Source organism: Tauraco erythrolophus, chromosome 5, assembly GCF_009769465.1.
Source record: "Tauraco erythrolophus isolate bTauEry1 chromosome 5, bTauEry1.pri, whole genome shotgun sequence".
NCBI classification, from domain to species: Eukaryota; Metazoa; Chordata; class Aves; order Musophagiformes; family Musophagidae; genus Tauraco; species Tauraco erythrolophus.
The window spans coordinates 64,385,632-64,512,284 of record NC_141469.1 but is presented as its reverse complement, the minus strand read 5'-3'; the positions used below and the strand labels follow the sequence as shown (position 1 = coordinate 64,512,284).

General features: G+C 38.4%; 2 protein-coding genes across 2 annotated transcripts; both read right to left on the bottom strand.

Moving 5' to 3' along the window:
• Window positions 1–3,871: 3,871 nt before the first annotated feature.
• On the bottom strand, window positions 3,872–10,755 carry CBR4 (carbonyl reductase 4). Its single transcript, XM_086611903.1, has 6 exons — window positions 10,715–10,755; window positions 7,736–7,897; window positions 7,068–7,188; window positions 6,441–6,577; window positions 5,704–5,838; window positions 3,872–4,442 (listed from the first exon to the last, which is right to left on the bottom strand). Exons 2-6 carry the CDS (start codon window positions 7,875–7,877, stop codon window positions 4,264–4,266), a joined length of 714 nt encoding a protein of 237 aa, XP_086468029.1. The 5' UTR covers window positions 7,878–7,897; window positions 10,715–10,755; the 3' UTR covers window positions 3,872–4,263.
• A 21,114-nt stretch (window positions 10,756–31,869) lies between these two features.
• On the bottom strand, window positions 31,870–121,157 carry SH3RF1 (SH3 domain containing ring finger 1). Its single transcript, XM_009989131.2, has 11 exons — window positions 120,771–121,157; window positions 66,056–66,331; window positions 64,567–64,662; window positions 56,944–57,246; window positions 55,913–56,023; window positions 47,546–47,700; window positions 45,161–45,331; window positions 44,744–45,003; window positions 40,869–41,227; window positions 38,455–38,789; window positions 31,870–32,038 (listed from the first exon to the last, which is right to left on the bottom strand). Exons 1-11 carry the CDS (start codon window positions 121,155–121,157, stop codon window positions 31,870–31,872), a joined length of 2,622 nt encoding a protein of 873 aa, XP_009987433.2.
• Window positions 121,158–126,653: the final 5,496 nt, after the last annotated feature.

The following is a 126,653-nucleotide window of genomic DNA, read 5'->3' as shown; positions in this document are numbered from 1 at the left end:
TCATGCAGCCAGTCAGAGCCACCCAACTCTGGCTGCAGTCCCTGGGAGTATACAAGACCTGAGTCAAAACGCAATTTTCAAAGACTGGCTTTGCAATGGTTACTTTCATTTCTGTGAGAATATTGATCAAGTTTATCGATAAAGACAACAGTCTGCTACTGCAGACTTCCATAAAAAAGGAATAACATAAAATAAGGAAATATGCTAAAATGAAACAAAAAAGACAAGTCAAAAAATTAAGATGCGATGCTTGATGACAACACTAAGATTGCATGCACTGAATGTCAGTATGACGACTTTAAATACACATGACAAACTTTTCTTGTGGGGAAGGGGAAGCTGACATGGATGAAAAGCTACTAGAATTTAAGTCAACCTTTGTAAAACCAGCAGTCTAGCTGTAGCAATCAAACAGAATCTGTCACTGACTGTAAAATTTACAGAGGGATGAGAGTGTAGAGGAACAATTTACAAAAGTGCATACAAACTTAACATCACCTTAGGAACAGGCATCATGCCTGAATAAGAGAAGTAGATGATCAAAACAAAAAGCCAAGTGCTCAGGGGAGGCAAGGCCACAGAGAAAAGAAATCCTCAAACTCTGAACAAAATCCTAAATCAGCTTTCGGTACCATGCAGGAACTTGAGTGGAACCTCTACAGGCCACTTACTGAAGGTTCTACCCCTCAGAGCAAAACATCAGAAGAGGTTACAGAGGAAAGAGTGGCAAATGCCCAGGGCTGGGGGCTCACTCCCGAACTCCAAAGGAAATGAAGTAACTGCAGTGTGAAAGGTTAAAACTACCTCATTATTAAGTAACTGGAAGCTGGCAAAGTGACAGCAAGCTTTTTGGGGTTTTGTGAGTGGAAAGATCACTTGTTTTTTAAGAAGAGATACCAGAGGGATCCAGGGAACTACAGACTAATTATATTTTTCTGCACATAGCAAACTACCAGAAATTGTTATAAAGCCATGAAAACAACCGGATAAACATAATGAGGGAAGTCAGTGTTGCTTTTTCAAAGGAAAGCTATGTTTGAAAAACATTTTGGAGTTCTTCTGAAGACTAAAAAGAGATGAAAGTAAGGAGATCTAATATAGCATGCTTGAAATTCTAAAAGGCATTTGACACATTCCCTTGCCAAAAACCATTAAAGATGCTGTGCTGCCAAGAGAAGTTGTCATATCAGTAAACTGTTTAAAGATAGAAGAGAAAGGGTATGAATCAACAGTCATTCTTTCCTAAGGACATGGATCACCAACAGGTCACCACAGGCACCTGTGCTGTGGCCAGCAAAGCACAACCTATTCGTACGGGTTCCGAGGCAGCAATTTCTGAAGCCCACAGCATATTCCAGTAACACTAAGTTACTCAAAGTAATAAAGGGATAAAGGAACTAAACAAAAAATTGCAGAACCATTTCACTGAGGAAACAGATGTTAAAACCAGCAGACAAAATTCACTGTAGATAAATGAGAACAATTCACACTGAGGAAAATACAAAAAATCAGTCCTAAATACATATATAGGGAACTGGGCTCCAAGTTGACCATTAACTATTCAGGACTGAGTTACTGCTCTTATATAGCTTCTGAAAACGTAAGTATAAAGGTTAGGAAAAGGCAAAACAATTAGGCATTATTTTTGGAAGCAATATAAAACAAAACACAGAACATCCTTTTTTTTTTTTTTAGATGAATCCACAGTGAATACTGTGAGCGGTTCCACCTGCTCCTCCCTCCTTGAGAGGGAAAACTGGAGAAGTAAAGGACAACAAAGATGACTTAAGGTACAAGAGAGCTTTCCAGTAACGAGCAATTAAAAGAAATATGATTCTTCAGTTTGAAACAGAAACAACTGAGGCAGGCAGCACACCACAAACGTCTACAAATTCAAGAGCAACACAGGGAGAGCACAAGAGGCTTGTTCCAATGTCTCATCAAACGTAAGAACCCACAGGCCTCAACCAGAGCTATCAAATGGCAGATTCAAACGTATCAATCACAGATTGTTGGAGGTACAAGAGTCTTCTAAGAAGACATCATCACACTTGATCCGTTACCTACCCTATACATTCACTACTTCCACTGTCTGAGACATCACACCAGGCCATAGAACCCGAGTCTGACAGATATTACTCCTTAGAGTAGATGTACACGTTAAATGCTGAAATGGATTACTGTTTTAAAGTAGCTTTCAGTTCTAATTTACCACTTTGAAGAAAAGGGAAAAAAAGGTCTTTTAGAAATACGATTCTAAGGCTACCAACACTTGAGTCTGGTCCTATAGCAACAGCAGTAACAAAAATATAGTACGCATTGCAACATTTTTTAAAAATTAGTTAGGCACATGCTGAGATTCTTCTGAGGGTGTTATTCCATGTTTTAAACACAAGTATAAACTAAAAATGCCATTGCTAATAACTTATTTAACTGTTTTCTTACCTAACAATCAAGGGATAATACTAATTAGGATCTGAACTCACTAAGAGGAAATTATTTTTAGTCTCTTTAAGTTTGGCTTCTTGTCAAGATATGTCACCCAGGCTTTGCCTGTAAAATACTACGGGCAGGTATGGGCAGCAGCCAAGTCACTGACATATTACTACTTGACCAGTAGAAATGGGAGTACCAGCTGTCCTCCCTCAACTTCGGTGCCCTTGGAAAAAACTCATCTTTGCTGGCCAATTCCTCCTATCAAAGAGAAATATAATTAGCAATTATATTTTTGGTACAAAAAGACACGTATTACACACAACTTTTCACAGCATAACACCACCTCCCTACACAGAAGCAACTGTAAGATCAGGACTCCTGAGAGGACTACCTTTAGTGGTATTTTACATTCCAAAACAAGTGACACAATCAGCTGTAAAATCCCCTGAATATACAACCATTCCTTGTATTATTTCTCAACACATACCTGTGAGAAGCTTGAACATGAATTGTTTTCTGGCACAAAGACAAAATTTCTCAGCTGCAGAAATGAAGAAAATCTCAGACTTTAAAGACTCAAAGTTATCATCAGTGAGATCTCTTCCTCCTGTACTTCAGTTTGTGCTGAGACGTGAAGCAATTTCAAAAGCTGAATCAACATCTGGATCATGATGCAATGCATGAAGGAGCTAAGAAGTGAAGGTCCTAAACAACATTCGTAGTTTTCTTCAGAGATGATAAAACCATCAATTACTGAAAATTACTTGATCTCAATAGAAAAGCCTGAGGTCAATTTTTTGGTAATATTGCAGCAGGAGAGGAACACTCGAGATCATTTACAGCTGAATAATTACTCTACTTCAAAAGCTGCTTTGAATAAAATAAACAGCTGTTTTATTGACTATACAGACATATTAAAGAGCATCAAAATAACAGTTGAACTGAGTGTTCAAGAAGATCTAGAGGAATACACCTTGACTTCACACTCTGGAAGTGATACGTGTTTTCTGAACATCCACTGAGTCAGTGAAAAGTCTTTTATGCAGCAAGGTCTGCAACTGCACTGCTCACCTGTGATGTGGCAGCTCAAACTCAGGAGACTACAGGATTAGCAACTCCAGTGACCGATCGACGGTCCTTCAGTGCGTACAGTCAAGTGCTACTGGATTACATGAGTGCTGTACATACATTCAAGAGTGGAACTGAGAAGGTTCTGTCTTTATGAAAACACATTGCATATAATTAAATCTCCTAAAGGCAATTCAGTTATGCTGAAGATCTAGAAGCTCCTAGCTTTGTAGTGTTAGCTACAAACAAACAAAAACCAAAGGCAACTCCTTCCCACTTTGTAGAGACTAACTGATAAGAATAAAAAACTACGCAGTTCACAATCTTTGCCCTACATGAAAAACTTGATGCGATCACACCTGCCAACCAATAAACATGTCTCTGCACTTTATTAACCTTTGTGTAACATAATTCGAATAAAATCTCCACTCTATGTCAAATTAGAAAACATGACTTTATAAAAATATAGTGCTTTAAAAATTTATCAGCATGTTATTTAAAACTATCACCATGCCAAAAGGAGATCTTTTTCAAATTGTTACATATACACATATACAGGCTTCATAATACCAAATGGACTCTTGCAGGTAGCTAAACATACACGCTGGACTTCACTGCTGAATTTCTCCTCTGACTAAATAATATCAAGTCAATTATATACATCACTCTTCAACTGATTTTCTCCCCCCCCCCTTTAATTAGTATATATTTATATAGTAGTATCATGACATTGAAGTAGGTACTTATTCAAGGTAGTATTTAAGTCAGAAGCTGCAAGCCTCCATCTACAACTAGAGTACTCCCTGTAACATAAGGGGACTCCAGAAGAAAGACAACAGCTTGTGCAACTTCATGAGGCTCTCCAAATCTTCCAAGGAGAATTGCTTTCTTCAACTGATCTTCTTCCAAATGAGCAGTCATCTCTGTGTGAATAAAGCCTGAGAGAGGAGAGAAATGTGAAGAGTTTCCTAACCTTCAACTAAATTTCTCTAGCAGATTTTCCCTGGAATCCTCCAAAGAGAAATCTACTACCAGGATTCAGCACCAGCTACTGTTCTTCAAAATCTCACAAGTCAGTCCACATCATTTTATAGCGGAGATCAATTTTTCACCCAACCAATAAAATGTCTTCTCATTTTGGAAGCACTGATGTAATAATTAAAATGCAGAGATCTATAAAAGTCCGTAAAAAAAAAAAAAGGTAACTAAAATTGGGTCCCAAAACTATATTTAGTATCACTTTTATGAAAGACAAAATACAGCCATTTCATCAAAACATTCTCAATTTAAAAAAGACTATGAAACCTCTGGCAAGAAAACCCTACAGCTTGTAAGTGTTTCCATTATATTTTAGAACTTATGACAGCACTTGCATAATTTCTATTACAGCACTCATTTGAAGAATATTTCTTGATGTTTTTGAAGGTCATTTCTTTGCAATTCTCAGTTTTCTGAGACTCAGTTTTCCCACTGCTGCACTCCACATAAGCTGCAGCTTCATAAAGAGCTGATCTTATCCGCTCTCTTGCTGCCACCAAGAAGGGAAAGTCCTGCCAAGTTCACAAGCTGACCTGGTTCACGCAGAGGTCTGAAAGGCATTAGAGGCAGCACAAGGTGAGCAGCAAAGTACACAGCTACGTGTGGAAAAAGTCCGAAAAGACAGAAGGATTTTCCCTAAGGGTTGTTGTTTGCTTGAACTAGATTTTCTTGTGAAGTCACAGCCTTGTGCTCACAGAACTTTCTTTCCAGACTCTCTCCTTTTACTGCAGGGACAGACAGGGATGCTTTCATGCCACCTTCTCATGGTCTTTCACGTTTCTCTAATAACAAATAAGCATTCTCTAGCAGGAGATGAGGGTAGCTGTCTGTATACGATTGGTTCTAATCCCTCCATCTGCAAGGACAGCAGGTTTTGAAGGAGGAACAAAGAAAAAAATACATTTATTATGTGATAATAGATAGAGGAACAGGTAGACAGAATCTTCCCAATTTCTCAGTGTTCCCTTAAAAAGACTGAAGGTTTTGTAAAAGAAAGTATTACCCTTTAAACTGAAAAAAAAAAAAAAAGATTAAAAACATTTATTTACAAAAGTTGAAGAAAATAATAGCAATTTGTTTTAAGTTACTTTCAGAGCACAGTAAATATCCAGCAGATCTGATGATCAGCATTACAACAGTAGGAACTTCCCAAAAACTAACCTGGAGCAACCACATTGACTCGAATTTGCTTTTTTGCTACTTCTTTAGCAAGGGAGCGTGAAAATCCAACTAATCCTGCTTTGGTAGCACTGTATACACTTTGACCAGAGTTGCCTTTAAGTCCTACAACACTTCCTAAAATAAAGAAGCAGAAAAGAGAAGAAAAGATTAAATGACTTATTTGAAACCTTGCACTAGCTTTATCAGTTTAGCTTTAAATTTGAAATGGAAAACGGAAATGGAAATGACAAGAAAAGGATTTAGAAGTATATCACTAAATGTATTTTATAGCCTACTGCTGGGATAAGCAAATTCCTCAATTATCTGTGAGTTTTGTGGAATCCATCTATGCCAACCAACGGGCACCGGGAGAGTAAAATAAAGAGCTTTCTAAAAAACATTCTTGCACAGAAAAAAACTGACAACTGTACCTATTGGATTCTTAGTTAATAACTAGCAGCTGGTAGATTTAGCTACCGAAAGAGCTGATAAAGAATGGTAAAACTCTTTTTCCAAAGAAATAAAAACTCTGATGTGTTTATTACTGAAACAAGATGGGTTTACATTTAGAAGTTGCTGAAATTACACAAAAGAACAAGCATTCATAAAGAAATGCTAAATATAGAATGTCTAAGTACAAAGAAAATAGTCAATTGCAACAAGTAACATTTTACGCTTGCTAAACCTTTCCAGAAAACTACTACATTGAGTTCCACTGGATTAGATGAGAAACTTACCTATATTGACAATAGCACCTCCCTGTTGTTGAATCATGCTTTTTACAGCAGCTTTGCATGTCAACATTGTTCCCAAAAGGTTAGTGTGAATCTGGGCTATCATATCTTCAGTTTTGGTTCTCAGTAACAAACTATCCCTGACAAATAGACCAAAAAAAACAAAAGAACTGACTCAACAACTCCAATAATCACATTTACTCATAATGAAACATTAGCAAGACTGATTAATGGAATATTAATGGGCATTTACATGGCCTTATACATTCTAGCATTCAAAATAATGACATCACAAGGATGACGCATAGCAGGAAAAAAGTTAGCTATGCTTCTGGCAAGAAAGCCTCCTTTGCAGAGAGGTATCAAACGCTGTTTTGGACCATTTCAGGAGAAAGAAGTCAAAGAAAGAGGAGTAGAAGGGGAACGCAAACTCAGAATGTAGAAACTAATGTGAATATTATATCGTCTGTTAGAATTTTAACCAGGAACGAAATATTGGTGAGTGCTGAATGAATGCTGTTTGCAGACGCACTCATTAACAACACTATTCCTAAACGCAAAGGCCTTCAGCACCTTACAATAAGATGCTGTCATCTAGAAATACGTACAATCTTGTAACAAATAACTAACCTGTTGATCCCAGCTGCATTAACCAAGTAGTTAATAGGACCTAAATTCCTCTGCATCTCCTCAAAAGTTTTTTGGACTTCTTGTTCGCTGGATACATCACAGCTAAGGGCCAGATGTCCTGCTATATTGAAATGAAGTCACATCATTAATAATAGCAAGATGGTATAACATTCATAAACCTTCTTCAGAATTTATTAACTCAATTGCAAAAACAGATGAACTAGTTATAACTTGAGGAACCTATTTAACCTCCACAGAATCAAATAAGGACAATTTTCAAGTATTGTATTGATTAGTTATGTGACAATTTCCTGTTTTATATTTTTGGCCTTTTGAAATCAGAAGTTCAGCATGAGCAGACTCGTCTCAGTTCTGGCTTCATCAGGAGCCAAGGATGACTCAATTCATACCACCTCCCTGTTGTGACCTTGAACGATTTCTTTCATCTTACAATCCATATCTTGTGGATAGAATAGGTAACACACTTAACTTTCCCAAAGAATACTGTAAAAACAAAACTGTACTGATAGAGCTTTTCTTTCAGATTTCTTGGCCTCTACTTTCATTTTCATATAGTTAAGCAATGAGGTTGATTTAATGACTTACCACTTTTACAAGTTACCTAAGCATTGGACGGTGAAGAAATAATTGCAAAGCAGCCTACGTACCACCAAGATTACGTGCAGTGGTTTGGGCTACTTCCAGATTTCTCGCAATGATCGCCAGGCGGCAGCCTTTCTGTGCCAGTAATTCTGCAACAGCTTTTCCTATTCCTCGGGATCCTCCAAAAATGGCGCAAACCTTGCCCATCTTCGAAAAAAGTTCACAAACTGCACAAAACCCATGAATTTCAGGTCCAATATAGCAAGTAAATAACCACCGTTCTTGTCAATATCACAGCCCTTACTAGTCTGTAGCATTTTGTAATATCGGATCATAGAATTAGTGACTTGCTGATTTTTTATTCACCAAAAACTAAATACTTCAACTAAATTAGACACTACTTTTACATCTGCAAATTATTTCTTAATGATTTCTGAACTAGTAAAGAAATTATGCATATAACCTATCATTTCAACATTAGTGTTATGATAACTCCTATTCAGTTGATAAAATACGTGATTTATATATCTAAAGGCCATAATGTATCATTCAGCTGTTTATTGAAAGCCAACATAGTAATTGCAGTTATATTGTTCTTGCAAGCACTGTTCTTGTACTAAAGTCACTCAGCCTCAAGATCTCACTCCATCCAAAGTATCTGTGTTGGACCTCCACATTGCAAACATTACTGGGCATGATTTGATACTAGTGTAGTTGAGAGTGTCCCTGTCCATGGCAGGGGGGTTGGAACTAGATGATCTTTGAGGTCCCTTCCAACCCAAACAATTATATGATTCTACGATCTATTTTATTTACACTAGTTCAATGCTAAGTTACACTACATAAGACTACGTTCTACCACTAGCCTTAGGTTTTTTTTGTTTCTACGTTTGAAGAAAAAAAAAGGCTTTTTGAAATCTGAAATGATTCTGATCTAGCTTAGTTTAGATGTCTAGGAGGGAGTGTAAGAAGAAAGTACTCCTGTAGAATGATCTTTTATTCTGCAACCTCTAGAAACCAGTCAGCTGTTTTGGGATTTCCTGAGGAGCCAGAGGCAGAATCCAAGCAATAGTAATGAACATCTTTTCCATATATTTGAACAAATTCTTTTTGAGTCCAATTATACTTTGTTTCCATAACATCCTGAGGCAAGGAGTTTCACTATTTGTGGAAAAGTGCTTCCTTTTGTTCTTAACTTGCCTTCTGATTAGATAATACTATGCATTTCTCCTCCTATCTTCCTCTTACTGTTCATAACATCAGCGCCTACTCTTCTGTATTTTACCCTCCCCCTAGATCCTCTTTCAGGTCTATTTAGTTACTCTTATACGTATGGAAGCCATTCTACATCTCACTAAAGACCGTCCAAGCTCTTAATCCTGTCACCCTACCCTTTGCCTCACTTAGGTCTATTATACCCTTTTTGATGTGTGATAACCAGAAGAGCACACAGTGTTAAGCGCACAAGGACACCATCAATTCGTACAATGGCATAATGATTTTGGTGTTCTGTGACAGAGCCTGAAAGATCAGACGGTTCTTTTCTGTAATAAAGTGAGCACATGTGCTTGAAATCAACCCACGTGTCTGCTTCCACTGGCAAGTTGCAATCGGCTTCCTAGGAGCACGAAGAGGATTAAATACATCGCAGGCGGCGGCCTTCTCAACAGAACACATACAAAAATATGTCCTGCATGAAGACAATTCCTGAGTGATAAAAATAGGCACCACCACCAGAAAGACTAGTTTTTTGGGTAGCCTTCATTAGGTAGCTACACTGCAAGAGATGAATCAAGAGGTCTTGCACCCCAGTTAACCACCGACTAAAGGCATAACCAACCAACTCATGTTTTATTGACAATTTTTTTTGGTTAGAAACAAAGTCTCATTCTGCCTTCTCCATCATGATCTCTTCTTTTACAGAATTACCACAATGACTCTTGGAAGTTCTTGCCTACTTGTTGCAGCACTGTTGTACTAGGATTTCCTCCTTCATGTTTTGTTCTTATAAGCACTGAGCATTTCTTGTATTTTTATTTGAAACGTGGAATAATATAGAGTAGAAGGGATCTCTGGAAGTCGTCTTGTCTAACTCCTCTATGCCTAAGCAACATCCAGTGAACCATCTTACACTGTTTATAAATGCTGCCAGACCTGTATGTGTTTTCCAAGTAATTCTGAACATGCCTAGCTACCCAGGATCCAAAAAGCTGCCTGTGGGGAGAGAACTTCTTCAAAACGTATCATTCTACCCTTCCTGGTCTCTTTCAGAAGGGAAGAAATCTTAGTGATTGAACTGTTCTCAGAAAGAATAGTGGAAGTCCCTTGTGCCTTAACCAGGTATTACAGGGGGAGCATAAGGCCCACTTCCAACGCAGCAACATACAATTTGTGTTTTGGCACAAAAAAGCCATACAGATTCTTTGGAGTTGTGACCTGGGAGAAAAAAAACCAACCTGCAGTAAGAACAAAACTCCTGTATTCTCTGGTGAAATAAAGGTAGGGAAAAACAAACAACTTTTGAGCAACAGGCTCTTCCAGGCCGCCGCACAGCGCACACTCGCGCGCCTGCACCACCTTTGTCCTCCACGGCCCTTCTCTGCTGTCAGAACGAACCACTTAACCCGCGACCACCCGGGCCCAGCCGCCCTGCTGCTCACCGCCTCACAGAGCACAGCCCTAAATCCGCGGGGGGACACCTTTCCACACACGAACCGGGACACCGCAGCCAGGCGGGCCGCGCCGCCCCCACCCCGGGCTCCCTCCGCCACCCGCGCAGCCGCCTCAGGACACCGCCCCCCGCCCCGCCCCTCTCGCACAACCCGTCCTCCCCTCTCGGCAAACCTTTTTTTTTTTTTCCCCTCGCCTTCTTTTTGGGGGCAGGGAGGGGAGATCCGGGCTCCCACCAACCGCCTCCGACCCGGGGCCGCGCTCCCGTCCCTCCCGACCGCAGCCCCCCGTGGTGCGGGCAGCCCCGCACCCCTCCGCCCCCAACCCTCGCGGGCGCAGGGCCACGCAGGCGCAGAGCGGGGCCCCGCGCTCACCCTGCGGCTCCTCCTCGGGGACGGAGGGAGGGACGGGGAGCGGCAGGCCCGGCGGCGCTGCGCCTCGGCACGGCTCCCGCCGCCGGCTCAAGGTGGAGCCCGCGGCACGCACGGCGGGGCGCGGCGCCGGCTGGGAGCCCGCCCGGCCGCCGCGGGGCTCGCCGGGGCGCGTAGTCTCCGCGGCGCCACCGTGGCAGGGCCGTCGCTGGCCGGCGGCCGGGTGGTTGTTCCCGCCCCAGCCCTCTCACGCCCTGGGACGAGCGCTTCCCGCCGTCCCCAAACTGAGGAAGGTGGTGTGGCACAGGAGACGGATGGAAAAACGGCTTCTGCGTGTATTTCAATTTACCTTCTGGTTTCTGAGCAGCTTTCGGTTGCTTTTCTTACAGAGGGTTTTTTCCTCCCCCAGCACCATGTCGGTTCAAGCTCTGAGCTGAGCACGGGCATCACGAGGTGATGGAACGGTGTAAAGCACCTGTTCCCAGAGGCCGTTATTGCTGGTAACAGCTGGGAAGGGCGGCGCGAGCTGCAGGTCTGGTCCCCGTGGCGCTCCAGCGAGAGGAAGACTCACCCCACCGAGGCACGGACTCCGCCACGGCCCCTTGTGCAGAAGGGGGCTCGGCCCCGTGCACACCTCTTCGCAAACGCGGACAAGGCACAAAAAGGCAAAAGCCTTCTGCTTTCGTTTTACACTTTCCGGTTTTAAACTACGTTTTACATCGAGGTATCCAGACAACTTCCCGTCTTAGCCGCTTGTACTACTCGTCACGCCTAGCCCCAGCATTTATATGGGGCACAAAGTAGCTGCCTCCCTCTGAACTGGAGCTCTCTGTCCCGTCCTTGTTTCCCTCTGCACGCACAAAAAGGTGTTTCATATGTAGACACGTACAAGCAGATGAATAAGGATTTTCTCTCTTTCATTTTCACGTTTCCTTGCCCCAAAATCCCTAGGATCTTGTGTGAGGCGTCACTAGACCAGTAGAATTACATCAGAAACGCTTCAAGGCAGACAAACCCAAAACACAGAAACACCTGTGAGAGTTCCTGTTTAGTAACCAAAGTAAGCTTCATGATACGCAATTAAACTAGTATAAAGAACTGCTACATTTTAACAGTACTGCTGTTAACATTTACGTGGACTCTGAAGTCACACATACGAAATAAATTTTTTCACCTGAGAAATAAGAATAAAACTGATCACAATTGTGTACAAGAGTACGCTTTGAAATTTTGTTTGGGATAAATTATTATTAAAAGGTTCCACAAAGCAACAAGTATGAGCTCAGTGAAAGTGTAATTGTGTACAGTTCTTGCTTTTGACTTGAAGGCTGTTATTCAGGTTTTCTGATTATAAGTGTTACCAGGGGAGATGTAGAGAGTTTAATAACATTACCTGTATTCACGTAGGATTCTTTTTCCATGGATCATTCTTTACATACAGAAGGAAAAGCAGATTTAGGCATTGCTAACCAGATGAACATCTGTAAGAAATAAAAGCTATTATGCAAAATTAGTTTCTTTATGCAAGTATATTTACATTGCAAGCTGGTCCTCTTTTCAAAAGAGTAAATGAGATTTTGTCATCCAATGACATTTCAGAATATGCCGTATGCTGAAAAGTCGGAGGTCCCAGTGATGAATAAGAAAAAGCATAGAGAGCTCAGACTGCGACTGAGAATAGTCTCTGACATAGACTTTTGGTCTCTAGCAGAACTAAGGATCAGGATTCACGGGGTAAAATTACGGCTTTTTCTTCAAGTGATAAATATAAGCAAAGTAACACGGAGTGATATGGCATGTTTTCTGAAAATGTGTCTACTACAGAGACACTAACTATGAGCCCCTTATTGTACGAGGACAGCAGCAGGCAGCTTTTCTGTTAAAATTATATTAGTAATTACAGCTTTAACCTATTTGTGTCCTAGGCTCTCACCCAGAGAGCTGACCCATCCTCTTAAGAAAGTTCAAGCTGGTCTTTGCTGTACTGTTAAGACTTTGCTGACGCAGAGTAAGCACGAGTTTCACTGTATTTTTTTAAAAAATGTGTTGTAGTTGACAAGGTAAAATATCCTTTTCGAAAGTTCCGACAAGATTGTGTTCAATTTTTGTTCATTGACTGAGTGTTTAAAACAAGATGTGTGTTCATTCATTGGCCAAAGTGACATTAGCCACTTTCTTCCAGATGCCTGCTAAATCATGAGATCAGATAGTCTAACCAGAGTTCATCTGAGCCAGTTTATTCACATGGATTTCCCATTAAAGCAAGATGAGCTAGTGGAATCCAAGAGAGAAATCAGTGTCATAACAAGAACCTCCCCTTTCTGGGGGACAGTAGCTGGTACATGAACTTGATCTGACAGACCTGCTCCATCCATTATGTCCAGATCTGTAACAGCTAGTTCAATACTGGCAATTACTATGCCTGGCTGACTATTACTGTAGAATTATAAGCTAATAATTCTTGTATGGCTCTCTATGTGACCATGTATACACACATTTGGAACCTGTTCACAATACACAAAATGATGCAGCTGTCTTTCCTGAAGGCTAATACATCCAGGCATTAAAAACACTCTTCCTAAGAGAGTTTTTTCTTTTCTTAAAATGTTTCAACCATTCTTCCACACAACTGAGATACTGCTTTCAAATAGGCATTTCTCTATTAACAGGGGAAAACCACAATAGCAGGAAAAGATATTTAACACACCTAAAAGCATAAAACGCAAATCAAAGCATAACATCACAAAACAGGGGCCACTAGCTGTTTCCGTAACTGAGGTCCCTGCCATCAGCTGTTTCAGATTCCTCTGCAGTTTGGATTCAAGGCTAGACTTACAAAGAAACTTGAGTGCTAATCATTAACCACACTGGTGCTCAAATTTGGCAGAAATTTAAGAGACCACAGGAGTCACACATGAAAGAGTCACGCTGCTCAAAGGTCCAGCAGCATTTCATACTGTTCCCTACAGGGCTTGTGAAAGTACACCCACCACGTTATATGGGTTTTGTCTAAGGTCAGAGATAACTAGAGAACTGGCTGCACGTACGGGTCAGTTCTCTCTTAAACAAAAGCCTGCAGGTTGGAGCACTCGGCTAAAAGAAAACCTGTTTTCAAATCTTCTGTCTTACTGGGAACATGGTCACTAACTACAGTTTTTCACAATCGAACAAGACTGTTAGAACCGTCAATCTGAAGAGGTTTCCGTTTATAGGAACAACAATAAAAAAATAAAGTGAGCCATGGAGATTCGACACCACAGCCAGATGATACTGTCCAGAGATGTAAGAGCTTAGGCATTAAGCATCCACTGAAATTCAACAGTTCATTCAAGAAATTATTTTGCCTTTCAGCTGGCATATTAAAAATGACCTCTTTAGGTTAAGCAAAACTGATGATGAGGGCATGTGTGTGGAATATAGTCATGGACTTAGAATTAAGCCAGAGAAGAGTTTAAAAAAAGAGGTTTCCTTCTTTCCAGACCAAATGATAACTGGGTGGCAAGTGACACAGTCAATACACCACCACACACTTCCTCCTGTGAAAAAAAGGGCGTAACTGGACTAGGTGCCTCATTCTAGGTGAGCTTTCTGGACCATAGAGGAACATCGCCATTAGGGCTCCTCATCATTTTCTACTTTGCCTGGGCAGCTCAGCACTGAGGTTGCCAACTCCTTCTATTCCTGTCAAGCCTAAATCGCCCCTTTCATCAGATGTGCCCTTGTGATTTGCAGTGGGGAAAATCAGGTCTCCTTACTAATTATATATATATATATACACACAAGTATTACATACACACACACATATATAATATATAAATTATATCATTAACAAGTTATATGTTGCAATTCCCAAATCTCTTTGATATGGCCTCAGCATTCTAGGCAAGTGATATAAAGCCTGAGATGAACTGCTGAGGAAAAAAACAACCCCCTAGTTGTATGACAGAAAAACACTCCCCTCTCTTCTCAGTATTTTGCAACTTGGCAAACTTTTCCCATCCACACCAGTTCAGATATTCCACTTAAATAGTGGAAATAAAAAGACCACTTAATAGTCTTTTTATTTCCACTTAAAAATAATTACCATACTTTTGTTCTTAAGTGATTTTTTTTTTAAGACGCTGCAATCTGTTTTGTTTTTCTAGACTATCCAAAATCTCTGCAGTATTTGTTTTTGTGTTATAAGACTGAATTTTTATCATGCCAACATGAAGTGGTTTTGTACAATTTAGATGTACTTTTTCAACAAATATATGGGCAAATTTCTTTCCTCTTAAAAAACTTATTCCCAGTACCTTTGTGAAAAGTCTTTCCTTTTTAAAAAAAAAACACACCAAAACAACACAAAACCAGAACAAAACAAAGCCATCACAGGTTTTGGCACTTTACCTAATGTTTTCATATCCTCCTGGATAAACAGGTTCCCCCGCTATGACTAGTATTATTTCACACTTCAGCGTGAGGCCCATATTTAAGTCAGCACAGTCACTGCGCTGCTGCTGCTTCTAGCGAGAAGCCAGGCGGAAGCAGCGAGAGAAGCTTGTATTATATTATTGCTGTACCTCACACCTTAAAGGAAAACAAACCCCACCATTACCCAACCCCCATAAAAATACCTTCAAGAAACAGAAGCTGTCTTTGTCACACACTCAGCCTCTGTCCATAACTCTGGTCCGATCACAGACACTGCCCACTCCTACTGCGTATCAGCGGACTTCGAACAAAAGAGACGGAAACCAGGATCTCGGTGTCTCTCAAATTCTCTGGCTTCCCTCTATACACCTGACTCCTCATTTAAGGAGTGCACCGCCACGGAGTGTATCAGTGCTTAGTTCATGAGTCCCAAGCCAGTGAGGACTGGGAACAAGGAGGAAGCCATCCAGGGAGTAAATTCACTGCTTTCTGTACAGCACCTTTTAGACAGACAGCTTTTCAAAACTGCAAAGAGCATCACATGGAGCAGTGAGCATCTCCCAGCAAGGTAATCTGGAAAACTAGCAAAACTGACACCACCACAGAAGGACGTGTCTCGCTCTCAGCAGTCACCGCTGACCATTTTGTACAGAAAGGATTTCTTTTGTGTATTGCATATTTTGTAAGCGCTGCGAGTTTCCACTAGAAGTCCGGTACAATGATATCCAAGAGTTTTGCAGAAGTGTTTGAATAGCCACAACTGAGTAACTCTCCTCCTGTTCTCTTAGAGGCAATTTACTTTCAATTATATCTAATATACTCAAAAGAGAAAATAATCAGTCTCAGGAATAGCACTTAAAAAGAGGTAAAAGTCCACTCAAGACCTTGCATAATTTATCTGTTGTTTTTTTCCACATATCAATGCAAACTTAACCTCCCCCATTCTGCCTTTCATAGTCTCATCCCTTCTCCCATTTAGTACATATTTATATAAGCTGCAAAATAAGATCCATGGCAAATCATGTCAAGAATTAATTTATCCTGTAACAATCTGTTTGGAAACTATTACGATTGCTGGTGGAAAAAGAGAGTATTTTTGAGAAGTATTTATCAGCAAACATAACTCGATTTTAGCTCATAAACATACCGAAAACTGCTCTCATCATTAAAGTCTAACAGCAAAAAACTCTTTAACAGCCAAAATTTCCTTCACGTTATGATGGAGCAAGTGTCAAGGTTTTCTACTCTAAAACACCAGTAATCACAGTCTCAGGTTTTGAACATCCACGAATGGTAGGGACAACTCCAAATTGTCACTCACTTTGGTCCTGTTATGTAGCCATTTGAAAATTCACTGCACCTACTCATATTTACATTTAGCACTCTGTATTCACTGTCTTAACGTTTGTTTTGTTGGGGAAAGGGAGGAAAGCAGGACATTGGGAGAAGATGACAAGAAGGGGGCAAAGTCAGGAAGAAGGGTGGGAGGGAATAAAGATGGAAAGATTCTACCTAATGATTTGGACTGAACTCATTAGGGTAAGAAAATACAGCTGAAGGCCTATACTGCAGGAGTAGTAAAACAGTTAATAAGCAACATGACTTGGTCCTTCACCTCCCTTCTCATGAGAAGCTCTAAGAACTTATACAAGCAAAGTCTTTGTTTTATAAACACAGTAATTAGCCGCCAAGAAATAGCAGACCTGAGACATGGAAGTGAAATACCTCTATGATTCCTCCTAACATCTACTTTGAAATCTGTAACATTTATGAAGAGACCAAAAGCTGTTTGAAGCAGGAAACTGAAGGCATATCCACAAGCATTAAAGCATTTTTATAGCCTCACCTATTTTAGCATATGTTCCTTATGAATATGTTTTCAAGGTTGGGCTTAACGGGGCACAAATTTCCTGAGTACAGGCATACCAACTTAATGTAGCACATCTTCTTACTGACAGCAGCAAGTCAAGGGACCGTGTAGCCATCCCACTGTAACTGCAAATAGCTGTGGTCCCAAACAGAAGGACTTAACACCGGCCAAACTTCAGTTGATGATTTGCCAGCAATGAGTGCTGAACGCTGTCCGTAATAAATGGCAACTGTGATAGTGACAGTGACAATCACTCATATCTCATAGACTGCTCACCTCCTTTATCTTCACTAGTATTACAGGAAATGTCAAAACCAATATTCTTTACAGCTGTTACTCATTTTGCAGCCTGAAACACATACAGTAATACTTGGAGAGCTTTCAAGGAACTCAATTCCCAACATTCAGTTTTCTCTATCACATTGTCCTAAATAAATCTACTTTCATATCACATCTCCTCGCCAAAATACTCTGCTGTCATTTCGTCCTGCTCATGTACTTAACTGAGCAGCTGAAGACTTCATCTTCTTGTGACATACAGAAGCCCTTACTGTTTTACGTCCTTCCAATCGTTGAGCATTAAAGTAGTAAATCATAATAATACCCAATCAGCTGGCTTAATGAGGTAGGAAGTAGGTTATTAAAGATGAGAAGAGGTATTTTTAGATGATTGCTTACACCATTTTTTAATTTATCTGTCACAGTGAATATTTTCCTTCAAAAATTATGAGAAGTGATTAGCATCCTTGGAAAGAATTAACTATTGATCGTGCCCAACTGTGTCAGATCAAGTAATGTTTGATTATATAAAATGTATACCTTATTTCAACAGTTTTATTTTTCAAACATTCCTCATAAGTTTTCATTTTCAAGAGCACAGTTTCTGATGAGATTCTACCAGAAGTCAAACATTTTTCTAGCTCCCTGTAAGAAGCCTGGTAACCACTCCTGCCTGACCACACACAGTTAATAGTGCGGCTTACAGAAACCCAGAATGGCACAAGCTACTGGCTCTAAACTCCAGAAGGGAATGTTGTTATGAATCGTACCTATTTGCTTTATAGAAAAGACAATTAAATATTTACCACAAAGGAGAACAAAAAGAGCAACTTCCTAGATCAGTCTAGAAGGTGTGTATTTTACCACACTATGACTATATTGGCTATGAAAATGCAAAAGTGATGAACAACTCTCCTGATTCAAAGCCACATGATGCAGGTTGATACAGCTGTACAGTGCTGCAGGAGCCCATTTTGAGTTTCTCTTTTCCAGAACAGGAAAAAGTCACAGATATGCTTTAAGTACACTTTTCCGCTTTTATCCTTACTTGCCTAAAGCTTCCCTACAAGATTATGTATCGTTTCTATATCGAACATATAGAACATTCTGTATGCTGCACATTGCAGTGGCAGATTATCCCCAGCCTGCTCTGGACAAGCTCCCCTTCCTGTCAGAGTTCAGCCTCTCTTTATCCAGTTTCTACACATCGTGTACTTTTTACTTGACAAAAGAAACACTCCCTCCCTTTCCCCATGCAACTTCTTTCAACAGACACAAAACTCATCTACCATTGCTTGAGCAGGGTCCTTTTTTTTTTCCCAAGGAACTATATGTTTGCCAAAAATATCAGTTCTGAAGAGCACTAAAATTACACAGAAAAAAAAGAATAAAATTTAGGAATGAAGTACATTTGTCCATGTTTGAAATTTTTTTGAAGAAAAGATAGAGGTTAACTTTTCAGAGAGTTATTTAACTGTAACACTGAATATTCTGAGAAGACGCAAGCTAGTATTTCCCTCCTCATTTTCACAGTTTAGCTACTAAACCAGATAAAATGTGTAAGTGCAGACCAAGCATTTATCAAAGACCCTGCCATATTCCCAAAACCAGATAGCTGGCTTCACATCCCTGCTGACTCTCTGCAGCAAAAGGTTCATTTTTAAGCTGTACCTGCAGCTCCAACCAATCTTAACTAGAAAAGTCCATTGCTTTTATGTCTTTTCCTTCTTCTACACTGCTATTCCCTTCATGTTTTTCTCTCTTTCTTTTATTCAAAAGGAGAAAGAATGCCTCTCTCTTTCCAACAGGAAAAAGAAAGTAATTTTTATTGTCTCCAGCCATAACCTTTTCCATAATATTGCCCACAGACTGAAGATTTTCAGCAAAATTGCCTGAATTTAGACTTCAGTGACTCTCATTGCATAATACCACACTGCATCATGCATTTCAGATCCTAATTATTTTAGGCAACCTATACAAGTGTGTAACATTTCTGCAGAGCGTGCAGTGTTCACATAGCAGAATTCATTTCTGTTTACTTCATCAAATCATTGTTGAATTTGAGGATGCCTTTCATAAACAATTATTCTGCTCTAATAGTAACAAGTAACACATTTGCTTTACAGACACCTTAGCAAAGCACTGCTGTCAACATGAGTTGTCTGTCGTGTGCTTTAAAATGTTCTGAAAAAAAATATGGTATGCCATCTGGCTCCCAAACGCTCATTAAATCCATTGGAATATGAGTGTTTAAGGAAGCTAACATCACATGATGCCCGCCACTTAAAAAAAAAAAGAAAGGGAGAAAGAAGCAAGAGAGGAGAGAGAATTTATAGATGCTACACACGGAAAAAAAAAAAAAAAAAAAAGGAAGTGGTTAAATTTTGTTTATAATTTAATTTTCTACAGCTAAGAACATGCCAGCCTTTTCAGAGAATAAAGGCAGATGACAGCTCCAGTTCCCAGGAGTTTTTCGTCCAAGTTTATTTTCTGAGTGACATGAAGGCAAAAAAACTCTAGCAGGGGAATGGGATGCTACAGCCACAGACAATTTAGGTTTCTCAGGGGAAGGACGTCCCTATGAAGTGAGATTCAGAGGGCATGCTCCAAGTTTCTTTTAAGATTTGCCAAGTCACTCAGTTTTTCCCGTCCAAACGTCAGTTCTCCCATCTTTAATTGAGGCTAATGGTTGTCAACTTTCGCTGTTGACACAGCCCTAGGGAAAGATCTCCTACTCTGTAGTTACTGTCTTTTTCTGCAGAAGCACTTTTAGGCTTTAATATAGAAAGAGGACTGCACCTGATGCAGGCCATAAACCCCATTTGGAAAGGCATCATCTTTTATTAAGGGAGTCACTCAATTCATTTTTCATGAAAACTTAAGAATAAATAGATTAGGGAAGGTTGGGGAATATGGGAATATAAAAAAAAATCCGAGTGTTTAATTAAAAAAAAAAAAAAAAAGGTTTGACATTAACTCTATTTCCTGTAAGTTTTCAAATAAGATTTATCCTATGTACTAAAAACTGCTAGACTTTCATTTGCTGGAATAAACAAGTGCTTTACAAAATCAGTTTTTTTTTGTGGTAATGTGCATTTAGATTCAAAAGCTGTTAAACGTATGCAAATAAACCATCTGATAAATACATATTAAGCAATTCTACTTATGACACATTGGTCCATTGAGTGATGACAATGATGCAAGAGAAAAGAACAAGCTGCAATTCTACAGAAAATAGCCTAGGGAACAAAGGGAAAAACAACAGCAAATAACCAAATAACAAATAAGCAGATAAGGAAAAAAAACAGTAAGGTCTCATCCAGTAGACAGCAGAACACCAATTCTCGAATAACATGTGGACTAATGGTGGGTATATTTTCTTCATTGTAAGAACCTGGTAATGTTGTGCCAACTGACCTTATCCAGGCTCTCTATGTTTTCTCAACTCAATGCATAGCTATTTTTAGCAGCAGAACTCCACAAAATGTTTTATAACCGAATTTGGCTGCACCCAGTTGCAACGTCCTTCATAGCCGTAGCTAATCAAGGCTTGCTGTTTTGTTAAGCAGTTGAGGAAAAAGGACACACTAGGAAATAAATACGACACTCAACTCCAGCGTTTGGCTGTAAAAACTTCTGTACCTGCCACACTCAGAAATTATGATGGCAAAGACAAGTCTGTCAACGAAGGGTGCAGGCTGTAAACAAATACATTTGCTGCCACGCTCTTGTGTTTTGCCATCTGGAACTTCACTACACAGCAGGAGGTTTCAAAACAAGATTCTTGTAAGTTAATAAATCTGTTATGCTGACAAGAGGGTCATTCTGGTTTTGGTAAGACAGACTGCTCCCTGAGGGATGAGAAAACTCATGTATGTGGAATTAGTGTGCACTGTCTGTGCTGGCAAATTTATGTGAACGTGAGACAAGCCATTGCTGGGTAGCAGTTCCTAATGAGCCTCCCTTGGCATGTGCAGGGCAGTCATGCAGAGATTCATTTGATGATCAAATGGGTATGCTATAAAGAGCAGGGTGCAGTAGGTATTCCACTCATGGTAACTCAAAAAGCAGCACACGTTTGAAGATCTTTATACCAGCTGAGAAATCACAGCTGTCACTAAGACTAACTAGCTCTATGTATTTTATCAGCCTAGCAAATAAATTAGTAGTTCATGTCTTCTGTCAAAAGAAAGAAACATACAGGACAGGATGCTACAGGATGGTACCAGCATTACAAGTGTTACACTCGGGTAAACGAAAAATGCAAAACAAAGCCCAGCTCTACCATGCAACTAAAGCTATCTCAAAGTAACGTTACTGTTTGCATCTCTCATGCCTCTAAATATAATTGTTTCATAAGTAAGATTTTTCTGCGTTTATTAGTAACATATATATGCATTATGCGAAACACACAAGTCGACAGAAGAATTTTTAGGTAAAACAAAGACATCATCAGCCTGGATCACAGCTCCCACTAGAGCTCTGTTTGCTATAATAAAATCAGCTCCGTTTTCTATTATAAAATCCATTTATTCTGCTACAGCATGTTTCTGTCCTTTCAGAAGAACATCCACATTAACACATAAGTGACAACTGCAGCCATACAAATACTAATAGCATAGTATTTATCCATGTATCTTCCTCGGGAGGACAAAGCATTGTAATGCTACAGGTCCTAAATTCTTTTCACAGCATCATTTGAAAGGCTGTCTTTTTCGCAGACATTAACAAACACAAGTTACACATTTGGCTTAATTTTCATACCTTTACCGCATCGTCACCATGAGTCTTTTAGTTAATAGCGTGCAGCCATTCCAGTCCTAGGCACAGTAATTTTGTCAAATTATTGCAGTCCTTGCTGTGGCTGATATCTAGTACCAGCACCATTCCCAGAATTAGCGCTCTCTCACTGACGCACTTCCAGTTCTAGTCTTCCCGTAAGGTGAGCAGTTAGCTCCCTCTTTCCTTTCCCCAAAGCGAACTCTTTGCTTTTTAAGAAGAGCAAAGAAAGGAAGAAATAAAAGCACGTGCACTAGTGTCACACTCTCCAACGCTTTGAACATATTACCCAGAGCTTTCCACATCTGTATTAGAAAAAGATGTCCCTCTCCCACCTCCCACTTTTGAACGTTCATTGTTCAAATTGTTGGCACAGATAACATTCAACTTTTCCTTCACAGCTTGGGTACGCAGCTCTCCCAGGTACCACAGATGTTGCCTTCCTGCCACCAAAGCCAATTCTCCGCACTTAATTCAGATGCCTGAACCAATGTCTAGCTTACACCTAGCATTTTATTTCCTTTCCTGAAAGAGAAAGCATTTGCTCTCTTAATTTCTAACTCCCCATCTATAAATTTCTCATCCTAGACTCCAGCAGTTTTCCAGCAATAGTGAGAGGAGATTCCACATGACTAATGTTGGATATACATAAACAGCTTGAATTTTTAGCCAGCATTGCCAGGATTTCTTGGAACAAGTCTCCATCCACGTGCTGAGCTGCCCGATTACAGCAACTGAAGGCGTTTGCTCTGTGTTTGCTTTCAGCGGAGACATGTGCTGCTCTCCGTGTGCGTGTCAGCAGACTTGTTTAAAACACCCAGTTGGTGAAGTCTCTGGGATTATTTGCTTCAGCATGGTCCAAGGTGTAAAGTAAGTCCCTGATTCAGCAAAACTCACAAGCACCTCAATCTCCCACTGAGGTCTGTATAGCTGTAGTGCATGCACCGAAGGACTAGACCAAATCACAGCCATGGTGACTAATGCACAATGTAGGAGGAAGAATATTCTAGGCCAATTCAGTGAACCACGACCATTAAACCTCCAACTAGAAAACCAAAAAACGTTAGGTGAGCTCTCCAAAGTGCTGTACTTTCCCCCCATACCTGACTGTTATAGTACCCAAGAAAACAATTTCAGGTTTGAAATGTCAATTTAATTTATTTTTGCTGGATTAGAAAAGTATAAATAACTTATATTTGTAAGTAATGTTGCTTTTTTTGCCCCCCCTCCCCTCCCCCCCGAACCATGCCACTTTATTTCCAGGATGGTTCAGAGGGAAAAAAAACTACAATTCAGCAAAACACCTCATCACACGTTTAACTTTTAAGATCCTGTTTAAATCCATTCCTGTTCTGTAAAGTGCTTAACAACATTTTTTTGTTTGCTTTTTTGTTTAGTAAGCATACAATGCACTTAATCCTTTATGAAATGAAGGCCTAGGAGGTTAAGTGGTGCATGTGAGAAAGACAGAGGAGGTGGCTGGGCATATCATCAGGTTACGTAGTAATTAGCCAGACGACACACTAGTTCTAGCTATAAAAAAGTAATCTAAAGTTATAAGCAAAATGTTACATTCATGCCTTAGGGACCTCTTTTGTATTTGGAATCCTATTTCAGCATCTAATACCTCTTCCGAAATCATTCTATATTGTGTTACTAACACGGCAGGAAGATAACATAAGCCAGCTACAAGCTATTGTATGTTTGTCAATAGTGCTTTCAGTTAAAAGAACATGGGCATTCTATTTGTTTTTCCAATGCCAGACACACTGACAGCTTTAGGAAAAAACCTCAACGAGAAGTTGATCAGAATCTAGTATTTGCCCTTGAAAAAAACACTGGTTTGTTTAAAAATGTTGCTTTCAACAAGATTATAAAAGAGAAATCATGCAGACAGATCTTCAGACACACGCCAACAACTAGAAAGAGTTCCAGCCTCTGCTCACATTATCTGCTGATAAAGCCCGAAAAGCTGAGAAGCACAAGTTTGCTGATTTTTCTCCAAACTAGCTCTTGTACCTGACAGAAGATACATCTTGTACTGGTGGGTTTAGCCATTACTCAGTAAAAACAGGGCTGTAGGCTAATTAAATCACAGCTGTGCACGTATGCTCTATCACTGTCAGCTATGAGAGTGTGAGACTTCACAGTCAAAACCAAACCTGTTACACAGAGCGGCAAAAGTACTAGGAGAGCAGATGGAAAAATTCCCGCATCATCTCGTTTGTCAGCAACACACTTACGCAGAGTCCACACAACAAAGGTTTGCCAACATAAATACATGACAGTGCAAAGACAAACACATCCTACAGATTGATCTTTTTCCACCAGCAAGACCTCTGAAGCGATGCAACTGCTCTGGGAGCAGACAGCTTTTGCAACTCGGTTTAGCTGTCTGAGGCTGCTCTGCAGCTCCGACAGCAGTTCCTGCCACCAGCCTAGACTGTGCCTGCACTTGGGGGCTCTGGCAAGGTAGCTATCACCACAGAGGCCCCACAGACATGGCACTAGCTACGTTCTGTGGTGATCCTCATCTCCCAGACATCCAAACACTTGGTCTCATCCAGTAACAAACCTTACCAACTTTCTGTGGGAGAGGAGCATTAGCATCATTTACTAAGAGATAGCTTAGTGTTAAAAAAAGAAGTAGCTGTGGTTGGAGCACACAGTGCTTCGCTGATCTCTAATTACAGGGCTGTTTCTCCTCCCATCCGTTCCCCACTGGCACATTCACTGCTGACATGTCAATCTTTACTAAGAGAACTGCAGCAACTTTCCCAGACTCAGAAACTGATGTTCGAGCCTGGCTGATCTTGTACTGCGGAGAACAGTTGAGAAATGTTACCCACAGCATTTTATATTTTAGTATTTAATTTTTCTTGGATCATCTAAGTGTTCACTATCACTACCAAATCAGAGAAAACAAATTACAAGAGCACAGCTGTGTTTTGCAGTTATGGTCAAATTCTATCTATATTTGGCACCAGGTTAATGTGGATTTCCTTATCAAGGAGTATTCTAGGTAAGAAAAAGAACAAATGAGAAATACTGTCTGCCATTTTCTTGAGTGCAGCTGTAGCAGGCCTCCAAATAGCAATATGGTTGGGGCATACAGAACTGGACCACTGAAAGTTGGTCCTGAACCAGTCTCTGGTTCTTCAGACACAATTCAAAGGTCATCTCATTCTTGCTCTCCTCCTCCTACTTGCTGGAGACAATTCTCAACACAAACACTCCAGCTTTCTGAGAATTATGTCTAGCAGTCTGTGGCAGAAATCACCAATTCAGTATTAAGCAAAATACATTAGGTGCAAGCAATTAAGAATACTGAATGCCTAGGCAGGATGAATACCCGTTTTGTTAAGATTTTTAAAACATTTATCTCTTTGCATGTGTTCTTATCCTGCATGAAAAGGCTGATCTTAACAAAGCCCAGTATTGTTTTATTTTAAAAAGCTATTAAATTTCATCCTTGTAAAAAAGTTAAATTATGTATCAAGATCTTAAATTATTGAATGTAAAGGATTTCAGGGATATGCAGGGGAAAACAGCTGCTTGTGTACAATAAACTTAGAAGTTGGACAGAGGCATACAGTAAACCTTTGATAAGGAGCAAAAAATAAGCAGATTTTCTTAATCTGTGTGTATTCAAAAGACACACCGAGATTGCCTACCAGAAGAGTGGAGAAAAATTCTTTGAACTGTGAACTTTTTAGAGCTAGCATTCTTCGGCTTATTGAGAAGTTCAACCAGCTGAAATAAGAAATTTGACCTAGGGCACGTCCCTTGTGGTGGAGAACAAAGTCAATGACCGCTTTAAAGTCATTCTGCTGCTGACTCATCTTCTCTCCCAAGCATCCACAGATATACCATGAGAAAATATGACAGCAACTAACCACAAAAGATTTTAGGGCTACCAGCTGTTAGCAAACCAAAGCCTACTCTGCAATTGTGGATTTGAAAATTTATAGGTTTGACTGAAAAATGAACAAGGCTTCCATGCTTTGCAGTGCTGCTAAACGGCTTCATCTTTGATCTAGTGCCTTAGCCGTACCAGTGGGACAAACATTTTTTGAGAAAAAGATAACACAGCCTGGATAGCTCTGTATGTTCCAAGTATGAAAATCATCCAAGCTCAGTTTTTCTGACATATTCATTCCTCTAGGGCAGATGAGATTTTCTTTCACTATTTAACAGTAGGGGGCATATTCAGTGTATGCCAGCAAAGTTTAATGAAATCAATGAAGTAGCACTGATTTGCAGTAATTGAGAGTCCAACCATGTGTTCTAATGCCAAAGAATCTGAATATTTTAAAGGCTTATATTGCCTTCCTTTCGGGAGGGGGGTGTTGGGGGGAAGGAATCAAAGTCCATTTGCTTTGTGGAATGGGGTTCCATCTAAGATAGCAGGGACAAGAAAACACCTGTACAGATTTAAAAACCCTGACATTTTTCTTTCTGCCTTTGTAATTAAAGTGTATTTTTTCTTGCTGTGCTAGCTACATTTCCACTTTCTACACTCCTGTAGAAGCTGTTCCTACCACTCTGAAATCAGAATACTGCTAGCGCCGGGACACATCTGGTAAACTGGTTTTGATCTAAATGACTACTAGATGAGAACATCAGAAGACCTTTGGGTTCTGCATGCCACATAAACAGAATCATAATATATGCACTAGAGTTAGCTGCAGAGTGCAGCTGTGTGCTATTCATTTACACGTGCAAAGAGGAATTTTTACACACTAGTTATAACAGCAAATAATTGAAATCTGTGGCTAATAGTACTGTGTTTGAATTGTCTTTACTCCACTGAGTAGGAATGGCAGAGAAGTTAACTGATTTTGCCACTTCTCTTTTCAGCAAAATACCACCACTGACAGGGAAGAGTACACTAGAGGGAACGGATAAATAGTACTTTCTGACATCAACTAATATTATACTCAGTGTAACCATTATGATTATGATTTGATAGGCATGCATGAAATGCTCATTATGTTAGATTTTGAATGGCTTTTGCACGTTGCTGATTGGATATAGAGAATTCATTTTTATTTTGTTCCTTGTATCAGGCTGATTTGAATCAAAGTGCTCTTCAGCTGTTAAAATGGATCATTTAAGTCTCTCACCCATAGAAAATAGTCTCTAGGAGACTTCTCTAGGGGAAGGGTTTAGATGTTCCATCTGTTGATTATATACAGAGGCAGGTCTAATCCATCAGAATCTATTTGCAAATTCACGAAAACTAGTCAGCCTTTATTTCAAAACAAGTTTTATATCACATACCTTGCAAGGACAGGAATTGTCAGCTTGGCAAATGAGGAAGCTGAGGCTCAAAAAGGTGAAACCTCAGCTTTTCGAAAGCAGCTGCTAACTTTAAGACTCTCAACAAGTTTGTCTCCTAGAAAATAAGAGCAATTTGGATGACACTGTGAAAGAATGTATCATTTCATTTCCAAAGACAGCCCTCTAGTATTAGTGTTACCACATAGACTATATAGAAAGTGGACACTACCCCTGTTTATTAATGCCAACCTGCAACTCCTATTGTGTTTTTTATTTAACTCAGTACTCAGTGTGATGTATATATTCTCAAAGCACACCCATCATATCAAGGCTTTGAGGTAATTCAGGAATAGAGATACCTAGTTCTGCATTTCGGATGTGTTTTAACAGGAGAACAATGATGCAGCTGGGACCTACTGCAACATGTCCTCACCATCCACCATCACTATTCTCAGCTCTTTTGCTTTTATATACAAATATTTCAAGTACGCCAGCTTATGAATGATTAAGTCATTCAAAAGAATCATGACACTGTTTTTGCTCAAGTCACTCTTCAAATCTGCTCAAGAGTTACCATTAACCATTTATCAAAGTGCGGGGAAAGAGCACCTGAGAGTGATTTGAGAAGTATATATATTGCAGATTCGCGGTAAGAATCCAAAGAAGACGGGTGCATTGGCATGTCCTACAGAAACCAGTGACCGCTTTTTACTGTGCACACGTGTGAAAAACTATACCGTATTAGTATTTCAGTAATGCCAGACACAAATCCCTTTAACTAGACAAGTGGATTCTTGTGTTTCATTAAAGTCAATGCACACCTTTAAGCACATTTGCTTAAAGCTACTGCAAAGAACAAGCCAGTTTAAAAAAAAAAAAACAAAAAAACAAAAAACAAAACAGAATGCTCAGAAGCCATATTTTTATGCCTATGCAAAACTATCACAATTGTCATTATTGCTGTAAGGCAGAAGTAATGAAGTGAGGGTGAACAGTACTTCAGGCACCTTTGGCAAGCCAAATGTTAAACACACATTAGAATTACTCAGTAATTACCATACGAAAAAAACCCAACTCAAAGAAAGAGCCTTACTTCTACTGTACAGCCACGATGTTTGCGTGTACTTTTCTCCTATGGATGCACCGATGTCAGATCACAATTCTGAAAAACAAATAAGGCTGGTTTTCTATATTGTCTATTCTGCATTTCTACAAATCCTGTTGCCTCCCCCCTCCTTCATTAAGGAAAGTTAGCCTAGATGCTCCTTCTTGACAGAGAGGACTTAATGCTGCAGCACTCACCGCTAGTGGAATCTAGGTCCCGGTCAGAGCTAACAAACAAGGAGCCCGTCGTAGTAGCCAAAACATTTACAGATTCTAAATATTTTTGCAAAAACTTTTAGGATTAACTTTCTGCCATTTTCCCAGCAGCCACATGCATATAGAAGACACGTTAACTGCATTCAAATCAAGAAGATCTCCTAGTTAGGCAGGAGTTACTGTCTGACTGCTGTGCACAGCCAACTTCTTCAGGCAAACAAGTCTGTTACTCCCCAACAGTTTTGCCCTTAGTGAAAGTCACGGTAGATGCTTCACCCTCAGAGCTGGGGACTGTCTCTCAGTACACACATAATAGATGCACTACACTAGACACTTATTCCTCTAGGGAAAGCACTTCATAACTATTATCTGATGACAAGACCTAGACCAAGCTAGTAAGTAATGCTCAGACTGAAAGGGAAGTCACCCACTTCTTCTGAAGTTACTTGCAGAAATAAGGAGACAAAAAAGATCAGCCAGATCCTCAGTCCTCTCTACGATTTTTGCATCACATTCATCATTCCAAACTTCTAATATTATGGAATCTGAAGACTTTTTCTCTATGAGCAGAAACATCCTCCTATGAATTCTGAAATTAAGTTCTGGTAATTTTATTGTCAAATTGTTTACAAGTAATTTATGTTTAATGCTTGCATACACATTTTGATTTAGCTGTTTGCTAAGAAAATATTTATTAGGATTGCAAGTTTAACATAGTAAATCAAACACTTAACATTCACTGGACTTCAAACATAGATATAAAATACCTTACAAAATTTTTTATGGAATTACACAAAGCAAATGCACAGGGTTTGTCTGTTTCTACACTGAATTAATCCCAAGCCAAAACCAAAAAATAACCCCTAAAAGATCACAAAAAAAGGCATGATAAACTGCATTTTTGACATTGTTGCACTGCTATGTAATAAGCCCTTTTTACAAACATTTACTTAATGGTAAAAAAAAAAATCAATTAAAAAATGTATTCCATCTAACAGAACTATTGGATTAACAGCTGATTTTTAACTGACTTTACACCATGAAATTCTATTAATAGAGGTACCTTAGTCACTTAGTTTAAAACATGGAGAGTAGAGATAGAAAAAAATTAACCTTTAGTAGTCTTTAATATAAAATGCACAAAATTTTCCAAAATAAGAATATCATGACACGCTAGTGCCAATTTATGCTGACAAAAGCTGGTATCAGCTTCTAACTAAAATTCATTTCACAAAACCTTTATATATTACATGAATATTCAAGTAAACTATTTAAAAATATTTAAAAACACAAAAACTGAATTATACAGTGTTTCAGAGAGATGGTTAATTTGGGAATGCTGTCATGTCCAACTATATATATTTATAGATATATTTTTTCTTATTTTTAAGACCATCATGATACTACCTGATATTGCAAGAAATCCTTGTCATTAACATTTGATATTTTTCAATGTATAACTTCAAAAAAAATAATTATAAGGATTTAACACATCGCTGTGTACTTTTTCATCGTTTCTGTGTATTGCGTGACACTGAATCACACTACTGGCTTCCCTTTGTAAAGTGCTGAGTAACAGCCAAATTACATCAGAGTTAACTGGAGATGATGATGCTCAGTGTCTTGCAAAATATCACCATTAAACTGTTATAATCAAACAATAAAATAAAATAAAAATAAAAAAAAAAACAAAACAAACACAAAAAAAAAACCAGAACAAGTTCAGCTGAGTAGCATGTGTGTTCACCAGTGTCAAATCTCTAACAAAACCCTGAAAGACTAACAACACTTTTCTTGCAGGCTGCATTCTTTATATCCATCACCTGCAAGGACATTAGAATATTTTATTAATGATCCAAACACTGGACACCTTCTCTGGTTGAAGGTGAATTGCTCACTAGTTTTGGTCAAGTGGCTTTTGGGAAACTTTCAGAGCAAAATAACCCGGCAACAGGAAATTGGAATGAAAAGTGCCAACCATGCACAGTTATATTACTGCAAGAACTGAATAACACATGCAAGACAAAGAAAAGGTCAGAACATACCAAGTAGCAATGGTTAAGAAGTTAGTAAAGTTTTCACAGTGTTTCATACAGCCTTTTACTTTAACACAAGTGCATCACTTACCACCACTATTGCTCAGACATTTTAAAACATCTCTTGGCCATGCAGATCAGTTTGAGAAGAAAACAGCAAATTACACTTCTTCGGCATTTTTAGACATTAAGTACAACTTACAACTTTATTTTTATATTCAGTATCATCAGACAGATGTTTTCAAGATATAATCATTCTAAGTGTCGGGCTTTAACATTCCTTCCAATTTTGTTGGATCCTGAGCGCTAAATGCCCAAAGAACTGGCCAAATATACAAAGCTAAGCTTTGCTCAAATAGCCAAGTTATTACACAAACAGAAGGTATAGAGAATTTCTTAATTCCTAAATTTCTTCCTTCCTAACCTTGAGATGATCCTAACCTTGAGATGGTTGAATTTTATTCAGTTGTTCACATACATCTTTGCCTCCTGGAAACATTACTGTACTTGGGTGATTTATGAAGAAGTAGAACTAGACTCAAGAACACCACTGACTTTTTTTTTTTTTTCCTCTGTCCAAAGAACAAAATGTACATTTTTTTTCCCCACTTGGCAAATTCTATTTGACGCCACATCACCACCACTCAACATTAACTCATAAAACAGAGACTTACTCCACTGTCAGACACAGCAGGGGAAAAATGTCTGGAGGATAAATGGGAGGCTCTTTATCAGATATAATTGCTTGCTCATAAGGAGAGAATCCAGCTTCCCCTTAGTTTTTCTTTCATAAATTAATAATTTGTTAAAATCAGACTCACAAGAATTTTAGCTATTACACAAAATTCAAGTTCAAAAAAACAAGAATAAATTAGTTACAGCCTTGTAAACAATTGTTCATTTATGTAACATACTTGGGGGGAAAAAATGTTCCTCTATATAATAAATCAGACAGTACAAGGCACACATCACACTTAAGAATTCAAAGTGATAAAACCAGCAGACGCCTTCATCTTCTTTGTTCGCTGGTGTAATTGTGCTATAGACACTGTAAAAATATGTAGATTTTTGTTTACATTACAGTCATTTGAAAATATTTCATGACTGTGCTTTTTCTGGTAAAATATTTGTGCTATTTTACAGTACAGTATGATTTGAAGCTCCTGGAATGAATCTTCTCAAATGTTCTCTACAAAGCTGCCGGGGAAAAGGCCAGTTTTTCCATTTCGTTGCAGAGTGCCTTTGAACCAGCCATCCTCACGTTTTTTGTGTACAAAAACAACGTCACCTTCCTTAAGTTCAAGTTCTGCTTCACTCTGAGGAGGATATGATACCACAACCCTGTACCTGTGTAATCAGAAAAAAACACCTTAGTTAAGGTTTGTTTTGGTTTTAAACTAACGCTTTAAAAAAATATTCCTGTGCATGTTAAAACTTACCAAAACAGGAAACTGCCTAGACCTATTTACTGAGTATATAACAACTTAAAAATTAAGTACATCTTGAACAGAAAATAACAATAGCATCATAATGAATTTAAGTCAAATGTATGCATTTTTTTTTCACCAAGACCCCTGTAAGAATACATAAAATGGTTAAATAATAGAAGACAATTGTAAACATTTTTTTGGATCTAAATTTACAGACTCTTCCAGCCAGAGCTGGACTCCTCTTTAAGGAAAGGCAGAGAACAAAAAGAAGTAGCTAACAAAACCTATTAATTCTCATTGTTGTTTTAAATTATTTTCATTTATCTCAGAAGCTTTTCAGGACAGAAAGCACACCATCTTATTTGAACACAGTTGCACAATTTGTGTACTACTGTATTAAAAATAAACATTTTAAGAAGTGTTAAAACCAACAATTTTCTTAAGCACCTGATACAAAAAAAAATTAAAACATATTTTCAGTTTTTCACAGTAAATTCACTTTTCAAATATGAGCACATTGAAAAGAGGATACACTCTTCTGCCTCTCTTTTTAAACACGCATAAAACCACTCAATTTCTTCTACCATAGTTTGAGTCACATAACCTAAAATTTAAATGCTGCAGCTCTGTAGATAATTGCATCAACTTTTTGATCAAGTTTTCTGGTAGGTATTATAACTCAGTTTCTAGTTACAAAACCAATAATGTCGGCATGTTGAAATCAAATAGAATCCATGGCTGACTGTAGAATTCAGAAGCTTCTAAGATTAAGAGCCTTAAACGCAGTGCTAGATCTGTTGGACAAAATCTAATTTCCAGTTAACCAGAATACTTTACACTCATGAAGATTACATATTACTTAATAGATTAATAAAATTATATTAATAATCTTAAAATAATGTATTAACTTAATAGATTAAGATAATAAATTAATAATCCGATGAAAACACAAAATAACAGAATACTTATAGTAAAGGATGGAATACCAACTATAGCTCAATATACACATAATAACACAAGTTAATTCTGTAATATTGAAACAGAGAAAGATACTATATTGTAGTAGCACATTTTGCTTAAGAACATATAAACCAAAAATGAAATCTGTCTGTATAGTTAAAACCATGCAGAAAAGAGTTGCAGCACTCTGTAAATAATTGAAGTCTCCTGGGAAATCTATGTGTAGCAAATCATATTAGGACTTAATCAGTTGTCAAACGTTAATTATTAGTGACTTACAAACTATGACTTTGTTTCAGTTATGAGAATCCTCAGATTTCAGAGCACTGGAATGACTAGATTCATGCTTCATAGACATTACCAAGCCAATTACAAGATTTATTAGGGTACAGCTCCAGAATGCTCCTCTTCCCAACTAGGCAGCACGGCAGATGCCTGCACTAACTTCTGCTGTTTGCCACTTTGTTTTTAATGCTGACTTAGGACGTAAGAAGCAAATATTTTTAATAGACTGCAAGTTTAATTAAGACTGTGAACTACCTGATATCAAACTATAGCCTCTACTCAGGCAGGACAGGATAGCAAAGGATAAAGAACCGCAATAAAGCTATGAAGAACTTCTGCTATTGTTACAAACAGGTTGCTTTCAGGTTGAAAATTAACAAGCACACTACATAAAACACACAGAGCAATAGTTTTATCCAAAAGAAGGTCTGTTAGAAAAGAGGTTTCAAGAAAGAATACCTGCCTTACCTTGCATCCTGTCAAATGCTGCCCTGTAAGCACTTGACTTGGAATTCGCTCAGTTTCTAATGCTGTCAGCAGCCTCTGCATTCTCCCGAATTGATAAACCCGTCTGTTCTTTCCTGAGCTTCTGCTGCTGCCTCCTGAGTGTCAAAACCAACTTTGCAAAACCTCATCTCCTCTTTGCCCTCCGTAGAGGATCACCAACTTGCACAGACATACCATTCTCCTGAGCTTTCCATACAGATTTGAACTCCCTCAACCCTGGGGTAATTTAGTACTTCTCATTAACTTTTAGCTTCCTGATTACTTTGATATTCATCTTGTAATCTAATGCCTAAACCAAAGCACAACACTCCTGGTGTGAAAATGCTATTTTATTACCTTTTTCGATGTTTATGAGAAGAAACTCGTCAGGCTTTGCACCTTTAAATCACATCTCCTCCTTCTTTTGTTACGACAAGCGATAAAATTTTATGCCACATTTTACAAATCCTATTTTCCCAAAAGAGGTGATCAGATCCAGACTCATCACACAATCTCATAGCTGTCTATTCAGATCAACTTCAATCAACTATGGAACAAAAACTATTTTGCCATTACCTATTTCATCATCTACAACATACCGCCAAAACTACTGATTTCATGCACAGTAAAAAGCTTACGCTTCAGCTCAATGGTTCATTGCCAGGTCCCTGGAGAAAAATAATCACCATTTACTAATCGTGACTTATGTTTTGGAAAAACATGATCATTCCCACATGTTTGCATCTTCCAAAACACCTCCTTGTCTATCTCCCTATTCAGTATTTGCAAATGTTTTCAAAGTCTAAAGGTCAAATTTGCAGATCTTTCATGGTCACCTAATCTATAATATTTTACATGCACCTAAGCTGCAGTATCCGTTTTCTTCTATTTTCTTTGACCATCTTACAGTATTTTGTGTTAATTTTCAAAATATTAACCTAATTCTTTTTAATCAGCTAGCGATAAAATATCAATGGTATAAAAATACATTATTAATATAATAAAAAGCAAAGTATTTTAGCTTCCCTTCCCAGAAGCAGCCACTATATTCGCCATCAGTTCTTTCCTGATATTCCCCAGTGTGTCCAGCTGTATCCCACAGTGTTCTTGCTCTTTGTGAATATTATTGTGGCGGGGGTGGGAGGGGGTGTGTGTGTGTGCGTGTGTGGAGGGTTGGTGGCGGTGGTCTGTCTTCACATTTCTCCTTTCTATTTTTCATTTTTAATATTGGCATTTCTCTCACTTTTCAGTAATATGAAAAAGATTCTATCTTTCATGTGTTTCTCCCTTTCTTCTTTGCTTCTGTTTCACCACACACAAAATACTGATTTTCTTCCCAGCTATTTGTAGTTATTTGTAGACAATTATCTGTGGTTTTCCTGATCATCAAGTGGATAAAAATATTTTCTCTCATGCAAGAAATTTTAGCTGAGGAAAACACAGAAAGTTGGAATTATTGTTACACAACTTAAATTCATACTTATTCTTCAAATTCTTGCTTTAGTTTCTTTTTCTTACATTCTGAATTTTTAGTTTTCAGTTTGCCTGTGCCCTGCTGTTGTGCAGCTCCTGTCTGCTGAGTAGGTGCCTTGACTCCCACAGACAATCAACACCCATCTAGGGCAGACTGATTCTCAGCATTTAATTACCAGCATTAAATGCTGCCAGATGCGATAAAACGTGCTGCCCTCTAAAGCCACTGGCCTGCTCACTGCAAGCAGATGTTACACCAGCCATTCTGTGGGGGATAAAATGACTTAGAGTCACTTTAATCACAGAACAAAATTACTACTGTCCTTCACTGTAACGGGACAAAAAATTCATTTAATAGACTAGGATATGCAGTGATGCATATTTAGGCTCAACTTCAGGTGTTTAACACCACTGTGGTGTGCTGGGAAGTTTATTATTACAGCGCTGTATATTTAGTGTAAAACTTAAGGCTATTTAAGCCATGTTTCCCTCTAAAAGAGAAAGCTCATGAAAAGAGCTTGAAATGTTCTTTTACCTCATCATGGAAAAAACCAAAATCCCTCAGATAACCAAATTACTGTGTATTCATAGCATAACATGGCTCCCTCTGGGAACTGCAGGGAGCTGGGTCTATCTTTTTACTGAAAAGACAGTGATCCTTGGCCCTGTTACTGCTGAATCAATACAAGAAACCACAACACTCCACGACAACTTTTATCTTGGCTGGAGACCTGCAACAGTAAGATGGAGTGGAATGCCAGCATCGTTCCTTCCTTTAGAGAAACGGCCACCAGTATTAAGTATCCATCCGCAAATCCACGCCACAAAGAGCTTGTTTGCTATCAAACAAATCAAATGCCCATTCATTTATTCTGTGTTACTAGAAACAAATTCACAATTTTTACTTCCAATTTTCTGCAAAGCATAGAGGAAAGAGGTACTCTAAAGACAACTTGCAATTCTAGTGAATGGAGAAACAGTGGGATTAGAATAAGAATTTGCTATGGTGTCCTAAAGGAAGCAAGGACTTTGGGGAAAACTCTGTATCCAAAACAAGTACATTTTCAAGTGCTTTCCTGAGTTGAGCCAGCTGATTCCTCCTGATTTATGCAGAATAATCATCAGAACCTGACTCTTGAATTCTCTAGTCACCTTTGAAAATAAAACTTTAACACTAATAATTACACTGCAAAGCCAGAGTCAGAACAGAAGAAGTATTGTTTCTTTTTCCAAACAGATCATAGCCTGTGACTGGAAATGTGATATGTAGGAGCAAAATAATTTTAGCAGACTTGTCTGCTCTTCAGCTTTTTGTTGAGCTTACCATGAGTATTTTCCTCCTCAATCTCAAATTTTCACTGAAGATACTACTGCATCATCAGTATGTTTCCCACTCACCCCTTACAGACTAATGAAGATTAACTGATGCTTATAAATTACTTTGCAGATATTGAGTACAATGTAAGAGGTAAGTATTATTAAGCAACACATTTTAAGCAATTCAGCCTAAAAAAATGGAAGTATGACAAGAGCACATCATCAGGAAAAGCATTAACTCTGCCCTGAAAGGACAAAGTAAACTCAGATGAAATTCTATTTAAATACACTGACTGAAATACAACAATTCTGCATGACCACCAGGGAGAATGACCTTGTGGTAGCACTTCTTTGATAGCAATTATTTAAATAACAGTAAGGATACAGAGATCTATTAAAAAAATGCTTGAGTGTATGTTATTACTAGATCAATAAAAATATACAGCATCATTTTCTGCAAGTTGTTCAGAGAAAAAAAAATCTCCATCACAGAAGTGAAAAAACTGTTTTTTGTGAAGATGCAAAAAGCTTTACACAAATATCTACCGGTCATGCCAGAATGAATTTGATATTATTTTCACATTCAAAGCATAAAAACATATTACTGTGCCAAACAGGATTATGATAATGTGAACTTAACTATATGATATTATATTACTATTATATGATAATGAATAACATAACTTATTGTTATGTTATTCTTCAAGAAAAGTTCTTCGGATTTTATTTTCCACCTCTAAGTGTAAATCTATTTCAGAAATTCAGTGTGAAATAGAAATTTCTTGCAAGGATATTACATAGAAACAGTAATAACCTTTTAAAAAATACTAAAAGTATGACAGAAGTACAATAAAAGACAAACTAGAAACTTACACACTGTCTGGTTCTTAATACATAGATGTAGCTTAAGATCAATGGACCTCTGGAAATACACCAGTATGCCCACATACCATGAGTTAATAGCACCAGAACAAAGCCTACAATAGTCAGCATGAATCCGTTCAGTCCTAAAGCTGTTACATTGCAACTCCACTGTTTTTTTTCCTGTGTGCCACACAATGCTACAGCTACTGCAAAAGAAATCCTACGACACACTTCATATTGCTTGTCTACTACCAGGAATAATAAAAAGAGAGAGTAGTTAGAAAACTACTTCCTTCACAGTCTGTGCAATCTACTGAGGACTTGGAAATTTGAAAATAACGGGTGGACACAAAAGAAGAGTGACAGCACTTTAAAACAACTGCCTGGCAGTTTCAGAGTCCAGACAACTATCTGTTTTTCAGGCTCACTTGCCAGGACACAGAGGCTGCCCTGGAGCTTGCTACGTGGAGTGCAAAGCAACAGGGCATTCAGGTAGTAAAAGTATCTTTGCAACAGCTCAAGAAATCACATACTAAGCCTACTCATAGATAAGGATCTCATTCACCGTATATTTAGGTTGGCAGTTATGCGCTGCTAATAATCTTAAAGAACTAACTTGATATTCATAAATGCAATATTATATTGTGTTCATGTTTTGCAAAATAGGAGGCTTGTTTTATCTACCTCAGTTCTCATACCAGATCTATGATCATGGTATTTGAGTGTCTACTCATTCCAAAACCTTGAAGTAACACAAAAAGTAAACAAACACAAACATGAGTGTTGGTTGATAAACATATAAAGCACTGTTAAAAAGTAAGTTTCATTTTGCTGTAAAATCTCAGCATTTTGAAGCAATTCTAATATACACCGCAAGGGTCAGGGAGTGGATTTTTTTCAGAGTTTCCCTGAGTCTAGGATAAGTTATCCCTGCGTAGGATAAGTTACCTTTCACAGACAAGAGGCCTGGATTCATTCAGGACTGGACCCAGGGACGAGCAAGGCTGCCGAGGCGGTGGTGCTACTGGAATAGAGGCATCCAGGGAACTTGTTTTCCGATGCAGCGTCTCCTGCGTCAGCCCAGAGACCTCGCTGTCAGTGGGACCGGATCCAGCTTTGCTGTGACCGCCTGCCGACGGAGGCTCTGGCCCGACTGCACCTTGCAGGGCTAAGTCTGCAGCTGCTTGCTCAGCCTCCAGCGTTGGTGATGCTGGAGGTGACAACCGGGGCTTGCGTTTAGTGGATGCTCCAGAAAGCAGTTTCAGCAAACCTTTTTTTTCTTTCTGTAAACCAAAAGCAGTGCCTCATTTTAGAACAAAAGTCTCCCACGAAGAGTTGAATGCTTCCTTCTGATAGATGCCATCATGATCAGAGAGAACTCAGTAAATTATGAGGAGATATTTGAGATTGCACGAATTACAAAAATTATGAAAACTATAAAAGAGAAAGATAATTATTAAAATTCTAAAGAGAAAACCAGTAAGTCGTTTAGACCATACACGGGCTAAGACCTTTCACTTAGTGAAGTTAAGGCTTACCTTAAAAGCCAATGGCACTGTCCCAAAAGGTGTCTAGAAAAAGGAGTGAGGAGTTAGATTCCCACAATGGGAATCTAAGTAGTAAAACATTTTGTTAACATGGAAGTTTCTAGGAAGGCATAAAGAGTCATTTCAAACCAAGCAGGGAGAAAAGTCTGCCCTGAGGGCTGCTGTTTAGATAAGTGTCTTTTATTTATCCTCCCTCAGTCAGGGAAGACCTTCATGATTTAACAGAAATTTGCCACAAGGGGAATGTATTGTGTTTTGCTGCTCTGCTAGAGGGGAGAATTGTAAACATTCTTTTTGCTTGTCCAGACAGGAATCCCTGAAGACTATTACTTATCCTGAAGAGAATTATTTAAGTAGCTTTTGTGTTTCTTGTCTTTTTTTAAGGGGTGTGGCAGTGATCTTCTTACCAACTCTTTGACTGAGCGAATTTAGTGCTTATGAGAGGTGCCAGGTTGTAAGCCCTGGAGACAAAAATAAGCACACAGAGGAGAAAAGCATGAGCAATGTGAGATTTTCATTATTGCTTGGGATCCAGTGGAATTGGTGAACTGTGAATGAAAAATCCTCTGTCCTTCTTCCACATCTCCAATAACTTAAAGTTATTTCAGCAAAGAATTGATGTCTAGCAAATGGGCAAGGAAAAGAGAAACTCAAATTAACATTATCCAAATATGTTAGCATCTTTAACCTTAAACTATAAATAAGTTTTCTAAAAGCCCTGCCTAAGGGCATCTCAGTCTGATTTCAGTGGCTATGGCTAAAACAATTTTAAAACAAAGGTCTAGGTACCTCCATTCAACAATAATCAAAAACAATTAAAAAATGAGTGAGATTAGTGTACAGCCTATGATTAAAACCTTCATAAACTTCATTAAGGAGTGCATGTGAGTGAAAAGTAGTAAGGTAAAGTCAAAAACATTTGAGATGTAAAGAAAGTGGTCAAAAGGAGAAAAAGAAAAAAATTTCTAACTACACCACAATTGTAAAACAAAACCACTTAAAGTTGGAGGAATGTTTCTGCCTACAGTACAATATAATGACATGGCTTGTTGGACTGTGAGAATGAATTTAGACACAGAGAAAAATACTTCAAATGGAAGGAAGGAAATCAGAATCACTACAGGCTCTACTGATCTACACCTAGAAAAGACAGAGTTATGTACTTTTTTTTCTTTGTCCAATAAACATTGCTGGTAATGCATTTTTCATAATCTCCAAGTGTGTCTGCTTAATAAGGAAGGTAACCTAAAAGAATACTGATTTTCACTAAACATTAGGTTTATTTTATTAGACTGAACTTTTTATGTTCCTGCAAGTTCATGGGTTGTTTTTTTTTGTTTGGCTGGTTGGTTTTTGGTTTTAGTTTGTTTGTTTGTTTTCCCATTACAGGCTTATTAGTTTACAGATACTTGCTGATAACATTTGCTAACCATGCAATTTTCTAAAGTATTCAGGAAACTGACTGCAGGTAAAGAAAAACAAAATACTTAAAATTCCAGCAGTCAATCTAATAGTTGTTCTGAACTTTGTATCCACTCACCTTTTGTTTTTCCTGCTTAAGCCATGATCTTGCTGCCCTATTTTAACCCTTCTCCAAGGTCTGCTCTGTATTTTATCCATCCTAAATTGTTCTTGTATGACCAAGAATAAACTTGCCCAAAGCTGTAGTCACAAAACGGCTGTCAGTCTCATGCTCAGTCTTAAAAACCTTACAATGCTGCTCTTCAGCAAATGTAAGAAAAAAATATGGATCTCTTAAAAGTTTGCATGATGAAAATGGAAGAATTCAAGGGAGTGATTTTATTCACTACTCACCTTGCCATCCTTGTCTGCTTTACTGACAGCAGCATTTCCACCAGCTGCTAAAGCACTCTCTGGAGATGCAGGAGCTCCAGGGTGAGTGTTTACAGTTCTCCCACTAATATCTCCCTCCAACGATGAAGCAGCAATGGTGGGAGAATTCAAAGAAGCTGCTGCACATGCCAGTGGGATGGCGGAGCGGTTCACATTCACAGCCGTGACGTAAGCAGCAGTATTTGGAAGCTGGGGCTGGAGCTGTTGGGAGGCAACAGAGTGGTGGGGAATGATCACAGCTGCAGGAATAAGGCATGTTGGACTCTGTGCTTGTATGGGTGTGACTGCTGCTGTAGGTCTTTCTTGACTGTGTGCAGCAACTAGAACAAAAGAATAAAATGTAAGAGAGTTCATCTTTTCACAAGACACACAAATGAGGTACAATCACTATGTTATAGCTAATCAGTCGTAGGAAGCTTCCTTCCTACCTTCCAAAGTTCAATTTATATTACTAAAATGACGTCTTACACAGCATCAAATTTATCTCACCAGAATAAAGAAGCAGCATATGCTACGCTACTTGCACCAGTATGCAAAAGAGTAACAACAGCACTGGGACTACTGTGGAGAAATCCAAGCTGCTAAGTAAAATGCTTCACATGCAGACAGAGACGCAAAGTGAAGATTACATTTTAGTTCATAAGAGCTAGCTAAATCCTGCCTGGAACTTGTTTGTTCCTTTTAATACACTGTGTAGTTGTCAGGGCACATAAAACAAAGTAGGAAGGAGCACTCCTTATAGAAGCTGCTAAAAATATAATTGGATTGTTTTCCCTAAACTATTCAAAAAATCCACAACAGATTTAGTGGGTCTTTCAAACAATAAGTACAGTGGCAATTACTGCTATGAGTAGTTTCTCTGAAAACGTAAGCTATTGTCTCTTGGGATGTTTAAACATAGAAGTGGATTTACTCATACCCCTGTGAAATAAAAGGAACATCTACACTGGAAGTTGGAGAACAGCACAAGGCTGAATATATTAACCTGGGCTGCAGTCTAGCTGTAAAGCGCAGAGCTCTGCATGAACTAATTTATCCTTTCCAAGGAGCAACGTTGTTATTATAGTTACATGGTCAATCATATATGCTTTTGGATCATTTCAACAGCTTGGGTATCTTTGCACCACTGGTTGTATGAAGTGCGGACATCTTAATCGAATAATGAGGCAAAACACAGCATCCCAGTGCTGCACAGCCTCTTTCCTCCAAATACTCTGAAAGTTAGTATCTAAGGAGGGATCATCCCTGCAGCTTGGTGCATATACATCTCAAATGTATCAATTCACTCTGATTTTTCAGGTATTAGTTAGCTTTGGGCTTCTTATAAGTTATATCCTGGAATCAAGCCTCCAGCACTTGCTCTTTTTATTCTGCTCTCTACAAATTCCCCTGGTAATTCGGTCAACATTAATTGACCGAATCGGTAATTGCATCAACATTATACTACAAAAGACTGACAAGGTTCACAAATTTGATATAGCAATCCCACAGTATTATACCCAATTACAATCTCTACAATAAGAAACACGAATTCTTTCTTAAAAAGAAAGCACCACTAAACGCTATGTCTATCTTTTGATATGTAACCTCTTCCCCTATAGCAAACCCTTCCTAACTCTCAGTACCATGAACATTTCAAAAAGGAAGATGAGTGCAGCAAGATTTTTTGTAAAAAGCAATTGTTAACGCTGCAGTTTGTTCGTGAGACAGTCCCTTTTCTTACAAGTAGCTGCTATTCTTCAAGATATGCCTATACTTACATGCCGTCAGTGGAGTACAAGCATGGAAGAGCTTTCTGGTTTTGCTTTCTTATCCCTGATGGAATCCATAGGAAAAATGCTTCAAGTCACTTTATTTTCATAAAGTTCATCCTTTAATGAAGTAGGCAGAATACACAATTTCTTTCCAGTTCCTTTCAATCAAAGAACGTGTACTCCCTCAGCAAGGGTGATGTCAAGCAATGTCTCACTAAGATCATTTGAAGAAGAGTCCCTGAAGTCCTGAGCTAAACTGAAACTGAAGAAGAGCCCTGCAAAACGCAGCATTGATCTGTGAAGCCTCATCAAGAAAGTAACATTCAGCAAAGGTGTCAGGGAAAGCTCAAGATGATCATGTTTCAGATACTGACTACAAAGTTCTCTGTAACATCTGAACATAAAGCAGCCCTTATTGCTTCAGTTCTCAGGCCCTTATAAGGGACAGATCTGGATTTGTGACTGAATATACACCTTTACACCACAATCCAACATTAAGTTCTTCGTGAAGACAGTGCAGCCCCTTTGATTTTTCCATTTTGGATCTGAAAAGTTGGTGGGAAGTATGTTGTCACGTTTTCCAGCTGAATGGAACTGTAAGAGCTTATTAATCTTGACAGCAGTGCAGAGATGCCGGGACAGAAAGGCCTCTGGAGCCCACAGGAGCCTTCTCCTTTGTGCTGTCGCTTGCAAGCTTCTAGGCAGCTGAAAAGAAGGATTTAGAGTAGAAAATTCCTATGCCTGAGAGGCAGGAAAGTACAGATGCTTTGATTAGTTTCTCTTACCAGCTGCCAATAGCAGCTGGTTATTTTTATTTAAAGGTAAAGAATAGAGTTGTTACAGAGGACTATCACATCTGTTCCAGGATAAGATCAGACTGGAGGAAGATGGGGCCAATTAAGGAACTAAAGTATCTGAAGGCATGTGTACATATACTACCTCCAAAAGCAAACCTAGTGCTGACAGCTGAACGTGCACAGGGTGTTTTAGGAGACACATGACTCTGAAGAGGGAGTAGGCTAATTCATGGATCTTGAGACCATAAGAAACAGCTATCCTTAAGGGGATAACAGATAATATCATTTGCATCTTCTGCTTTCTCTTCTGCTCTGCCAATAAAAATCTCATGATTAAAAAAACCTTTGTCACCACTCTCTCAGCCAAGAGAGCTTAGGCCCGAAATTCAAGGCTGCAAGAGGGAACACTGGGATAGTATGAAAAGGAGTGGTTTTTTTTTCTTTTCTTTTGAGGCCCTAGGAGCAAACAGAACAGATTAGACTCCAGATGTGTGGTATCTTCCTAGCCTGGCAAACCCACAGAAGAGTACATGTATTTGGTAAACAAAAATTCTTGAAAACACCACCATCAATCTTTTTAGATCTGGGTTTAAATAACAAGAAGGCATGTTTCACTATGATGTGGCCTGCCCCAGACAGTAAAGGCAGAGTTATACCTGTCAGAAATACAGATTTTTAAGACATAGATGTTATGGATCTTGAAGTCAGTATAGCCTTAGTGTTCCAGAGTCAAAGCTGAAAGAAGTTGCAGTCAACTTTAGAGAACAAAATGGAATGCCTAAGGACCAACCCTGAGCCAGAGCCCTGAAAATGAAGAAGGAACGAATGCTAAAGGTCTTCAAAGATGATAGGAGAGAATTTAAAAGCGAAGGCTAAATTAGAGCAATCTGTAGCTGTTACGCAGTTAACACTAAAAAATAAGCTATGATTCAGATGTTCTTATCACTTTTATTACTTTATGAATTGCATATGAGTAGGGAAGCTCAAAGAATGCCCCCATCCCAGACACTACTGGAATAGAAAAACCTCCACCTAAAGTACATAAATTCCCAACAGTAGGAGTACGTATGTACACACCGTTGCCTAGAGAAGAAAAATAAAAGATTTAACAGTTCAGAGAGATATGTTGTCATTTCAGAAAGCATTCAATTCTAAAAATGACATTAAAAACACCTGAAAAAAACCCAACACACTTAAACATACCCTGACTCCAGTCACTTGTTCATGCAGACTCTACAGTTTGTCTATCACACACAAAAAGCTTTATTTTTTTTAATTTTTTTACCTGTTCTAACTGCATTGCGAGCCTGGTTGACTGTCATTTGTCCTGTCACGTGCATAAGGACCTTGGTTTGCGGACTAGTTTGGATATGCGCAGCAGAAACCACAGCTGTGGGTACTGTGCTGGAGTTCACCGCCACACTGTTCCCCTGGAGCTTCTGAGATGTTCCACTAGCAGTGGAAGGGCTGACCATAGTTACCACTCGTCCCGTTTGGCCAGTGGTAGACGTGGGAACTTTTGTTTGTGATGCACTCGTCACTGTCCTGTCAAAATTAAAAGCAAAACACTGAAACATAACTGAAAAATGAGCTAGTTACTAAAACCCGCAGCTCTTCTATTATCCAATTTTAGCATTAAATACAAGAACAGAATCGTTCTGACTTGAAACTAAACTATTTAGACACTTGTGTAAAAACGTACCTCGTAACTGGAGCCACGTAATTTCCAGGAAAAACACCGATCTTGCTTGTATGCATGGAAGTTCCCTTGAACCAGCCATCTTGACAGCGTTCAAACACCAAGAACATTTCTCCCTTCCGCAGTTCCAGTTCATCATCTTTACGAGGTGTATAGGGGTATATAGCAATATACCTAAAAGACAGGAAAGTAGATACAATTGATAAACCTAAAACAATTTAAAACATCACTTGTGTTTTCTGGCAGAGAGAGTTCAGACAGAGATGAGAAGGCATGGCAGAAAGTGTTATGCGTTAGTCAATCCATCATACTGTTACAATATTAAAACAGAAGTTATGGCAGTATTAAGGGAAACTGACTATTAGGAATATTCTCCTAACTGCACTTTAATGTAATGTACAATACTCCTAATAAGACTGTCCATTTTTTAAATTAAGTTGGTGAACTTAATTAAATAGGTGTTTATCAGCTACAGATCCCAGCATATCCAACTTCTCTCTCCATACACCTGCATCTAGTATCTCTCACACTTTATGAAACGCTAACTTCTTTTTCTTTTTTTTTTTTTTTTTTTGGAGGGGTGAGGAGCACGGAGAAGTTCTGTTAGTTGGGAGTGAAAGATCAGTATCAGAACTACTTTTCAAGTTGCAAAACTGGAATTCCCTATGCAACTGCAGTGCCAAAAAAAAAATGTTACTAGAACTTGAAGTCTATGGGTAAGGTAGCTAGCAGTTATTCACTTGTAAAGGCTATTTCCTTTTTTTCTCTCTAAGCAACATTAATGCATACTACAGTGCATTTGAAATCATAGTGAGAGTTCAGAAACATTTTGCATTTTTTCTTTTTAAAAATACATTCTTAGGAAAAAAAAAAAGACGTAAAAATAAAACTGAAGCTCCTGCAGTTGCATGCTGCAATTTTCTCACAAAAAATATACTTTTCACAAGAGGTATCCAATTAGGGTAGATGGGTAGAATATCCTCTTTTTTGAAAAAGAATTCACAAATACGTATAATGCCAGTCTTGCCCACTCCCCTTGTCACCCCAAGGATAAGAAAAGCACCTTTACAAAACATTCTGTCACCAAAATTGTCTCTTGTGCACAGTAACAATAACATTAACTGTATGCTTCTACTTTTTGCATTATATTTTTGTTCCTTGTTGTCCACCCAGGCAACTTTGCATTTTCTGCAAAAATGCTTTAAGGACAATACAGGTACCTGGTAAAGCAAGTCCAGAATATGCTTCAGGGGCAACACATGACACACTGGCAACAAAAGGCTTCACTAGGACATCATTTAGGAGTGATCTACAAAGCCACATACTGAAGCTCTATGGGAAAGCAACTGATGTGCTTTAATTGGTGTTCATTAACTTCCCTTTTAGTTAAATCATTTCAAATTTCATTAGTATCCTCATACAGAGCAACCCTTTGAAGATGGAGGATGGGAATAAATGAGATGGGAACTTGATTAACTTCACTAAGCACAGTAATCCATATGAAGCAGCGTTAAATTGACACCAAAAAACCAGCCCAAATCCAGATGCACCTGCTATACAAGAAGGGCGCTCATTGCAGTGTCAGGAAACCTGGTGGGAAGATAAAAATAAAGACACAGAACAAAAGCGGTCCTTGCATTATTAAAACGTATCCTCTTAGTTCAGCCACTCCTGAATTTTTTCTTTTATCGTTCTTATTCTCCAGGCTGCACGCAAAGAAGTTTCCAAGAAGAAAGATGTTGTCAGCAGCACATGTTAACATACAAAATATTTTCACCCAGAAGGATGATGCACATTTGCTTGTATTACAAAGTGTGAAGACATAATGCTAACTAGCAGCTTTCTGCCTTCATTTCAAATTGCCACCCACTAATTAACTGAACTGTAGAATCTTCAGTCAAATTTCAATCGCAACGTACACAAGCAGTCTGACAATGACATGCCAATATAACAGTCTAAATGAAATACAGCACTTTCTGTGTTTTGGCATAAGTTATTCCTATGAGAATAGCCTTTTCATTCCACACGTAACAGAAAACATTGAATAAATTCTCTCCAGGGTTTGCTACTTGCAAGCTATACAGTCTTCATCGCTAACTCAAAGATTCACTCATCTTCTGCATGATAAATACTTTGCATTTTTGAAGTGAGTCCTTTCTATACACAGCAACAGTTGATTGTGTTTTCCTAAGGCATACATAGCCCTCAGTATGAAGGCTGTTTAGGGATATCATCTTTATGTATGTTTTGTTGGTTTTGTCCTGAGTTGTATGCTTGGCTTTCCGGGAATTCTAGCAGCACATAGCCAGCTGGCATGATATAAGTACAAGTGAAGTTATTGATGTCGTTCCATGTTTCTGACTGGCAACAAGTTTCAATTTTACTTACACGCTTGGACGAGCTTGTGGTCGTAAATGTGCCATTTGGTCAGTTGATCCTGATGTAGGCCTTTGTATTACACCTGCAGACTGAGGTCCAGAAGAGGCCGCTGAAACGATTGCAGCAGGCAAGAGAGGTGGTGGCGGAAGCGGGGGATTCATATTCTGATTTTATGAGAACAAAAAAAAATAGTAACAGATGATCAGTATTGTTTGATGAGCTGAATCAGCTGAAAAAAAAAAGTATTATGTTCTAAGGAAATGAGAAAAAAACAGCCAAGTACAGTATTCCTTTACCTACTGGTACAATATAACTGGAGAGTTAGGTTTATCTGTGTTTCTCTTTTTCCAGTTTAAAAGCTTGAAGTCTTGGCATCTAATTAAGCAAATGACAACCAATTTCTCAGCACTGGAAAAATGGAAAGCATTGTTTCTAATTATAACATCTTTAGGATAGGACTCAACAAAAATTCAGAAGCTTTCCAGGAGGTAGATTTTGCATCCTACTGCTGACTGTACTTCAAAACATGATTGTTTTTTCTACCCTGAAGCTGAAACATAAGATACAATTCAGCAGCAGTGCACCCAAACCCACCCCTTCTGGGGGATATTTTCTTTTGATGTATGGGTTACAAAAGCCAGCACAATATGAGACTATAGTCACTGAGCTATTGTTACCACTTTCTCCTATTCTCCTAGTTAAAAGAGTTAGCTTTTGAAATTCAGTATTATCAAGATTGGTAATCTTTAACAAACACCCCAGTAAAAAGGCACAGTTTCTTTACAGGCAGATCGTAATGGGGGTCCTGCCTACAGGCCTCTATGCCTTTTGAGACTCAATGGAGCAATTGTTACCTTCTGCTCTGTAAAGCCTCAGACAATTCTTTAGGATCTTGCCTACTGACACTCCTGGGAAAAGTCTCTCACAAAAGAACAACTTTTCCTTCCCCCGCTTCCAAAAATAATTATTTGTGTTACAACGCACACAAGAAGAGTAATAAAAAACCTCCAACATTCGAAGATGTAAAACTGAATTCATTTCAAGCATGATCTTTGACTTAAAGCAATCCTGAAACAAAACTCTAAACCATGCCACTTCAGGTTTAAAAACCACATAACAACAATATAAATTAACAAAATGTCCTGAAGTACTGCCTGGCTCTTCCAGTACCTCAGCATATAAATGCACACAGCATTACAGTTTGGAAAATATGTAATTGAAAGTCATTTTAATTCCCCTCACACAGCCTACTTACAGGTTTTTGTTTAGAAAAATAAACAAAAAAAGCCTTCAGAAGGAAAAATAAGTTTTAGTTCTACACAGTGATTACTACCTCACTCCATCTGGTGAAAGTGTTAACAAAAAGACAGCTCTCTGAACTAGTCTTATGCTGTCAAGACACAGTAATGAACTGCACGATTAAAAGCTTTCAAATCTAGAGAAAACTCATTAAATCTTATAGTTTTTCAGTCAAAATTCTTATGTTTAGTTATATAAATTGCATGGTATATTGTGAAATATTCCTATTTTATTTAAAGCTTTTTTTTCTAATTGTACATTAACAACTTTGCAAGACCAAACAGGCCTCCTGTATCCAACACCAAGCAGACAGGACCTGCTGGAGAAACGTCATTGTAAGCTTTGATATCGATAGTCGTTTACAAGGACAGCAATTGCATTTGCTTCATGTTCTAGATCTCCATCCATCCAACAATCTTTTTGAAATATCTTAGAATCACAGAATCATAGAATGGTATAATCTTGATAATTCATACTGAAATACCAACATTTCTGTGTCAGCTGCCTTACAGCAGAAGTTATTTCCCTCTTTCATTCAGCTTCAACAAATGTCTTAGCTGAATCCAAGCTAAACATGAGCATCTAACTTCTGGGCAACCTGTCTATAGAACATAAATGCAAATCTTTTTTTAGGCATCTAGGTTCCTTTCTACATGGTAGAACCTGTAAATCCACATTAGGAGATGATTAGCTGGAAATCTTTAAAATTAAACCTATTCATGCACAATACCAAGGTTGTCACAATTCCACGCTTTCTGCATCTCTAAAGACATAAATGCTGGGCGTTGTATTTTATTCATTTGAACACACAATATACATTGAAATTTTAGCTGCAATAAAGGCACCTTCCCAGCTCTATTTTATTCTGCTTTATTCAGGTTCTGCTCCCCTCTTGTATCTATTACTATGGTAATGAAATCTGCAGTGAGCCACAGCCCAATTAAATTCTTAAAAGACTTGGCAAGTACTTAGAAATCTAAATAAACTACCTGATAGGCTTTAGAGGACTAACACTCCTCAGCTTGCGCTGCTACAACTTGATAAAATAGATCCAAATGTTCCAGCCAAGTTTTCTGGCATGTAACCATTTGTCTAGCTATTGAGAAACATACCTACCTCCAGAGCGCAAGCTAGTTTTGATCGTTTCCATATTAAACATTCTCTGAAAGAATATATGCAAGCCCCATGTGATTTAATAAAATATGCTTACCAAAATAATTAAGACTATTTTTATTTTAGGTAGTTGAGGGGGAAAAATTGAAAGTTTCTGCAACTACTTTTCAGACAAGTGTACTTTGAAGCATATAAAACAGCAAGTAAGTGATAATTTTTTTAATTGGAAGATGAAACATTATATAATTTGATACTTAATTTATATAAAAACTTCAAATAGTACCTATACTCATGCTCTAGAAACTCATACATATTACTAAGTTTAAATATAATTAGGATGCATTCCCCTATCAGCCAAGGGAAGATCAATAATCAACTTGCCCAAAGAATAACCAAAGGCATGGCAGTGGAAAAAAAACATTCATTAATTGTCTTTGCTCCCACAAGGTCTAGGAAAAAGAAATTAAACTTGCAAAACCCCCTGAAGGCTAACAAATTAAGGCTCATGTTTAAAAAAATTCCTAAACTATAAATACATGTTATCAAGAACAGGCCTCTCGTTTCTTTCAGCTGCTTCCTCTTCTCAAATCAACTTCTGTTGGATTTTTGCTGGTTAAAACTCAGACAGTTCTTATTTAAACCTCCTCCTGACTGACTTATACTATTGAATCAGCCAGAACTACACGAAAGAGAGCTAAGTGTTAGCAGTACACTATAACTCTCATGGCTTGTACCTCATTAATAATAATTCAGACTGCCTTATATACTTTAGCATAGAGGGACAATTCTTTCGTGTGTGTGGGCAGGAGAACAGGACCAGAAAAAACAGGTATTTTTTACATTTTTGAAACCTTCGGCACATAAGTGAATGTAAGCCATCCAAACATAGACCACCTACTCCTGTTAGCTCAGTGCACATACCAAGACATCATTTCAAAGTCAACATATTCAATCTGCCGAAGTAGCAATATAGATATCTAGGTGGAATGCAGTCCAAAATGCTTTTAACTTCTCAAGAGACTGTAAAGGTAGAATGAAAGGAAGGCAAGTTATTTGTTGTTGCTACATTCTGTTATTCTTCTGCTGCTTTTGAATGTAACTCTAACTTTGCTGTGGTATGTCTTGTCTCTGTTTTTCCCATATCATGGTTCAAATCACATACTTCCTTGAAGAGTTTTTTTCAGCAAAACCTATGGCAACTAGATCTCCTCCATTAGATAACTACCTTATAAATTACATTCAAGAATTTCCTCCCAAGTAAATGAGCCTTACATAATTGTACATGCAGATTTTCTAACAACTATTAAACTTGACATTTGCTATTTATATTTTATAAAGAACTTCGAATGTACTAAGCACCCACAAGGTTCAAAAATGCCAGTAGCCAAGAAAAGCAGACCAAATAATGCCCCCATTAAGGGCAAAGCTGTGGTCTGAAGTCCCAGAGAACAGTGTAAATGACAATATCATAGTTAAAAGCCTCAGCTGTGAGAAGTTCGTCTCAGTTCATAGCTTCTTCAATTTCAAAGAATCAAACTTCAAAACAGAAAACAGGAATTAATGCTACTGGCTAAAGAACTAGGCTAAAGAACTGCTGCTGTAAAATAAAACTTCTAAATAATCACTAGTTTTCTGAATAAAAATTAAAATTTGCTTAAGTGATACAAGCAACAGATAATGTACATGGTCACTTGACAATAGCCCTCTCATTCCTGAGCCTTCTTCGTGTCAATTTTGGCTGCAAATTACTTACTTCATACAACATTTGGTACCAAATAGCATCTACAAAAGATTATTATGGACAAAATAAAATTAACATAATTGGCATTTTTTTGAACCATCGTAGTATTTCCCAAAATAACAATGTAACTGACTAAAATGTTATCCTACACATGTACACAGATAAAAGACTCACAGACTCCTTTGGGCTAGGAATTTTCTCAACTGTCTTAGAGAAACTTGCTGTCCAACAAGACAGCTCAAAGTATCTCCTCTTAACAATAAAAAAGTCATCCTTCTTACAGAAAACAAGAGAAGATACTAGCTTTTCTTTGCTTCTAGATTCAGGACAGATAAACAGCAAAGATGCATAAATTCAGGATTACTGTAAAAGGAATATATCCTTCTCTTCTTCACTGTTCATCCTCTCCAATTTCTTCTTTCTCCCTTAATCTGAGTTTGGCATGAAGAAAAAGAAGTTGTATAAACAGCTTACTCTCAAAAAACAATCAATTACTTTAAATAGTATTATAAACACCAAAACGATTGACAGGAAGAAGATCCAATTAAACCATCTTCACACTAAAGAGAAACTCTTCCTGTTTCAATCCAACTACCTTGTTACTTGCTTAGTATTCAGAAATGAAAAAAAAAAAAGCAAAGGGAGAAGCTTAGAGAAATGCAGGAGTTTACACTTAAAAAAGCAAAAAATACAAAAGCAAAAGGACTCAAGCCAACCACTTCTGAAGTATTAAATCATACAATCACAATTGTTCCGCCACTTAAAACTAGTGCTCAGAATGTCAGGGAGGGCATTTCCAGAAGCGAAACATCTAGAGAGACAAGAACATCGCTTTCTCTCTTGACCTGTCAGAACCGTTTTGCACATTTCTAGAATTAAAACAAGAGTTTATGAAGCAAGAAGAAAAGTGGACGTAAAAGACACACTTCACAGTCTGTGACTATAAACTGCATCATCATCTAATATCATCCATAGTAAAAGAACACAGGAACGGCCTGACTGTAGCCTGAGCTGCCAGCTTGTATTTCAGTCATGCTGAAAACAAGTCAAGAAGAAACAGAACATTATGTACAGAAGGTTATTGACTTTTAAAGAGGGTGGCAGAGAATAATTCAGATTCTCAATGGGAATTACATGCCTAATTGGAAGCATAAGCAGGAAAATGGTTATCGCAAAGAGAAAGTAGCACTCCAGGATACAGGACGATCATGTGGCAGGAGTTTCACTCCATGCTGTGTTTAGCACTGCAATTTAATTCCTGTGGGTACCAATGGTGAGATCGCTTTTGAACAAGCTTATGCAACTTAAGCACCCACGGTGGTTTAATGACTTTGCACCAGCACCAAAATAAAGTATTTTTCCATGTTGACATCAAATAAAGAACTACTGATTCCTAATAACAAACAAAACTGTTTTTTACTGAGAGGAAAAAAAAAAACCCACACAAACCAAACTTCTGACAGAACTTACAGAACTTTTGAAACTATGCCTTGAATCCTGCCTATCCCATCCTCTTCAAAACGTACCTCATCCAAAAATCAAATCAACTACTCAATGTTTGCAGCATATATGTTAGCTAGACTTGTATTCTGCCTAACAGCACAAATGACACCAAAACTGATTTTGTTTGCTCAGTTCTCACAGGTATTTGCTGAAGGTCAGGATGAAAGAAGTATAAAAGACTACATGGATTAGAATACAAGCAGCTAATTGTTTCTCATATTAGATGTATGCCTCATAGGCAAAAAAAGGACCTGAGGGCCCTTCCTGGTGGCCACCAAGTTGAACATGAGCCAACAATGTGCCCTTGGGGCAATGAAGGGTATCCTGGGCTTCATTAGGAGGAATCTTGCCAGCAGGTCAAGGAAGGTGACCCTTCCCCTTTCCTTGGCACTGATAAGGCCACACCTGGAGTCCTGTGTCCAGTTCTGGGCTCCCCGGTACAAGAGACACACGGACATACAGGAGAGTCCAGCAAAGGGCCACGAAGGTAAGTAAGGGACTGCAGCACCTCTCCTATGAGGAAAGGCTGAGAGAGCTGGGACTGTTCAGCCTGGAGAAGACTGAGAGTCATCTCATCAATGTAGATAAGTTCCTCAAGGGAAGGTACAAAGATGACAGAGTCATGCTCTTTCCCTTGGTGCCCAGTGAAACATGAACTGAGACACGGGAGGCCTGAATATCAGGAAACAATTTGTCACTGTGAGGGTGACTAAGCACTGGAACAGGTGGCCCAAGAGGTTGTGGAGTATCTATCCTTGGAGATATTCAAAAGCGATCTGGACACTGTCCTGTGCAACCGGCTCTAGGTGGCCCTCCTTGAGCCGAGGGGATAGACTAGATGACCCCCAGAGGTCCCTTCCAACCTCAACTACACTCTTGTGACATTAAGATATGAATGTAAATATAAGATTATCAATTGGTTCAAGATCAACATACATTTAACAGAAGGACTGCGCAGATGAACCATAGATTGAAGGAGTTGTTAACATTAAAAGGACAAAGCACTGCTGCAGTATAATCTGCATCACTCAGTAAGGCACGCCAAAAGCACACTGTCTGTATAACTGTCAACAATAAGGCTGTCTGTCTGAAGAACAAAGAATGTGAAATACCTTTACTTGGATGAGAGTAATTATTACATCAGTACTGATGATGAAAATCTGCGAGATCATGGTGGATATTTAGCTGAACGTAAACCTTGCTCTACACTCAGGCCAAATGAATGGATGCAAATTCTCAAGATACAAACATCAGACTAACAGGATAAAAGTAAAAGGGTCAATAGGATAAAAGTAAAAGGGTCATGCCATCAGTATTTTCATCACTGAAAATGACCCTGCAGTACTGTACTCGGTTCTGGAATGCAATTACCATATGCTTACCATGCCAGAAGGAAGTATTGGAGATAATTCAGAAAATAACATCATAATTTTAAGTACTGAAAAACGTAAGTTAGAGTCCCAAAGAAAGCTGTCAAAATGCCACCTCTCAGCTGCGATCAAGCCACACTTAAGTGTTTACTTAAACAACAAAAAGTTGACAATAGAAGACAGACAACTCTGCCTTCAATTTTGCAGACAAACATGTTAAAAGCTCCAAGTGTCAAAAGTTGAAAACAAAACCAGTCAAATTTAGCAGCAAGGCTATTCGTCACGTTTTACTTCCTTTAAAAGACTGTAAGGATAATTAGACACCTAAACAAGATCAAGCCTTGAAGTTTTTTGTTTGGGTTGTTTGTTTTGTTGTGGTGGTTTGGTTTGTCGGTGGTTTTTTTGTTTGTTCTTTTGTTGTTTTTTGTTTGTTTGTTTGTTTTTGTTTTGTTTTGTTTTTTAACTAAATGGAGATTTATTATTCAACTTTGTCTATCCACCCCCCCAAAGGTTTGGGGCACAATTTTTGGATGTGAAACAAGAATTAAATTTTGAGAATTCCTATGATCTAAATAAAGGCTTATTAAGTCCCCTTGATGATCTCTGAAAACTGGTATCCACTACCTCTACTGCAATTAAAGCTCTGACAAGTGCAGTATGGTATCGGACATTCCCGAGCTTCTCCATCACAAGCATAGCAAAATAAAGAATTTCATTTGGGTTTGGAATTAAATCCTGCACTTTTTGAAGACAATGTCATTTTCTTTGCCCAAAGAAAACAGCTTTGCAATGTATTCCTTCCTTTAAAAGATGGCCATTGGCAACAGTTTTTCATATTGATCTCCAAGAACCTAACTCAGACATGCTAGATATGTTCTTCATCTGCCACAGGTGTACACAGAACTAAAATAATCTTTAGTTAGGAGAAAGCAGTTTTGAAACTTATTTCAGAGAATCTTGACAATATTAAGTCAGACAGGAATATCTGGCAGCTGTGGCCTCAAGATGATGTTTTTTGTAAGATCTTGCTTATTTCCCCTAACCTCACCCCCAGTATATTCTCTTTCCTACCTATGCTAAAAAGAAACACTGTTCTGGAAGAAAGTGTGCTTGTGTTTACTACAGAGAAACGACTGAGGAAAGCTGGAGAAACGGATATGCATGACAGGATGCAAACATCATCGTATCAATAATGCTTTTGGTATAGCGCCATTTATACCATTGTCTACCACACAGATGATCCTCATAAAATCATCATTTCAAATCAGTGTATCAGAACTCGAGAAAGAAACCCAAAGTGTACAGACCAAAGATAAATGGAAAGGCTGAGTTTTCTTAAATGGTACTTACACCAATAGCAGCTTGGTAGGTAACTTCTGATGGGAAGGTAAATGAAGGCCCTGTTGTGACTGGGCTGCTAGGAGGTGGAGTCACAATTAGCCCCGTAGTACCGATATGAACCTGTTAAAGAAAAAAAACTAGCAGGGTCAGTTCTGAACTGTTTAATAAGAGCTGGTTTTAACACAGCTGTAAGCTTCACGGTCAAAACCACCAGTACTCTACCATCTGTAACTTTAGGCTAGAACGAATTTTTTGTTAAATATTCATACAAACAGTACTGGATCACACTGCTTTTTTATCCTCCCTGATATTTCAGAACCTTTGGAGATACACTGATCTAGCACAGTGAAACACACTTCTACCAATGCCATTTTTCCTTTTTTCCATAAAAGGTTGTCAGATCTCAAAGACATGCAAATAAAACACATTTACTAGCTCATGTAAAATGACACCAACACTTCCTAGTCTCCATTACTATCTCTTCTCCCAAAATGTAATCTCTACATGAAACAGACAATTGTTCATGAACTACTGTAGCTTATAACTAAAAGCTTTGAAGAAACAAGAGATTAACAAACAAATAAAGCCAGATAAATATTTCTACTTATCACAATCAGATTAATATGGCAAATTTCTGGAATTCATGTAATTTTCAAGCTGAATTTACCTTTCACGTGCATGTGCTTTATTAATATCTAATATTATATTCCATTTAGGAAAAAAAAAACCAAGAAATTAAATCACTCCAGTTTCTAGTTTCCACAGTTTAATAAAAACCTTTGTGGCACTTAAGAAATTCACAACTGTGAAAAATATAAGCTTACAAGATCAAAAATATTTTCTATCATTGTATAAGAAGTGTTGTAAAGTGTTTTCCTTAAATGCTCTCATGTTGGAAGATAAACCTTGTGAAAGCATCCTTCAGTATTAATTACATATAATTAATAATTTTAAGTAAGTAATCTTCCAAGATCAGTAGCCTTTATAGTCCTTTCTTTAAAATTACACACACGATTTATATTTGATTTCATGTAAATTACCTGAGACGGGGCACTACAGGAAAGTCCCGTCAGCTCACTTATGCGGGCTGCTGCAGTTGGGTTGCTGGAGCTGATGAGGACAGGAGGACTAATTTCCATTGAGTGGCGATTCTGAGAAGACTGTGAAGACTTGTTGGACATAGTGAGGGAGGTAAAAGAGTGCCGTTTTTTGGTGTTTTTCTTAGTATCAGTGTGCTTTTGGGTTGAATTGTTGTGAGCTGCCCCAGAGGTACCTTCTCCAGAGTCAACAGCAGAACCTGAGGGCTTATCCAATTCTATCAGCTGTTTGGCTGCTGTGTTAAACTACAAAAGACAGTCACACATTAGTATTCCTTTATTTATAAAAATCAACTGAATATAACAAAAAAATCTATTTTCCTTTTACTGATAACATAATGGAATTTAAATTATACCTTAAAACTGTGACATACTGACCTACTCTACAAATTAGTCAGTACAGAGTGACAAATCTTTCACTACAAACAACACACTTACTGTTGGGCTGGTGTGGACTACCCATCAGACGTAAAATGTCAGTCACGAAAGGACATTATGCTCTAGTCCACACATGGATTAATTCAGCAATATTTGCCGCCTGTGTTACCTAGAAGCCAGACTAAATCACAGTGGTCCCCTTTGACCTTATAATACCAAGATCTGTATTACAAAACTTCTTGAATCTTCATTTCATTTTAAGCCTTTTTTATTTGTTGGTATGACATAAGCCCACACCTTTGTATGCAGACTCTTGAAGACTTTCCTCCTAGTACCCCTTGGTATTTATGCACATATCTTTACCACTACCAGTAATCAAAAAAAAAAGGCTTCCTAAGTGCCAAGAACACAGCAGGACAGACTAAAGATCCAGCTACACCAGTACACTGCCTGACAACAAGTAGCTATACAAGCACAGGAGAGAATAAGGAAAAAAGAAACGTATATTGGCAATTCTGTGGAGATATCTTCTCAACTTCTGAGTTTTCTAATGCAGAGGTAGCATCTCTGCCTAAGAGCCCTCAAATGGATTCTTCATTCTTTAAGCTTCTCTAACGAATTTTTGTTCACAATGAAATTTTCTGTTTGTTAGTTTGTTACAATAATATTATATTAAATGCAAACAAATCCTTCCTTTCCAATGAAGAAATATGGAATCCCACACATTTTCTTCTTACAATGAAATGTAAGCTATGTAAGGGGGTGGGGGGGAAGCAAGCTACATTTTTCAGAAACCCTTTATTTCCAGAACATCTTATTTGTATTTTAGAGCTATTGGAAATAATACCGTCAGAACTCTCATTTATTCATGAGCTGAAGTAACACCAGCACCAGTTTTCTGAACAAGTTAAATAACGTTAGTATGTAGCACTAGATATGAATACTGTTACTTGGATAAGTGTAGCAAATTATGAAGAAGGAAAAAATTTGAAGGATGAAGGAATGAAATTAGTTACTATGGAAATATTCTATTCTTCAACATATTTCTTCTATTCATTTTGCCCACTTTTCCACAAGATACCTACTACACACTTATGAAGAGTTTTAAAGCAGTAATTTATCTCATCAAAACTTTACTAGACAAATAACACATCATTAATCACGATAGCATCAACACTGATTTAAATGCCACTCCCAAAAATGACAACAGCTTATACCCTGAACACTTTACTGTCTCTAAGGAGAAATAGATAGATAGATAGATAGATAGATAGATAGATAGACAGACAGACAGACAGATATCAAGTGGTACAAAAGAATAAAGAATATATATTTTTCTAACATAGAAAAGGTTTTCAAGTGGTATTTGAAAGATGAGATCTGGAAGGAAATTCCATGCATACACAAAAGAAATAGACAAACTAAGTTCAAAACTTTAACTACTGGAACAATGAGTTGACATAAAAATGTACTAGGATGTAACAGCAGGAAAAATTAAAATTATGAAATGCTTGAAGAGGAAGAACTCCTTAGAACATAATGCAGTGGAAGACAGGCATAATGAGGGATTTGAAAAAGGATATGAAGATGACAATGTAGAATTTTTTCCTAAATGTTCTTATTGTTGGTCCTTTAGAAGGCAGCTGAAGAGAATAGGAATGAGAGGATAATGTCACAACAGTAAATATTTCTAAAAAAAAGGTAGATGCTCTATTATCCTTCCTGCTAATACTGGACATGGATCATATGGACAAAATAATTTTGCACCATTTCTGTAGTAGAGAAGACATAACCATATGGCTTTCTCCAGTTAACTTGCAAGCCCATTACTTATATTATTTATTTATTAAATTTTAAATTTAGAGCAAACACACTTTTAACAGACCAGTGAAAACAATGTTATTTTATCGCAGAACACTGATATGAGCCTGAAGGATATGAAACAAGTAGAAAATAAGACCAAAAAATGTCTACTCTGCTACTCATCTTGTCAGGGTCCTATCCTTCACCATGGAAGAATATGCAGGCTTTTCAAAGGTTAATCATTTCATGTATTTTGCACATTTTATTTTTTCCAACTCAGATTGAAATTCTTCATGTATTTCCTGAGAATCTCTGCCTTCCATATTCTTATACAACAGCTGCAACCACTTTTATTCTTATCTAATCCACTCCCTTATTTAGCAAAAAGCCTGTTCACAAATTACTCAGATCAGAGAAAGAAAAGCAGTACTCATTCCTAAAACAAGAAATACCTAATTGGAATAGTTAAGGGATGACCCAGAAGTAAAAAACAAAACCAAAAGCCCCTCTGCTAAAAGCACCCCAAGGTACCTGTTACACCTAACTATGTTTGTTTACCTCCTGAATCTATTAATGCCTGCAGAATCTGATTATTTCCATACAGTGAACAACCTATTAGAGGAAAGCTAAGGCTCGCCCATGGGATTGATTCAAGACTGACTGAAATGTAAGCAAAGTACTGAGCTTTCTTATGTAGAGGAGCACACGCAAGAGTAGCATGAAGCTAAATATGGAAGTGAACTGGCCTCTTCTTAGAAGCCACCTGAGGACAGCAGTAGTTGCAGAATATTTTGCAGAGTGCAGTTTACTTCTTCCTTGAGAAGAGAAATTAAGAACTCGCATGCATTCTCCAAATAAATGGCTAGCAACCATTCAGGGTCACCATGGGAATGAATCTCACTCATACTAGGTAGTGTTTCAACACAGCATTCCTTTTTGCAGCAAATACCCCTGTATCTATTCCCACATTTTCTACATCAGTCATTTTCCTGAACAGATGTATTTGAACTGAAGCTTCTTTACTTTTACATTCACGTTTATTTGTTTGTTCTATTCAACAAAATCTTTGCTGCAACACATAGCCTGGAATCCAGCTCCCCTTCCCGACAAAACCCAGGAGACAGAACAACTTCCCAAATGGGGGCAAGACAGAGGCGGCCGGCTGAGCTGCGTCTCAGGCTGCAGCAGGGGCTGAGGCTGGCAGACAGGCTTCTGCCTGCTTCCACCCATCAGGAGAAATTATCAAGTAGGCTGCCATGCAAGACCAACTCCAAGGTCTCTCTTAGTTGTGCTTTACTGTACTGCTTTCATAAAGGAATTCCAGCATTCTTCGCTCACATGTAGATAGTTAGAATTCAAACATAATCACTTTCTGAAATTAAGTGAAAACACTACCTTTTCCCTCAGGCAATCTTTCTATTCATGTTCATCCAAAATTTTTATTTATGCAATTGCACTCCATCACCATATGTCAAGGAGTTATTTTTCCACATTGCTAACACTTTTATTAGTCAAATTCCAATTTCTAGACATATTTCACTTTCACATATTTGGAAACAAAGGAGTAAAGTGTAAGTGGAACTAAGGCAAACATTGTCCTTATTTGATGTTACTATTTTTGCTAAGCATCATCCCAGAGGATAGGCAATAACTTAGAAACTTAAATTCAGCTTTGCAATTAAAGTTTTGAAACAAATATATTTTGTCCAAACCAGTGGAAGAATCATTTCACAAATCTTGAACAGATTACGAAAATGGGCAGAGCTGTGTTTGTATCGATTTCTGAAACAAATGACATAGTTCTGTACTGCAGTTTTTGTCAGGAAAACTAATCAAAACTACAATACCCAAAAGTTGTTATTGGAATGCTTACATTGAGATTATCTCATTCAAATATAGTGGGGATTAGACTATGATTTTCTACTCAAAGTTAACAATCTCTGTTTTCAGGTGTAATATAAAACATGCACTTTTTGCATAAATTTTCTGTTTTAAGTTCTGAGCAGGCAGAACAGTCAAAAAGCAGAGGAAAGTTTCCATAAAAGGTTTTGTCTTATTCTTCTGAGTTAGTATTGTTACATAAGTCTGATTTTTTTTTTCCTAAGCACTTTAAGTCATCATCTAAGAGTGACTGACAAAGTTTAGCCTCGTAAGTACAATGTTAAACCGACCATGCTAGGAATCCAGCTTAAAATCCAATCTGAAATGTACAGATGCAATAAAAAATGAATATGTTTTGAAGCACTACTGTTTGGTACAGGAGGAGATGCTAATAAAACAAACCTACCTGACACACTAGGTACATAAAATCTTATGTTCTCATTGATTAAAATGTCCTGTTAACTGATTGATGCAGTAGTATATAATGACAATGAACTTAAAATTCTACTACGGTGAACATTTTAGATCATTTGGTTGGGTTTTTTTCCCCCTAAATTTCTGAAAGATGGTTTACAAATAAAGCTAGAGGAGCTGGATTAATACAAAGATGTTTCCCAACCGTTCATGTTAACTTGAGAAAATAAAAGCTGTCATTATTTTCTACTGACGTTTTGATTGAAAAGTGATTCCTTTTCCCTGATTTTTCTTTTTCTATTCTGGGCATTTGTATTTTTCTAGTTGTTCTGTACAAGTGCTGAATAACTGGTAAAATTTAAATACTTTCAGATTTTGAGTGTGTTTACTCAGTGTTAAACCACATCAAAATGTCAAATTTGAGGTCTTTCTAAGAAATTTATATTGTACCCAGAGCCATACTACAGAAAAAGTCTATTAATATCTTCTTAGCTCTGATTAATCTTGCTTTTTGGAACAGAGACAAACATTAAGTGTTATGAACCTAATCATATGGTTTGTAGACTCACTGCATTTTGTCAACGGAACCTGGCTGACCTGCTTTTAATGCGAGCACACTGAAATTCCATCAGTTGAAAATCTAGTAATTTAGATATGTTAATCAAGTCTTACTCCAGTAAAACTAGAGGGTTGGTTTGGATTTAGCACTGCTTAGTATAAAAAATTTTAGGTTTTGCAATATTTTGCATTATTTATTTTTCATTTGCAGATAGAAGTGATTATTTCACAGTCCTACGGGTCTACAGACAGAGACATAACGTTTTGTGAGTCAGTTAAGAAACTGCACTCTTAATGGAATCACTATTAAAATTCTTCCCTAATGTTTTCAGTCTTAGCTTTTATTATTACCACGAATTTAGTAAGTGAAAGCAATATAAAATAATAGAGCAGACTAGTAATCACTGAATCATAAAATGTTCCTTTGAATCATAAAATGTTCCTCCAAGTAAAAAGTTGTCCTCAAATCTAATCAGTTTTTCATCGACTTCAATATATCTAAAGTTTATCCTGTCACCCCATTGTACAAGAAACATCACAAGTATCAGACCTATACTATAGAATAAATATCATAGGCTACACTCATTTTAAAATTAACGACTTCAGAAAATCATCAATAAATGCAGCTACTAATTCACACTTTTTAAAAAAATTAAAGTATGTGGACTAACTTATACAAGGCAAAGATATATCTGTTATTATGACAAAAATAGGCAATGATTATGGCAGTGGGAAACATAACTAAAAAAACATATAAAACATACCTCAAAAATATGAATTACTTCTCCTCTTCCATGTCTTTAATAATAGCATACACAAGACCGGTTTGATATACTTGTTTGTATCAACTGTCTGCATATTTTCCAGAACAATAGTTATACAATCTCAGAAAATAGGTATTTCAAAATTCAAGTTGAGAGTTTTCTGCATATTTCACCGCTCTTCACCAGAGCATGTGTTTCAGTTTAGTATACGCTGAAAAAAACTGACCTATCTGATCTGTAGTATCTCTTTGGGTATTATTTATCATTCTAGATTTCCCATTTCGTTTTGGTGGGGATTTGCAAGTGTGTACAGAAGTGCTTGTGACTGTTATACATTTTCTTAGTTGATGGAATTCATCTAAAAATATCAACAATGAAATACATTTTCTGAGTGAGCACCATTTTTACATAATTTTTTTCAAGAGTGTATCTCTATTTTGCAAACTTTTGTAGAGATGGAAATGGAGTTATTTGCTAAATAATTAGCCCAAGCTGCAGCCCTAGGAAAGGGCTTTTTCTAACTTGGCTAAGTTAAGCGATTTAGTTTTAAAAAGCACCACAAAAACCTTCAGTGGCTGAACTGAAGGGGCAGTTAATTGCAAGGAGCTAGGAATGAATAGCCAAGGGCAAGAACTTCTTCAGTTGGCTTTTAAAAACTCCCTAAACTCAAGCCAGAATTGCATTAAGCAGGTTGAAACCCTTTCCATTTTGTTGTTGGTTTTTTTTGGTCATGTGAAAGTTTCTATCCCCAGATATACAGACCTTTGTATCAACCTAAAAAAATGAATATACATGTTTTCCCTTTTACAGAAAAAAATAAATTCTCCGTAGGTCAAACACAGTAATTTGTTAAAAAGTTCCTATCTCATCGGGGCATTCAGAAATAGAACTAATAAAACCTGACTTGATTCTTAGTATGGTTACACATTTCTTCTGTGACCTGAGGTACATATTTCTCATCCCACAGGTAACGCGAAAATACGTTTTCCTTTCACCATTCTGCATGATTTATTGAAATAAAATCTCTTCAATGGGAGAAGTGTACCTTACCAAGTATCCACAGCATACTTATCAGAAAAATACAAACAGTATGCCAAACCTCTATATCTTTCTGTAATGCAAATTTTAGATCATTGTTGCAGCTGTACACGCTGTTCTTAATCACCTGTGTCTTTCTGTATAGAAGATATAGCTTTCAACTGTTACATCTTAAAAGGTTGAGGAAACTTCTCAACTGTTACCTCTCACTGTAAATTGCCACATCGCATATGAGAAACGCAGGAAGATACAGGATATTTTATATAAGGGTCTTTGGGATGTAAAAGTCAATGCTTTACCTGCTTAACAACAGCCTATATTCTCTGACTTTCAAGCTACGCTAATTTGGCTTTGAGAGGCAGGTATTAGAGACAGTGCAGAGCTTACTATTCCTCTGACTTGCTGATTGCTTTCATTTTGCGGTTAAGTACGGTTTGTGATTGACTGCACAACTCCAGTTATTAACAAGAAAACACAGTGACTGCTTCCAAGTAATTTCATTCCAATTCCATTCAATGAAAACAGGTATCAAATACCTAGGTAAAAATCACTGGTTCAACTGCTGAGGTAATTAACTTTCCCAAACTAAGCATACAGATCTTAGATTACTTCAGGACTAAGACTATTATACCTCAGTTTATTTTAGAATCACCAGTACTGATTATTTTTCCTTTCAGAAAATGAAATATACAGTGGGGCACAACCTTACTGAGGGCTCAACTTTACTCACCTCAACATACGAAATTGGAAATATTCCTATCTTGTCAGCCAGCATTCCTTCTGCCCAGTTTTCATCCACACGGCGAATTACAGTCAGAACATCATCCTGTGTGAACATGCAGTGATTATGTCTCCCAGCTCTAATTAAACTTCTAATTTAATTTCCCTCCATAACGCACAGGTAATCAGAGAAGGTGGTACATGGACAAGAACCACAGCACTCTAACAGCACCATGCTGCTTTTGGGGTTGAAGTCAGTTCCAGTCGTTCTTCTTCATATTTTGTCAGAGTTCAGCTAACTCTCCACAGCTAGTCTCGGCCATCTGACTCTGTCCTTAGTGCCAGGCTTCCTACCATGTTCAGTCCATGGTATTCACCAGCCTCCCTTTAATTTCTTTGACATTAATCAACAGAACTGCAATCTTTTTCCTTCTCAGCTGACTTATTACCTAATCTTCCCTAGATGTTGCTTTTCTCCTTAAGTACTGAAGAACACTGGTAAGTGATATGATTTCATTCACATCTACACGGAGCACTTGGATTAGATAAAGTTTTGAGAATGTTACTTAAAAAAGGATTTACATGCACGTTAAACATTGCTCTTACTTATGCCAAGATATATAATTGTTTCATATGCAAGTTAAAATATTTGGAAACATAGATGGTTAATCAAGCAAGACTGCAAATTTAAAAAAAAAAAAACCAACACAAAACCAAAGTTTGCCAACAACTTAATCAAAATATGCAAGCTAATGCCAATCATCCTCAACAATATCGTTGTTCTGTGTTGTAATAACCATTGTCTGTCCATATGTTAATATCTTTCCTTTTTAGAATTTTAGCTATTTTTTTCACTTTTAATAGGCAAAAGTATAAAAGTGATTAGCTCACTTTTGATCTTACAACATTTTTGTGCAATTTGATCAATCAAATCAATCAGAAACTGAAAAAAGGAACAGCTCTGATTCCTATTAAAACTCTATCATTATGTGCCTGGCAAGACAGAAAATTAATTACAATAGAAACAATGTAAAAACAAACATCATGTTTTCCAAAAGGCAATTAGTAACAATATAGAATGACAAAGTTTAGTAGTACTTTGTGTCTAGTATCTATATCCTAAAAAAAAGGTCACTTACTAAATGAAAAGCTGAAAATGGTACCAACTTCAGCAATTTAAAATGAGTGTTTCTTTAGCAGATGGAACACTTTTAATCCATAACATAAGTTATTTTTCATAAATAAAAGAACATTACTACTGCCATTATGAAAAACTGAATTCTCAAAAATAAAACCACAGAGAAATTATATGTAATTTAGGAAGACAAAGAAGGCAAAACTAATCCACACTGCAGAAATACCCGTAGAATTACTTGCCCTTTTCATCTTTGTGCAGCTCCATTAAAAAAATGCAGACAAAACTACAGAACAGTCCTATTATTTCTGATCCAAGTGAATGAAATTATTAAAAGAAAACAGTAATTTAATTCTGTTTTTACCTTTGAAAATGGTAAACAGTCTTTATCTGCTTCCTTGTCTTTTACTTCAAAGTCATAAAGTGCTTTGCACTGAGGCGGAGGTTGAGGTAAAGGTTTAATAATCTGAACAAAATTGGTAGGGAAAAAGCCATGGATGCCATTGACTTCTCCATGATACCAATTTTCATCCACCTGTCGACGCAAAATGATGATGTCTCCTTTACTGAATTTAAGATCTCCAGGTTCTTTCCCCTCGTAGTTATACAATGCTTTGGCACATGGTAACTGAGGTACACCCTGAAGAAGAAAAAAAAAAAAAATCGCTACAGTTAGATGAGTATTACTAAATATAATTTATATTACATTCTTTGGAAGACTATGAATGAAACTGTATAAAACTGCAAAGTAAAATTATACACAACAAAATTATTTTATTGCAATGATTCTACTGATTTTACCCAAAGGTCTAGGAAGAGCTTCAGTTCTATACAGTCTTAACATCCCTCTAAATTTCATGATGCTTTTCAGTAATGCTACAATGCTGCTACACACAAGAGAGGCAAAAAAAGGTAAAACTCTAACCTTCATATACCAATTCACTAAGCTTAAACATTTCAAAAATACGAAACGAACTGGAAAGTGTCCTGACCACTTGAGAGATCTGACAGAAAATTGCTACAAGAAAATACAGCACTAGAATAATAAATTTGCTTTAAGACCTTCACCGTGTGTTTTCTGCCTGACTTTCTTATTATTTTCCTCATCTTATTTATTATGCAGGTACAGAACGCTAAGGATAAGAACATAAGGGAAGTGTTTTCCAGCTTGAAAAACAAATTTCACTTTATTAAAGGTGAGATAATTCATCTTGGAACAACTCTTTTAATTTAATTATTTATTTAAAAACAAGGCTAAAAAAAATTACTGGGGAAAAAAAAAAAACAAACTGTTGAAGGTGTACATCCTTGGGTATTCTTCACATGACTCCTCCCTAATATTTGAAACCTATAGGTCATTGGTGCTGCTCTTGAATGCATGTCAGAAGGATTACAATATAATACTGTGTCATCCTCCCTTGTATACACTGCAGGTATTATTTTTTAATTGCTCAGTCTGTGCCTCCGCATTTTGCAAGAGTGAGCCATAAAACTACAACTCAGTATTAGGGACTGTCTTCAAAACTCTCTTTTCTGTCCAACTTTAAATATCTAGAGGGGAGCAGTAACCTCCATTACTGAGACAGTCTTTCCACAGCAAAGACAGCATTTATGGTCAACTAGAGCACAGCATTCCACATCTTTAATGCTATCCCTTATGAAAAAGGCAAATTTTATTGAAATTCAATTGGCAATATTATTAGCCACATCTACCCTATAGTATGTCTCTCCTCTGTAGTCTTCTGCCAGCTCAGACTGTAAATTGGAATTGCACTTCCAGTATCTCAAGAGGTATGCACAGAATGCAAGTAAATTCTCAGAAGGAATTACCACTTCAAGTCTGTCTCATTGGTAAGAAGATAAATGTGAAATAAATTATCAAGCACTCTAACACTTAAAATTTTGTCTGTCAATATAATCCAATTTATTTGGACATCTTTAATTTTGTGATAATAATTTCATGAATGGACAAATAATATTTTGAAGATTAGCTTATTTAATAATTTTCTTTCTATACCAAACAGTCAAAGGAAAACCACAAGTATATAGACAGGTACAGATGAGTATGATTTACACATGAATACAGGAAAATCACAGTTCATTCTACTGCATCTGGGATGGGTACTAAAACTATTATATGAGTAGGATCCACGCAATTGTTCACAAAAACTAGTGATCTTCAGACTGTAGTAAACAATATTTTTCTTCTTGATCACACTTAACTGCATCAGTGCAGAATGCAAACACCACTGGCATACTCTTGTACAAACCTGGATAGGGAAAAAGACTAAGACATCAACTAGAGAGTTTGTGGGCCCCAAGTGATTGAAGGGAAAATTCATGGCCACAATAGAAGAATTAAAAAATATTGTATGCATGTGGTTTTCGGCTACGTGCTCCCTGCAGAGTAAACTGACAGAATGAAGGAAGCAGTCAGTGTAGATGTAGTAAGGACAAGTGCAGAGAGAGGACTGTGGGAGAGAGGTCCGGGTGGAAGCGAAAAGAAGCACACCTCTACACAAGAGAAGAAACACCAGTTGCTTATCGATTTCCATCCCAGTGACAACAAGCCAAAAAATCTACAGCCCTTCAGTGATTACAAGCCAGAGAACTACTTGGCAGAAAAAGGACCCCAAGCAATTATGGCTAGTACGAGACATACGCATCTCTCTTGCACCGGAGGGAATAGTTGGAGTTCTCCCAGGAATCACTCTGTTGTCTCAGGAGAAAGCCCTCTCTTTCCTCGTACTGAGGAAGACCTTTAAGATTAGCTGCGTGTATAAAATACAGTTGTAAAAAAATATCTTCGTAGAAACAAACAAAACCAAAACAAACCAGGAATGCCAGCACAGCAGATGACGCCAAAGTGATCAAACTCATCAATTAGTCATCATGCAATTGTTAGAAGTCAGTACTGCATTTATGCAGTTTATCACAAAGCCTCCCACGAACAAACCTTCACTCAAACATACAAACAGCTGTTTATATTTTATAGGAAGTTTCTTTCCCAGTGTACAGGTTGAGTTTCTGCAAAGCTTGTTTCCCACATTAAATAAAAATGGTTCCAGTCTGTCATTTCAAACAGAACAAAATTCAACAAAATACATACTTAGTTCTCAGTCAGACTGCCAGCGATTGAAGAGAAATGGTTAAATGACTCAGAAGAGAAGTAAAACGAATGCCTTTTCCTTCTGTCTCAGGGAGAGGATGAAGCAAGAAGGACCTAGTGCAATGGAAAGCACCCTTCTTAGGGGTACGCTATCAAGGGCCCTCAAGCACCATCTTCACATTCCTCCTCCTCTGAGCAACCTGGGATCCACGGCTCATGGCTGGTGCCTTCTGGGCCCGTCGTGGTTAGCAATCTTGGGCAGCTTCGGCCCCCCTTCTGCCCTCCGGCTGTTCACCAGCAGAGAAGGCCATGAGGATACGCCAAGCCGGAGTTTACATTTCACTCCATGTCTCTCACTTGGCTAAACATGAAAGGCAGGCTTTGGAAGAAAAACTTTGCAGCCTACCCTTAGGTTTACAGCTGCCATTTACTCTGCCAGCTCTTTGAGAAAACAACAGAAAAAAAACAGACAAAAACCATTTTAGGAAATTAAAATATGAAAGCCAGAAAGACTCCACACAAATTAAGTTTCTTAGAATTATTTCTTCAGTCCTTATGCAAAATCCTTAAGCAAAACTATTTGAACTTCTAATGCTACTGCTGATATACAAACTGTTTAAATGCATTTTTAGCTAAGGTATGGATATACATACATTTCACATGCCAGATTCCTTTAAGAAAAATAAAATTAATAATATGTGATGACATCAAAACAAACAAGAATATGAAAAAATGCATATGCATTCATATGTGAGGCTCAGGTCCCTCAGATTTCTTCTCCAAACTCAAATATTTTGTCTTAGAAACCTACAGAATTAGCTTACAATTTTCCTCTTCAGATTTATAATTTCTCTGCAGTCACCTTATTTCAAACTTTACTCTTATTTTTTTAACGGACAATATGCAACTGTGTGTACTTTCATGAGCTTAAGCCAAGAGAAACTTATGCCTGCATAGAAACATGAGATCTGATTTCCTTTTAAAAAGGACTTTCTGTGGCAGAAGCCCACGTATAAATACGCTTACACTGGCATTGTGTAACTCTCCGCACTTGGTGAACCAGCATAAGCTAAAGTAGCAAAAATAGTAAATCCTCTCCCAAGGAAATGAATGGAACAGATAGTGGGTCATCTGCATCTCTGTTTCCTTCTAAGCCTCCCTGGCTGCGGTGCTGCTGGTTGTCACTTTTCCAAGCAACTAAGGCTCTCCCCTGTTAACCGGCTGCGAGACTGGGATGTGGCCTGGGTTTCCCTGCAAACCAGTTGAATTGACCCAGAATATCTATGCAGTTTTCACCTGTTTGAGGTTCCAAACACCGTGTCTTCAAGAGGCCAGGAAGCAACATTTTTACAGAAGTACTGTTTATGTTAGTAGTAGGACAGATGAAGATTTCTACGTGCACAACCAAAGTGCTATCAGCCTCCAAAAAAGCTGGCCTGTTTAGACACCTCATCAGCAGTTTTTATGCCTAGCTTTCCTAAATAACTTCTGGTTTTCCTTACAGAAAGCCTAAAACTGGAAGTTACTATCATTCTGATCCACGTTATAAGAGATCTTTAATAAACATCAGTTACTTGCAATTTTCTTACAAGAAAAGACAGAAAAATTATTCTTCATCTATCTTTTTATTTTCTTTCCATGCAGTTCCTAAATCAAACTATCAATCACATTAATAACCAGGACAAGATGCAAAACTATTACAAAAAATCTCCAATACCTCTTACAGCAACTGTAAGTACAGTAAGTCTAGTGCTACGGAGGTGCTTTTATCAGTCTTTTTTTTTTTTCCCCCCAAAGACCAGTATTGTAAGACATATTTGGTTGCCAGTACAAGTTGCCTTTACATAGGGAAAAGACTTTGTTAATATGCTGCAGTCAACTTGTTTGCAAGGCAGATTTGGGTCGAGTGAGTTCTTTACACGTACATTCTCCAGCCTATGTACATTCTCCAGCAGGTATAGGCGTATTACCAAGATTACCTCTTCACATTCCTAGTCATTCAAACCTTTCATATGACAATGTTGCTTCTTTTAATCTTCTAGGCCATTCTCTCTCATACTGTTGCCTTCTTGACTCAAATCTTTCAATTGAATCCTTTTTATTACTGTTTTAAATGTGTATTTTTGCATTCTTGCCCTTCTTTGGCCTTTACCAAGCTGTCCAGTCCTACATGCAAGAACACTCCATTTTGCACCTATATTTTTTTCATGTTTCTTTCATCTTGCTGGCTCAAATACCTGTTTTCAAGTCTTAATTTAAAGCCATTTGATCTGCCTAGTTCCATTTTCTTTGTTTCAGTCTCCTTTGTTCTTTCTGTACTTGCATTTCAATTTTCACATATTTTGAGACATAGAGCTTATAAGAATACTTCATTGAAGACCTTCTTAAATTGCTTATATTAATAGATGTGTTTCTTCAGTAGGATTTCCTTCTGAAGGAAGGAAACATGCTCCCTGTGTTAAGCTATAGGTATAACTGCTGCCACCTGAACAAATTAAACACTCAAATTTTGCAGAACACGCCACAATAGAAGTGATAACACTTCAAACTAAGTCTCCTCGTTTCTTTTTGAGTTCTAGACACAAAGTGCCTCCATAATCCAAGGAGAATGTTAAAAGCTGGCTCCCTGCATTTATTTTTCTCATCTAAGGAACAATACGAACGATGTCAGATTGCTCAAAGAAAGGCCAATTCAAGCGTTATTAATCTGCATCTGACACTAAATTGTTAGTGGAATCAATTTTACATCCTTCTACCATTAGAACTATCCTGGAAGACTGCAGAGGTCACCAGTGCAAATGAAATGATTTCTAGTTATAGCACCTCTGAGGTTCCTGCTATCTGAACAATAAAAACGTAAGACATTTTTACATCAGGAGGCTGTATCAGGTTGTCAGTAACATGCTGTAATAACCATAAAAACAAACCCTTGGTATCATCTGATATGAATTACTATTGCTTTACTGAATATACTGAAGCTGTATTTTTTATATGACAATTTACTAGATTAAGGAAGTGAGCAATGTTAATGTTAGAAAGTATATTCACTTCTACGAGTTTCTAAATGATACAGTTGTACTAAAGCTCATTGTTCTCAGCACACATAAAATAAATAACCACACATTTGACTTAAAACAGTAAAAAAATTGTAGTTGTTTTGAAATGTTATATTCAAATATGGTTACTTGCAGTTTGATACGTTTTTCGATTTTACTAAAAGTAGAAGAAGCCGTGCATTGAGAGGAAACTAGCTAGCCAGGTTACCCTGATTAAAGAGACTAGGTCTGAAACCCATCTGTGTGTAACTTAACAGTGACCTACATAACAATAATAATTTTGAAGGAAGATTACTTTAGGAAAAAAATAGGATGCAGGATGAAAACCACAATCAAGACAACATACTTGTTATATTTTTTGAAAAGCTGAACAATTACAATCATTAGAAATTTTAGGTTCTTGATAAATGATGAAATAGGATGTATTTTTAAAATTATTTAATTCGACCTTCAAGTTAAAATTTATTTGGTAGACCTGCAAAACTTCTCTGCTACTAGCTAACTATTACAGAACATGGTAAATTTTCTGTAATTCTTATACATGATAACTAACACTAGTACTAGCTGCAGATGTAACAGAGTGTGACATATTAGAATAATCTTTATTAAATTTCCAGGTTTCAGCCATCTAGAGCAGGTCGAAAAGAAAAGTTCTCCTAGAGTCCTTTGCCTGACTTGATCAGTTAACTTTGCTCTTGGTAACTTGCAGAGGAACTTAACAGCGCAGAAGTTCTGTATTACAAAATACAGAAACCCTGTATTTTGTAACAGAACGGTAGATCCTCTACTCATGTAAACAATTTTTATGTGTTCCTTTGAGGTAAACTATCAATGACCTACTTAAAGTAGTTAGTTTATGAAAGTCCTTTCTGATTTCTCTAACAGCTTTCAGAAGAAAATATTTTGGCGCTTTTTCTTGTCTGATGTCAAGAAATAAATATAAGGTTATTTAATATAAGCATGAGCAACTCTCTCCCACAAAGTTGTTTTGAAATTAAAAGCTGGAATACAGGAGAACGAAAGGAATTTAAAAATGTTGCCTTAAGGCCTAAGCAATCAGACTAATAACATGGAAGGTTAGAAAGAGACATTTACAAAGCCTTCCACAAAGGCACTTAGCCCAGTCCCCTTCTGTGCAATACCTGTGTATTTGAAAACTCTTTTTCAAATGGAAAAAAAAAAAAAAGTCTTCAGAATGCCACCTTCTTTCCTTTGCCTATCTGCAATGCAAAGTTTTCAGCTACTTACCTTTCCGAGGTTTGTTAAGTAAAGAAAATTTTGAACACTTTCCACTAAACTAAGTTCTCAAAATAACCAAACAAGTAAGCAAAAAATAAGAGAGGAGAAAAAAATTATATCCTGTGCACTGCATGTCCCCAAGTATTTCAACTGTATGCACTTGACAGGTTAAAGATTGCTTTTCTTCGATGGGTTGAAAAAAGGAAAAAAAAAAGTGAGGGAACTGCTCTGCACAGGAAAAAAACTGAGAAGGTCACTTAAGATGCAGAAGAGAATTTGGGTCTGTATTCCCACTGATTTCGAAAAGGAAAGCCAATGCACATCAAAATTTCATTCCAGGTCTTTAAAGACCTTTTGAGTACTTGTTTACTACAAAACCATTTGAAAAAAATAGGTCTTATAAAAAATATAAACAAAACTTTCAAGTGTGCACTATGAAGAGCTAAAATGTTTATATAAAATAGTTACTTCCAAAAGCAACTATTTGTTTTAAAGATCTGCTCTTATATGCTGTTATACCAACCTCTGTGGTCAGTCTGAAAATGCTACTCGCCCCAGTGGTATTCTCTTGGAATGTTACGACTCACTGGCGTTTGATGTCTCCACAAAACTGCTGATTTTTCTTGCCCCAGTACCATCATACAGCAGTGTGGATCTCCTAATCTCTTTAAGCATGTCAATTTGATATGCAGCATAAGTTCATTCCATTCCACTTAAACGCTTCTATCTGTGTATTTTCCAATATATTCGGTTTTCATGTAGTATCACCTATGGCTTCTAAGACCAGAACACTGCATAATCCAAGAAGAAGGAAAAGACAGCCATCTCTCATGGCAAGCATACATCTAGAGAAGCAGCACAGTTGTGAGACCAGGTAATGGGACTTACTAGTCCTACCCCAGACTGCCATTAACTACTTGTATATCCCTGAAGACGTCTCAGTGTGGGGTGAGATTTTAAAATTTATCTAGTGTTCCTCAACCATATCCAATTTGTCAACATTTAGATCTCTATGGACATCCAAAGTTACAAAGGGAGGTCAACACTAAGTGCTCTGGAAAGTGTTGCTGTTTCCACTTTCTCTATATACACCTATAGAAGTGCAAGAAACTCACCTCACAAATATTACCTTTCTCTTTTTAAAGAGCACTTTAGAAAACAGGAAATAGATGCAGTAGATTACTGATCTGCTGCTGCACTTTTATTTTTCTGTCCAGCTTGAGAAAAGCGACTTATCTTTATAATCATAAAGCAAAGAGGTTTTTTTTTGGGGGGTGGGTTGGGCAGAAGTGGAGGGAGAAGAAGAAAAGCGCATCAGAAAAATGTAAAAAGAAAAGAAGCAAGCAAATAAAAAAAAAAATCACGTAAGAGAAAGTATATGAAGGCCAGTATATATCAGGGACCTGGTAAAAGACTTTGAAATAATATGCCTCAGGTAGTTTTCTGTGATATGTATCACTGAAGCTCAGATACAGAATACAGAACTATTCAACTGTTCAAAATACCAAATTGCTAGATAGTACTTCTGTGTTTAGCAAGAAGCCTCATTTTGCCTAGTCACCCAGTAAATGCCTTTCGTAACTATTCACTCCACATCCAAAATCTGTTACAGGAAGTGTGACAATTTCCCTGAGTCAATATAGATTCTTAAATATCACTTGCCTTTTTTTTTCTTGTTTGTTATATGAACATAAAACCACAACACAGTAACTACAGAAGAGGCAATAAAACCCCTCTGAAAACTACCAAAATACAGACCATACTTGAGCATTAAACTCTTTCCCTGAATTCATTCTTACCTTGCTATTGCATTGTCTTCCCTTACCACTCTTCATTTTAGTTTCCACATAAACTGGAAATTACACATCTTTGACATCGTTTTCCTGCTGCTCAAATTAATCCTTATCCTTCTAATACAGTTATCTGAGAGTTGCTCTCTCTGTCAAAAGTCACATATGCAATTGCTTAAAGAGTCAAATAATTAATTCCCAAGCAAGATGTGTGCCCTTCCAAGCTCAAAGTCCAGATTAAACAGAAATTTACATGTAAACCCAGAATGTTCTTCTTTCCCATTGATTTAATGGGAGGCAAATAGAGATGCCACAAGCCTTTGCTTACCCTTCCCCAAACAAATAAAGCATCAATACTGCAACTGTTGTAGTCTGAAATCTGCAACAACTTTTATCAGTCACTAGGAAGGAAAAAAAACCCAAACCACAATCCAACAAAACATTCACAAAACATTTTGCTGTAATTTCTAGAACCAGTATGACAGATATATTTTACATGACAGCCTGTGAGAATTTCTGCAGTATATGCAGTCATTGATGAAGATATAGGGACACAGCCAACAGCAATCTCAGAGAAAGGAGATCTTGCAATGCTAAGAAACATCTTCCTCCTTCTGTTCAATACAGTCTCTTATTTTTTTCTAAATATGTTAACACAAAACCTCACTGCATTACAAAGAAATAAAAGGGAATCTACATAAGCCCATAGGGTATTCCTAATACCTTGAGAAGATCCCATTATTAATGTGGTACACATGGTTGTGCCATGCTGGAGGAATAAAGGTAAGAAACAGACAGAAATATCTACGTTGTGTACCGCTCTTAATATGGCTAATCAGAACTCATATCTCCTCTTTCATTTTGCATTAAATACAAGACATCAATATTGGAAAAGCAGATCTATTTTACTTTACACATTTAAAATTCCCTCACAAATCTGCACTTTATAATACCACTTCACAAATCACATTCTGTTTGCTCACTTTAAAAAAAAAAAAGTTAATCTTCTTAGTGCAGAAGATTGGAACATTTGGTTTATCAACGAAGCATGGAACACGGGAGGCCCTGTCCTGACTTCAGGGAGCTGATATTCTAACACAAGTATCAAAAGCTCCAGAGTGTTTATCAACAACACAAAAATTTTAAGAGTAATTCTCTCTATTGTTCTAAAGGTTTTTATGCTTTGAAAATGAACGTAAACAAGTTTCCCTCACTGTGATGTGAAAATGAATACATTTACTTGTTGCACCAAGAAAAGGAAAGGGAATTCCAGGTGAGAAGACAGACTGAAAAGAAACTGAAGAGAAGAAATGAGAAATGAGATTGCCAAGAGCAAACTCTTACTGTGCTTTGAAGGTGAGGGGTTTGAACATGATACAGAAGGAGCAAAGCCAGCAAATTACTCTGAACAAGGGAGTGACTTGGTAAGATTACTCTTGGTGAGATCACCACGAAGAAACATTCCTTTAATCTCTCAAATACTTCGCTGCCAAAAATTGGGCAATGGGAAAACACAGAGTTGTAAATGAAGAGGTTGCTGCATTTTTTGATGAAAACCTATCAAGGTTGACAGGTGCGACTTTTTATCTGAGCATGCTTTGCTTTCCATTATGATCAAGTCTTAACGTATTCCCTGCCAAAACAGTGCAAGGTCTAAAATTAAAACAACCTTGTTAAAGATATTTAAAAAAGAGAGTAAACGCACACAGCTCTCCTATCTGAATCTGATTTTTAAAATCTGTGATAGCATCTGACATTCCACAACCTCCCTAGAAAGTTTTTTTAGGTTTATTTTCCACTATTTTGTAAATGTTAAGGTACTTGTCCAACCTTCTGGATTAAAACAACATCACTGTCACACATTCTTTCAGGTATTCCCTGAAAACTCTAGTTGCCAGAATCCGAAGGGACTTTTGCTATTCTTGATTTGGGACCGGTACAGTGTCCTCCCTCTCCTGAAACATCCTCACTCCCTTGAAATTCTTTTGGAATCAATTTAATTCCTTTAATATCCTGACTTCAAACAGCCCCTTGCTTACTGCAGAAAAGAAAAGGTGCTAATTTTAGCTGTCTCTGTAGCATATACAAATATATGTTTGCCGCATGCACAGAGTAAATCACAACTCCATTTGCTATTTATTTTTACTTATAGTTTAAATTTTTCATGCCTCACAACTTCCTGGAATATCTATTTTTTTTCCAGAACATTTTTATGGTACTCTACTTGAAGCAGCTGGTCGGCCTTTTGAAAAGGCAACTAATCCTAGCTGAAATTACGCATTTTCTTGCAAGACGAATGTTCCTGTATGTTCTTTATTATAACAAAAGAGCTGAGTGAGCCAGAGGAACGCTACATCAACATTCATCTCTTGTGCAGTGACAAGCTGGAGTCTGCACCTCGTGGTTGTTTCAGCCAGACTGTAAAAGTAGGCAAACAGCCTGGTGCAAATGAGTCTTCTGCTCAGCGTAGCACTGCTAGAACAGGCTTGAACCCATAATGCCTACAGACAGTACTGTGCTTCACGTTTCATATTGCTCAAATGAATACATTTTAGCATAAAAGCATTAGTAGGAAGTATTAAGTGTAGAAAACAAAACTGATTCACTTGCCTTGAGTTTATCAGGTCTGAATTGGTACATAGACATTTTCTAGCCATATCTTGCATCATCACACTCCCTTCTGCTGTCACTGTACCTTACAAGTCCTTCCCATTGGTCTCCATAATCTCCCCAGCCTCCATTCTGCCTGAGCTTTGCCTTCCTTAATCCCGTACCTACATGCTCAGCATTTCTAAATTCCTCCAGTGTCATCCATCCCCACTTCCACCTTCCCTATGCTTCCTTTCTGCAAGGGAGGTCAGCGAGGAGCTCCCCACCTCGCTGGCCCAGCTTTCCCGCAAGCTCATCCCACCGTCCTCCACCTCCAACTGACCCTGAAGATGATTTAGCTCTCCTGGGGTCTCTTGTTACTCTGCTCCTTAAACCGGCAAACAAATTCCCAGCAAGACGTGACTAGCTCTCTGTAAAGTAGTGCAGAAAACTGTATTCCACCTGCTTACGTTAATTAGCCCCTTACTGTATTAAGAGTTGCCCATGTTTTTAGGTGGGAGCTAATACATAAGCAAGGTGTCAAACTCAGTTACGCCAGCAGATCTTGGGCCCAGTTTTCTCCCAAGTTGCCTAGCTCTAGACTGTCCTTCATTGTACAGGGGTGTTTAATTTTTACAAAAACAATCAGTTCAAATACAGCAAAATCTCTCATTATTCTAATTCCACCACCAGAGGCAGGGAGAGTTGCACACGAGTACAAAGTTGAACTAGGTATTTTAGGATAGAGAGGAAAGGATTTTCCATTTTGCTTTCAAACGCAGCTGTTTATCCAAGAGGTTGGTTTGTTTTCTTTTTAAGCACGACAGGTAAACAAGGGTTAAAAATGCTAGGCAATAAGACACTTACATTGAAAGGATAACCTGTTTACCTCTCAGTATTTCACCACAGAAAAACTACCAGAACTTAGGCCCAGGGAGGTCTAGTCGGTCTGCATTTGCTTACAGCAGTTCTGCTCCTCTAGTCCACTTGCACTGTTGACACTATATTATTAGTTGGTTACAACAAACAGAACAGATTTCACTCTGCCACAGAAACTAGAAGCATTTAAACTACTTAAATGAATGGTCTTTCAGTAACTGTGTTTGCATTCACCACAGAAAGAAGAGGAAATTTGAAAGTAACAAGTTGATCCTGACTGTGTTGTCATATAAATCTCTCTGTTTACAGATTATTTCATCAGGAAATCTTCCCCCATCTTTTTTGTATTTGGCAGACATTGCCTCAAAATGGTAAGCTTTGAATATTACATGCAGAAAGCTGCTTCTTGAAAGTACTCCTCTATTTCCAAATATACATCCTTTCTACTTCAAACAACAATTCAATAGCAATTCTTTCTTCTTGTATATAAAACTCCACGAGTTTTCCTAAAAGCCTTTCACCTCTCCAAACATTATGAGAACTTTGTAGTCATTTTGTAAAACAACATCTGAAGTATCTCTTGGACTTGTACCACAATTTACCCATCTCTGCATCTATGAAAAACAAGTTTACACAAGGTCCCCTGGTTGTAAAATGTGATACGTGCCATGATCTCAATGTTTTCTTTGAAATAATTAAAACAGTTCTCAGTCCAGCCAGGTTAATCCCACTAAAAATTTATTATATGAAAGTTAATTCCACGATACGCAGACAGATTTCTTCCAAAACCTGCCTCCTAAGGATAGCAATACTGCTCAGAAAAAATCATTAACAAGAAGGGACCAGATATCAGAAACTCTTTTGTAGGAGATAGTAAGCTCTTCCACAAGGCTGACACCATGCACTTCTTGAGCAATTTCAACTTCTAAAACTTTAAGGAGCCTGTAAGCTCATATTGTATTAGGACCTCCTGCCTTTGAGACTGCATAGCAGGCAAATTAATAACCACCTACGTACATTAACAGGCAATGCACAGAATAATCATGTTCCACAAATAAATTCTTGAGAACAACTTACAAGAATTAAAACTTTCTCATTTAGATAAAAAGTATTTTAATTACGCGGTTCAATCGTAATGCATTATTATGGGAAAGCTCTGCTTTGGAGCCAAGAGTTAAGAATCAGATAGGCTAATGAAAGGCTGACGGCTCTTTAATTCTCTCTCTTAAATATTCATGCTACTGGACTGGTTGAGATATATTTGGAAAGCAGAATTCAGTCGTGCTGCTTCAGAGTTCTCCAATTAAGTGTTCAAGGCCAGGCTGGATGAGGCTTTGGGCAACCTGGTGTAGTGGAGGGTTTCCCTGCCCATGGCAGGGGGGTTGGAACTAGATGATCTTTGAGGTCCCTTCCAACTCTAATCATTCTATGATTCTATAATTCAGACTCCAGCAAGGCCCAATGGCAGACAGCTCCTCAAGCAGGATACTCAAATAAACTGGAACTCCACCACTTTGTCACCATCCCTAACGGAGTTGTTACTTCTCAGCTCTTGTACAAGACTGTACCTTATTTGTATAGAATCGAACTGAACAACTACTCTTAAAAGAAATACAAACATATAGTAAAATCCCTGCAAATTGCAAATGCATTAACACAGCCCTCAGCTTTGTAACTGTTCCACTCAGCACATTTGTGCCAATTGGTGCTGACACAGAAATACTGTCCTGAATAAAAAGCCCTGAATTTGTGTAGGTAAAAACTTGCACGTGGCACAACAATGTTGATATTAGGCCAATATGTGTGCCATTGTCACACACATTGAACTTTTCTGCAAGGTAAACGCTCTTCAACCCACTGACTTGAGCTCGAAGCTCCAAACAAATTATTTAGTAAGCAACAAAACCCCCATGTTTCTCCTAACTGTCCTTCCTGTCAAGTTTTGTAGACGTTCCCACTTTTCTCTTTATTCACTCAACTCTCCTTGTAGGATGGCTGAGCTTTAGGATGTGATGTGACCTCAGACACAGTTTTGGAAAGTATAATATAGAAATACTGATATATACCATGACACGTTCTGTCCAAAATTTGCTGCCTTCAACAGAGCTAGCTTTAAGTCTGTCCCTGCACTGCCTGAAAGTTGTTTAAGGTTGTTTCTAAAGAGACTGTTAAGCTTGCAATACAGAAAATCACTTTTTCCAGAAAGGCACCAAGTCTTAAACTGAAAACATCAACAGATGAACAATTTATCCCTTCCATTAGGAGGTTTCCACTGGCTTACCATGCTACAAAGATGCAGGTGCTTCTTCAAGTAATCATGTATCTCACAGTAGCTTTAGCCCATTATTTACCATCACCCTTTTGATTACATTAAGCTGTAATTTGTATTAATTGCTATTCCTTCTTTCTGCCACTTGTTAAACAAGACTATTTTTGCTAAATTTGTTATGTTTTTTCAGCTTTGGGAAAGTAGCCCTTTTGAATCAACAAACTTATATACATTAGGGGTTGCTTATACTGAACATAATTTACTATTTTTCTAAACAACTCATACTTTCTCTTGAACTTCATTATGACAGCCCAAAATGACTGAATTCCTGGACTAGGAAATTATACTTCAATCATATTTTTACGTTTCAATACATTCTGTAAAGTAAAATAATTATCTACCTTTTTAGAAATAATATTATGTTAATGCAAGTTGGATAAGATCTTCAGAACAAGATTACTGTACTGAAGAATTTCAGTTTGAGACACTTTTTCCTTTATATTATATTAAGTGCTTATGGAATAAATAATTATTTTCTAAGTTTTTTTAAAATTTTATTTAAACAGTTGACAGCTAATTACATATAATATCTCTTCGCTTGCTTCTTCCTTCCAATAATATTTAAGGTCTTCTCACATTTCCCTTAACTTTTTTCAAGTACAAAGTCACACTGATCCTATTTTATCACCTATATCAGTTATGAATCCTGGAGGAGACAGAAGCCAGACTGTAAGAATAAATACAGAGAGCCTGCGAAGGTCTATTCCTAAAAGCATCAGAAATCCTTCCAATACAACAAGCTGTTGTTTACAGCTATCTGCAGGTAAGCCCAGTTAAAGAAATTATTTCCAGTATTTTCTACATTGTAAGCAAACTCTGAGAAGGTATTTTGAAATCTGGGATTTGCAAATCAGAATGGATACATTAATGTTACTTTTAATGTCACTGCACTGCACCAAAGTAAGATCTCTTCAGTATCAAAGAAGGATCAAGTCACACGAGCCAAAGTTCTGCAGCTCTTCAATATTAACACACAACTTGCATACAAATAATTACACTTGTGCCAAATTTCATGCACCTCCATAATTTGGTAACATTATTCCAGATTCTGTGACTTTCAGTCTTCTGTATTTAGTATTTATTTCAAAAGTCTAGGCTTTACAGTTACTTAAATATACACTATGATATATTCACATATAAATTTAAAACTCTTCTGACTATGAAAAAAGGCCAAAAAGGTAATGCTGCAGTTTCAAAATCTAGAAGTTAAACTAAAGTTACCCCTAAACTTGACTTTTTTCTTTTCTTTAAGCATGAGTTTGGAAGGCATCCCCCTACCATCCTCAATGCTTTGAGCTGCTGGTAACAAAGTAGTCTTTAACATTATTTATGAGACCTGGAGTACAAGAAAGAAACGAGCAAACCACATACTGCCACATACCTTTCAAAGCATGCTTTGTCTCCTCTACAGGCAACCCAAATCTTCCCTATCAATAAACTTGACTGAAGTTTTCTCTGGATCCCTTAATAGTCTTTATATAATTTAGGAAGGAAAGGCCAAAGGAATAACTTTTCGTGATAATGATTCTAACAGGAATCCTTATTTACTAAAATTGTAAGACTTTCCACATGAAACTACTTTTTCAGTTCCCTGGACTCAACTCACAAACTTTGGAGACTGAAAAGGAAATCTAAAAGCAAAAAAGAAGTCATGGATTTTCTATTTAAACATAGCTTAAGATGCAAAAGCAAGGCTACTACAGCTCTTTATTCCAAAGAATCAAATAAAATACAAAGAAACAGAAGAATGTTTTTAACAAGGATGTTAATTATCTATCATAAATTCTTGACAATGTTAAAAAAAATAAGATTATATAAGCTCTGTATGGAATAAAACTAAAATAATTTGTAAAGCATGTCTTCATTATATAATTACAGGTTTCAGGGAACCCCAAGAAAAGCCTCTCATAGTACGTATCAGGGCACTTTCCTTGTAACGTGTCTCCATTTTGGCTAGACATTAGTGAGATCATCCTGCAGTGCAAACATAATTCTACCCTTCAGAAAAAAGAATGACACCACACTGCTACGTATTCTGCTGTTTTGTGTGCACACACTTTTGGAAATCTCATTTATCAACCATGCATCAAGACAAAATACGTTGCAAATTTATTACATTGCCTAAAAGAAATCAAACTTATTATCTCATTATTCAAGTGTTCAAATTTAATTTCCTTACAGTTTTTAAGTCTACATTAGCAGCTTATATTTATTTTAAACTTCCAGATAAACAGTAAATAATTAGCTCTACATAAAAATGGCCAGGCTTGGCAAGATGGTGTCTCCAGAGCTCCTTGCATCATGCTATTTTTGTGCTCCCCAAATTTTCAGGTGGGAGTGCTAAATATATGTTCCTATTTGTCTTTGCAGAGCTATACTGCTCAATAGTTTAGTAATATAAGGTTTGACAGCTGTCTTTTCCAATTACATTATTTAGATGTTACAACAGGTCAGACATTGCCTCTCCTCTCCCCTGCTTAAAAAAAAAAAAAAAAGAAAAAAAAAAGGACGACATTTCTAGGAATGCACTTAAATTGTTTCATGGAGGTAAAGACAGCACTGGCTGAAATGGCCTCTGCAAATATGCCACTAACTAGTTACAAGTAAAAGCTTCCCTAGATGCGCAAAATGTAGTACAGTTTGGTTTCCTAAATTCTCTTCCCAGCTGATGAAAGCTTCTATGAAATGCTATTTAAATACAAGAAACAAAAAATACTCCTTAGCATTTCAATCTACATCTGTAACGTTGTCCCTAAAATTTAGTCTACACAAAAGTCTTCTGTTTAAATTCAACATGAGTCTTTGAACATTGTACAGAGGATAAACATAAAAATGAATCAGAAAGAACTGTATTTTACAAATCAGCATTGTCATCATTACAAATCAGCATATATTTCAAAAGCATGTCAATGATTTTATTTTAAAATATTAAAGACAATAATAAAAGTCACACGTACTTTGGAAACATGTTCTAAACAATAATTGTTATTGTTAAAATCTGCTCTAAACATGAGCTGGAATACAAACCTTAATAACGTGGATGAAAATTCCAAGATCCAATCATGACGGATCCAGTTTGTATGAAATGTTCCATGTCCGCTATGGAGCCAAAGGCAATTTTTAGCTTGGTTACATTTGAAAAGGAATCCCTGCAGTCTTGGCCAGCTCCACTCCCCTCTCTATCAAGCTGCATTAAAACAAGCAGGCACGTAAAAAGGCAGAGTGCCACGTTAGTGCCATCCTCCACTTGGTTCTCTGTGGCTGCTGGCTGCCCACTGAGGACATGTTTAATTTGACACCAGCTACAGGCGTCCCTGTTCCAGCTGGCTGGCAGGGGACACGAGAGCAATAAGGGACACCAGCAAACCCCAAATACCGCAGGACCAGTTAATACCGAGGACCTGAAGAGGCATCACAGGTCACTGCAGTGTTGGTACAGGCCTAAATCTTAGTCTGATGAAAATAAGCAACCTTCTCCATCAGAGGAGACTTCAAGTTGAAAGGCTTTTCAAGAAAGTTACACGTGCACAAATTGGAGAAACAACATAGATGGTCTTCTACTGTCCCCTAGCCAAAGCAGAAAAGGAATAAAATGAGTTCTTTCTTTCTCTTGGGTTCAGTAGTTTGATTGATGCAGCTTACCATTAGCTAATATTCAACATATTGAACAAACACCAATCAGACAGTAAAGGGAAAACTGCTGGAAAGCAAACGTTCAGGTAGGGTACCAAACTAACAATGACAGCATAACTGCAGCTTTAGCAATGCACAGACTAAGGCAATGGGACTCACCTGGCATCCCTAGGAGAAGAGGAGACCCATGCCCCCAGATTACCCCAGCACACACTGACTACTTTGCTTCATTCACCAATGAATGTCCACTATCTTATACTTGCTTTGTTAAATAAAATTATCTGCCTTGATAGGGAGTGACAGATCCAGCCTCCCTGAAAAAAAGCTCCTAGCTGAGAGGGGAAGAGGACAGTAACAGGCAGACCCAACCGTGTAAGACAACCATCAAAATCCAGGCTGCAGCAGCCCTGTGGCTACTGGAGCAACGACTGCCTCACTTGCCTACAACGGGGATAAAACCACGCGTCTCCTATCTTAACGTGCAACTCACTCGCCATGCAAAAATAAAGCCAAGGCTCTACTTGTGAAATGTATTACAGGGGGACCGTCGAGCATAAGGACTTCTGACAGGCTGCTCAGATGAGGAGACCTGCCTAGCTTTCAAACCACATTCCACGCAGTCCCAGGGAGCCTCAACACCCTTGCAGGACAGAAAAACCAGGAGCAACTCCTCATTTAGCCAGCTCTTAGTAAGGACTAGGACTGCCCACATACCGCCATGCAAAAACTCACCTTAGTGAGTTTCTGGTATAAACCACATCATATTGACTGTGGCTTGGTATGTGGTCTCAGGCTGTATCTAAAGACTTTAAATTTGTCAGTCATTCACCTGAAATCATTTACTGCTTCTTCTGAATTGTTACTTTCCATTACGTCAACATTGCTTCACAGGCAGTGAAGCAAGCTTACGTCCTAAAATTACCAGACTGTAATGGCTGCTTCAAAAACATTGTGTCTCATCATGCTAATGAATTTCAAGAAGAAGCGCAGAAAAACTTATACTTAAAATCTCATATATAAGATATACTTAAAGTCTTCTACAAGAATTGACCGTTTTCTGCCACTCAAAATGCTCCTTCAGAAAAAGATCTCACATCAAGGGGAGGAAGGCAAAGGCTCCCCAGGCTTGTTTCTCTTCAAAGAAGTCATCATTGATCAGGTCATCCACAACACAAATTTTAGATTTTAAAAAAACGCAGCTGATGTTTTGGAACACAGAACATACTAAACTGCTTTCTTTACATAACCACAGACAGATTATTCTCCCATTACATCACCCTTGAAAGGTCATTTTATTGATACTTCTTTATGCTTCATATTGCATTAATAAAGGTTCAACTAAAAAGCCTACTGAAAGTTAGCATTTTTCGCCTTAGATGAGATTTTGAGACCCAAGTTAACCCAGTAAGTAAAAACTCAAAGTTGAATTATTGAGCCATGTTTTATTGTATGCACAAATGAAATTATGCTAATATACATATAATGCTAATATATTTTCTGAACTTTAATCCTGAGATTATAACAAAAAAATATAAAGTCTAAGGAAAAATGAGTCAGAAAAACTAAATATATTTGGACTGTATAAAATGTAACACAATATAGTTCTACCTCTCCAGTTAATTTTTTTTTTTTACATTTACACATACACAGAGGTCATAATACAGAAAGATCTGCTTGTAAATCTGAATGTAGCAGCTGAAAAATGAAATTTTGTCTTTTAACATTAGAAATTGAAGAAATCTGTACTTTTTCAAGAGTTTTAACACTCTACTAAATTTTTCAAGCAACAAGATTCTTCTCGTATGGCTGTTTGGTGTTTAGCAGATGAGTAACTGTACTTACCTGTAACTCCATTTAAGTACCTCTACTATCACTGTGACTGCAAGTACAAACCAAACTTTCTCTCCCTCATGTCTGCTTCAAGTGGTTATCCCTGGCATAGTTAATTACAGGTTAAGAGTTTTCTACTTCTCCGGTCTTCAATTTTCTCTTCTACTCTCCATAAAATAAATAGCTCTTTCCAAAGTCCTTGAGTAAGAATGTCTTCTTTATACCCCATACTGATGAAGCTTCCAAAAAATGCAATATAATAAAACAAGAAACTATTAAACTTCTAAAACTGCTAGCTTAACATTCTATATTTTAACAGTGTGGATTAAACCTCCCATTTGGTTTTTTTGGTCATATTTGCCAAACAAATTCTTAAAGTGATGTTTTGGTGTCTTTTTTTTTATTATTATATCCAGCAACTAGTTTATTCCAGCAAAGACAAAAATTCCTCATCAGTAACTCTCCAAACATTAGCTGATCCCTATTGCTTTGCATTTATTCCTACCAACAACTATTATTTATTTAAATCCCTTGAAACCCCATTTGTTTCCCTGCATGTAAGTAGATCCAACAAAGTGGAGCGGGGAAAGGCTCTGGACAAGCAGACTACCTGAGACTAGAACAAGAGGCTTCTGAAGAAGCTTCTCTAGCACAAGTACCTCCCACATCGACTGAGCAACAACCCACCTCCTCAGGGAGTTCTGCAATTCCTCTCGAAGTGACAGATAATAGTCTGCTCAACTGGTCCCTTCCAGAAGCATCAAAAGCTCTCAATTTTGTTGTGTTTTGTCCAAAGATGAAGGAGCAGTGATGCCACAGAGTCACAGAAATCTCTACTATGAGCAGAAAAAGCTTTATGCCAAATAGCATTTCATTTATGTTATTAAAATATTTACCAAATAAGGAACTTAATTCAGCACTTGAGTGAAGAAATTAAGGATGGGAAAGGAAGTATGGAAAATGAGAGGGTGAAGGCAGGAAAGGCGTGTCTTGTGCAAGTTAGGAAATCCCTTCAAAAAGTTAATACGTCATTTTTATATTTAAGAGGAAGGGTATTGATAAGACACATTGCAACACAAATTAGGATTTGAATCTAAAGACAACTTTTCTCACTAGCTTCAGAAAGTGTTAGTATTTTGCCTTGGTTACAGATTGAAATACAAATCATGTAAAAGTTTAAGAATTTTCATAAACTGGACTGATAAGTTCCCATATTATGGGATTTCTGACAGCCGAGTAATTGGCTCAACAAGTGTCATCCTATGGCGTATCTCAATAGACCTCCTCTCCCACCTCCTTTTTACTAAAGAGATAAAAAAAGCACACCATAAATCTTTACGATATCATGCTTAATTAACTTCATCCATGCAGTGGATTTCATGCAGGATGAAATTCAGGCAGCAGTGGAAAACTAATAATCCAAAAAAAGCCCTCTCTCTGGAAACAGAGAAAAAGCAGATAGTGTAGAGATTGTACTTCACCTACTGGTGTCACACTGAGATCTGAAGATGAAAGGTATTTTAGTTGAACAACAAAGCAACCCTCCACCAATACAGAAAAGCTAGTCTCATTAGTTCATTACTGGAACCAACTTACATTTAGACACAAGGTAGCTCTTCTACTGTCTCTCTCTTTCAAACACAACTGACGTCAAAAGCCAGTAACATTACACACTGAAGTCTTCCAAGTTAGCAAATGCTGAGCTGAGACTTCCTGCAGAACTTCACATTACTCTCCTATAAATGCACCATCACACAGTCTCTAATTACATGATCACTGTTTTAACTTTCTAGAGATGAGACTGTTATACTCTTTCCTTATCATTAATAAATGATCATAAGTCTCCATGTCTTACCCATTTGACCAATGCAGAATACTACATTTTTAGTTTCCCTTACTAAGGTTTTAATTATGTTAAGTACAATAAAGTTATTCATCAATACTCAAAATTGCTTTAATAAGATGAGGGAGTGCCGAAACTTTCATTTTACAGATAGAGACAAAAAGTTATTAACCAAAAGCCCTCATTTCCTTTAGCTGATTTGTTTTGTTCCTTTCTCTCTAGCTCTCCTTTCCAGAATACAGGACACTTAGTTTTGTACTTCAGAGATTCATACAGTAGGTACCAGTGATGGCCAACATCAACATAGAATCATAGAATGGTTAGGGTTGGAAGGGACCTCAAAGATCATCTAGTTCCAACCCCCCTGCCATGGGCAGGGAAACCCTCCACTACACCAGGTTGCCCAAAGCCTCATCCAACCTGGCCTTGAACACCTCCAGGGATGGGGCATCTACAACTTCTCCGGGCAATCTGTTCCAGTACCTCACCACCCTCAATGTAAGAATTTCTTTCTTATATCTAACCTAAACCTGCCCTCTTTCAGTTTAAATCCATTGCCCCTTGTCCTATCACTACATGCTCTCGTAAAAAGTCCCTCTCCAGCTTTCCTGTAGGCCCCCTTTAGGTACTGGAAAGCTGCTATAAGATCACCCCGGAGCCTTCTCTTCTCCAGGCTGAACAGCCCCAACTCTCTCAGCCTGTCTTCATAGCAGAGGTGCTAAAACACACACACGTACAAGCACACACATTTCCATACAGGGAACTACTGCATACTTATTAATGGATAATGTGTTATGAGTTAATATTGAGATTTGTTTGATGATGAAGTCTGGGGAAAAGAAAGACATTGTGCAAACACTACTTTAGACAGGATATCTGAAGTACTCAGCTAGCCACCAAGAGACCAAATGATGCCATATCCACAGGTGAAAAGGAAGAAAGCTTTTCCTTCCCAAACATTCAAGACCAAAAAAGGTGAGGAGAGCAGTTTTTATCCAGAACATGTGAGACAGTATTTTGATGGGGCCCACACTAAGTAGTATTACCATATCAACCTTCGTGTTGTGGTTGTCCGAGGTGAACCAGCTACTAGACTCACTCTTGTTTGACAACAGAGAGACGCGAAAGTATTGGCCTTTTCAGGAAAAAAAAATTCGGTCCCTTCCTTGCATTTCTGGCTTGCAGCATTTTCCTGGCCCTGTCTGCCTGAGTGGACCAGCTAAATTACCACTTAAATACCTTGGAGAAGGGGGAAAGAAGGCTTACAAGTAATGGTGTTATTAAAGTAACTCAAACACAAGTTTTTAGAACAAAGCATCATTTATATCTCATAGGCATATATCAAACTACAGAATTTGTCCCTTGCTTTGAGAGCTATAACATCTATTCTCTCCTGACTTTATTTTTAGCTAGCTATAGATAACTCTCTCACGTAGGCAATTGAGACGGTTCAAATACAGCAATTGGGCTTACATGCCATCATTATCTGCACTTTCATCAGTACAAACTCAAGTGTACTCTAAAGTCTAAGCACAAGAACTTATAAACTTTATAACTGTGGTACACTCCCCAGTTGTTAAAAATAACAATAGTAAAAAAAGGTGAATGTACGTGTCTCATTCTCCACATTCTACTTGAAGGCAAGTATCATTGAAAAACTATGCTCTGCAAACCTATCTTCCAGTGTTGAACAATCAACAAACTCCAGAAAACTACTGCAGTTAACATTATTAAAAAAAAAAAAAGGTTCTATTACACAGACCATTTAAATTCATTGTGTTAAATACTTTCCCATTCTGACAAGAGTATTTTGAAGTCTGACTCACAGTATTACAGTATTTGAGGCAGGCAAGTGAAATGGAAAAGCTAATGCCCATCAGCCTAGCTATTTTCTATATACTATTTTTATATTAGCATTTCAAAGGATCTATGAATTAGAAATCAGCAATCTCCAGATGTATAGTGGGATTCCGGTTACTCAAAAAAAAAAAAAAAAGACAAATTATGTCAGGAAACTCAAGAAAAACTAATCAGTGTTTCAAAAAATTATTTAATGCAATATTTAATGACTACACTACTATAGCTTGCAAAATGCTTTTTCATTTCACAAGTCATGATTTAAAAATGCTCACATACACATTCACACTTATGGCAGTCCACATAGGCTGATCTTGGAAATTGCTTACTATTACATAGGTAGTCAGCATCCCTACTACAGCAGATTTTGTGTCTTTTATTATACCTATATAAAAAAAAATTAACCTAATCCTTATTTTTCTGTTTCTCAAAACAAGTAAGCAATGTAAGGTTACAGTTTAGAAGGTAGCTGGTGTTACCAGAAGGCAGACTGAACACTCATTTCTAGAAGAACAAGTTCATTCATATTTTGGCACAAGCTAGGTCATTAGCAGCTTGATCGTAAAAGCAGAACAGCAGCTTTCTGCAATAAAGACCTACTCAGCTATATGAACACAAAGCATGTTCTGGACACAGCAGAAAAGGGGAATATTTTAACACGTAAGTTAGAAAATGCACAATTTTCCATTCTGATTGCTCAAAATATGTAGTTCAATACATCAGAGAAACAAATTCACACAGGTAAAGTATAATTAACTTCCTTGGGAATAGGTTTCCATTTTACAGATGCACTAAGTGCTTTGAGTCTTAGAAGGCAGCACTTGGAGAATACTGAAGGTTAGAGTTTGTTTTGTTTTCTCTGAATATTTGTTGCAGGGAATATAGGCTCTTTAGAATAAATATGCTTTTTTTGTTGGCCCTCATTTTTCCCAGCACACAATAGCTGCTACTGTCCCGCGTTTAAATGACCTTTGCCCTGCCCTCCTACTTTGTTTCCCTTAGGAATGTCATTCATCCTTTTGTAACACATTGCAACTCATTATTGCCTTATTTTTTCCTGCCACTTTTGTTCTGGTTTTTAAAAGAGAGCATATACACTCTTTCAGTCTAAGGGAAAAAAAAAAAAAAAAAAGAAAAGGAAATCATTAGGACTTGAGGGAATGCTCAGAGACAAATATTCATGTTGCACTCCAATGTAATCCGAAAGCGTTTTTACCCATAAACTGACCAAAAGCAGTTAGTGACTTATTGAACTAACCATAGACACAACAAAATACCACATTAATATATAGAACTTAAGGCTATTTCTATTTTCTTTCATTATTTCTTCTTTCTCATTGCTCCCATACCTTCATCAACATTTCATCACAGGTTCATAAGGGAAAAGGGTTTGCTTTCCCACTCACCTCAGACTGACCTATGTGATCTCCGTACACTCACACCTTTCCTTAGAAATCTGAAGGTATTTCGTAGAGACATAGCCCTTATCTACACTGATAGAGTTTTCACAATATATTCACACTGTTGCTATTGCTGCTTCTGATACACTGGCACTGCAGAACAAAGGCAGACCTCCTGCTTCCATAACATGCTGATGCAGCTGAGCCATTATTAGCAGAGACTGAACTTTTTTTAATGTAACCATTCCACACGTATACAGAGGTACAGTACGTTTCTTTGAAAATTTCTTTGAAAAAGTACCTGAAAAGTGTAATTTAACCTTAAGAGTCTAAAATACAAATGACCTTCAATTTCCTCAACTACTACACAATAACGGCATTTTCACAGCCAGCAACACAGACTAATATAATTTTCTTTGACCACTGTTCTTTTCCTAAGAATAGCAAAGACATTAGTAATAAAATACAAAAACATCCAAAGATTACAGGAAAATGGCAGCTGCTAAAGCTCAAGATTTTAAACTACCCTAGAACTCCTACATATTAAAATATACCTTGGTAATCAAATCTAACTCTTGGAAATACATAGAGTGGGGATACAAAGATTAAAATAAATGTTTTGAATAATCCTTTTTAAAAATAAACATTACATACACATAGTTATGAAAAACTTACTGTTACAAAAAATATACAAAATATGATTTACAACACCATTCACATTGACAGTTTGGTCAACCCAGTGAGGAAGGCACAATTTAAATCTTTGGGGAAAAAAAAATAAAAAAAGTCAATGAGGAGACACTGAAAAGATTCCGGATTACAACCATCTACTGTGAACCAGTAGCCCTGAAGGGAAAAATGTTTCTTCTCCTTTTCTTTTAGTTGACCAGATATTTCTCCCTGTGCCTGTGCTACACACTAGCAAGAAAAATGAAGTCTTTGTTTCCCCTTTTCCTTTTATTTATCGTTCTGTGGCTGCAAACGCTCACAGTCTCACGCAATGAAAACTGTCATTGAAACATTACAACATCATGTCAAATCACACAACGAGGTACGTCCATATCCCATCAAACTGCTTGCTGTGGAAAACCAGAGGCCTCTCTCATAAAAGGACAGCTGATATGTTGAACACAGTATTTCATTCTTTATTTTTTCCTTTTCTGCTTTTTTCAATCTCATTTAATAACCCAGCTGCCAGTCACTGTACCAGAGTCTCCAGCGAGAGAATTTCACACAATCGTGTTAGCTCATTCCTGCCACTGAAGCTAACATGGGGATTTAAAACGGGTCCCCCGCAATCCGTCCTTAAATTCAGCACCTCTCAACTTTTGCAAACAAATAGGAGCAAAGACCAGCCCAAATCATTTACAGCTTTGCCAACTGGCTCCTCAGTCCTCTGACTAAAAACCCTTGGCAGTTTAGCAGAGCTGCTCTTCTTGTCTGCCTTCCAGCTGCCTGCTGGGATGAGCAATATTTACCACCTTACTCTTCAATCAGAGGGCAACAAATAACAGCGTGAGTTAAAAGGGGACCAATTCCCATTCCGACACGAGTATTTGAACTACTGTCTTCAGGGGAAAAATTCAAATAGCCTCCTACATACTCATCAAAACTCGACTAAGAGTAGCTTTCATCTTTTAGATGCAACAGTGAAAAGCTCCAGCCACTTCAGAGGAGAAGCAGTCAACAGCCTAACAGCGTGCGTCTTCTCTAAAGCCCAGCTGCTAGCAGCACAGAAACCTGCTCTTCCGTGAGTTTTCTTTCCGGAAAACTTTTCAGCGTTACAACGCTGAAAAGCACAACATGAGTCACTCTCTTCAAGGGCATCATTTCATTTCAGATTCATAGGAACCAAGGAAAAACTTCATTTTACAATTACAGTCTTAAATTTTATGTTTGTACGTGAATATTTGAGATGAGATGCGCGCAGGCCTAAATGCTTGCAAAACAGCATTATTAATATATGATCGTACCCACTCCTGCAACTAAAGACAACCCTGCCTAGATAGTAAAAATTAAAGTTTTAATCCTTTTTCCAGCATAAAGATGAGGGAGAACTAAATTCCTTTTGAATAATACTGCTTTTACAAGTTGATATGGCTTACACGCGTTGTGATCACCTTCAACCAAGAATTTTATTTTTTTTTAAATTATGAATTCTCTTCTGCACAGCCCCACATGTAAGGTAACGCACACACAATCCATCAAACAAACAGTAATTCTAATCTTGTTTAGTGTGATCTGAACTGCACTCAATTTTCAGATTGCAAGAACCATAGATAGTCAATGCAGTTTTCTCCTTAAAGTATCACATCTGTTCTAACTACCTATAACGAAAGGCTTTTGGCTACCACCAGATGACAAATAACATAAACTAAAACCACAAGAATGTCTAATTAAGAAGAACTGGAAAACGACGGAGCTCGCTTCAGTTTGCTTTGTTCCTTTACTAAAACAGACACTTTTCTGAAGCAAAACACTGGGCAGAAGTAAAATTAACGTGTAACGTGTTAGGACATTTTACAATAACTAACAAATTGAAACTTCAAAAAAGAATGGAAAATGTCAGCCTACTTTAGTCTTGCCTGCTGGAAGTCTCCAGTTCTTAGGAAATGAGTTTGCTTTTGAAGCACAAGATGATGGTATGAGGCATACAGCTGATAGACTGTACACTTTTCCCATGTTTCAATGAAGAATAAATTTGAAAGAAAAATACCTTTATTTTAAAATTCTTAACTCAAAACTGAAATTTACCATAAAAAAATGCAGTCAAATGTGAGGGTCATTGAAAAGGTTTTCATGGAATACAAAATTTCTGATTTTGGTGATTTAGGGACTTTGCTTCAAGTAGCAAACGAGCTTTTATAAAAACACCTTCAGTTTAAACAAAAACATTGGATGCCACAGCTCATGGATTACATTTTCTGTACCAAAATTTGCCTAGAGCAACGCAAAACATTTGCTCCTGTTCCTACTTTAGATATTTGTAGTTACTTATAATAGCATGAGATGCTAATAGTTAGCCTCCAAATAAGAGCAAAACCTCTGGATTTTATCAGCCAGGATATAATCAGCAACAGGACATAATGCTTCTTGTGCATTCTCTAATTGCTTAAGCAAAATTTGATAGCACTTATAACACCATACTCTGAAACAATGCATACATAACGACTTTCAGGAAAGATTATACTATAGAATTTTTACAGCTAACGCGGCAAAGTACATAATTAGTTATTTCAACTCTTTCTGTTTCATAGGATAAAACCTTCTGTATTTAACCTCCAGATTGCATTAACTAGTCCAAAATAAAGCATCGAGCTCTGTGGGTGAGTCATATTTATTACTGATTAATTTAAGAATATCTGGCCTTCAAAAAAGCACCATGTCAAGGAAAAACAATCCTATTTGTACACACAGTAGCAAACCAGTTAGAAGAAACCTGTATATCTACCACTTCTCTTAGGAAACACTCATTATAAACTTAAATTCGTACAGCTAAATGCTCAAAAAGATCGAGAAATTAACTAGGCAGAGAAGTTTGATTCTCTTCTATTATGCATTATAACATAAAGAAAACAACATTGAAACTTGGATAATCTCTGTTTTCAAATTGCTACTACTACTGTACAGTACTATACTTAATCCACAACATGCTCTGCAGTGATTTACTATCTGCTTCTCATGTGACTGATTAAGGTTTTATCAGTCTAACCAGAGTAAATCAAAACACACACGTATCCAACATTTTAAAAACCATATCATTAGACAACATATCGCAAGTAATTAAGGATTGCTCATGGAAAAGGCTAAAGACAAGACTATATGCTGGTTTAATTATAATTTTCCGAGGTGAATACTCAGCTGTGTGGTAGTAAATCTGCACACGTACAGCTAGAATAAAAAAAAAAAATCATTTTTCTGTTTACTGAATGTATAATAGAAATAGTTAAACGTTGATAAAAAAAAAAAATCACAAACACAGCACCCTATACAGTTAATCTAATTTATGCTAAAAATATCTGATTTATATTGCTAAAATCTACAGAGGGTTTGTAACCAATTTTGCCAAGACTTGCCTATGTTCTTTTAATACTCTGCCATTGGGAAATTTCTATTCATTCCATTTCATCAGCACAAGTATTTCCATTTCAACAAGTGTGTAGATACAATCTTTAAAAAACTCATTTATGAGTAAGCGACCTTAATTTCTTTTGTTACAGAGTTCAAGAGCAACATATATCATCTGAAAAATACCACACAATATTCTAGCATAAACACCATCAATACGCAGGACTTCCATAAGATTTCTTATCTATTACACCCACAAAGGAGATCTAAATGTGTTAGAAACTAAATGTTTTGTAAGTATACAAATTATACCTGCTCATTTCATTGAAAAACAGAAAGAGATATGCAGGGGGTTTTGAATGAATCTAATAGAAAACAGGTCTGGTCCATTTACTACTTGAAATAATATTTTTTAAAAAATCAAATTAGGCCTCAAAATACGATTAGAAAAATCATGTCAAAAAAACCCATCTCTATTTCTGTTTGCTACTACTAGTTATCTCATTCATTGCTTTAGCAACGTCCGTTGATTGCATGTCCACTATTGCAATCAGTAATTTACAATTTCAGTAACAAACACCTGCTTATGTAAAAATATACTACTTCAAAGACTTGGTTTGGGTATAATAATTTTGTTGCTAAAAATTTAGCATAAAATAAAGTACATTTCATGTATTTAATAAATTAAAATTGACTTCAGCAAGCTTTCTGTAAATTACAGAGAGATTTAATTGCATAAGCTAGAGAAATGCATTGTTGCTGTTTTAGGGCACCTGGATGTTCCCTCATTCCAGTATCTTAATGCAGCACAAAATGATTTCTGACCTCCCTCAGTCTTAGGAACAAGGTACATAAGCAATGGACAAAGCTTTTAAAAAAAGAAAAAAGGAAAAAGAAAAAAAAATATATTCATTTCATAGGTCGTGAACTACAGACTAAGTCATCATGTCTGGAAGACATTACTACAGCATCTAAAATGTTATTGCCTCTATTTTCTACGCCACTTTCCTCCTGAAGATTATTGTCCATTTGGCAAGGACAACAGGAAAAAAAGCCATGTGCTAGCTCATCAGCAGGCATAGTTCATAACCTGCTGATTAGCCTAAACTGACTTTGTCAGTAACCTTCAGCAGAAGGCAGGAGTGATAACAGTTTAAATTGCCACAGATAAACCTGTCAAAGATCATGATTCAGCTCCCAGAGCAGCGAAGTGATTTGCCCAATGTCATATACTCGACTTAATAGCTGGAACTTAACAGTATCTCACAGTCTGAACTACAAGATAGCGTTCATTAACGCATTTTATTATTGAGAGGAAAAAAAATGAAGTTTCTGAGTTCATCCTATAATTTTCAGATTTTTATAAGAGCTTCCAGTCTTTCTTTTCCATAACATACAACCCCATCCAAGCCTACAAAAAGCTACAAAAACTGCACAGCTTACCTAGAATACTCCCTCTTGCAAGATAAAAATCTTATCAAAGCCATGCACTGCCATATTTTCGTATGTGCTAGGGAGCAACCTCGACCACATGAACCTGAACTGAAAGCATACTGCTAGATTCATTCTAGAGCTGTGTGACACAAAGTCATCTCGTTCTACAAATTCAGTTGGATTTGACTCTTCTTCCCCAAAGCAGTAAATACATTTTGCCTTTCTTTTCAAAAGTACGAGTCCATCAGCAAAGGAAAAAAAAAAATCTGATAAACAGAAACTGAAAAGAAGCAATAACCTTAAGCTATGAATAAGCAGAACTAAGTTACACAACCACCATGACAGAGTTTGTTGGACATAGTATTGGACAAATCATAGAATCATAGAATGGCATAGGCTGGAAGGGACCTCAGAGATCATCTAATCCAACCTCCCTGTCATGGGCAGGGACGCCTCTCAACTAGACCAGGCTACTCAAGGCTCCGTCCAACCTGGCCTTGAACACCTCCAGAGAGGGGGCATCCACAACTTCTCTGGGCTATTTATTCCAAAGTCTTACCACCCTCGTACTGAAGAATTTCTTCCTAAGATCTAATCTAAATCTGTTCTCCTTCAACTTAAACCCATTTCCCCTTGTCCTATCAGTGGACAGTCTTGTAAAAAGTCCCTCCCCAGCCTTCCTGTAGGTTCCCTTCAGGTATTGGAAGGCAGCTATTAGGTGCCCCCGAAGTCTTCTCTTTTCAAGGCTGAACAATCCCAGCTCCCACAACCTGTCCTCGTAGCAGAGGTGCTCCAGCCCCTGGATCATCTTTGTGGCCCTCCTCTGAACACACTCCAACAAATCTATGTCTCTCTTATGGTGGGGACACCAGAACTGGACACAGTATTCGAGGCGGGGTCTCACAAGAGCAGAGTAGAGGGGGAGAATCACCTATCTTGACCTGCTGACCACGCTTCTCTTGATACATACCAGGAAGCGGCTGGCCTTCTGGGCCACATGAGCGCACTGCCGGCTCATGTTGAGCTTCTCATCTATAAACACCCCCAAATCCTTCTCTTCAGGGCTACTCTCAACCCACTCTGTGCCCAGTTTGTATTTGTGCCTAGGATTGGCCCGACCCAGGTGAAGGACCTTGCATTTTGACTTGTTGAAGCTCATGCAGTTTGTACTGGTCCAATTCTCAAGCCTATCAAGGTCCCTCTGGATGGCATCTCTTCCCTCAAGTGAGTCCACAGCACCACACAACTTGGTGTCATTGGCAAACTTACTGAGGGTGCACTCAATGCCGCCATCCATGTCACTGACAAAGATGTTGAACAGCACTGGACCCAGAACAGATCCCTGAGGGACACCGCTTGACACTGGTCTCCATGTAGACATCGCACCATTGACCACAACTCTTTGAGTGCGACCATCCAGCCAGTTCTTTATCCACTGAGTGGTCCATCTGTCAAATCTGTGTCTCACCATTATAGAGACAAGGATGTCATGTGGGACAGTGTCAAACACCTTGCAGAACTTTGCTCAGTATTTCTCTTCTCACTTGCCCATGAAACAAAAAATGCAGTTTTTTTCCAATAAACACACCAAACTATCTCACGACATAATAGTTCCTGATTTGCTCCAAAACTAAACCACGTTTATTCAATATGTGTACTTGAGCTTACCACAGCAAAAAGTATACTGGAGATGGTGACTCATCTGTATTGGCTTCTCAAGCAGGGAAAGAACACAAGGAAAAAGCACCATATAAAGATCCCAGCCGCAACGTGTAGCACTAGAAAGGTCCCTACACATATGTAAAACCAAAGCATGGAAGAAAACAGCCAATATGTTAGACGAAAGTATAGGACCAACAATGTACTAAGAGGTACCTTGTATATGTGACATCGGGTGAACACATATATAGACCAGTATTTATGAACATACGGATACACTGACTACTAAATACAGGAGCATACTGCTAGTGTTGCTGTACCTCCATCCTCACACACACTCTGAAGTGAAAACAACTTTCTAGCACAAGCCATTATTTGTTTGAAAGGAAATAATGGGCTTCAACCATATCTCTGAAAACAATAAGTTATTCTCACAGCTTGCTATATTGCTGCAATGGACAGTAAGATCAACTATTCTGATTAGAAAGTTTAGCAGAGAAGGAAAGTTAAAAACCAAATGAGTGGGATGTAAAATGAACCTTGACTAAGGCAGAGTCTTGTGAATCAGATTCAATCTCACTCTCTTGTTCCATTCCAATGTACTTGTGGAGAATTACCGCCCTCATCTCCCCACCTGCTGGAAACAGGATTTAAATGGCAATCCAATTCACTACATATATTTTACAATGTATCTTAGTACCACAGTATAATCTTTCTACTAAGGGCTCAGACTTGAATGGGGAATCCAACGGCAAGAGAAAAAAAAAAAAAAAAAAACAAAACAGGAGAAAATGGTGATCGTCAAAATGCAGACAGACTTCAGGAAAAACTACTAAAAGATTATTTCTTGTCCCTATTCCCTACAAAAACCTAGGAATACTTGCACGACCTCTTTTATAAAGAAATATAATCTGTCATAAGTTTACCCACCAAGTGAATTGTTAATAAGAAAATAAAAATTCTTATTTGATACCACCTTCTTGTGCCTTTTCAACAGTTGCGTACAGAACGTGTACACTGAAACTAGTTTTTAGTATCTTCACTTCACTTACAGAAAACGAGAAATATTTATTTTGCCCCTGCAGAAATTAATACTCAATACCTACTACTACTCAAGTCATGCATTTTGAAGAGCCATATTTAGGTTATATATGAAGATGTAACATAGACCTGAAATCTTGATGGATCCAGAGGCTCTTTCCCTATTTATACCACTTAAGATTACAATTTAACCTATTGTTCCAGGCTCCTTCACCTACATATCAATTTATAAATGAGACCATTCTATGCAAGATGAAGACAGCAATATGCATAGTCAATCACTGCCACATCCCAGAATAACTGAGGGGCAGGAACTACAGAATAGCTCATAGCTCACGTTCCAGTAATTTCCCAAATAATTCCTGAGTCAGAAATGTTACTAAAAGAAGCAATTTCTGCAGTAGCTTGGAATTCTCTGCTCTTTAAGTGTCTGACACATCAGGTTTTCTTTTACGAAGGATTCCTCCCCCACATAATTTTTAAGGAAGCTGAATAGCAGCATAGAACATCGTCTTTGCCAATGATTATTTAATCTCACATTATATTATATTACCTAGTATTCATTTTTAAAAGGTTTACAGTAAAAGAGGCTTTAAGTCAATTTTGAATATTGAAACTAAAAATTACTGTTGAATACAAACAAAGTATCTGAAAGCAAATGTAAGTTATTTTAAAAAACTAAGATGGTAAGGTGACCAGAGTTGACTCTTGTTCTCCCAGTCAGCGTGCTGACATCTCTTTCCCTTCCATTTTCTATTTCAGTTAATCAAATAGACTGATTTTCATTTGGGAAATTCAGATTAATCTAAGTACCATCAGGCATTCGATTAAAATTTATTTTCTTAAAACTGTGCTCTCTGAAGTCACCGAGATGTTTTTTAAGAAGCAAAAAAGATATAAAAAACCCAAAACTTTAAAAGCCCAACAAAAATACTTTTCTCGCTGTGAGTGAAGACCTGCTTAACAAACAAGCGATTTGATAACACGTGACCTACAATGCAGTATTCAGTCTTACAGACAATACAGCTATGGCTGTTTCATGCTTTTGTGCCTCATTAAAAATTTTCCTTTTTACTACCTCGTATCTATTTCAACTTTATTATATCAGAATTCTAGCATATTGCCACCAGCAGCACTTACTAAGCTCATCACATCAGGCACTAAAGCAAACTCTGATTTTACCTTTGAAAAATCCAGGAAAGAATATCACCCCTCATGCTGACTTGGAGACATTTGTTTTCAAGCAACACTAAATATATCAGATCTTTTGGAGCAGAGATATCTATTAGCCCTGATAGCTGCCATACTCCCTCTCCTTTTTCTACTGACCTTTGGAATTCAACGAATCAAGCTTTTTTCCTGGCATGATCTGAAAAGAGGGTGGAGACTCCTTACACCTCTTCAGCCTGTAGCTGGGTGGGTAGTGCCCACCCTCCAGAAGCAAGAGCAGAAGAGTCTACAGCTCCACAAACTGATGTACTGGGTTCATGTGGCCAGGTTTTGGTAGTGGAGGGGCTACAGGAGTGGCTTCTGTGAGAAGCTGCTAGAAGTTTCCCCTATGTCCAACAGAGCTGATGCCAGCCAGCTCCAAGATGGACTTGCCGCTGGCCACGGCTGAGCCAGTTAGTGACAGTGGTAGCAGCTCCGTGATAATGTATTTAAAAAGGGGAGAAAAACTGCACAAGAGCAACTGTAGCCAGACAGAGGAGTGAGAATGTGTGAGAAACACCTCTACAGACACCAAGGCCAGTGAAGAAGGAGGGGCAGTAGGTACTCCAGTCACCAGAGCAGAGATTCCCCTGCAGCCCGTGATGAAGACCACGGTGAGGCGGGCTGTCTCCTTGCATCCATGGAGGTTAACAGTGGAGCAGAGACCCACCTACAGCCCGCGGAGGACCCCACACCAGAACAGGCGGATACCTGAAGGAGGCTACGGCCCTGTCAAAAGCCCATGCTGGAGCAGGCTCCTGGCAGGACCTGTTGCCCCATGGAGAGAGAGGCCCATCCTGGAACGGGTTTGCTGCAAGACTTGTGACCCCTTGAGGGACCCACGCTGGAGCAATCTGTTCCTGAAGGACTGCACCCCATGGAAAGGGGCCATGCTAGAGCAGTTCATGAAGAACTGCATACTTTGGGAAGGACCCACAATGGAGAAGTTAATGGAGAACTGTTTCCTGTGGGAGGGAGCCCATGCTGGAGCAGGGGAAGAGTGTGAGAAGTCCTGCCTGAGGAGGAAGGAGCGACAGAGACAACGTGATGAACTGACGGTGACCCCCATCCCCATCCCCCTGTGCTGCTGAGTGAGGAGGTAGAGAATGCGGAAGTGAAGTTGAGCCTGGGAAGAAGAGAGCAGTGGGGCGAAGGTGTTTTAAGGTTTGGGTTTATTTCTCATTATCCTACTTTGATTTGATTGGCAATAAATTAAATCCCAAGTCAAGCCTGCTGTGCCTGTGACAGTAACTGGTGAGTGATCTCCCATCCTTGTCTTGACTTATGAGCCTTTCATTGTATTTTCTCTCCCCTGTCCAGCTGAGGACGTGAGTATGGAGCAGCTTTGGTGGACACCTGGCACCCAGCCAGGGTCAACCCACCACAATAATAAATAATAATAAAAGATCACCATATTTTGGAAAGTACTCAAGTCACTGAAATACTGGATGGGCTTTTTTGCTGTTGTTGTATGAAGTGACTGCTCTATTTTGGGGGGGAGTATTTTGTTTTTAAAGAAAAAAATAACTTTTGAAGGAATCATTAACATAACCATTTAACTCTAGGAGAGGATTTCAAACTGTGAATACCAGTGAAATAGTCCTCTACAATTCAGAACTACCTCACTCAGCTGCAGAGAGGCAGAATTTCAGATGAGCAGCTTTTCAGTGCTACCGATGGGCTACCTGCAGTGGGTCCCTTTTGGAATACGTTGGGAAATCTAAATCAAAGCTCAGCTGTGTGATCAAAGCTGCAGTATCTAGCATCTTAACAGCCAAGTTTTTGTCAGTCTAGCAAAAGAACGTAGTAACATAAACACAATTGAGTCAGAGAGTCAAATTTGACGTCACCCACTTGAGTGCAACAACAGACTTCTGCAGAACAGCATGTGGGATAAACATATCTCTGCTGAAAAAAAACGTGCCTAAAATTAGTTTCAGAAAATAGCATTTAAATTAAGATCTCTCACCAATAATTGTCATGGAAAGCACACTGAATTTTAACAAGAACAAGGGTGGTCCAAGGCTTCCATTACTAAACTTTATCATTAAATCTACTACTGTTACGTCTATACTCACAAAGACACTACTGTGTATTATTCTCATCTCAGCAACATATTAGATTAAGAGGTAGATGAACAGCTTACTTCTACTGTTGAAGTACTAAAGGCTACATTTAGTTTTTGACAGTCACAGCAGTTTTGATATGCCTTGGTGGTGCAATTCATTGCAGTGTTACTGTTACAAACTGAAAACTCCAAACGCTAAAAGCAGACACAGGAATACGCTGGTGGATAGGCTTGATGGCATTTAATGGTCTTGTCCATTTGAGGATGGTTCACTTCAGAGAAACTTCCAGCACAACTTCACTTACAGTAAGAACTTCTCCTGATTTTGCCACCCTCGGTATAAGCAACACCTAAAGCAGAGTACTGATGTAATCTAGACTCCAGTGTTTCGGGTTCCCTCCCAGCCAAGAACATCCTGGGTCATACACTGGTAACAACCTTGGCACCCCACTCCTCTGCTTCTATCACTGCCAATCCTTATGAAACACAACTAGACGCAAGAGGTTTCTTAGAAATTTGCTGTTAATGCTGCCTGGCTGGAACTATCCGTAATGCCTGTACTAATTATTCCTGAGTAGATTAGATCAGAGAGTGCCAAGCCAGCCCAGTAGCCCTTTCGGTGCATGCTCTGCTGGGTGACCATATTTCTAAATTCAAAATTACATTAAATGGCTGACATCAACACAAACTGCAACAAAGCTATGGGTTTAAGGATCATTATAGCTATGATAAGATAATCATCACTGAAGCACCTTGAATACAGAAGAGATTCAAAAAATAAACTCGAGCAATACATAAAAGTAAGTTACATAAATAAAAATAATCAAGCGATACATTAAAAAGTAGTTTTATTAAAAAAGGCAAATAGTAAAATACACTCATAAACATCTCAGTTTTGCTCTTCATTTGAAATACTGCAGAGTAAATGAAGAACAGGGAAAGAGAACAAAGGAATAATTTCTACACACCAGCAGTTCAGCTTTCTATTGCTAACATTTTATATAGCATACTACGGTCATTTTCATGCCCTCATCTGCATGCATCGAGTAGAACAGCTAGTCTTCATCTAGAGCCATAATATTAGTATGTACTTGTATTTCTCAATAATACTACATTTGTATAGCCTCAGTTGTTCTCTCTCCTTGGAGGGAGAAGGCTGTGGTTCTATTTAGCTTTTTTTAAAAAAAAAAAGGAAACAAAGGAATATTACATTGCTTAGTGATTCTTTCTAAATACAGATTCACTACTCAGGCTTTCAAACAGTTTGTTCTATAATATAAAGCACATAAAATTTAATCATTTTTTCTATCACTTAGAAAGAACATACCTGACACTCATTTCTTAGTAAGAGCACAACACTGAAGTGGAAGAAGTGAAAGGCTAGATACAATGTGCAGGGTCATAGGAAAAACTGAAGTCCACACGTGTCTCAAATCAACTTGCTGGTTATTATTATTTTTAAGGGAATAACATTACAGTGAAATTACTATCTTTGTTATTTTTCCTTCAAATTCAATAGCAGACCTATAATCCCCACAAGACCACAGAGACACAGCTAACCTGAAACGTAATATTCAAAGTTAAGTATGCTTTTAAAGCTGTCTTTTTAAAAGCTATTTAGCTTGTGGAAAAAAAGCTTAATTTATGCTTTGATAAATATTAGTTTCTTTCAAAACAATAATGTTCTAACATCTGAAAGTTCATCTCAAGAGATACCATTTTCTCATGAAAAACAGAAGTCAGAAACGAACTATTTTCTCCTAGATAAATCTCATCTTTACATTACAGAGGAAAATAAGAAGTATCACAGTTAAGCCAACACAAACAACCGATGTTATGTTCCCATCTGACAGTCAAAAAATAGGGGAAAACCACACTTCAAGCCATACTTAATTTTGTGCTTTCTAGACAAAATATACAATCAGAATTGTTCCATCCCACCAAATAATTCACTGGGGACACAAACAAGGAGATTAAGGGGAAAAAAAAGTGCTATATTCATAGAAAGCATCATTAGGACCTGCTATACATGATCAAAGATGACATTAGATCCAACCACCAAACTACAGATATCTTGGCATGGATTTCCCTTAACCTCTATTACAGCACTGAAAGAGATTGCAAAACAATTCTCTGGCCCAATGACCCAAACACTCACCTGGGATGTGGGCAGTTGCATTTTAATCCTTTTCCAGTGGATATTTTATTTTCAAAGAGCAGAACAACTTCAGTTTTAGAAAGGGGGCGCAAAAGTCTACATGATTAAGCCACTCTGATCACCAGTACCAATTTTCATAGTACGGTAAAACTGAAACAAAGGCTGAATTGCCTTAATTAAGGAGATTCACTTAAGGCAGATCTAATGCATACTGACGAAACCACAAAACAGAAAGAACATGGGACTTCTGGGACTTCTAAAATGCTATTTTTTCCAGTGTCTTTTGAAAACGTTGTGTGCAAAGACAAACAAAAAGCACAGACATAAAATACAAAGTATTTATTAGCCCTTGATATGAACTGCTAGCCAATATTCATAGGTCCTTGCTGGCTTACCTCCATTAGAAAGACAAAATGAGAATTCAAACTAGTATTTACCAAGAACATAAATAAAATCATCAATCTCTGAAAATAATACGACCAAGAAACAGAACCCAGATACTTTGCAATTGTTAGATCAGTACAGATACAGCAAGTCCTGTACTCTCTAGAGTGTTGTCTGTTGCCTTGCTGGTTCATGCACATCTCTGCTTCTTTTTTTCTTCCTTTCTTTTTAACCCTCTCTCAGAAAACCCATTTTTCTTCAGGCACTAACCAGTGACCCAGATCTAGTATTTATGGTCAGTTTTATCAGTCCTCACACAGCAGTCTCCCCTGTTCCAAATTTATTATGCTGACCAGCACCCTTAGCAGCAGCTTCTAACGCTTCAGCTACCACAGGAACACACTGGTGTCCCCCTAACAAAGGCCATCTCACTGCACTTGTTGATTTTTACCAGGTATGTTTTCACAGAAGCCATTAACACTCTTATGTATGCAAACAGAGTATTTTCCAATGTATATTTTAATAGCAAAGTTCAAAACTGCTGTTTTATTTCTATAGCTACAAGACCTTAAAAAATATAAACACAGTGAGTGTTTACATAAAACCACTTTGGACAGATTTCTTCTATTAAACTTAATACGCTTAATAGAAAACTGCAAAAAGTATTCTTTTTTTCAAAACACAGCACAAATCAAATGCTATTTCATCCACTGAGTATCGCTACCAAGACATTCAGATACATTTATCCTAATAAAAACAAACAACCTCCTCCTTAAACAAATCACAGTTAGGCATCTAACAATATATTCAATGTAGACTTCAGTAATTGGAGTCTAAACCCAAAACTGGAGCTCTGTGGCACTGACAAAGCCCTGCCATGTGAATTCTGTTCGAAGTTTGATCTGCCTTTGTACAAAACGAAGGTTTTCCCTAAGTCAGAAAGCCACACTCTACCAAAAGTTTCATTGACCCTACCTCTTTCCCCAAAATGAAACACACAGAATGTGAATCTGGGTTTTTGAACGCATTCATGCATTCAAACCTGGATAATTAGTGCATAACTTGATTTCAGCTTATCTGAAATCTCACGAGCTCTTACTAATATTCTGGCTTTGAGAACCAGAGGTTTTTGACTTTCCAAGAATTAAATGCTGTTTCGAGGAAGATACAGGGTCCTAACCTTACACTGTAAACAGCAGTTAGAAGAGAGAGAGTCATGATTTCCTGAATAAGACTGCAGCCAACATCCAGATCCGAGACTGAGGTTATCTGTTTAAGCATGAAGAGGATTCCTCCAACATCATAAGGCATCTTATGGAAACAAAACTTATTAATTCCTGGAGGCAACTATTTAACATTTGCTTGCAACACATGATTTGGAACACTTTGCTCTCCATTTTCTATAGGCAAGATTAACCAAGCCCAGTCCTCAAATGTGCTATGATTACTGCACACTGGGCTACAAGATTTCTCGAGCTGTAAGACATGTCTAATTACAACGACCAAGTTAGTGGTTCTGTTTGATTCACATAAACTACCTTGAACTTCAACCTGGCTACGTGTGACTGGGCTTCAATCTGACTATATCTAAGTGAAGCTGTGCTGAAATCTCCTTGTAAGCAGATGAAAAGTTTCACACACAGACTTCTGAGGACTGTGCCTCTGAATATTATAAATCCATACCTTTCCATCATCGCAAGTATAAAGTTGACTCTAAAATAATTTTATTTCTTCTTTTTTAACCATATCTAATATCTTTATTTGTGAAGTGAGAAGTACACTCCAGACAAAAACACACATCCACTCGGACAACAACAGCCTGCAAAAAACAACGAACAAGGGCATAAACTTCATCAACCAATCTATCTCATTAACTGTTGTAACTCGCACCAACATTAAAAATAAGGCATTGTGTGGTATAGCATAACTGCATGTGCATTGCAGACATTTCAAAAGCTCTAAAAGCATTAAGGATGTTGATTAAATTAAGCATTTCTGAGTTTGCATGTAAAATCGTGTGATTGCTGCAGGAAAAAAGGGCACAAACACATCCTGACAGTTGTGCTGCTTTAACTCATACTTCCTTTTTTTCTTGGATTTCTTTAGTGCAAACTCAGAAAATTGGAAACAAGAGGATTCACAGGGAGAGGGTGTTGGGTTTTTTTTTTAGTGTAATACTCCTGTAGAATAACCAGTTCCTCTTCTATGCTGTTTAAAATCAATTTTGACCTTTTTTTATGTTGTTCCTTTTAAGGGTAAGGAGCAGGTAAAATAACAAACAGGGAAGCATAAATGAGATCAGCTCCCTGTTGCAAGCCAATACAATTCTGACTTGAATATATGAGAAAGTATGATTTCCTGAAAAAGCATATACCCACAACAGGAGCTGAAGTTAGAAATAAGCTTTCATTGACATTTATGTTTCTTTCTGCGTTCAGAGGTTTCAGTACGAGAAGACAAACATTTCTTGAAATTGTAAACTGCTTTGGGAATCTGTTTCCAGAAACAGCCAGCTAGCTAGTCGATTTCTCCACTGAATAAACAATTGCACTTATTAGTGAAAGTAAAGTCTCCCTCACTGAACAAAAATCACCTATTTTGAAATGTAGTTCTAGAAATATCTATAAAGTTCTCCTTTTAAGCACATTACAGAAAGGTGAGGTGCTCCAAGCGACTGAAAACATACCGAAAATATTCTGTTATTTTGCTTGGAGAAATTGCCCCACAAAATTCACTCTTCTTATCTGTCATGACTAAATTCAGAATAGTATGTAAGACTGTAGCCATGCTCTGTAATGCTGGTAGGATGTTTATATCCTCATTTTCAGCTATTACTAACTGAAAGACTACACAAAAGACTGAGAAAACATGGAAGTAAAGTGGAAGAAAATACTACAGAAGTCACAAATGCTTTTTTTTTTTTCTTCCTTCTTTGAGAATCTTTTCTGATTTCAAAGCAATTCCTAGGACACTAGCTCACCTCTTCCTGTAATCTTTTTGAGCTCATTGAACGGAAGATTTAAATTTGAAGCCTTACTGGTTCAATAAGAACTGTGAGAATAGTTTACCGGTAATAAAACTGACATTTTTAGAATTCTGTGAAGAATCTCAAAGTGCTTGAGAGAGATGCCAGAAATAATCCTCACAGTCCTGAACAGGAAGTTCTTCAACCATTTTGGAACTTAAGTATTCTACATGTCATATAGTAAATGACACACTACTTTAAAATAAACAGTGAAAAATAAAATATACTGTATTTTGATATTGGAGGAATATACATGGCATGTGAGTCAACACAGTTAATTCTTGTTGTTCTCACCTCTTGTCTCGCCAGCTCCTCCATTTCAACTTTTCTATTTTGATGCTGTCCAAAAACCTTCTTCAAACATCAAGCTACTTCTTCAACCTGTTCCTTCAGCATCTCCTCCTCAACAAGTCTCTAGTTCAATTCCAGTAAGCAGAGACTCACTTGCTCCATTCTATTCACTTCTCCATCATTTTTTATCCAATCTGTCTATTGCTATGTTCTAAAATCCACTACCGCAGTTTGTTTTCTTTCAATACAATTCACTATCCTCTGTTCCCTTATTACTTGACCTTTTGGACCTTTATCACTCACCGGTATTGAAGTTTCTCTGCTGTTCAGCCAACTCCTCCCAGAGGCCTTCTCCCATTCTTTCAACAAGATGAGCAACTGCTTTCATGCCTCATACTCTCTCTGCGCTCAGCTCTTCTGCCTCCCTCCCCGAACACAAGGTCACCCTTGGCATCTCCCAGACCTGGCTTGCTCCCCACATCCACCTCCTCTGCTCCCACGCTGCGCTGAACATGCCTGGTAGGGATCCTGCAGTTAGTCGTCTTCTGCTATAAACTGTTTTTTCCTTCCTTTGGCTCCACTACCTCAGCAGCTGTGCTCAGGAGACGGACACAGCTTAAGTTCCAACAGGGCTAGAAGAGCTAAAACTGGACAGAAGTAATATGCAATCTGCTGAGGTGGTCAATACCACATTATGTGCATCATTTTTTAAAAAAATTCTGGACCACAGACTACTGATTGCCTAAAAGATTTTCAAATACCGCTTGTGAAACAACCACAAAGAAGCTTTTAATCTGCATATGCATAATGGCAAGGAAACAAACTATTATTTTCATTCACCTCACTCTATATTTAAAATGGAGCCTAATTTTATTGGAGTGTAAATGAGGAATTAATGCATTAAAAAAAAAAAATATCCTTTATTCCCCCTCAATAAAACAAAGCATTAGTTCTTTCAACTTTTTCCTCTAGTTGTAGGTACTGTGTCTTACACTCAATGAAAGTCCAGATCAGCATTTATCAATCTTTCAAAACTCAGTGTAGATATCAACACATATTTCTGGAAGACCTGTATGTCTTCTGAAAGATTATCTATTCATCTACTTATTGACTATCCCTGCTGTGCTTAGACCGAAGATCTAAGAAGATTACAGACCCTGGTGGCAAGACTGAAGGCTTGTTAACTTAATAAGGCTGTGGATTTAAAACTGTGTTAAATTAAACAGGTTTTGAAAGTGGCTTAACTCTACTAGTGTGGATAAGATTTAAGTGTCTCCTCTCAGATCTTTATCTAGCTCATGAAAAAGACGACCATGTGAGACGGTATGGCACTGGCATACACACACAAGTGAAGGTCCACGAGACATGGATTTTCTTTCAGCAAGCTCTCAGTTTCAGAATAAAAGCTTCATCTTTACTCAGAGGCACATTAACACAGCACACTGAATTCATCTTTACTGGATTTGTTTAAAATAAGTGTCTAGAACAGCTATGCCCTATATATGCCAACTCAGATCATCATCTGATTATCTGTGAATACATTTCATCTTAACACTTTTTAATCAAAAGTGTCTCATTCTTCCCCATTTTTTTTAATATAAATAAAATGCAGGCTCTAATGTAAAGAATTAAGATAGCGTGCTAATAAAGAATAATTGAAGAGACTTGTTTCAAATTATTCCATATTGATCCTCTCACTCCTCTGTGCAAGTAAGACTACATTGCTTTTCTTGAGTTCAGCAGCTTGAAACTCTGGTAGGAGTGAGCACTTCTGTCTTTAGAGCTTTTCGAGACCTTGTCTTGTAAAACTGTGGCTCACACGAGATAAAACAGTGCTTCAGTTATTTAAAAAGCTTTTAACGTACACGTATGTTTCGAAAGTTTAGGTGCTGAGAAGAGGAAGTTAAGAGAGGTAATATGCCTATCTTGCCTTTATGAAAATGAGAGCAGAGCTACCTCCCCTTACTGCAACACCAATGCCATGAAACAAAATCAGTTTTATTAATATGGGAACACTAAAGACTGGAGAACACTTCAGGTATATGAAGTCCAACAGGACGCTCTTTGATGCCTGGCTTATCTTCTCTGCAAGACTCCTTCACTTCAGAGAGGAGGAGAATGATATCTCTATTAATTTTTAAGCAACATTGAAATGCTTATCTATGATCAAAATGCATTTATAATTAATAGCATACTTCCCAGCTAGAAACTGCAAAATTGTACTTTGCATATTTACAGAAAATAAAAACGGACGATCTATATTTGACTATGAAGAATGGTGCCAACTTGGGAGATACAAAGAACAGTTAAGCACGAGACCAGAGCTTTTAGTTCAATTAAAAAAAAACCACACACATGATTTTTAAAATATGGTGTAAATTTGTGTTGAAGGCTGAGCATATCATCATCATTTCAAACAAAATTACTGTCCAAGAGAGACAACACACAGATGGACACAAGAGAATCTTGTTCTCATTTTCAGGAGATCAGACACATTCTTGCATGTTCTTTTTTTTTTTATAATTGAGCATTTAAGTGCTTATACTGCAGGTGGTGGTGGGGAACTAATCAAGGGCCAAATAAGACAGGAACAAAGACCTAGTCAAGAAATTAAATTACTTAAAATTCTGAAGTGTTCATACTCTTATGCTACAAAAATCTAACTTTGGATAACAAATCACATGCTTGAGTGTCACAACAAGTGTCAAATGAGTGCCACAGTCCTAAGCTTGTAAGGGCACAGGGAAAAATTATTTCCATGGTGGATTGCTCATATCTGCCACAGCCGATTTTCATGTACCTAGCAGGCTCAGATTCTGAGACACTTTGGCAACTCAACTGGAAACGAAAAATGAAGAGTTGAGTTTGACTTCTGTGTTTAATTTTCCCCTCAACTGGAGAATTCAAACCAGCATGTTTCCAGTAAACACTGAACAATGTTTTAAAGACACGCATACAAGCATCACATGTCAAAGAATTCCAAATACTGGACTCAGTTTCTCTCTTTGGAGTGATTGTCTTTATCTCCAGAGCATCTTCCTGAGTCTCAGCGATTTCCTCACATTTGAGAGCGTGCAGAAGAGAAAACAGACTCAACTGTCTCCGTGCTGACCAAGACCAGCTAGGGGCTTCACGCCCAAACTGCATGGCAGACTTGGCAATACCTACGGGATGAGAATAAATGAAGGCAGTTATTGAGGCACTCTCAGCGCAGCAAAGCTCTAAGACCAGCCCCACTGCTTAGTCTGACAATCAGAGGACAGTACTGCCATCTCCCCCTCTATACCCAGGATTCTGGTTCCACAGTGCTATGTCTAGGAGATGTCTGCCAAAATGACAGCTTTCACTGTTGGCACCACTAGGCCAGAATTTGATAGTTGGAAACCAAAGGAGAAAACAGGACTTGTAAAGTAGTGGAGCTACTGCTTCTTGTCATGGGTTAGGCCGCTCCGGCAACCAAACCCTACACAGTCACTCACTCACTCTCCCCCAGCCCCAGGGATGAGGGAGAGAATTCAAGGAGAAACGGGAAACCCGTGGGTTGAGATAAGAACAATTTAATACAGATAAGTAATACACAGTGTAGATGCTCACCACCCTCTCTTATCCAAAGTCTGTCTTGTCCCGAAGCTGCAATCCCGGACGAACGCGAGGCCCCAAAATAGAGAGGGGGAGAGACAGAGAGTACTCCGAGAGTGGGAGTACGGGGACAGAGAGGGGGGGGGAAAAAAAAAAAAAAACGCAATAGAGCAAAAGCGCAGAAGCGCAAAGGAGCAGAAGCGGCGAAAGAGCCAAAGCGCAAAAGCCCTTCTTTCCGGCTGACCCTCACCTTTATACTGGGCATGACGCTGCATGATATGGAATACTAATTGGCCAGTTTGGCCCTCAATCTTAAGTTCCACCACAAATCACAAGGGGAATCGTAGCCCCCTTGTCCCGGCTATGCTCCCCCCTTATCCCGCTGTGCCTCTGCACTCTGGCCAGAACATGGCACACTGAAGAGTCCTTGGAGTCTCATTTCCAACCACAAGCATCAGCTTGCTATCAACATTCTTCTCAGAGCGAGCGAGTAAAACCAAAACACGGAGCTCTTCTAGCTGCTAAAAAGAAGAGCTAACTCTGTCCCAGATAAAACCAGGACACTTCCTCATCCTAACGTTTCAGGCTTGGACTGCAGACACTAAAGTGTAACTGAAGTCCACCAGTTACACAAAATTGCAATGCAACACTCATAAGGAGACACACATCATCTCTTAGAAGCTGCCTTTGAAGCAGCTTTTTTCTCCTCTCCCTCTTAGATCTATAGGAAGGTGGAAATCTGTAAGTTACACACAAGACATCACCATTCTTCAGTATTCTGAACACATGCCAGAGCCAATGCATCCATTCGCTTGTCAAGACAGATCAGAAAGGCTGAAGCGATCTTCATGAATTTGGAAGGTGAAGAAAGGCAAGAAGTGCAGAAAAGAGTACTTCCCTGGGATATGTGATTCTCCCACCGCAGGGCCACTTCTGGCCTTCCTCGAGAAGGAGAGAAGGAGAGAAGGAGAGAAGGAGAGAAGGAGAGAAGGAGAGAAGGAGAGAAGGAGAGAAGGAGAGAAGGAGAGAAGGAGAGAAGGAGAGAAGGAGAGAAGGAGAGAAGGAGAGAAGGAGAGAAGGAGAGAAGGAGAGAAGGAGAGAAGGAGAGAAGGAGAGAAGGAGAGAAGGAGAGAAGGAGAGAAGGAGAGAAGGAGAGAAGGAGAGAAGGAGAGAAGGAGAGAAGGAGAGAAGGAGAGAAGGAGAGAAGGAGAGAAGGAGAGAAGGAGAGAAGGAGAGAAGGAGAGAAGGAGAGAAGGAGAGAAGGAAAGAAGGAGAGAAGGAGAGAAGGAAAGAAGGAAAGAAGGAAAGAAGGAAAGAAGGAAAGAAGGAAAGAAGGAAAGAAGGAAAGAAGGAAAGAAGGAAAGAAGGAAAGAAGGAAAGAAGGAAAGAAGGAAAGAAGGAAAGAAGGAAAGAAGGAAAGAAGGAAAGAAGGAAGGAAAGAAACTTTTAAACCAAAACCAAAGGAGGCTAAGCAATACAGTTACATTAACCTACTTACGTTCTTCATTCATTTAGCAGATTTAGTTATAAATACCACAAGAGCATCTGTAGTCCAGATACTTCAACAGAACATTTTCTTTCTTATTGCTTATTTTACTTTCCCTGTGTTTGACACAGTCAAGGACAAATTGGACACAAGAGGGAAGAAAGGTATATGTTTTCTTTTTCTTGGAAGTAGTACATCAAGATCAGAGGCAAGAGAACATTTGAATAAAGGACAAAGATAGAGCCAAAGAAAAGACCAAGGCAGGCGTTAAGCACATCATAAGGAGAAGGCCAAATGCACTGCAAGGGGAAGTCCACCAAAAAAAAGACAAACAATTCAACATCACAAGTTTCCAGTTTTATTATCACAGCTGCGGTTTCAGGTTTGCTGTTTTCTGCAGTTCCTAGCCGTACATTAAACACAGGGGTAAGAGGAGAAAGTACCATGTGAAATCCATTTCACTCAGGTAAAGGAGAGGGAAGGAGGAGGATTTCTAGCTGACCTCATCCCAATCAGCCCCTTCAAGCTCTTCCTACCATACAGGATGTCTATTAAGCCGCCCATCAAGAGGTACCCGTTGTAGAAAGCCAGATGCCATGCGTACAGAAACACAGCAACAGCACTACTGACTGACTTTTCTAACCAGACCCTGGACCACCTATGTAAAGTAATTTTACTGGTATTTGATTTCTGCAGTAATAAGAGAAAAATTAAAATATTTTTGTTCTCTTAAAAAAAAAAAGCCTGCTCCCCTTCACAAGCCCATTAAAAGTAAGGGCTTTAGACTTCCTTTTTGTGCAGAAGTTTAAATTTTCTGAATGATCAAAGCTTTTTCAGTAGAGCAATAACCTGTAACTCACCAGGCAAATTACAGTGGAGAAAAAAGACACCCTTTTATTTCAGGTAGGCTGTTTTAAACAAGTCTAAATAAATGGAAGAATATTAAACTGGGAATTAAAACAAAGGGAAATAAAGACAGTACCCTCTTCCACTCAAAACCAAAGCAATCATACAACAGTATCTACCACTAATACACACAAAAAAAAAAAGGCTATCGGAAACAAAATAAAAAGAGATTTAAATATCACACTTTAATAGTGTGGATTTGGTTTTTGGCTTATAAATCAAGTTACTTCAAAACCTAATTATTTTCAAAGTAAAGGGATTACAATAGTTTTGCAGCTATTTTATCAAGCAGATTAATGTTAGCTGGCAGGTTAAAAATTGCTATCAAGGTTCAAAATATGGAATTAAATATTTCTGTACTACCAACACCATTCACATCAGATATTCCCTTTTTATTCTTTTCAAAACACACTCAAATCTACACACCAGTGTGCCAGTCAGATACAGATTTCTCTAGCTGAAGAACAGAACACCAGCTTCCACAGATTTTTTTTTAAGTGTCTGGCTTTTCCTCACTGAAGTATTTATGTGATTTCCTATTAAACATCCAAACACAAAACTAAATCCTTTTAACAATGTAACACTGGACCATCTTTGGTACAGGAAATGGATTATGAACAGCTCTCCAGTAATGTGGAAGTCAATGATTTAAAGAGTGAATGCAGTATCTACTGACCTCAACTAAGACTGTGGGCCCATTGTAAAACACCCTATAGATACATCCAAAATAAAAAAGTCAATCCCTGCCCTAAAGAGTATACAGCTTAAATAGCGAGTCAAACAAAGGAAGTACTATCAGTCATATCTGCAGATGGGAAACAGAGGCACAAAGAGCTTTGAATGGCTCTGTGCAAGGTTATAAAGGATGTCTGTGGCAGAGCCAGGAACTGAGCCCGGAAGCTCTCAATCCTAGCCCAATGCCTTTGGATACTGAGACAATTCCTCCTTTTGCTTACCCTCCCTCTCTTTACTTAATTACTTATCTTGGAGAGGAAACACATTAACATCATGAGAGACAGTCTATTTTCCTTTTATATTTCTAATCCCCATTAAATTTTATCTAGCTTAATATAGGATACAAAAGTGTTACAAAGAAGTAATTAAAATGGTACAAGCAATTATAAATGTAAAAATAGAATCTGTTATTTCAGAAAGTGTGAAAGGAAACAAGAGGGCCATAAATGATTTAGAGAGACTTCCCCAAATGTCCTCTAATGATCAGTCCAGAATATGAATAGGCATCTATCTCCACATTCTCAAATTAAGATATTTCACATATTAAAGTTGCACCTCGACATTCCTTACTTTAAAAGGATGGAATATATGCAGGAATGCATAAGTAAACATAGATGGTCAACAATAAGATACATCTTTTTTTTTTTTTAAATAATAGGGAAAGCAGATTTTGTACAATTTTGTACACATATAATCCTCAAAATCAGGTATCATCAAATAATGATACTCCAGCCTACCATCACAAACATCAATCTTGAAATTAACAGCATTAGCCCTTGTTTCTTACATGTTTCACTTCTTCCCAGCGAAGTGGCATTTTTGACAAACTGATCTATTATCACAATGTGAGCCTCTTCTACGAATACCTGACCATCAGATGTTTACTGATACAACATTTCTATGTATGGTTTATTCTGCTAACTCTTGTTCAGAAACGATTTAAACGTTTGTTCCAATCTACACCTGCTGCTATGCTTAGCAATCCCCGTATTTATTTTCAATTCTTTAATAAAGTTATTGATCTATGAAGATGTTTTCAGTCCCATTGTTTTCTCATCATTAAGAAGTTTCCTTTGACAACCAAGTTCTGCCAGGATCTCAGTAAGCCAGCAAGTGTCATGACTACAGTAGCTATACTTGTTTCAGCTCCTATCAGGTTTTTGAATCCTACTAAATAGTTCAACAGCGTGAGCTGCCACACTGAGCTCTTTTCTCCAGGACAGTTAGGATAAAAGAAAACCAATTGCTAACATCATGCATGGAGTCCAACAGACAGAAAAGCCTGACCTGCTGAAGTCCTCGCAGACCAAAGGTGACCCATTGTCCCTACTGCCCCACATGGTGTGCAGAGTTCAGCCATGAAAGAGAACCTGGCTCCATTTATTTTTCCTTTTCGGCATTAAAGCTGCTTGAGCAGTTCACAGGCAGGCCTACCGGATCACAAATGACCACTGCGGCAGCAATATGGATGTGGGAATTAAAACTTTATTGCTGATTTCCGGTGCTACACAAGCATGAGAATGGACATTTGGGTTTACACTACAATGCAATGCAGCTGAGGATTAGCAGAAACTCACAGAACAACCTTCTGGTTTGTGGGTTTTTCTCTTCTCTTCAGTTGATAAGAATTTATCCCAAACATCTCAGATGTTAGCGGTTCTCAACAGAAAAACAAAGTTTCAGGAATGCACAGAGCAAGATTTTATTGATGCAGTTAGAAAGCCCCCTTTAATTCCTAAAGGAGCACCTTCTAATAGCCTGTAGTGTTCCTTTACCCTCTCATTTCAAGAAGACTTCACCAAAAGTGGTATTACTAGAGGTCTCTACTAGCTTTTCAGAATAAGAACAAGAAAAAAAGGGAAAGCTTTAGGATTTTCCCATTGTCTGCACTGTAAAATTTCTCAGGAAGATTTCTCACTGACATACAGTACAATATACCCAAATGACACCAGCAATACTTATTCAGCATAAACATCAACTCTATTACGCATCACTGACTTTTGAGATATTCACACTTTTCTTTTGAAAAGGGAAATCATTTGAATCCTTCACTTATCTCTTCCTGCCTTCTTGGTCCAGAGAACAGCTGAAAACATTATTTAAAAATTATTTTCAACACTGATTAGATTTCAGACTATCTAGACAGCTCTGCTCTAGGTTCTGCTGAGAAGACAGCCCTAACGTCAGAAACCTGGACTATAAAGAAACTAGCAGCAGAACTGGTATGTTCTAGGCACATTCAAATTCAAGGGAAAAGAGAAGCTTTGTGTACCATCTTAAATCTATCCTCTAGTAGAGAAATTAGAACAGCTCTCCAACGTCTATCAATTTACACACACAGCTATGTTTAAGACTACTACAATAATCATATCCTTGTAAAACTACCATAAGGACCTTCACGTAATACTCATTAAACACTGAGAAGAAGACAAGTAACATAAGCATAAATTTGAAAATAAGTACCCTAAAATTTTCATATGCTCTTTTGAAGGAAACAAGGCTCATGTGATCATGCAGTCCCTCTACAGCCTTCAATAACTTGCTCCTGATGACTAGTCCCAAGCAGATTTGACAGCAGGCTACCGTTCTTAAAGCTCTTCCAAGCTGTCAACCTAGCTGAAAGTTTTCACTTAAAAGATAGAAAAGCACTAAATTAGCATCCATACCAGAGAGGAAGCTGCAGCATGAGCATAACTATTATTTGTTCTTCCAGGCAAACTGGCTGCTCAGAATGGAAGAGCTAGGCAGTCAGCAGAGTTTTCCATCCAGCACAGCAGTATGACGCCTTTGTCCAACCGGTACCCGGAGAAAGGCGCAGAAGGCTTTATGCATCAAAATAGCAGGGAATAGAAAGAGGTTAAGAACTTGCAGGGAGAAATTGCAGTTACAGCGGTGAAAGATTATAGAGGTTACACAAAGAAACAGGGTTACTGCAGTGGGGAAGATACAAGGCATAAGACTTGTTAATCCCCACCACCCACCCAGCTTCATTAGCTTTAAAACTCAAGGAACCATTTGTTTGTTCCTTGCCATGTGTCACCACATACATATAGAGAATGCAACACTCATAGTACTGTGCAATAGTACTGGCAGCTCCATCGTCACTGATACAGTTCAGGAAATCACGCTACAGTACATGTTGCATTAACCTTTTCTGAAAATTATGGCATCCTCTGAAAGGGCATTTATGAGCTTAGTATTACTTCAGGGTATAAAGCAAAATGTTTATGACTTGACAGCCTTCATCCACGTTCACTTCATTTAGCGTAACTGCAACTTTCATTTACTAGTTCCCCTTCAGCAAAATCAGTTTAGGAAATCTGACTCTGCCACTCATCTAGAAACAGATTTTCCTCTCCAATTCCCAGAGAGGAACAGTATTTGCAAACCATCTTTATGTTATAGTTAGCAAAGCAAGTAAGGCAACCACTTGAACATTGTCCATTAAATTGGCACTTTGTTTTCTGGACTTTTTTTTTTTTAAAAAAAACCACTATTCATATAGAAGGAGGAAAAGTTCTTCTTATCCCTGAGTTGGCTCATGTTCTTAAAAGTACTGCCTTCCTAGCAGAAAAGGCTCTGGACAAAGTGGACAAAAGACGAGAAGATCATCTTTCCCTGTCTCCCAAAGGCAAGAAGACACAAGAACGCCTGTTAAACCCCAGAAACAAAGATGCATTCAGACTTACTGTAAAATGTTGAAATCTGTCACTAATACACCCTGAGTATCAGTTAATTGCACGAGGAACGCACATGGTCAAAGTTTTAAAGGCACACGGTACAGCATAACTAAGAAATTGAAGCAACATTCCATATGTTATCACTTTCTACTCTGTACAACATCTGGAAATGCAAATGTTGCACAACGGGATATTATAGAGCATTAAAAAAAGAGTGAGAATATTCCATATTCGGTTTTATTTTTTATAATAAGACTCTGAGAAACTCTGCAGTGCAGTCATTCACATATGCAGTACATTGCTGCACTGGAAGCCTTTTTGGAGGAGAAGCAGTCTCTGAAGAAAAAACAGTTATTTACAAAGGTCGACAGGGAAATATATAAACAAGTTATATGGATATTTTGCTTTGTTTTAAATTGAAGAGCACCATAGGCACTGATACAGTTCAGAAATCACACTGCAGTACATGTTGTATTAATTCTATATACAGAACAACACTCATTAACAGGAAGTGTCATGATAATTATTATTTTTATATTCTAAATTAAAGAACTTGATGAGAGTCTCTACTAAGCAGAGAAAATACAATCTAATGAAAGAACACCTGCATTTTAAATCTTCATGCAAACTTAAGAGATGTATCTAAGATGCTTCAAAGATTCCAGTCGTGTAAGTACAACTGAGGACAAATCAGTGTAAGGCTTCCTTCGTTGGGTAAGTAAACTAAATCATTCCGTTACACTTAAAATAAAGACTAGTCCTGCCACATACACATTTTAGCCCTCTCCTTGGAACTCCTTAAGACATTTCTTAAAAATTAAATAAACTTCACAAGAAGGAAACCACCTAAACCATTCAGAAACTCCACTTCAAACACAGGAACTCTGAATGCGCAAGCCCCACAAAGTGGGCTTTCAGAGAAGCTGTTCTGTCTTATCATTAGATAAAAGAGAGTGAGGTCAGTCATCTCAAAATTGTATTTCCCAATACAGGCTCTGGAAAGAATAATCATAAATGAGGCTACCAAGTCTTGATTATAAGGTATGACAGAGTCTACAGACTGCATAGATCCTAGAAAGGAACAGGAGTACAGACAGAAGGCAATGTCTTCCCATCGCAGTACACAGATTTTCCAAATCACTTCGAAAAAATACTTTGAGGAAAAACTAATTAAAGAAGGGGTGAGGACTAAGAGTACAAATAACTTACCAGACCACAGTAATCCAAAATTTCTTTTTAAAGGAAGAGAAGTAAAAATGTAGCTCCTTAGAAGCCAATGGCAAAACTTTCATCAACTTCAAGACCCTAACTTCCCTGCTGATGTTTAACATCCATTAAATCTAATTCAAAGGAACTTTACTGATAGTCGGAATCATTACAGAAAGCGAAAGAGTGAAAATAAAATCTCTAATCTTGCAGTTGACGAACCAAGGACAATTTCAAGTATTCTTCACAAGACGTTCATCCTTAACAGTTACTTAAGCTCTCCACATAAATTATCTTCTTCTATTTTACTTCCTTTTAATATGACAATTAAGGTATAGAGATGTTTTTCTTCTCCTTACCTCAACAGCTGCGTTGCAATAAGGACGTATTATTAATAGTATTTATGTAACAGTAAATCAATACTGATAAGAACACTGATGTCTTGTGCTAGAAATCTACAACAGTTGTCAGAAATACTGTTTTCCATATTTACTATCTGACCGCCCTCATCCTGAAGCAGAGGCCACCAATCGTTCTGAAACAGTGCAGGAAAAAGACATGATTGCAACAAAATACCACCACCACATGGTACTCACCCTAACAGGAGGGCTCCGTGCTTGCACCCTCTGCTGCTGTCCAACTTGAGAGCTCTGCAGGTCCTTTGATCCGCAATTAGCTACAGTGTTGATGGGGACCCGTAGCGCGTTTGTGCTACCAGTCCCACCACCAGTGCCGGGTTTTCGAGGCCTCTGTTTGATGCCATCCAGTAGTCTAACAAGCAAAATATTACTGGGAAGCTCATCAACGCTGCAGTCCACTAAAGTCCTGCACTCTGGGCATCGAAGCTCGTTTCGAGAGCTCACAATGCCCAGCAGACAGCGTTTACAAAACGTGTGTTGGCAAGGCAAGACTTTTGCAGAAGCATCAAGGCGTTCTAAGCAAACAGGACACTCCAACAGATCCAGCAAAGCTGATTCATCCATTTTCTTTGTATTACTTAATCAAAAAACAAATCTTTGCAGAATTTGTGTGTTTTGAGCACTCCAAGGATATCATGTTATATCCATTCCTCTTCTGACCATGCTCTGAAATTTTTTGAGTGGAAAAAAGCATTAATAAGCTGGAAAAAAAGAGTCAGTAAGACTATTTTATATGAAGATGTTCATACAAAGAGCACAATAAAAGATCTCTAGACTAATTCAGTAGATATTTTCAATAAATGAAAGAAACTTCTAAATCTCAATAAATAATAATAGTAATCTACACAAATACATCTATTTAGTTAAAATATTATAAGAAATGCTAACAGCTAAGGTTCTTGAATTTAAGTCCCCATAAATTTTAAACTTAAGTGATTCTATTTTCTCAAATTATTCCAGAAAGAACTGTCTCCAGTACTGCATTGTAATAAAGCTTACTTTCCATAGTTCTTGCTTAATACACCTGTATCGCTGAACATTTATTTGAAATTAGCTTTTTCCACTACGAGAAGACAGCAAACATAACTACAACTGAGTCCAGAACAAAGCATACACCAATAGTGCATAGCAAGGGGACTTACATTAATGCCAAGACCACATTTCTACCATTTCTGTGAAAAGTAACGGCAGCACATTATACATATCAATCTTGAAAACAGTCTTTAGCTCACAGTGTTTTAAGCTTACCACAGGCACTGACAAGAGGGTTCATTACAGTGCCGCCTTTAAGAAGCGCTTCAAAAACTCTCGCGAAGTGATTTCCAGCAGGAAGTGCTCCTGCCATATCGTTAGGATAACACGAGCGCTGCGTATGCAGCCACGGAGGCAGAGGCGAGCCTTCAACCAGCTTCAGTGTACACAGGGAAGGGCAGGAAAAAGAGAGGGGGAAAAAATCCCACCACCAATAAGCCCCCTAAAAAATATAATCCTGCGGGAAGTCACACCAGGCTGCTCCACAGAGGAGAAAATGGCTTGTTGAGCTCGGCAGCCCCCAGCGCTTGGCACCCGCGTAGTTGGCGCGGCGAGGCAGCCCCAGCCCCGGCCCGGGCCGCTGCCCCAGCGCTTCCCGCAGCAGCACGGCGGGGCCCGGCCACCGCGCAGCCCCGTCCCGCCCCTCGGGGGCTGCCGAGGCCGGGCTCCGGGCGAAGTTGAGCGCCTCCTCCCAGCCCCCGCCGCCGGCCTGCGGAAGCGGCGCGCTCGAGCTCCCCGGGCGCCGAGACGCGTGTCGAGGCGCTCGTCCCCGCACCTACCTGCTGTCGGGCTCCGCGTCCACACCGGCTCCTTTATTTGTTCCCGCTTCCCCACTCCCCCCTTTAAAAGCGACTCACAGGCAGAGACGCGGACCCTGCGGCAGGCGGTACGCACCCCTCCGCGGGCCCTCCAGGTAGAGGGGCGAGCGCGGCCGGCACCCCCGGGAGGTGCATCCCGCGGCGGGGCGGAGGGAAGGAGGCGGGCGGGGGGCAGGCCCAGGGCAGAGGGCTGTCACCCCGCCCCGCGGCGGTGCGGGGAAGGGGAGTGTCGGGCCTGCGGCCCCTCCGCCGCGCCGAGCCAAGCCGCCCCTCAAGGGGCGCGGGAGGGTCCCCGGGGAGGCCGAGCACCGCCCCCCTTCCCGTCCCTCACCCGACTCTCACCGTGTGGCGCCGCAGCGGGTCAGAGGGGCTGCGCCGCCCCCGCTTTGTTCCCGTGAGGAGCCGCCACCGCCGGCCCCCCCGGAGCCTCTCCCTCCGCGGCAGCGCCGAGGCTGCCGTCCGCTCCCCGCCCCGCCGCTCAGGGCTGACGCGAGGGGCGGCTCCGCGACAGGCGGCACCGCCCCGCCCGGCACCGCCCCGCCGAGGGGGCTGCGGGGAGGGCGGCCCCCGACCCGTCCCGGGCCGCCTCCCCTCAGCGGCAGCACCTCCCCTCGCGGGGGGGGGCGGGGCGCGGGGCCGGGCGGTGGCGGCCGCCCCTTCCTCCCCACCGCCCCCTCGCCAGGTGCCGCGGGGTGGCGGGGGAGGGCGCTTCCCGCCCGATTCGTGAGGGGCGAGGCCCGGGCAGGCACCTGGGGCTGCCGCCGAGAGCCTGGGGTGGCGGTGGGAAAAGCGAGCGGCTGTCGGAGGGCTGCTCCCGCTCTCCGTGGTGATCAGGCCCGCGGCCGCCAGGCCCCATGGAAGGAGGAGCCGGGTGCCTCCGCGCCCGGAGAGCCAGGGTGCCTAGAGCCTGCGGCGGCCCGCCCGAGGAGACGCCCCTCAAGCGGAGCGGGCTTGTGCGGGGCGAGGGGGCTCTCCCTGCGGGCCACCCGGCCGTGCCCCCCGGCTCTGCGCCCTCTGCTCCCGGTCTCGGCGGGCAGCGGCGAGGCCGGGGCGCGGGGGGTCGCGGCATTTCCCGCCTCCGGGCGCTGGTCAGACGCCGCGGTGGTGGGTGCGGGCCGGGCAGGGAGGCGGGGGGTGCCGCGTCACGTCGCGGGGTGCCCTCGGGTGCAGCGGGGCTCCCTCGGGCCCTTGCAGACCGCTCGGCGATCAAGTGGAATGTGGCGTGAAGCACTAATCCTGCCTGCGCGAGCCTCACTCAGGGTGACAGAAAGTTACTCGTTCGCGTTGCTCGGTTAAATAATCCAAGTGAAGTCAGAAACTGCCCAAAATACGTGTCTCTCTTGACGTCCACGCAGCCTTACGCTCAGGAGATGGAAGTGCTTGCTTTGGAGGGTATTTTTGTGGAATACTTACCTACAAGGCTGTTGGAATGAAGGAGGAAGGAAACCCTAAGGTACATATAAATTATCTTAAAACAGCAAAAAGGCATTTATAAAAATCACCCTTTTTGCGTTGGGTGAGGCACCTTGTCTAGGATGATAAGAAAAATCTAGAGAAATGTGTTAAGTTTTGGTATAAGTTCCAGTTAAAGATCTCGCCTGCTGCAGCTCAAAAAGGAAGCAATCTGAAAGTTTCCTTCTTGTGTGTAGTTTTGAGCTATTCAAGTTTGTTATCATTCTTACTGAGTTGTGTGTGCATATAAAAAATGGTTGGTTTTTTTTTTCAATAAGTTGCACAGATTTGTGCAAGGTGATAGCATGACAGGTTTTTCTGTCTTGCTTTCTGGATTTGTTAGCTTGGCTGTTTCCTACAGTAATGATATTCTGCGATTACTAGGATTTCCAAATACGTGCTCACAATGAATACATCTCTATTTTTTTTTTTATTTGCTATTAGTAGCAGAAATATCGAAAGTGCTAAATATCTACAGTTCATTAAGAAGTAAGATTTCCTTCCCCATGGATTCTGGAGTTTAGGAAAACTCATACAGATAGGGTTCTGGTCTGTGTCTGCTTTCCAGGGAGTATCATAACATAAATAGAAGAGAAGGGTATAAACATTTGATACTTAGAATGTTCTCATGTCTTGTAGTATTCCTTCATCTTGCCGTGTGAGTGCTGCTGCTATAGAAAGGATAATCAGTACCTTAAAAAAAGGGACCTGTTGAATCTAAACAAAAGTTCATCTCACAATTCAGTTTCACTTTTGGCCATAGCTTTTCCAAAAGATCTCATCAAGGTTGCATGTAATAATTGGCCAGCTTTTCCAGCGTAGTTTTGTAAGCAACACAATTATTGTTGTCTAAACTTAGTTTGCTGCCTAAGGAATGTAAAATATCTATTAAAACGGTAGAGGAATTTACAATACAGGTGGTGTACCAGAGAAGCAAGATGAAAGTTCAGGGAAGCAGGATAAAAAGATTAGTCCTTTATCAGACCTGGTCTTTGATAATATTTTATCTAAAGTCTGTAAAATGCTAAATATATTTTGATATACTAGCTAAAGCAGTAAACATTCCAAAGAGTGTCAAATAAATATGTTACTTCCTGAGTAGCAGCAGTAGTTAATTTTCAAACAAATGTAATCTGTGTAAAAATAAACGTGAGTGTGCGTGCTGATGTACGGCGCTGCCCTCTTACGGATGAAGCGTTTGACTCGGAGTGGCTGGAATAGGCTGGCGCCAGGACTGAAAGGAACAGAATTGCTATTAGGTTGAAGCATTTATTCATTCTTGCTTCCAGCCACAAACAGGGAACTGTACTTTGCACTTTTTCACATGAGGAGACCTCCCTTTTTGAAACCATTCCGTTCTTATGTACAGTTCATTAGTTCCTTGCACAATTTTTACCAGGTTGTTGATGCAAAGGAGAGATGGCACAGGGCAGAGAACCATTAAAAACACAAATTTGAGTGAATTTGCCTTCCAATTACTCAAATCCCTGGATTTCTATGATTATAATGTCTATTAATATTTGTTCATATTTGTGAAAATGTATTTTACACATTTTTGGTGTAATAAATTGTACTTCTGAAGTTGGTTTTCAGGTACAAACTTTTTTTTTTTCCCCAAAGCGTATGCTGTTTCTCTTCTCGTGGAAGCCAGTGGGTAAAGGAAGAAGGAAAGGGCAACAGGCAGAGCAGCGAAAGGCAAAATGTCGGTAGGAGAACTGGTAACACCTGGTTTCTTTCTTTTTCCTGTGTTTTGTGTCCAGCATCCTTGGTGCAATAAACCAATATGTCCTCTGTGCTCCTCCTTCCCTTTTGCTGATACCTTCTTTTTCTTCTGTGGGCCAGCCAACCTACGGGCCTCCCCCCATGTCTTCAGCCCTCTCCACCAAAACAGTCATACTTTCTACTCCTCCCGAAACCCTACTGCAATAATTCCTGGTTTTGTCATGTTTCTAAGTATCCTTAGTTTTTCCTCTGTCTTTAAAATGCAAGACAGTGTATATTGTGCCTGGCTTTGAGCAACACTGTCTAATTGATAAGTCGACGGGCTAACAAGAAGATAACTTGAGCTTTGTCACACCCTTTTCCGTAGGGGGGACATTAAATTTCAGATCTTTTCTGGTTAGCACCACTGTTTTCCGTAAAACCTAGAATCTTAGTGTCTTTACAAATATTCTGTGGGGTTTTGCCAATGAATTATAAATAATTGGGAAGAGGGGCTGACAGATGCAGTCTATAATCATTTACATCTACTTTCTTAGGAAATTTAACTAAGAAGTAGTATGAGACATTTCAGAATAAGATTCCACTTGGTAGCATGCAAATCTTTTGAAACACACAGACATTTATAAACTAATGCACAAAAGAGCAAAAGCATGAAATACACTAAAATACACTAATGCACTGAAAAACATATCCAGATACAATGTCCATACTACAAAATTTCCCTGAAGATTGTGACCTCATGGCAGGATAACCCGTGTGCCTGAAAAAGTCATGTTAGTAGTCTGTATATTTAGATTCATAAAGCAAAACTGAGTGCTGAGAAACCCTGGCCTGTGAGAATAAACGTATGAAGGCATATTTAATTTTTTTATTAATTTCATCCTTAAAATGTTGAGATGACTACAGAAGACTCAAAGGTCATAAGAGTCATGGAACAAGAGGTGTTATGTCCTATCAGTAAGAAAATGTAACAAGATAGTATCTTGTGGCAGTCGTAGTCTGATTTTTTGTTTTTATTTGTAGGTTCAGGAATGGA

Excerpts from the sequence above, each read along its gene's own strand:
- CBR4 (XM_086611903.1), bottom strand. The coding sequence starts at position 7,877 with ATGGGCAAGGTTTGCGCCATTTTTGGAGGATCCCGAGGAATAGGAAAA. Across the intron at positions 6,578-7,067 it reads AATGCAGCTGGGATCAACAG|GGATAGTTTGTTACTGAGAA; the intron begins GTTAGTTATTTG and ends TCTATTTGTCAG. Across the intron at positions 4,443-5,703 it reads AGTCAATGTGGTTGCTCCAG|GCTTTATTCACACAGAGATG; the intron begins GTTAGTTTTTGG and ends CTCCTCTCTCAG.
- SH3RF1 (XM_009989131.2), bottom strand. The coding sequence starts at position 121,157 with ATGGATGAATCAGCTTTGCTGGATCTGTTGGAGTGTCCTGTTTGCTTA. Across the intron at positions 66,332-120,770 it reads CACGGAGCCCTCCTGTTAGG|GGTGTACCTCAGTTACCATG; the intron begins GTGAGTACCATG and ends TTTCTTCTTCAG. Across the intron at positions 45,004-45,160 it reads TACGTGGCTCCAGTTACGAG|GACAGTGACGAGTGCATCAC; the intron begins GTACGTTTTTAC and ends TAATTTTGACAG.